At 46.1% G+C, this 141,432-nt stretch overlaps 9 protein-coding genes across 11 annotated transcripts; 4 read left to right on the top strand and 5 right to left on the bottom strand.

The window, feature by feature from the left end:
• Nucleotides 1-1,948: 1,948 nt before the first annotated feature.
• Nucleotides 1,949-2,714, top strand: LOC131289777 (high mobility group protein HMG-I/HMG-Y-like). Its single transcript, XM_058319088.1, has 3 exons — nt 1,949-1,967; nt 2,119-2,228; nt 2,334-2,714. Exons 1-3 carry the CDS (start codon nt 1,949-1,951, stop codon nt 2,679-2,681), a joined length of 477 nt encoding a protein of 158 aa, XP_058175071.1. The 3' UTR covers nt 2,682-2,714.
• Nucleotides 2,715-3,894: 1,180 nt separating this feature from the next.
• On the top strand, nt 3,895-7,252 carry LOC131287696 (calreticulin). Its single transcript, XM_058316773.1, has 3 exons — nt 3,895-4,110; nt 4,302-4,406; nt 6,219-7,252. Exons 1-3 carry the CDS (start codon nt 4,023-4,025, stop codon nt 7,250-7,252), a joined length of 1,227 nt encoding a protein of 408 aa, XP_058172756.1. The 5' UTR covers nt 3,895-4,022.
• Nucleotides 7,253-11,782: 4,530 nt separating this feature from the next.
• Nucleotides 11,783-25,053, bottom strand: LOC131289134 (CD2-associated protein-like). Its single transcript, XM_058318338.1, has 4 exons — nt 24,228-25,053; nt 14,554-14,755; nt 14,364-14,475; nt 11,783-14,299 (listed from the first exon to the last, which is right to left on the bottom strand). Exons 1-4 carry the CDS (start codon nt 24,250-24,252, stop codon nt 11,786-11,788), a joined length of 2,853 nt encoding a protein of 950 aa, XP_058174321.1. The 5' UTR covers nt 24,253-25,053; the 3' UTR covers nt 11,783-11,785.
• A 2,553-nt stretch (nt 25,054-27,606) lies between these two features.
• Nucleotides 27,607-28,629, bottom strand: LOC131289135 (transmembrane protein 179). The gene is made up of 4 exons (XM_058318339.1): nt 28,419-28,629; nt 28,202-28,345; nt 27,975-28,136; nt 27,607-27,899 (listed from the first exon to the last, which is right to left on the bottom strand). The coding sequence occupies exons 1-4, from the start codon at nt 28,526-28,528 to the stop codon at nt 27,617-27,619; spliced, it is 699 nt and encodes a 232-aa protein (XP_058174322.1). The 5' UTR covers nt 28,529-28,629; the 3' UTR covers nt 27,607-27,616.
• Nucleotides 28,630-37,132: 8,503 nt separating this feature from the next.
• LOC131284991 (diacylglycerol kinase theta) lies at nt 37,133-54,609 on the bottom strand. 2 transcript variants are annotated; one of them, XM_058313851.1, is made up of 16 exons: nt 54,498-54,609; nt 51,500-51,682; nt 51,220-51,411; nt 50,935-51,141; nt 48,659-49,951; nt 46,318-46,482; nt 45,768-45,904; nt 45,575-45,687; nt 45,013-45,499; nt 44,703-44,932; nt 44,476-44,624; nt 44,032-44,397; nt 42,058-42,349; nt 41,819-41,975; nt 41,624-41,731; nt 37,133-37,332 (listed from the first exon to the last, which is right to left on the bottom strand). In XM_058313851.1, the coding sequence occupies exons 1-16, from the start codon at nt 54,607-54,609 to the stop codon at nt 37,186-37,188; spliced, it is 4,338 nt and encodes a 1,445-aa protein (XP_058169834.1). In that variant the 3' UTR covers nt 37,133-37,185. The 2 variants fall into 2 exon arrangements, with proteins under 2 accessions (XP_058169834.1, XP_058169835.1); XM_058313852.1 differs by lacking the exon at nt 48,659-49,951 and having other exon boundaries at nt 42,058-42,340; nt 44,215-44,397; nt 46,318-46,363; nt 46,424-46,482.
• A 6,743-nt stretch (nt 54,610-61,352) lies between these two features.
• Nucleotides 61,353-68,929, bottom strand: LOC131286602 (AP-1 complex subunit sigma-2). 2 transcript variants are annotated; one of them, XM_058315580.1, is made up of 5 exons: nt 68,831-68,929; nt 68,446-68,624; nt 68,280-68,388; nt 68,082-68,219; nt 61,353-61,570 (listed from the first exon to the last, which is right to left on the bottom strand). In XM_058315580.1, exons 1-5 carry the CDS (start codon nt 68,831-68,833, stop codon nt 61,526-61,528), a joined length of 474 nt encoding a protein of 157 aa, XP_058171563.1. In that variant the 5' UTR covers nt 68,834-68,929; the 3' UTR covers nt 61,353-61,525. The 2 variants fall into 2 exon arrangements, with proteins under 2 accessions (XP_058171563.1, XP_058171564.1); XM_058315581.1 differs by lacking the exon at nt 61,353-61,570 and adding an exon at nt 63,351-63,490.
• A 456-nt stretch (nt 68,930-69,385) lies between these two features.
• Nucleotides 69,386-71,188, top strand: LOC131287312 (gastrula zinc finger protein XlCGF57.1-like). The gene is made up of 2 exons (XM_058316349.1): nt 69,386-69,973; nt 70,042-71,188. The coding sequence occupies exons 1-2, from the start codon at nt 69,498-69,500 to the stop codon at nt 70,973-70,975; spliced, it is 1,410 nt and encodes a 469-aa protein (XP_058172332.1). The 5' UTR covers nt 69,386-69,497; the 3' UTR covers nt 70,976-71,188.
• Nucleotides 71,189-72,418: 1,230 nt separating this feature from the next.
• On the top strand, nt 72,419-74,388 carry LOC131286768 (tubulin--tyrosine ligase-like protein 12). The gene has a single exon (XM_058315766.1). The coding sequence runs from the start codon at nt 72,484-72,486 to the stop codon at nt 74,338-74,340; it is 1,857 nt and encodes a 618-aa protein (XP_058171749.1). The 5' UTR covers nt 72,419-72,483; the 3' UTR covers nt 74,341-74,388.
• Nucleotides 74,389-78,591: 4,203 nt separating this feature from the next.
• Nucleotides 78,592-128,327, bottom strand: LOC131288602 (uncharacterized). Its single transcript, XM_058317750.1, has 7 exons — nt 128,040-128,327; nt 126,654-126,957; nt 124,706-126,072; nt 80,241-83,282; nt 79,989-80,179; nt 79,450-79,749; nt 78,592-78,745 (listed from the first exon to the last, which is right to left on the bottom strand). Exons 1-7 carry the CDS (start codon nt 128,325-128,327, stop codon nt 78,592-78,594), a joined length of 5,646 nt encoding a protein of 1,881 aa, XP_058173733.1.
• Nucleotides 128,328-141,432: the final 13,105 nt, after the last annotated feature.

Raw genomic sequence — 141,432 nt, 5'->3', positions numbered from 1 at the left:
CATCTGCAATCACATCCCTGACTATTCCCTAAAACAATACACACCAAAAATTGACCTTTCCTGAAGGGTACCATTCTAGCAACAATCATCTGTATCCCCTACCCCTAAAGACAACTGGTTGTTCCGGGAACGGTGGCAAAAGCGTTCATTTATATTCAGAGGACAACCACCTAAATACACATACATACACTTGCGACTAAAATTTTTAAGCTAACGGTTCTAGGACAGCGTATTTAATTTCCATTAGCCGAGGATATCAGACGAGGCAGGAGTATTTTGTGTTTTCTTCGTTTTGGTTCGTTAGATCCGGATCGGTTATACGGATTGGATGTGTTCATGTCTAGCCTGTATTTCACAGCGATGGATGATGGTTCCGAGCGTCTCACTGGCAACTGCTCACCCAAACCCCCGAACATCCGAACAGCCTTCGTGGGCAGTTGAATGTGGTGGAATGTACAAAACTGTATCGGAACCGATAGGCCATAAATTGTAATAAAAATGTATGTACGCTGAACCAATACACGATCGGTGTTTTTATTGGCAAAGTAAAGTGGTCGACCTTTGCAACGAAATTAGATTTAAGTAGCAAAAATTGGGTCTTATTTGATTGTATTATTTGCAGGTTGTTGTAGCGGTGAAAAGCTAATTTTCACAATGCTAACGAATAATGTAACAATTTTATCCTTCTTCGCTTTTCTTAAATGGACGGTTTGGTATTGAATTATGTTTCACGGCGATTTAAACTAGATGCATTTAATAAACAAGATGTTAATGTTCTTTCTAGATGCTACAAGATATAAATGTGGTTAAAAGATATGAATAATATATTCAGATAATGAATTCGCTACGATTCATATTCAAGAGGGATAAAACTCGCATCGAACAAACTTTATGATTGAAAAGTCGTGTGTGGGCGCGGGAAATTCGAAGCGGAGAGAAAAGTTCTACCAGCGCGGAAAAACTACGCTGCGCCTCACGCTCTCCTCTGACCAAACCCATACCGGACGGAAGAACAGGGGGCGGGCTCGAGCATCATCCCACACCACATGCGGACGAAAGCTAATTTTCACGATTGAGGAAAGGAGAAATTTTCCCTCCACTCCGCGCGGCGCGGAGGTACGTGTGCACCGCAGGGACGGAAAAAGCTCCTGAAACGGTCGAGAAATATATATTACTACAAGCCGGCCAGGATTCTCTCTTCTCATCGTTTGCTCACCGAGCCTTGGCGGATGCGTTGAGATATAACACCGATAAGGAACGCGAACTTGACCGAAAGGAGAGCGTGTGTTTTCGGCAAAGCAGGCGCTGGCGCTGAAAAACGGAAAAACGGAAGCAAACATTCGCCGTCGAAGCCGAATCGCGCGCGGTGCGCCAAAGTCGTGGCCCAAAGTTGTGATTTGGGAAGCAGTTTGGAAAACGGATTTTACAGATTGCAACGAACGAGGTAATAGACGAGGTGTGAAAGCAAAATAGGATAATGGGCCAGTTTTGTTGAAAATCGAAATTTTGTCAGTTAAGACGAGTGAAAGCCTTGAGGGTTGTGCGATTGTTGATGAAAATTTTCACTTTCACCTCATCGATTCGTCCAAAAGGGACACTTGTTCCTGCTCGGTGTGGAAAAAAGGAGCAAGAGAGATACGAAACTGAGGCTGAAGTGTGTGTTTGCCGCGCTACCGGAATACGGGACGCAAGCACTGTGGATATCCTTTTTGTTGGTTTTTTTTTGTGGGTGGAGGTTGGGGGGATCACTTGTGTTCAAAATGGCGGGACAAACACAGTAAGGATTATGCGTGTGCGCGCGCGTTGTCCCCTGTGTATGTGGATGCTATAGAGAAAGAAGGGCCTAGAACAGGGGAGAACTGAGGACCGTTTGCCGGGGTTTGGTAGTTTTGGGAGAATAATTTTGGAAAGACAACTGGGGTTGTGTGTGGTGATAAAATAAACCTAGATGCCGTCCTCGGATTCAAGTTATTGATCAACGACAGGAAGCAGGATTTTTCTTTGCTTAGCAAGGAATCAGTCGAGCTCTGGTTGAGAAATTAATATTTTCTCCATTAAATTCTCTTTCGTCGTCCAAACCCTCGTTCCCTCTTTCCTTTCTCCGACCGGGGAAAGTAGAAGCTTACGCTCAGTTTGTAGGAAAGCTAGCGCCGGAAGGAAGCAAAATGTCCGACACGGAGGTCGTTGAACCGAAGAAGGGCCGTGGACGCCCGCCAAACGCGGAAAAGGTGAGTGAAAACCCATTCTCGTGGGAGAGATTTTTTTTCTTTTCCTCTTGGGTTCCTTGTGTTTAATGCCATCGTTTATATTTATTTCGTCACTGAACCAAACAGAACAGCGTTGCACCGAAAAAACGTGCTCGCGCCCTTTCACCGAAGGAATCAAAGTTGGAGGAACGCGGTGAGAAGGACAAGGTGGTCGCATCGGACGATGGCGAGGAACCATCGCCAAAGCGGGGACGTGGACGCCCGAAGGGAAGCACCAAGAAGGTAGCGAAGCCGACCAAGAAAGCTCCCTCAGCACCGGTTGGCCGAGGCCGGGGGCGCGGCAAGAAAAAGCCAATGAAAGAGGAATCCTCCGAAGAGGAGGACGACGACGATGACGAGGACGAGGAGGACGACGAGCCGGAGGATAGCGAGGGAAACGAGGAAAACTACGGAAACGATGAGTCCGACTCGTAAAGGTTTCGCACGCTGCCAATTTTCCCCCAACGTTCGGAGTCGATCTGTTTCCTATGGCGCGGCTGGATGTTCCGGCCGTGTGTGCGAATGTAACAGTATTCCAATTCTCTGATTCTTATTTCCGTTCATAAAACTTTAGACTAAATAGTACGCCATACTTCGTCGGTCAAAGGAAGTGAGTCAAAGTGTAAACTAAGAATCTTTACATTCCAATTTTAAACTTTCCGTGAATGAAACTGTGTGTTTAAATAAAGCGGAGTGAAAAAGAATTATAAATGAGAGAGAGTTATTAATATTCATTTCATTCGAAACAATAAGTATCCATCCATGCATTTGTAAGCAACAAGTTCTTTCCAACAACAAAAGGAGAAAAGTAACAAGAGTTACGTAACAACATCAAATACAAAGCTTATCAAGCGATTTATCTGGCAAAATGCATGTGCATAGCAATGCATACTTCAAACCCATGTTCGTTCAACCAACGCAAAATGGACATCGCTCATTAGCGAAACCACTAAAGTTCTAAAATAACCTTGCCAATTAAATAGCCATTATCCCTGACTGACGCCGCAATTATGGGCAACCAATACGGTGCAGACGAATTTCAATATGTTCGCGCACGTGGAATCCTCCAAAAACCCAGCATGCGGTGGGATGCCGCGATAACGGCAGGTCAAAATTTGAAGTACATTCAGTTTTCTCTCGACCGATCGCAGCGCCGCCCCGTCGTGTCGACGGTGAACCGGTGGTACTAAGCGGGCTGAAAAGTGTGAGCTTTTGATTGGTGCTACGCGGACCAATCAGAGCGCTCCATCTGTCAATGCCGATGTGCCGGGTCTGTTTATCAACAAATAAATTGAATAATTTAGCTAGCCCGCATCGTGCGAGGCACATTTTAACCTGTTCGCTATGTTCTCAATAAGAATAAAGTCTGCTTGAATTGACTTCCATCGAGAAAATTGCAGAAAAAGAGCATTCTGATCTCCCTCACTGCAGTCTGCTACACGTCGCCGTGGAAATCGAGAAAAATGTACGTTGCCATTCGGCATTTCTTTCTCTCGCGTGTTACGCGTGGTACGAAACGAGATAGCGTTCGGCTCGAAAATACCTATGTCCTCCGCAAGGTGGCAGCACAAGCAACTAAAAAGACCACGCAACCGTACATTTCATAATAAAGCCGCGGTGCATTTCGGGATCATTCGTCGTTTGTCATCGAACGGAATCGGACGCGCCGGCAAAGGTTGCATTTCAAAGGGGGAATCATCCATTCCTACCATTGAGGAAAGCTAGTTAGTGCAAAATATTCAGTGCTGGTGCAAGAAAACATTGTTTCCTAGTAACATGCGTTCGTACGCGATTGTTTTGGCCACCGTGCTGGCCGCGGCTGCCGTGACGGCCGAGGTGTACTTCGAGGAAGGATTCAAAGACGGTAAGTGGTCAATGGCCAACCTCTCCGGCGTGTGTGTGTGCAAAATCCGTTTCGGAACGATGGAGTCACATCTCCTCAATGCGTTGTAAAGAGCATACGTGGCTCAAGCATCGAATTCATCTTTCCCATTCTAATGTTTCATGTTTTTTTGCTTCGTTTCATTCCACCCCCTCGCTAATGTTGTGATACAGATTCATGGCAAAAGACCTGGGTCCAGAGTGAGCACAAGGGCGTCGAGTATGGCAAGTTTGTGCATACGGCCGGAAAGTTCTTCAACGATGCTGAAGCTGACAAAGGTAAATATAAAAACTCCCCGATTTAGAGGATCGTGGCCCAGGTGTAGAATCGCTTTGATCTAAAAGAAAATGTGTACGTGATCGCAGCATTTATCACCTTCTAACGGGATGGCTAAGCAAACATAGAAAAGCAAACAGAAGAAATGGGCCATTGGAAGGGTGGCAGAAGCTGCGAGAGGGTGTGGTAAAACCACCGTCCCAAGCAGCAACGACGTGTCAATTTTTCTAGAATGTGAATGACCGTTACGTTCTTGGTTGGTCGTTTCTGCGCGGTGTCGCGCAAGGCGAAAAGAAGTTGGCTGGTTTCTTGCGCCACGCATTTCAAAGCATCTCACGTAGCGAAGAAGAGCTAGCATAAAGTGGGTGTGTGGCGAATCGAAGGAGGCACGGACTGAAATTGCATAATTAGTCGAGCTAAAACTAGACGGCCAAGATCAAGGGAAAAAACCCCTCGGATGCAAAAAAACATAACGAAACTGCATGAGAACTGAAACGGGGAGGGCAACAGTACAGCTCTCACTCAACGTAAGAAGTAGTAAGAAAGCGCAAAGATTGAGATTAACCGAGAGAGATAGCACAAGAACAGCGTAGGTAGCAACCAGACGCGTCGTTTATGTGACGTACCCGGCATTTTTTTTTCTTACCACACACTTCTTCTGGACTGGAAAAACCGGCAAAACGTCTTCTTCTCTTCGAATCTCTCCTCGCTTATTTTTCTGCAACCGTGGCAACGCGAAAGGCCAATGTTGCTGCTGAGATGTTATGTGTGCGAGCATAATCAGTACCATCCCCCCTCCCCAACACTAATACTCACCTCCCCCCTGCCAACTGGACGTGGCTTTCATGTGTGACGTGTCCGTCGAAGCGTTCGTTTGTTGCCTCGCCTTCGCGTAGAGAATATTCCAGAAAACCTTCACGTTGGCGCTGCAGCGGAGCGCGTTCAGGGTCAGATTGAAATGGATTTATGATTACACGGCGATATTCCTTGCTATAGGCCTTGGGGCGGGGTATAGTGGAGGATGGTAGCAAGAATTAAATGGAAACCATTTCACTGTCAATCGGTGTGTAACGTCGATGACAATCTGGGTGGCCACATGGGGGAATTGAATTGTGTGTCGATTCTTATCGTCAACATGTTGTGTGGCTATAAACTTACATTACCATAACACCGGCCGGTCGGCACGAATCAACTTTCCACTTGCATTATGGAACACTAAACTATTTTCCTATGAATCATGCGAGGGACGACGACTACTGCGATCGCGATATGGAACACACCGTGCGTGACATAGAGGATGACAGGAAGTCCGGCATTGCACACCTTGATGTTCATTGCGAGTTGTGAACGTGCCAGAACTCTTCACTGCATTACCCTTGAAGGGGTGAAAAAGGGAAGGCTAAAGAAGTTAAAAATTAGACAAATCCGAACCTCAGCAACTACCATTCTTGCTTATTTATTTGCTGGTGTAGCGTTCAGGATTGTTTAGCATAGACTTGGGGCATTATTTTACGTTGGAGAGTTATTTTTAAACACATCTCCCTTTTTTACGTTTTCCACATATTGATGCGCCATCGGTTTAAGCAACGAACTGAAACCGTGTCATCACAAAGCGGCCTCCGGCCGTGGCAAATATGTTTTTGTTTGCAAAAGCCGCCATTGGAATATGTGGGTTGATGGTTTTGAGGTTACTTTGCTTCTTACCTCGGGGTTCATGGAAAACAAAGCAGTAGCCTTCTTCGATGTGCGATGTTTTTGTTTGCAACAATTGCTCTAGAAAGAAATAACACTTTTTTTTTCTTTTCATTCCGCAGGTCTGCAAACGTCGCAGGATGCCCGTTTCTACGCACTGTCGAACAAGTTCACGCCATTCTCGAACAAGGACGATACGCTGGTCGTGCAGTTCTCGGTGAAGCACGAGCAGAACATCGACTGCGGCGGTGGCTACCTGAAGGTGTTCGACTGCTCGGTCGACCAGAAGGACCTGCACGGTGAGACGCCGTACCTGCTCATGTTCGGACCGGACATCTGCGGTCCCGGCACGAAGAAGGTGCACGTGATCTTCAGCTACAAGGGCAAGAACCACCTGGTGAACAAGGACATCCGCTGCAAGGACGATGTGTTCACGCACTTCTACACGCTGGTCGTGCGCTCGGACAACACGTACGAGGTGCTGATCGACAACGAGAAGGTGGAATCGGGCAGCCTCGAGGACGACTGGGACTTCCTTCCGCCGAAGAAGATCAAGGATCCGGAGGCGAAGAAGCCGGAGGACTGGGACGATCGGGCGACGATCCCCGACCCGGACGACACCAAGCCGGAGGACTGGGACAAACCAGAGCACATCCCCGACCCGGATGCGACCAAGCCGGACGACTGGGACGACGAGATGGATGGCGAGTGGGAGCCGCCGATGATCGACAACCCGGAGTACAAGGGCGAGTGGAAGCCGAAGCAGATCGACAACCCGGCCTACAAGGGCGTCTGGGTGCACCCGGAGATCGACAATCCGGAGTACGTCGAGGACAAGTCGCTGTACCTGCGTGAGGAGGTGTGCGCCGTCGGTATTGATGTGTGGCAGGTGAAATCGGGCACCATCTTCGACAACTTCCTCATCACGAACGATCTCGAGGCGGCGAAGAAGGCCGCCGCCACCGTCAAGGAAACGCAGGAGGGCGAGAAGAAGGTGAAGGACGCGCAGGAGGCCGAAGAGCGCAAGAAGGCGGAGGAGGAGGCCGCCACCGAGGAGGCCAACAAGGATGACGACGATGAGGATGATGATGATGAGGAGGACAATGCACTGCCCGGAGAAGCGGCCGAAGTGGACGATGGCCATGACGAGCTGTAAAACAACAAACCCGGAATAAGTGTGTGTGTGCGTAAGCCTTAGCGTTCCTGTGGAATGCGATACTAGCGAAGAAGAAGGAAGAAAAGGAAGAACAAATCGGCTACCACGGAGAGACGACGGTCGTCGAGTACAGACTTAACGGACGGACTGACAGATAGACAACCAACACAAAATAGTCATAATGAAACGCTGGAAGAAAAATCGATCGTGGCAAATGGGGCTAAACAAAAAAGCGACCATAGGAAGAAACCCAACCAGAGAGAAGCTCGGACTGAGAATTGGATCCTCCGGCATGCAGCCTGGGTACGTGTCTGCGTGAATTGCATTTAGAAGGTCTTACCTACTACCCCCCTGCAGCACATGCTCTCTTTTGCAATCCTGTACTAGAGTTAGGGAAGGATCCTCTCACCATCTCCTTAGAAGACGCATCGGTCAAACCAAAAAGGTTCTTCAAGCTTACGTTAACCCCACTTACACCCTAGGATTCGAGAGGTTTATTTTTCTTGTTATGATTTTAATATTTTTTTTTTCTTTTCGTGTGTTCCATATTGTGTATTCGCTCTCGCGAATCGGCGCCACCGTCGAGATCAATCGAATGGTAATTGTTAAATTTTGTGTAAAAAAGAAACACTACTCGAACTATGTTAAAGTAGTTTGAGTACAAACGAGCGAGAGGAGAAAGGGGAAGGTGTACAAGTGTGATGAGTTTAGATTGATGAATCTCGCACCGAACGGTCGATACGGTTTTCCGCCGTTCCGTGTGGGTGTTTTCTTTTATGGCCACATTCGCTATTTGATTGTAACTAAAGTATGGCTTTTCCATATCGGTATGGCCACACCGTAAGGTGGTTCGCGACAGTAAAGTGACAAAACCCGTTAGAAGGAAACTTACGTGACTAGCGCAAGTGAACAATGCAGAGAACGTGTAAAGATGAAAAGAGAGTCAGAAAAGTAAAACAAAGAAATACAAAAAAAATCCTGAAATACAAATAACAAACGTGTTGTTTTGATTTACCAAACAAAATTAAATGGGTTTTGAAAGAACAATTTCACGAAATGATGAAAAAACTTCTCTTTTGGAAAGATAGCATAGAACTGAAATATTATAAAAGATCCTTGAAAAATTGTCGATTCCTAAGAAGTTGTCTGTTCGTCATAAAAGTCTTATTATTTGTCCTAAATTTATGGTAATTATACCCTTTGCTTCTTGCAATCTTCATCCTCTTTGGCGTGGTGTGATATCATCATCGCATATGGTACGATAACTGAAAACCAAAAGAAACCGAAACGTTGCTCAATTATTATTACAATTATAACTCATATTTCCGACCGTCTTTAATCTTATATTCATAAGTTGTATAATGACAATGTGTAGCGGGAATCGGGTGCTGTTTCCTTCAGCGGATTTTTCCTACAATAGTTTAGTTTTTTATTTAAATAGTTTACTCACTGCAATCTATCCGCAGTTGGCATCCGGTAAGTTCCGAACAAGCGGGGGCCGAGTTTCAAGAAACGTTAAAAGTAAAACAAACGCAAATTAAGAATCGTTCCATTGAACGTCGCCGGTTCCCTTGCCGGTCTGGTGAGCTTCGCGAGCGTACCTTTCCTTATCAAACGCTGGCTGAAATACGTACTGCAACATACTTGCATTGCTGTGGGAAATCTAGTTTAAAACGATACGATTTCAACGGTTTCAACAACAACTGCCTCAAACCGATTGCCATTTGTCACAGCGGGAGCGTTTGTGTTCCCCTTCTCGAAGGCCGCCCCCGGTACCACCCAGCTGGCGAACGGAAACCGTAAAGTTGCCACGGTACGTCATGTGGTTCTGTTTCCCCAATCTACAAAATGCTACAAGTGGCAACTTTGCTTAACTAAACGACGTTCCGGAGGTGGCGCTGCTAGCATTCCCGCTGGGAGGGAAGCGTACTAAGCGAGTTCCAACTGACAACGTATCGAATAAGACGTACCAGTTTATTTCTGTGTAATTGATTAGCGAAAGCAACCTAACTTTTGTGCTGCTAAAACACGGACAATGTTTAGAAAAAAAAGAAACATGGAAGGTACCCACAGGTGTCCGGGGGGTTCTCTGCCTTGGCCACATGTAGTACGTACCTCCACCAAATCCACATCATCATCACATCCGATTCGATCACAATCTGTTTGCCTCCGCAACGGGTTTTTGGGGGTGCATCATCGTCAATTCCTTTCCTCAGAACGGTCTCCGCCCCCTCCGCGTTTGTTCTCCCGTGTCCCCCTTTTCCTTACGCCAACGATCAACAAAAACGGCAGCGTGACTTTCGGCAGCTACCGAAATCCGAACTTTTCCGTATGTACAAACGATATCCATTCGTTTACTTTTATCTAGGCGTTTCTTTTGTTATGTTTTTGTTTTTTTCGTTTTTAAATGCAACAAACGGGCGCTTCTTGTGTGTTTTTATGTTGTTTTTATCATTTTAGTTCCTGCTTTTCTCTGGTCCGGGTTAGTTGCTAGCCTATGTATGTATATATATATGTATAGATGTATGGTGGAGTAGTGTTGCACGGAAATGCACCTAACGTCCTTAATGCTACGTATTTTCTTCGCCCACCTTCCCCTTTCTTATAGCATCTGTTTCCTAGCTTTTTCCTATGTATGTAAAAAAAAGAACGGCGCCTTCAAATCCGTTTGAACGGCACCGCTAGGATGTGTGCTCTGGGTGCTTGTTCTGTCCTAGGGACATAATCAGAGCGCGGTGGACGGCCCCGGGATTTACCACCACACAAGTTTTACCCCTTTTCTACCACCAATGATTCTATCGAGACCAATTTTCCGTGCGATTACGTTGTTCACTATTACGGAGGATACTAATTTCAAGCTTTTGTTTTTCTTTATTGCAATATTAGTTTTTTACCTACGAATACGAATGTACGTGTTTTGTTTTGTATGAATTTGTTCCGTAAATTGTATTTATCGTTTTTGTTTTATTTTCCCCTTCATGTATGGGGCAATGTTTCTTATGGTTGTTACCTTTAGTTTTACTTTAATACCTTCCATCAAAAGATGGGATGATACCGAACCGCTCGTGATTGCATCGAATGCCATCTCAACACACCCGGGCCGGGGTATGTACCCCGTTGGAACGCTTTTAAATGGCTGATAAATTGGGTCCTGTTTCCGATAAAGAGGGACCCCATCCCGCGATTCGTAGTTAGGAGTGATTGAAAGCATCCTACCCTTTAACAATTTTCCTTTAATTTAAATGTTATTCCTATTTTCACCCGATCTCGATCGCATAATTTAAGTACACTAAATACTTCATCTTGTCCAATGCTCCAACTGCTACGCCACCACACACACACCCCTTGTCTCTCTTTCCCTTGCGAATCCACTCAATCCCGCTGGTGGGCGAATGAATTGGAAATCAACCTCGTTTGGAAAATGGCTTGAGAAAACTAACAACAACCCTCCTCCCTCACCATCGATTGGCCAACCGATTCCGTTCGGTGTGGTGTTCGAGCGGATCACCTCCTGCCACACATGCTCGTCGTCGTTTAGTAGCTTAATTATTGTTGTATTTTATTATTTTGAAATTATCCACTGCAAAACGTGCGGATATACGATAGGATTCATCACTATGGTTCCGGCGTTCGTGTACATAATAATTGCCGTTACGGTTTAGCAGTTTACTAGTTTTTGTCAATACTTTTTGCGTTATACGTTCCTCTCCACCGTGTGCCATCATGTTGTGTTATTAGTTATCACCGAATCGCTTGCGTAATATAGGGAATGATTGATGTAGGAAAAGATGTCGTATCGGGTTAGGTTTAAAGTAATGTGGAAACTGGAACAACGAGCAACGTTCCACATTTTCTCGCTCGATGTACATTTGTTAAATTTCGCTCTTCCGCCCTAGAATAAGGTGTGGAAATGGACGAACGTACAGTTGCAAATCACTGTCCTTCCACCCTCCGCTTTCCGTTTTCCCCCGTGGCAAAACGGCTACATAAAAGCTAGCTGAATGAATAAGCTAAACAATAGAAACTAAATATCTATTGCACTTCCTTCCGGCGGGGAGCCATTGACGGACGACCAACTATTACCGGAATCTACCGAACCGATCCGTGCGCGCCCGGAATGGAATCGAAAAGAATGTTTTGTGCATGTGTTCAATTCTCCGATGATGGGAATTTCTTTCCCATCTTTCCCCCCCCCCATTTCGTCCTACCCAATTCGTTCCACTGTACACAAGGGTGCGTTAGTTAAGGGTTCCTTAAGTGTAAAGGGTTTGCGCATTTCCGACGACAACGTTCTGTTTGCTTCTCTTCTCACTTCCCCCCTAATCGTCTCTAATAGATAGACCTAGCAGTAGTAATAATAGTAGTAGTAGTAGTATTAGTTAGTAGCTAGTAGAAGTAACGAGAGGGTAGGATTAGTACGGTTTTGTTTTTGTTGTTTCTTTAAAGTTGTGGAGTAATAAAGGTGGGACAGCGTGCGTCGAACCGACGACGACGACGATGACCACACTCTCCCACCGCCCGTTACTCCGTCTATCATACTTGCGTGACGCACTGGGCGTACTTTTCCAGCTCCTTCTGCAGCGTCCGCACCTTGTCCGACTCGTCGCGCAGCATCCGCGTCAGCTCCTCGATCAGCCCGTGCTGGGCCGTCAGCTGGCGTTCCATGCGGTGTACCTTCTGCTCGAGATCCTGCACCCGACCGCACACGTTGTCCATCGAGACGCCGCCGGTGGTGATGGTACCCGGTGCCTCATTTGAGGGTTTTCCCGTGCTGCCACCACCGACGATGTGGATCGTTTTGGCGTTCCGGTTCTGGGGTGTCGGCGAGAGGCTCGTGTTCCGCAGGTGCACACTGAGCGGCCGGTTGTTCGCCGGCGATGGTGGCAGGTTGGTCGCGTCGTGCGTGCCGTTGTTGTTTTCCACCGTCGTTGTCGCCGGCACCGCCGAAGACGCCGTGGATGATGACGAGGAGGAAATGGCAATTTTGGTGGTGGTGGTGGACGCGGCGGCGGCGGCGTTGGTTGTGGTACTGCTGCTGCTGCTGTTAGTCGACAGTGCCGACATCGACTTGGTCATCGCGCTAACACTGGAAGTGGTAGAGGAGGACGTGGAGACGGAGTGCTGCTGCAGATCGTTGATCGGCGTCGAGGAAGCTAGTGTCGGTTCCTTCCTTAGGATGCCGGAGGACGTATTGTGATCAAACGAACCGCTGGTGGCGTTGGTATTTGCGTTTACGTGGTTACTTTCCGTCGACGGTACGCTCGTCGTCGTGGCGGACCGTTCCATTAGCCGTGCGCGGGCCACATTGCCCGACGGTGCGTTAACCAGGTGTGTGGTGGTGGTGGTGATACCGGTCGAGCTCGCGTGAAACGACTTGGAAATGCTCGACGACTCTTCCTGGTGGAAGTGCGTGTTGGTGCTATTGCTAGTGTTGTTGCTAACCGAGTGCAGGGAGGGATGGTGCTCGGGGGATTTACTTTCCGCGGCGGTCGTTTTCTTCGCCTGGCTCGCCTTTAGCTCGTCCATCCACGGTACTTTGTTCTTTTCCCATTCGCGCGCCTTTGGCACCTTCGCGAGCAGTGCGTCGTCGTTCGACTCCGGCACAACGTCCGGCTTGGGGCTTTCCGGTTCCGACGACAACGAAAGCTGACTGAACAGCCCTGCGTTGCCGTTGCTTAGCGAAGGGCCACCTCCGTTGGTGGTTCCGGCGGTCGATGCCGGATCTCCTATAATACTGCTCGGTGACGAAGGAGGTCGTCGCTTCGGGGCTTTCGCTCGGTTCGCACGCATGTCCTTCAGCACGGAAGTACCCCGCTCGACATGCCCCAGCTCCACCTCGATCCGTTCACCCACGATCGATCGATCACCGTTGTCGGCAATCTCCGACCGAGGCTTGCTTCCGCCAATGCCATCCCTTTCGTCGGCCTGATGCGTTCCACCGGTGGCCGTTTTGTCCACCGAACCGCTTCCCTTCACCTTCTGCTTCAGCCCGGAAAACAGGTTCCCGGTGACGCTCGTGATCGAGGGCGACTTTTTGATCGGAACCTGCGGTTTCTTGCCCAACACCGGCGGCGGGGTGGACTTCTTTTCGTCCAGGCTTTCCAGACTCTTGCGAATATCGGACGCCTTGTTTTCGAGGCTCTTGCGCGGCGGTTTCTCCGTTACGACGCCCGGTTGCGGCTGCGAGTCGGCCACCTTGCTCTCGAGCGATTTCCGGTGGGCCGCCACACTGTTGTAGGTCGGCGAACCGCCCGTTATCCCCACGTTGCTGCCGGTGGACTCGTTCAACGAATCCTTTGAGCCGAAACTCTCCTTCCGGAAACCGGACGATGCATTGTTAACCGACGGTGCGCTCACTTGGCCCGTTTTGGACCCGAACATTTGCACCTTGCTCGTCGCAGGTGGACGCTCCGGTTTGACCTCTTTGATCGGTGACACCACGGCCGGATGGTGTGCAATCGGCCCGGGACCCCCACTGACGCCACTCGCACTACTGTACCCGCTACTGTTGCTTCCGACCGATCGTACCGACGCCGAAATGTGCGCCGAAGACTTGCCCCCACCCTCCGGGGGCAGAAGCGAAACGAAGTTGTCCGGAAAAACGCCCACCCGGCCGCGCAATTCGCCCTTCCACCAGCCCTTGTCGGGCAGCTCCTTCGACAGGATCGTAATGATGTCCCCTTCGACCAGCTTCAACTCGTCATCGTTGGCCGGCTGGTAGGCGAACAGTACCTTGCACAGTTCGCGGACCGGTTTCGGTGGCAGCGAGGGCGCATCGTGCCGATCCAGATCCTCCCGCGAGCTGTTCAGGCTCGTCCGGCTCTTGTTGAGACTGTTGTTCTTGGAGAGGCTGCTGCTAACGCCCAGCACACCCGGCCCGGGTCCACCGCCCGGGCCACCATCGATCGCCGTCACTCCTAGGCCCCCGACGTTGCCACTCTTACGGCTCGACGACTTCGGAGACACCGATTCGATCATCTCGACGAAGTTCGAAGGAAATACACCGACGCGTCCGTTCAACCGACCGCGCCACCATCCTTCTTCAACCTAAAAGAACCAAAGTGGACGTGTGAGCTACCCACGGGGTTCTAAGAAAGGCTCTTCTACTTACCTCCTCGAAAAATTCGACCACATCCCCAACCGCCAACGTCAGCTCGTCCGCCTTGTTCTCCTGGTAGCTGTAGATGACTTTACAGCGCCGATTTATGGTCGCACTTTTATCCCTTAAAAGGAACGGAAAGAAAGAGAGTTAGAGCATCCTGCGGATCCACGGAATCGTAATTAAAAAAGCACCCTCCTACCTTAGAATGACTTGACTTTTGTCCGGTGTTTCCAGCACCCGGACGAAGTTGTCCGGAAAGACGCCGGTGCGCCCGGTGCCGGCAAGCGTGCCCTCCCACCAGCCGCCATCCTGCACCTTGATGTTCGTTATGATGGCACCTTTCTTCAGCGTCAGCTCGTCCGGCTCCTTGGCCGTGTAGTCAAACTCGACCACCGCGCTTACTGGAAAAGAAAATCGCAAAAAAAGGGGGAGAGTGGTGGTGAGCAAAACGATGATAAAATTATTTTTTGAAAAACATTGATAATGTAATTTGGTGTTTTCTCGAAATTGTAACACAAAACAATGATAAAAACATATTCACACGACGTTACAAACGGATTGTAAACATAATTCACGCATAAACAAAAAATAAATGGGCATGATTTTACTTTCTTCCAAAGAACCTGAATCTTAAAAGTGATTGGGATAGGAAATAAAACCAAAAAAATATATAATTCGATGCGATTGCGATTCTATATAATTTTAGTTTTCTCAACAGCGTGCAAAGCAACAAGTTTTAATGTTCCCATCTTGTAGTCATAATAAAAAAAAAAAGATTTTCATAAATAAATTCCACGCGAATGCAATCGCACGGAACCGTATTATTTAATTTTTTTTTTTTGCACAAACCGGGTCTTAATATGATCAATGCAAAAATATTCGACTATTATGCTTAAAACGAATATTTATCAAGCGAACATGAACAACAAACTATCGTTAAATGCCGTTCGTTCAACGCCGCTACTCGCGATAACGTCTTGATTAACTATTTGTCCTTAAAATTATTTATGCTACACTCCAAGATTAGCTACTTTCCTAAAAACAGAGTGTTAGTATTTATGAAAATGCACCGAATGACCGAAACGAATTCATGTTTTCAAACTAGTGCCCTTTTGATTGGGTTAAACTTTCTAAATAGTAAAGTTACATAAAAAGAGGTGAAAGATAAAATAATAAAATTTTTATCGTTAAACATTTTCTTACTTATTTTCGTAGAATTTTGATTTTTTTTCCCACAACAGGAACACTTCGTTCAACAATTTGAATGGTAATTTTGGGACGAAAATAAACATGACATCGTGAACAAATTCGAAAAAAATTGAGATGGGTTGTTTTTTGTATGAAGCAGTAACATTTTCTTACAGGCCGGACTTTGCCAACCCCTGTACTAAAGAGAGGAACACAAGAAGGTAGAGCGCGTGTCTTCGTTGGGCGATCCTTCACGATCGCGCCGAACCCACATTCGGATGAGTTACAGAATCGCGTAAGTTTGGCGACGAATATTCCACATTCACCAAAGTGCCACATACCGAACATGCGGTGCTTAGCAATGGTGGAAAAAGAATGGTCCCGCAAGAGAACTCGAGAGCAACAGTCGCCATACGGATCACGATGACGACGACGACGACGATGGTGGGCCGGGGTGGTTGGCTTCAGCGACAAGCAAAGAACGGTTTAACCTATATCGCGCTCCCCACCACCACCACAACCCTGCCCTCTATCCATCGTAAGGACTGGTTTTGTAGGGCTGGAGAGCTTCGTGGTGATCTTTAGGCGGGTGGTGTTGGTCGCGTCGGTGTCTAGGTTTCACTTTTCCCCCTTCTTTGTGCCGACCGGAATGGCCTGGTTAGGTTTAGGGTTCACCCGAGCGCGACCATGGCACAGTCGGCGTGCGATTAGCTCTCGTCGTGGAACGATCCCTTCAAATGTAACCCTTGAAACGGGGATTGGGGCTGGCCTGAACGAAACCGAAATTTATTCTACACCTAACTTTATGGTTTAACATTGTCAACAATGCTCTAATCTGTACTGTTAGTACAAAACTTAATGAGAAAATTTTCCCCTTATGAACTCATTCAACGATTTATTCCGAACAACGTTTGGAGCCCGCTCGATTCTGGTCTCATCGTAAGATCGTGATCATCTGATCGACAGTTGTCGAGGGAGTGCCCGTTCCATAGCATACAGAGAGAGATCGAGAGCACGACCTGCCAAGAATTCCGACGGGTTTCTGGGATGGTGGTAGATTAAAGAAAGTGGCCGAAATGTATACCTTCCTCACGACGACGATACGGCACCACATACAGCACACGCCAGTGTTCTATCCCGCAAGCCCATTCTTTACCCATCCCTCAACCACCGTTCGATCTGAACGCGTTAATCGCGTGACGATCACACCCAAAACATCCCGCTGGAAACGTTGTTCGAACGCTTAATGCACGATGGCCTTTCGGGAGGATTAAGATGCAAGCAAGGGGAAGAGAAATGAAGAAAGAAAGAGGAGCATGAGGGAAGACGTTTGGCTGGATTAGGGCACGCAATACTTTCCTAGCGACTCAACACGGGAAAACCCCGATAGGAAGTGGAGGTATTCTCTCGACAAAAATCGACGTAAACAAACGGTATTAGCCGGTGCTACAAGCACCGGAGAATGCACTCCGTGGTCATCGTTTTTGGGCGGTGGAAGGTGGTTTAGAAAATTACCAAAGCTCCACACGGAAGGAAAAAAAAGGTACGTCGGGCGAAAGGTGAACAACCGCCAAAGTGGGCTCGCCGTGAAGCCGCGAAGAAAAAGCGCACCGAGAGCTCTCGATGATCCTCTCGCGATCCGCCACCAAAAGAGAAAGGAAGAGAGCAATAAGAATGGCTTAAGGTGGTCTCGGGAGCTGCAGGCCACCGTCGTAGTGGCATCACGTCGTCAACCCGACACAACGAAGACGACAAACTCCGGTGGCTTTCACGCGGATCGGATCGCGAAATGAGTGTTCCTTCGAAGAACGCCCGATAGGATCGCAAGAGACGGTCATATGGAAGGTGAGATTACTCTTACTGCAGTCTCGTATTTAAGTCGTACGCTGCCGGGAAGGAAAACAAAGAGTGTCACTAAGGTGGCATCATCGCTGTCTATAAATATAAAAGAAAAGTAGATGCTACCGGGCGAATGATGGAAGAAGCTTAAGCTGCTGCGAGGTGACACTGGGCAAATGTGTTTGAACAGTTCACAACGGGACCTTGTGCTGGCCTTGTGGGTTCGAATCCCAAATCGAGACCGGACCCTTCCAGGAGATGACTGACTACACTGATAGTCTGATAGGGCAGGCATGACCATGACCAAGTCGGTATTTCTATTAATTCTTGAATCTACAACAGGTGTGATTTGACAACGACAAAAAATATTGAAGTAATTAAGATAGAAATGAAGCTACACACAGATTAAAAAGGGCTAAAAAATGACCAGCAACTACATACAACATAACTTCGTATCTCCAACATATGCACTCCCAGCAACTTATGCAATCAAACACAGATCTAAGTAAAGGGACAAATAATATGATAAGCTTGTCCAGACAAACACAAACTTATGATAAGGAACAATAAGTTATAACTGTTTCTTATCTGGTTTGGTAGGAGACGTAACGACATGCGAGTGTGATGGAAGAACTCACTTACTTAGGAAAGAAATAATGGCCAACGCAAGAGAACCTGGTCAAACAGATTGAAACAATTAGAAATGTTCCAAGTATCACAAATCGGAATTGTATTTTATTAAATTTTCTCTAGACCAGATTTATTCAACTGAACATTTTCATCAGGTATCGTTAGAATTGATCCATGAATATTTAGAGAGGATCATCAATCAGCAAAAAACATTGATCAATCGCTGAAGAATCGTAATTCCTTATTCGCGATTATCCCTTTCATGAATCGTGAATCCCTTAAGTTTCAAACTCATTTAGTCCTGATAAAAGGAGATTTATTCTTTCTAGTAAAAAGATCCGATCGGAAATGCCAAAATGTAATAAGCATTTTTTTTTCTCGTAAAAGACGCATCTGTCGTCATCTATTTTGCAATGAATAATGCGATCGACGGTCGATGAATCATCTCGTTGCAAAAATCAGTAATAAATGGATCCTCGGCTTCGGGTACGGATCGGTTTGGAAGACATTTCTCCCGGTATCTACCATACAACCATTTCTTGGCCAACCCAATGTTGATAACAGTTTTCAACGCACCAAAAGTGATTCGACCTGATAAAAAGGAACGAACGAAGATGAAAACAAAGTAGCACAAGGGTGGTTTTCATTATCACGGATATGGAGTGTACAGGCGGGAAACATTCGCCGTTGAGGTGGCGGAAAAATTATCATCTCTGTTTTTGTCATTTTGCAAGTTATGTTATGGCAGGAAAATTATGAAATCTAATGCCAAATTTTGAAAGAAGTCATTTCTAATGTGTGTTATCAACCCTGCCATCTACTACTCGTGAGTAAATACCACAGGAACGAACGAGAAGACGCCTCGCAATAGACGCAATTCGCCATAAACCTAGTGCCTGCCTCGGTTGGGTTCAAGTCTCCGATGATAAATCATCCGGCTGGTGCCATCATCAACATCAACATCACCACCCGGTTGGCCATGAAAGCAGGCGCCCGGTGTTGGGGCGGTGGCGCTCATCAAATAAAACACAAACCAGTACTGCCCCACCGGTACCACCTCCCCCCTAGCGCTTCGCTTCGTCCGGGTTCCGGACAACTCAGCGTCGCGATCGATCGAGAGTCCGCTCGAGGTGAAACAAGACACGATGCGCTCTACACGCCAGTACGCAAATGAACGAAGGAGGTGGGGGACCCGTTAGGTGGCCTAGCCGTTGGGCCTGTGCCATCATTTCAAGTTGGCCTACCGTTGATTAGCGAGAAAACCGGGCGGCCCGCGCAGCATATGTACTCTAAATTTAATGACAAGTTACCGGACCGGACGATCGATTGCTCCGAAATGCCACGAAAAACGGCGCTACACGGCGCGAGCTGTGCCCGGGGAAGGCAGGCATGATTAGGATTTATAGCTATCACCACATCACCTTATCAGGGGGCTATAATGGCCCCCAGCTGGTGTGCCCATATGACGGCCAACACTTTCGTTTTCCATAGCTAGACCTGAGCCACCAATGGAAACCCAAAAAAAGAGAAATAAAATTGGACGACGGTATAACCATAAAGTTACGCTCGAATCACTAAATTATTATTTGGTAGTTAAGCAGTTTGTTTTTTTTTTGCCTTTTGCCGGCAACAACGAATGTGCATCGTGCACCAAACCATGTCGATGAATTGCAATAAGTCGGGCTGAACCTCGGGGGAAACTGAAACCCGTTTGCAACCGCATTCCCGTAAAGCTGACGACGCGACGATGACGACGACGACGACGCAGTGGAACAACGTTAAAAAACACATTCATTCAAAATTTCAGTTCCGTTCTTTATTCTCCGCGTAAACGGTTACTGTGGACCCCGGGATCCACCTGCCCCGGGGGCTGAATGCTGGCCGCATTGTCCGAATGCAAATAGGCGATCATAAATTTCGGTTGCAATGTTGCCACGCATGACTCATCCGGCGGCGGCCGCGCACTTTTCGACTGCCACCGAGATGTTGTCGGCGCAAAGAGCGTGACCTCTGTGTGGACCGTTCCTTCAATGTGGTGTGCGGATGGATTGGAGATAAATATAACTATGTGTTAATAAATAAACAATGATAAAAAAATTATTTCCGACAACAACTTTCGCTAACAAAAAATGTAGCATTTACATTGACAGCCAAAAAAAAACAGGAAATACTATTTAAGATAGCAATTTCTAATAAAATCCAATCCGTCCGTCCGCCGAACCTCCATCGGTGAAAAGCTTATTGAAGCGATGGAAGCATGAAAATCGATTTGAAAAACAATAGCCAGCCTCTCTCTCTCTCTCTCTCTCTCTCTCTCTCTCTCTCTCTCTCTCTCTCTCTCTCTCTCATCTCTCTCTCTCTCTCTCTCTCTCTCTCTCTCTCTCTCTCTCTCTCTCTCTCTCTCTCTCTCTCTCTCTCTCTCTCTCGCTGGCCAGTTTGGGGTGACTGATAGCGCTGGTGATAAGATAAACCACCGCCAAAAGGGTGGCGGCAAGTTTCTCCGCAAAAGACCGGCTCTGGCTCTGGCTCTGACGGGCTGACGGCTTGACGAGCCGGGCGGACGATGTACGATGATTTGAACGATTCATTGAAAAACATTTCGAAACTCATGAAAGATAAAACTTCCCGTGTCTTTTTTTTTGTTTGAGCTTTTCGTGGAAAGTTCCGTGTTTCAGTATACGGAAAGAAATGTCCGGCATCATCATGGAATACATGCCGAGAGGGCATTGCAATTGGTTTTTATTAAAAAAAAGCCATAAAGATTCGATACTGAATTTAAATGAACAACTTTTTCTCGACACGTGGGGAGTTGCAAAAAAAATAAAACGAAAACATACACAAACTGAAGGAATTAATCCATAATCAAACACCTATAAATTAATGCGGGATAAATTTTGTTTGGAACCGATTTTCCGATTGAACACTATAGTTTAAAGCAATTCTTTAAAATGGCGAAACTGACGTGCCAGGGGAAGATTTTTCCAACCTTTCCTTCATAAAAACAACAACAAACCGCAACTACGAACGGACTCCAACGGAGCAGTCCGATAAATGTGTTTTCCAATCAAAGCGGCTACTACCGGTGGCCTCAGCCCAATTCCCAAACATCTGAGAAACGTTCGACATTCCGACGAGAAGGAATAAACAAAAAAAAGTAAGAAATGAAATAACAAAACGATCACGCTTGTAAAAAAGCGCACACAAATACCACGGTGCACGCGGGGCAAGCAAAACACCGGAGTCGGTCGCATATGGCGCAGACACGGCCCCGGGAACGTGCGTGGAATACTTCGCGGTTAGTCATCAGCACCATCTCACCACCGACCGATGATGGAACGGCGTCAGTCGTTTGTGCGAAAATCTTTGCCCCGAGCGAAATGGTATTTGTACCATTTTGGGGTGAGCTTTTCTTCCCTTGCGATTCCGTACGATGGATGGATGAACGCACATTTCGCCAGCCCCAGAAGGATCTTTACACGATCGCGGGGCGCGGGACATCCAAGAAAGGGGGCTGTTTATGAGCGGTCCAGCGGTCTCGTAAATCGATTTGCGAAGTGTGAAAACTAAACCAATTTTCTATGCGCTAATCCGTTTGAATCGATTGCTATAAATCAAACATGCAGTCGTCAGTTTGGAGCGTTTGTTGCCAAAAGAAAACAATTCAATTATAGTAAGTCATAAAAAACATCGGTTCCAGTGGATTCCCCCGTTATAAACATGGTCTGTCCTTCGTTATAAACAATGCTAAATTTAATGCAAGCATATTTTACATACTAAAATTCACATTTGATTTAACATTTCGCACATTACATTTGAATTTTCAAACAGGACGCGCCGGCCAAATGGATAACTGATAAGAAAACCTTCAGTATTTTTTTTTAGTCTCAGTACCAGGCCCGTCTTCTTGCTCGTCCATTTCTTGGGGATATTTTTCGCTCCGTTTGTCGATGCACTTCATTGTTCCCTGTCGCTTGGCCGATGTGATAAAGTTCCACCAACATCCGGCCGGCCCCGGGTTCAGTGTGTACACCAATCTTATCACTGGCTCAATGGCCAAGACGACGGCGAGTAGGATTTAGTCTGGGCAAGGAGAAAAGACCCTGGTAAAAGCCACCACCAGAAAAACGGACTCTTCTTGCACAGCATACACGCACACACACACACATGGCAGGCGACAGTTTAGTCATTCTGGTTTTGCCACATGGGTGTGGCCGTCCAGTCTGGGCTCGATCGTGGCAGCGAACGGAGAAAAGCGAAGAAACCGCTGATCTAATGATGCGACACGGTGGCCACGGGGCCTGTCTCCGCCTTCGCTGTGCGGTTTGCTCAGGTTGGTGTGGTGTGAGATAATTGAGTCATCCCCTCCGTGAGTGAGTGTGTGCCGATTTGTGGTTGCACCTCCGCGGGGCCGTTACTTGCTTATCGCTTCTATGTGAGGCTTTCGCCACCGGAAAACGGACCGGTATCTTTACTATCGCGGGTGCGATAATGACATTGCCTTCTTGAGGAGAGGTAAAACACAGAGGAGAGAACAACAACTGAACTGAAGAGTGACCCATTCAGGATACTATGATTTTCACCCGCTTTAAAACATACCATTCCTTTCGGTGGCGATAGTGACAAGAAGGAAAATGTTGTCCTATTGCCCTTCCGGCACCATGTCGGAAGCGAGCTCCGGTGGTGGGAGTGACGTGAAGGAAAATCGAAATCGATCCATACGGGAAATGGGACAGCCAACAGACTATATCCTGCATGGCGCACGGATGTTTCGTTAAAGTGTCACCAAACGGTCATTAGATACGTTTTCCATTGGGTTTCTTTGCCGTCTATTCTTCCGTCAGATATTTCCTCCTTTTTTCTCGTTTCCTTTTAGCAAACTCATTTTCTGCATTAAAAATAAAAGATAGTAACAAGATTCTGCGGGACATTCACTTCCATGCATATTTTATCGCATGAGAAAATGCGATCTGAAATAGAGAAGACGTGTTTTTGGTTGTCAACAGAACTCTTGCTTGCTTTGTCGCATCCTCGGCTACTCTTTCGAGAACCTTCGCTTTAAGGAAGCATTTTCTAGAAAACATCCTTTCGGAAAAGCAAAAAAACGCCAGTAGAAATTTGTCAATGTATAAGCGTAAAGTTTTTCACCTTTGACAATCTGGCCATACATTTCCTTTTCCTAGATGAAAAAACATCCAAGCAGACTCCTACTACATTGCCGAGGCCGGTACCCGGATTTACCCGGCACTAGCTGAAAATTTGAGCGAGCCCTCCTCTCCAGACAGGAGCGTAAGAGATGGGTCATTGAACTTCAGGCTGTTCCGGAAAGCAACCAAAAAAACACTCAAAGTCAGACGGCTTCGGGCGGTTGGGATACCGCGTAATTTCTTGCCGTAGGTCGAAATAAATCTCGCAAGGTTCCGTCGGATAATCACCTCCAGTCGGCGAACCCGAGGAAAAAAACGGCCAAAAGGAAACGGGGAAAAACAGGAAACTCTCGCTCCGGGAAAACTGGGTCAACTACAAAACACTGACAAGCCGATTGACACGAACACCCGGGCCCAAGCTGTAGACCGGTGTAATCCTTTTAGAGCCGACTGTTTTGTTTCGCGGGAGGGAGAAACGGGAACGGAAGTGGTGTTAATTAAAAAAGGCTCCACGAACGGTGCCAGGATTAAATCAAACGACACTAGGTCATTTATTGTCATATGCTTAGAGCCCTTCGATGGTACCCATAAACATGCAATTTCTAACATATGCCGGGGTGGCTTTAGATGACGCTTGCTTTCACGTCGTGTTCGTTGTCAAGGCGCACATCATATTGACTCATCATCATCATTGGCCATTACGCACCTCGCAGGCCATATAAAATCCCGTCACCTTGGCACAGTTTTCATTCACGCGTTCGGGCGTGTAAGTAATTCGGTATATCAGCACCATTTGACTGTAGAATACGTGCTTAGCGTGTTGGGGACATTGTTGGGATAGGGTTTACAGGGCGTTTGCCAACGAAGCATAGTATCGCTTCATCATCAATCTTCGCCAACACTGCGTCCCAGTAAATGTCAAAATCGTGGTGACTCATTTATTGACATCAGATCTTTGTCACTATCTCCTGGTTGCTTGGATTCCTTACATTTCCTTTCAACCAAAAATCACGAATGGGTTGCTTTTCCTTCAACGAAACAATTTCAATGCACAACGAACCAGTACGCTTACCTTCAGTTTTAGTCAGAAGATCCATCGTATTGCGGCCGGTTTTGAGGGAGTTTAAATTGTTGTGTTTCTCGTAGTCCGCGGGCCAGGAAGCGCAGCTTATTCGATGTCACGTTCATACACACGGCTAGCACGCAGCTTCTGGTACTCGTAGTGCACTACGGCAGACGGTACTAGGCCAGTAGTAGGCCACCACTAATATCTACTCAAACTCACACGTATGTGACCGCGGATGGCCGCGATGTGTGCGCTGGAGAGCTGCACAACACTTTGCACAAGGGTTTTTGTGTTGTTGTTGTTGCTGCTGCTGCTGCTTTTGGTCGGTTTCCTTTTTCTCGACGTTGGCTGCTGCTTTCTTTGCTGCCTTTTCCCTATCGTCCAAACGGCAGACAAACGAGAGATTTTCGCTTTTCCTTCCCGATGCGCACCGCTGAATAGTGGTCGTGGTGGTCGTCGCGGACCGCGGACACCGCCTGCGGCACCAAGAGCGACTGGATGCCGGGGGCCGCGAGAGGGTGTGTGTGTCTGTGTGGTGTGCTCGGTGTCCCGCACCGAATGATATTATTAAAAGGGCGGATTTGGGATTTGCAAGCGCGTTTGCCTTCTCCTCCGGAGAAGCTAGACGACGGATGACGGGACGGATTGTAGCGGCCAATGAGTGCTGACGTGCAGGCACACATCCAAGGCATACGGGCAGCAGCTGCTGCTAATCCTGGTGGCGGCACCCTTGGCGTTGCCTGGCGGAACGAATTATGTTTTCGTTGCGTGGTTCCAAAGACCGGAATTGCTGTTTACGTTGTTTTCACTTTTCACTAGCATACATTTTTTCACATTAAAACTGTTAACAAAAGAAGAATTTAAAATTATGAACTGTTCCATCAAACTTGGAGTGCGAGCTCTTTATTGTTTGTGGACACTACGACATTAAACTATAGCATGAACGAGCTCATGAGAGGGTAATTATTTAGAGAGTAGAATAATTAATAGAAATAGAAGATAGATCGGAAAAAGCACAGCTGCACTTATTTACGCAAAAACAATTCGCAGCACACTTATCGTGAGCCCACTCGTAAGACTCTCGGGATGTACAACCGGCTTGAATCATAACATTTATAATTATTTTCGTTACCCCTTTCGGGTAATGTTATGGCTTTCCTCATCTAGAAAAATGGGCCATCTAAACAAAACTTCTCTTTTAACTCCATTGATTGAAGTTTAAAAGGCTAGATACAACCAATTCTGTCGTCGTGTGCATTTGTACACGCCTAGCGGATTAGGCGATGAGAGCAAAGAAATTCCACTTCACAGCTTACTGTTGCTTCGTTTCATTTTGCAGTTTCGTTTCGTTTGCCACTCTGGAATTGGAATCAACACATCACATCTTCCGCCGAGCCGACCGTCAACATCACTGGTCAACACACCTTTCCCAACACATCGTCACCGTTTCGTACTTTCCTTCGCCCGACCTAGTCAGGGCCCTTCTGAGGGATGTTGATTACGGGAAAATACCTGTAAACCATTGACTTTCTTGGCACCGAGGACTTGCAAATGCTTATGACGCACCATTTACACCCATTTCCGAACGTAAAACACCCATTCCCTGCTATTTTAGACGGACAATAACTAGAGCACGGGAAACTAAAATGTACCTTTTAGGTAGACGCTCTCTTTCTGACTGTTCGATCTGTCTAGTGTTGGCAGAATCGGGATTTGGAAGACTTGAAGATTCGATCCCTAGACGGATTCCAAAGATTTGAATCCCATCTGACGGATTGGGATTCGAATCAGATTTGATTTGTTTGGGACACAATTTGACTCGGTTCTGACTTGTTCCTAATCTATTTGAATTGGATATGACTCGATCTTGACACGAGATGAATTAGTCACGTAACTAGTAGATCTAGAGACAATGTGATTGATTTCAGTTTTCTCGACACGGGCGCTGGTTGGAATGGATTGGACATAGATAAAGGTTTTTGCACGATTTAACTTAGGTTCGAGAAAAAATCATGAACCTATTTTTGACTAAGAAATACAGTAGAACAGCGATTATCTGGGGTGTTCTACCATCACATTTAGCCCACGAAGTGACAATGATTCAGACCAGGATCTGATTTACATTTTTACCAGATTTTTAATGGAACTATCATTCTATATTGATATAAAGTAGATTAGTTTAAAGATTTCCAGACCGGCATTGATTGCTTTACATCGTCTCGCGACTGTTTGATGGATTGGGATTCGGATTTGGGGATTCGATGTACCCACCACTAGAACGAACCAGCAGCGCGTCAACAAGCTTCAAAAACCTTGGTCACAGCTTGATACAATGACTGAAATAGCTAATTTGTTAATAATTTTTTAGTGCCTCGGTCAATTTCTTCAACAGACCCCTCAAATGAAAGATCTTTGGAAGGCGAATAACTTGATACATTAAAGCTTCCACCTCGAATTGAGATTTACGAAATAAACATTTGAATGTGATGTAAGTACAGATACCTTGGTTTATAATTTCTGCTGAAATAATAAATTTGTTAATAACTTCATGATCGCTTAACCAATTGGTACATGCGACCCCTGAAATGAAAAGTCTTTTCAAGACACACAATTTGTGCTACAGTTGCTTTACAGAAGATCTTTCTGTCTTTTCTAGTTTTTGAGAAAACTAATTTTGGCATTGAACTAGATATACTGTGGTTACCAGCTGTCAAACATTTTATGGCCTTGATAAATTATTTTCTGCTATAAATTACAAAATGTATTTATTAACTCAGAAAATTTAGAAAAACTGCAAATGAAAAAAATTTGAGCCTCCACAGATGCATTTATAATGTTCGACTTAAATCAAATTGAAATTTTCATAACTACTTGAAGGTACTATGCCTTTGGCGTATTTTGACCCTTGGAATTAACCCGTTTGCATTTTTTTCCCAAATTTAAATGACTCAGACAAAACCGCTTATCAATCGTAACTAATGACCTCACACCAAACGGAATTTTTGATAAGGCAGGCATAGAGGGTCAACTAGTCTCCCAACAGGACAAAACCGTGGTAAGAACTAAAAATAATGACACTTAGCGAGCATTTTGGAAATGGAATGTTCTGTTTTACCTATTTGTTCGTTCTATTTATTCCTTTTCCATTGGTTATTCTTGTTGAATATCAAAAGTATAACAAAATTTTAATGGAATTCCGATCCGATCGTTGACTTTTTGTGCAGCATTGGAGCCTGTATGATCGAGTAGTGTTAAAAATTAGGGAGCTTACATATACCGAAGTGTGATAAACATAATAATATAAGAACTTCATTCTTGACGATAGTTCCATAATCGCCGTTTATCCGGTTTGACCGGCTTCAAACGCTTGCAGGTGGCACATCAGGGCCATCAATCTAATTATCACTTAGCGCTCCGGATGCAGCTGGGACTTCCGATGTTGTACCACGATAGACGTCCTCATTGACCAAACGTTGGCGCTCGATATACATCGATACGCGAATGTTGCGAACCTGATGGTTATTGATCAGTTTTAGAAGCGAAAAAACCGACAAACCAACCCAAGTCGCAAATGAAGCCCATGCACCAAACTGTGCGGTGCCCATTTCGATATAAAATCCAGAAGTTTGAATGTTGAGCTCCACCTGGGTAATGTTCTGACCATCAGCAATGTCACATCTAAAATACAAGCAAAGATCATGATGATGACGAATGGGAATACTATCACTGCAATCATGCACTGTTCGATCTTACGATGGAAAGCGTTCGGTCATCTCCGCACACCAGGCCATGAAACCGAAGGTGATAATGATTGCAGCAATCAGAGTCATTGCACAGAGCGAAACGCTAAACACCACATCGAAGAAAAGGCCAAGGAAGGAGCTTTCCAGTTCACGGTAGGCAAGCAATGCCATCCTACAATTAAACAAAGGATAGATGCAAAATTTTCAATTGCTTGAATGTTTCTTTCGTTCCCATACCTGTAGATTTGAACGCCAGCAATAATGAATAGGGTGACCCCGACGATGATGGGATAGTTGCAGTATGCTTGCGACGCCCACCTCACATCGAAGAGCCCGTCCTTTTCCTGCCAGGTACCGGTCGTAAACAACAAACAGTGTCCACTGTCGGGGATAGAAGCAAGGGATTAGAAGCGTAAGGGAATGTCTGAGCAAATTCCGCAGTATTCCAACTTACTCGAATGATCTGACATGGATGGCGAGCGGAATGAAGATGCACATCGATAGAATAAATGCAAACACATGGCCAGCGATTTGGCTCAATATTAACACGTTGGATAATGCCATTTCCTCCTGTGGCGCATCAGTTAGCACGCCGTTCGCAAATTATTCGATCAGGTTCCGAGCAACTTTACTTTCTTTCGTTTCTTCGCGACGAAGTCGCACTGTTTATGTTTTCGCAAATAATCGTGGTTTGACAGTTGATCTCGTGAATTGAAAAGTTCCTTTATCGCAATGGAACTATTGTATGGCTCTGCAAAAATATCAACGATTTGATGTATTGATGCTTGTTGTATTTGTAGAAAAATTTGAAAATAATAATTTTATTCAAATAACACGATTAAATTTAACTAAAGGTAGAATAAATGATAAATTATTTATTGAAATTAAATGTTTCACCGTGAAATGTGATATAAGACGATGAAAGAGAAATTAAAAACAGATCACGTCAATTTTACTGATTTGTGTATATTTTAATTATACATATATGTATATATATATATATTTTGTTGTTCTTGCTATTGACAAATTATGTTTAACCTATTTATAATCACATATATTTATATATATTTATATATATATACTTTATATAATTCACTTCTTTATAATAATTATTAAATAGTTAATAGTATTTCTTCTGTTTTTCTTCTTCTCCCTCAATCGTTTCTTGTTTAACCGTTTGTTACCCTCTGTTTTCTTTTTTTCTCATTTGTGTTGTTCTCATTCAGTGGCTTTGCTATTATTATTATTATTTTTTGTTAATTTTTCTTTTCTTCCTCTGCTTTCATTCTTATATGCACGTGTTATTTTTTTTTTTAATTCTCCTTATGCATGTATTTTTCACTGTTTGCTACCGGAGGTATTGTTTCTTGATCTCTCTCTAATGCTTTTCCCGCGATCGTCCAAGCGATTCTTAAACATTCCGTTTGTTTCGCCTTTTGCGTTCGTGATGGGAGCCTCACTGTTGCCGTTTCTACAAGTACTCCGCAGCGTTTCTCAATTGCACTTCACGCTGCCCCTCTCCCATCACGCAGTGATCTTTTACATTTTAACTTTCTTTTTAATTACTTGGGTTGGTTGGTTTTGTATGTTCAGTTTTTTAGTTTTTTTTTTCACTACGCTCCCTACAGGAGTACACACTGTGGCTTCGTACGATTTTGCCTAAACTCCCTTGTATAATATGCGTTAGTGGGCGATGCTTTTGGGTTTCTGTTGCCAACTGTTGTGTGAGCTCGGTGTCTAGCCTGCCCTTACGCACACTCCGGTTTGCATGCAGAATTACGTGGGTTAAGTTTTGGTTACTTTCCTTCTACTATGTATATCCGTTTAACCGTATGATGTTTCCTTCTTTTACAACATTGTCTCTTTATTTTTTTGCCTCTTGTGCATGTTGCATTAACTTTTGCCATTCATGTTTTTTCATGCTCACACCCTTATGGTTTAGTTGTTTCCTTTCTTGTATATGTTTACCCTTTTTTATTGGTCAGTTTTAAGCCCTGTGAACAATAGCAGGACTAGCGGATGGTGTGGTGTTTCGGTTAGTTTTCTTTTCGTTTTCCTTTGCACCAACTGCACGCAGTGTCAGATTTAACGTGTTTTCTTCACACATGCATAACGCTGGAGGGACACCATTGTTCGCCAAATCGTTCCACAATGATCGACTGCGCATCGTCCCGCAACGAGTGTACCAACCCCGCCTAACAAATCTTCCCATCAACCAACAACCGTGTGAAAGATCTAGGATCCGGGCCAGCCCCAAACCGGGCGTCGGTTCACGAGTCGTGTACGGGAAAAACCATTGTGAAACAAATTGTTATGCGAATCGATCCACCCCGTTGTATTGTGTGTGAACCTATCTGCGCACGTTATTTGCTTCGTTAAGTTAGTTTTTTTTTACTTTTTACACTCCAAATGTGCTTGCTGATCTCTTGCGCGTATAGAACAAGTTATCGCTGGTGCAAAGAACTCGTTACATCCACCATTTTAGCGCTTTTCTTTTAGGGTTTCACTACGTATGAAACAAAACAAAAACATTTTAGTTTTGTTTTTCGGGTGGTTGCATTTTGTGGGTTTGTGGTTCTGTCTATTTTTGCTACGGTCTACATTCCGCCTTTCGCAACTGGTTTTACACGAATGGTATAGAAAGGTTCGGTTCAACTAGTCTCATGGAGCACGTGTTCGATGACCTACCATGCATGTCCATATCGTGTAGAGATTTTGATTTTTGTTGTTGTAGTATGGTTTGGTTTTTCAATGTTACTATGATTTTTCGTGTTTGTTTTTCTGTTTCTATCGCACGTTTTATCATTTTCTTGCACGTTCTAACTCGTTCCCGAACTGTTCCACTTTTATCGTTTACCTTAACTTGTCCAACTAGAACGTTACTGCACTAAATGATGGTCGGTGTGGGTTGTGTGTGGTTTTCTGTTTTCTTCTTCGACCGAGTACTTTGCCAGTGCACTCATATGTCCGTCGTGATGCCTTTAGGCACGTGTTTGCTTTTTGCTTTGTTTCTCTCCTTTCTCTTCTACAGATTTCGCCCATATTACACCTTAGTTTATAATAATAATAATTGTTTACTGCTATTATTATTATCATTATCGTTATTACATACCAACTAGACCATTATGCTGTAATTCCCTTGTAGTTGTGTGTGTGTGTGTGGGTTTGCTGATTTTTTTCTACATACATCGCCTTCAAACCCGCTCGCCGTTTGTATTAACAGGAAAATTAGGAGGAAAACTAACCGAATAGCATTACTTGAATAACTGTCGTACGCCCGAGTGCGAGAATTTTCCGTGTCTCGCCCTCGGGGGCAAATGTATGAGTGACACGCAAACTGAGCAAACCGTTGTAACGGAAAGATTTCAACGAACCAAGGGTGAGAGTAAACGGGCGAACGATGAGAACCGGATTTCGGAGGGCGACTGTAAAACCGCATAAAAACGGTCCTCCGATGACACCAACCGAAACCACGTTAACCACGAACGAAAGCTACCTATGGTGGCGGCGGTGGCCGGTTGGATCGGATGGATGGTGGAGAGTGTCGCCATCGAGAAACGGGTATGTGCAGCTAATCTTCGTTGCTCGAGTGCATGCCCACCCGTAAGCCTGGGGTTCGTAGCTGTCGCTGGATGGAACGGACCGGTGCTTCTAGCATCGGTTTCCGTCCACTTGCTGGCGGGGAGGTTATTTGCATTTCCTTTTAAAAACGATGGGAAAGGATTAGTGGCTGGGATGGGGATGAATGTGGTCGTTTACTGTACAGAGGGTCAGATGATCAAGGAAGGGCTAGCTTCTCCAAAGGCTTAAAGGTTACACTCTTTGGCAGAAGTAGCGTAAAGGGAGTTTTGACTGGTTACCGAAACCAATGAGGAACGGGGTGGTGTTGGAATAATAATAAAAAAGGATCCGAAATAATGCTTCCCTCACCAGCCAGATGGAAAACGATGGAGAAACGGGAAAAATTGGAGAAAAGGAACAGAACCGATCCTATGCCCACCGGAACAGAGTCGCTGGCCGCCAGGACGGGCGCAGAAGGGCGGAGTGGTTTCGCAGAAACGGTCCACCCTTATGCGTGGCATTCTGATCCGGAATCACGTCTCGCACGAACGCTAGCCACACTGAGCCCCTACCCTTTTCTCGATGATGAGCGCAAATGGGAATCTAGGGACCGGCAGGGAAAGAGTTGGAGTGACAGACGATAGAGAGAAGTAGAGACAACAGCCTGATTGTTTCCATGGTCCTTCCACTCCGGATGGGAAGGAGGAAACATCGTCTGTTGGAGGGATGGGGGTGTTCCGTCGTTCAGCTGGTTGAAAGGCACAAACCACGAAGATAATGCCTTTCTCCAATCTGATCAACGCGACATTTTTTTTTTTTTTTTTTAAAGGAGCGTTTATATAGAACGCAAAAAAATTGTCTATGAATCCAAAATCTTGTCACAAAAAGTGAAACCAAAATGGGGCGCACGCGTTTTTTCCTTCGGTTTGTAATAACATAATTCGCGCCCCGTTCGCTTGATCGCACGTTCCGGGTTGGGGCCGATGATGCGTGTAGGTGTTGTCGTTGCATCAAACACTTTTGGGGCCCCAAGCACAGACCGGTGGACCACTGAGTGGAGGGGAGTTGCCACAGAGAGTCTTCCAATAGACACATGGAACCCGAACGCTACGTTAGTGGAATAAATTTACACGTGGAGTAGAGGGCAATCGGAACCGGAATATCCGCTGGGACAAACATATACTCCCACACACGCAAGATATACGATCACCCGAAGGCTCGAACGATCGATAGCGATCGGTCCTTTCTAGAGATTCTGCTGTCGTCTAAAGGATTCCTTTTTTTTCTAGTCTTTGCGTGTGTTGTGTGCCCCGCAAATGAGACATTCGGCTCGGTAAATCCTTCGACTCCAAAGCACCCGAGTGCCCCAAGTACGTTGGGTTCCATTCCAGCAAACTCCACAAGTTGGCGCTCGTGTATTTTCTCCTCCACAGCTCCATTAAAGATGTGCACTCATACATTTGCCTTTTTCACTTTACGCCTTTTCGCCTTTACGCAAGCTTCCTGGACCTTGCCAAATAAACTTTAACCAGACTCCCGGGATGCGTTATCCTAGGCCAAAACCGTGTTTGACCGTGATCTTACACCTTCTCTGGAAGTGACGTGGTTCGCAGGAAGCTTGAGCGCTCATTTCCGGCGGGATCTTTATTGATGCGAGTCGTTTGGTGAACAATCGTCTCGTTTAGTTTATATTTTTGTTTCAATTTTGGATGTACCTCAACGCGAGGCTCGTTGATGAACTGTTCACCGCCCTCAAATGCTTCATTGTCATTGTTTTCATTTTAAATTAAACCGTTAGAAATAGTCGCCTGTTTGTGATGTTTGGGTCTGGAACGCCTGGTAGGCTTTCATGGAAGGTGTAAAACAATCTTTACGATTGTCGCTCGTATTTAGTGCGGGCCTTCTGATGCCTTCCTCTACGATGAATGCGTTTTTTTTTCTTGTAACAATGAGATTTGGGTGTTTTATGTGTCGTTTTAAGCTGGTAAAATACCATACATAACGTAATTGTTGAAATTACATTTTACAATTATAAACACATTGTTCTGTACTTCTACCCTCTAGCTCCTTTGGTATGGTTTAGTGTGTATGTGTATGGCTTTGTGTGAAAATCTTTCGCTAGCCTCACATCTTAGTGTAAACTTCCGCATTGATGGGTCTCTTCCATTTCTTTTCCGACACCATCTTCGTGTTGCTTGAACAACTTAAGTACTGAACATACGAAACGATTCCACACGTCCGAATCTCGATATTCGAACACTTGAATGTTGTCCTTTTCTTTGTAACCAATGGGTTTTCCTATTTCCCTCCACGTACCCGCACCCTTGCTCTTATTTACAAGGCAAAATAGAAATCACAACAAAATGCTGGTAAATGAAAAAAGTTACGATTTCGATCGATACGCCAAGACCTAATGCGGCTAATACACCTTGCGGGACTCAGTGACGAACAGTTCCTGCATTTCCTTTCCAACGATTTTCTGCGCTGCCCGATCTACCAACTACTACCTCCCCCCTCCCTCAAACTCCCTGTTGACAGCCCGTTGTCCGGGGAAGGAGAGGGGAAACATTATGCACCTTAAGTCATCTATCACTTCCGCTAGCTTGGGCAGTATTGATACGGTTTATGGTTTCGCTATGTTTCTTTAATTTATGTTACTTTCTACATCTTCTGTGACTAGTTTTTTTTGCTCGGCTTCGGTGCTATCTTATGTACCTCTTGCAACTATTGATTGTTTGCAAAAAATGCTGCTCTAGCGCGACCCCTAAATTCGTAATAACCTCTAGAGTTTTCCTTTCCCCCCATTTTTGTTTCATTTATTTACTAGCCTTGAATTTCTAATACGCTTTACAGTGGGTCTGGGATACAGTGTTGCGTTTGCTTCGAATCCGGTTGCATTTGATATTGATCGAATTGCATGTGGGATGGATGAACGGCTTCAGTTGGAAAGCTTTCGTCTTGCACAAACATGGTTGAAAAATTAGTTTTAAATAAGGTTAGTTTTAATAACATTCAGCGGAGATTTTATGATTTTATTTTCAAACAACTATTCCTCAGGTGACTTCGAACGCGGAGGCAGTTGCTTTATGAGAGCAAAAACAAATTCAGAAGCCAACATAATGGCTCCAACATCCCGCTCCGGATGCTGACCGCCAAACGGGTGGGAAGGAAAAGGAGCGAACGTTTTCTTTCTTAACCTGCAAACACAACCTACAAAAACCATCGATCGGATCATCGGGGCCCGTGCAGCTGTGTGCCCCCCGTTACTCGGGTGCACCGGCCAAAAACCAAAAACGTAACCAAAATGAACGGTCATCCACAAACGCCATGTTGTCCTTATTCCATCGAGCGGAACTACGTGTTTATTGTAGTTTATATTTTTTTCTTTTAAGTTTTACTGGGAGTTCGGGAGTTTTTCTCTTTGCACTGTACCGGATCGCTTGCCTGCCGCTTGCCACGAACGAACGGGACACTGATTATATCCAATATACTGCTGATAAAGTACTTTTTTGTGTGCGTTTGCTCATTTTATCTAGTTATACGTCTACGCTAAATCTGTTCATACAATTTCTTTCGTCCTGGTGGTTTTGTTTGTTTGTTTTTCTTTGCTTCGCCAAGCAAATCTCAAGAGCCATTAATTTAACGTTCTTTTGCGTTTGCCGTTTTGCCTGTCGCCGTCCATTGGTTTTGTTTTTGCTTGTTCGCTTCGTGAAGGTTTGTGTGTTGCTGTGTTACTGTTTGTTCGGTTGTTCGTACGTCAATGTTGTGTTGTAAGCTACAGTGTTTCCTTGCTGGTTTTGTGTTCGGTTCGATCTACTTGTTCTGTGGTTTACTTTTCATCTAAATTATCTCTTTGTATTATGCGTTCTCGGTAGGACAGCGATAAAGTTCGTTTCTTTTGTAAGATGTTCTTCTTTTGTTCCCTTGGAAATGTGTTTTGGTTTGTTGTTGCTTCTTTGCGATGGTTTGTTTCGTTTCGATTGACTTTGCGTTTTGTGTTTTGTTCCTTCTTGAATGTAGTACTTTTCCTCGACAGTCGGCACCTTCGTTCGGATGCCTTCTGCCTGCCTCCAAAATCACCATCCACTCGCACTACCACCCCTGTCCCCGAGCCATTACCTTGGCTTTGCTGATGTTAACCTACGGTTATTCTACGTTGCATTAACTTGTTATTCAACTTCTGTTTGCACTGTTTTGCATTGCACTACTATTGCATTTGCGTTCATTCTTTCATGTTTTTGTTCTCTACTTTGTGTTTCTGTGATTGTAGTGTTTTTTATTCTGTTTGCTGTTACATTATGTGAGTAGTTTTAATTGTTCTTCTTACTATTTGCCTTGCATATGATTCAATTCACGCATGCAGTTTTTTTTTCTTTTGAGAGTGAATGTTTGTGTTCTATGTGTTCCATGCCACTGGTCAACACGGTTTCATTTGCTAGTGTAGTGATTAGTTTTGTTTTCTTTTTTGTTTTGCTTTGCTGTTGTTGCATGCTTTTTATCCCTCTAGCCACCAAACCAGTCTTCGTATCCACTCGCTACGTTCGACGTGGATTGTCTACTACACGCACACGCACAGACACATACATATACATAGATTTGTTTACCGTGATCGTGGTTCACAATGGGTTTTTTTTGGGTTTCTGTACAGAAGAGTGCTATTCGACATATTACACCGTGCGTCTCGAGCGCAGTTTCTCGCGCTCCCATACCATTGACATTCCTCCCGCTCTTGCCTTCTTGCTTCTGGTTGTGCTTCGATACCATTTCCTATACTACTGCTCCCTATTGGTATGACTGTGATTGTAGTGATTACTCGACTTTATCCTTCAATCGGGCCCGAGTCCGCATCCACACATTGGTCTATGCGTTCGTGAATGTTGGTTGGCTTTTGCACTAACATGGGTCACGCCCAGAATAGGCACGCACACACACATTATTAGAATTACTATTACGACTAGGATTCACTCATTTCTGTGCATTCATCATTCACAATCATCCCCACTGCCCAATGCGCTGTTGCTGGAGGATCATTTCTCCCCCCTCTGGCGATCACTGGAAATTGGTTTGACAGTTCTCACAGGTAAATGCGCTGGGATGGAAAAGCCTCTTCCCGTTGGAAGGAAGATTTTTGTACGTGAAAAATATTGTGCGAATTGTTGGGCTGTTGTGCGTGATCGTTCTGTGCGCTTTTAAATCATTTCGTTGATACTAGAGCTTAATCCCTTTTTTTGCGCGCTTAAAATGTCCTTCTCTTTGAAACATTCGCATTACATTTTCTCTTCAGACGAAACATGCGGGGTTGTAACCTGTGGCCATGGGGTTTGAAGAACCGTCCCGGAGCAGTGCAAGCAGCAGCTTCGGTGGAGAATTGAACTGGAATACGAGTGCCCGTGGTCTTGCTGGTGATTGCTTGCAATGTGTGTGCTACTATTTTTCGCATAATGATGGTATGTTTATTTTTATGTTTTTGTTCGACCACAACCAATCCCTTCTCAATGCATTCTCGCGACCGCCTCGCGTACGGTGTGTGGTCGGCGATGCTCAGGTTAAACAACCGGTTTTCGCTCGCTCCTGGGCATCCTGGGGCGGACCGCGCTAATCGAGTCAAACGTACCCACAAACGACGAAGCACGTTAAATTAATCGCTCGTTATACCATATTCAAAAATCTGTATTATTGGAGTCAACCTCGTCGGGTTCCTGGGGCGCCGCCAGCGTCATCTGGATGCCCGATGGCCCCATCACCTGCATCGTTGGCTCGGTGTTGCGTCGCTTCATCTTGCCCTTCATCTTCTTCAACATTGTCGCCTGCAATGTCGCGTTTTCCGAAACCAGCGCCACCACCGCCGCCACCGCCATCGTCGCCGCCATCATCGTCATTGTCGTAGTCACCGCCGCCGTCCGGTCCATTATCAGTTAAAAAATGTGATTGTTTGTTGGTAGGTTGTACGCGTTTCGGTATGTTCGAAGTACGTGCAGGTGTATGCCCATATGATGCGTGTTATGATCGTGAGCGGAAGATGATGGGCGTTTAAATGTTCCGGTGATGCAGTCACAATGTTTCACGAATTCCACGGATGTATGTTTGTGTGTGGGTGTGTCGTTACGAGATGTCCGTTCATGTCATCGGAGGACCATTTTGTAGTTTCAGTGATAATTTTAGTAGGTCATAGTGGTGGTAGTGGTTTTTTTTTAAATTATTTATCACACGCGATCGAGTGCACGTACCATCATAATTTAGTAAGGATTGTGATACGCCCGACGTATGGTATTGTTTTTTTGACATCAAATTGATTTGGATCGTTGTGTGTTTTTATTCAACATTCAAACCATGTGCGGGGTTTGACATCCACGTTCGAGTTTAAATCAAGTCAATGAAAGGAGAGAGAAAAATCGAGAAACCATTTTTTTAGCATCGTAATTGGTTTTAGCCAGGCGATAATATATGTGAATAAGTGTTTAGTTGGGGTACAATGTATCAGGAAAAGAAAAAATAAAAGAGAAAACGAAAAGTATAAAAAGAACGAATCGACCGACCTAGATGCAATGCAAATCAAGATGAAAAATAAAATTACCACGAGAACAATCTCATTCAATCAATAGCAGGAAAAGCGATACAGCAACTGAAAACAATTACAAAAGATGAACATCATTCCGCAAAACGGCAGTCTCGGTATGAAAAAAAAACATCGGAAAAATGGATGAAATTAGCTAGCGACAGTTGCAAAAATACGATGTACGTTTAATGGTGGCCACGAAGGGGAGTCCATCGTCGAGATGAGATCCGGTTCTCAGTGGCGCGAGCGAGCTCGATAACTACCTGCTAGCGTACAGCTATCTAGAGCACATCTTTCTATCTATACCGAGGTACGTGAAAAGTAATCTCTTTTGATTCAACTATGAATATAATTACTCTACCACCGGTTCAAACGTTGAACAAAAAACCGAACAAACGGATGGTAAAATGATAAAATAATGAAAGGAACAAAATCGGTTATCGACTCGGTTTCGTTCGTACACGTACGAAACAAAGAAAGAGAGAGAGTGTGAGGGAAAGAGAGAGAGAGAGTCAAATTGTAAAAAGTAACTTGCAAACAACTTGGTTGCATGTAACAAGTCAATAAAATAAATATATACGATGCAAGATCTAGATCTCCTACATGAATCGTAAATAGACAATACGGAACAAGAGAAACAAATCAAACGGAAGGAAACAAGAACGAACAATGCAAATCGAAAGTTTGGAAGAAAAATGGCTGCCAATACGCGCAACAAGCGCAAAAAAGAGGAGAGTAGAGCGAAACAGGAAGAAGAATTGCATACCGGATAGAGGTGGAACGGTGGAGATTGATTTGAATATAGTCAGCAGATAGAAAGATTAGTTAAATGGCACAGTGGCCAGGAGGGAGAAAAATGTAGTATAAAATCGACATATAGAAGTGTAAACTGTTGGTGAAAACTGTTTGCGAAATACTAGCAAATGGTAACGCACGAACAATAAATTACGAATCGAAGGTACGTCGGAGAAGTAGAAGAAGAGGTGTGAGTGATGGTGACGTGAACGTGACACGTGAGGGTGGGTTGGTTTTTAAGGTTCTTCCAGTGTATGGTTTCTTCTCGGTTTGGCTACGATTAGGTACTTTTCTGCCGGTGTGGTAGATTACGTGGTGATACTGAATTAGATGGTTTACAACAGTACAAAGGGGGTGTCCTGAGCCAATGGAGTCGTAATATGCAAACGATTTACTTGGTTACTGTGGTGTGTGTGCGTTTGTTGTTCGTGTGTCGGTAAGGTCGGAAGTGCTACAGTGGCGTGCGTCAATGAATCGATCAATTAGTATACTGGATGGTTCCATACGAAATACAAGTAATATTAATGTGCAATGGCTTAAGAGATACAGAACGGGTCGAAATGGAGATTAGAGAAAATGTTGGCTGATGGCATTTGCTACGCATTTGGACTTCTTCTGTTCTGGTTGAAAGGAAATGCCTAAACGCAACTGGGATACGTTTTCTATGTAATTTCAAATAATTTTTCCAAAGGGATCGGATGGGAACAATTATATAGTGGCCAACGCATCGGCACGATCTTGATAAATATCAATGTAAACGATTGGAGGGGCAGGTTGGGTCCAGGTCGCCAATGGTGAAAGATTTTCTAATGCTTTCCCTTGCACCTGGCACGTTCGTAGCTCATTCACCATCACTAGCCTGAGACTAACAGAGCGTGGGATTCTTTCACTACTAATCATTATAATTTAAACACTAATAATTGTTATCCTAAGTAGAAAACAAACGCAACAATGTGTTTTTTTTGTGTCAACGACAAACACGTACTACGATCTGCAACGCAATCGAAGAAGCGTAGAGTTTCAAGTTTAGAGTCAAACCCATTCAGGACGATCGTTCGCAGGACACAAGAGTTCCTTTGTGAGAGTTTTTTTTCTTGTTTTTGTTAAACCAAGTGGCTCCTTCAATAGTAGAACTAAAAGAATCGATAACTGCTACATGCTATCCCGTGTTTTCTCGTTTTGTTTCTGCTTTTGTTGTAGTAAGTATCGCGCCTTCCCGTACGCCGTCGGTTTCTAACCGCCCGCGGCTCGTTTTTCTTAACTTTCCCGGGGGAGTTTTTTGCGCGTGTTTTTAGTTTTAATCTTCGTGTCTGAATTTGTTTGTTTGTATAGTTTGCTTCCCTGCTTAAAGTGGTTTTACAGTGGTGCGGTTCATAGAAAACAGGAGAACAGAAAGCTAGGACCGGACGGACGGGTACTCTAGGTTCCACTGAGGGCATCTTTATCGCGGTCTCCATTTTCTGGAGCTCCACCCTGCGAGAAGCCCGCAACGGCCGGTGAGATATGCGGTTCGGTTAGCCTCCGTTTGCTCTTAATTTTCTTCAGCATCGTTGCCTATAGAAGGTTAATAGCATTGATATATATTTAGGATCAGTATCAGGGCGTGGTTGGGTTTTGGAGAGTTCGTACTAGTTTGCTTAGCGATGGGCGGGGAGGGGGAGTAAAAGTGAGATGGGGTTTTCCTAAGGGTTTTAAATTATTTTAATTCTTTTCAAGACACTCAGTCACACACACCCAAACACATTTACACACATACGCCACAATCGACACGCGCGCATACACGCACCACACACACACACACACACAGAGAAACCAAAACAGAAACACTGGCACACTTCGGGGTCGGTCGCGCTCGACTGTGCGTGTTTCACGCGTGTTGGACGACGGTTTCGATAAGTTACTACATACACTAAATGCCATTTATGATGTGTCTCGATACGAAAGGACTAAAAACAAAAACTGCAAAAGCGTAAAAATAAAACGGTACGAGAAACAACACGTGGGTTGTAAAGTGAAGGGGGAGGTAAAATAACAAACAAATAAAAACAAATAAAGGAAAACTAGTCCTATTCCTTTGTATTTGACAAAGGATCCTGAACTTCACAGGGGAAGAAAAAAAATCAAAGCCTACTGCCTTCAACGAGTCATAAAATGTCAATGCCATGAACGAAAATAATAAAATCGTTTTCAATTTACATTTCACTTAATCATTAGTGGTGAATATTTCCAATGTATTTCTTTGCAGATGTTAGATGTTTCACCTTATCCAATTGCTCTAAGCACGGACAAAAGTCAGTGCTCTGTGGGGTACGTTTATATACATTCAACTACAGGGTGTTTCTTATGAAGAGCATTCGTTTTTCGTATCTTACACGTCGTTAGAGCGATGAGGATCGGTGAGTATGTGTTTTAAGGTACAGTGCGGCATGCATTATGTTCGGTGCAACATAAAATTTAACCTGAAATGTGCTGAAACGATCTCTTGCTTGCTGAAGGAGTTAGCTCGCAATGCCGCTTCTATGGTGTGAAAGTAAACGATGTAAATAAGAGCAATCGATAAAAAACAGGAGCAAAATGTTTTGTCAAAGCGAGTAACTACACAGCGAAGAGCAGATGGTCGGAAAGCAATCTAATGCAGCATGCAGCGGAACGAAAGAAAGTGGTTCGTAACCGACGAAACGAAAGCAAATACAGGCGAGAAGGGCATGAGAGTTGTTGCGACGTCGAAGCGACGGAGTGAGGCTTACCTTTAGCGCTGACTTTAGCACGACCACATCGCCGGGACTTTGTACCCACGGTTCTCCATCGACCTGCACCGGTATGTCGGAATGAAGATGAATTTTGATGTGACCACCCTGTGAAAATTCGTTTGAAATGGGTTCGTGTTAGGGGCTGTGCTTACTGAGTTTTCCACCGGAAGCTCCATTCCCATGGTGTCTTACCTGGGCTATTCGCATGGCCGACCGCAACCCGGACTGTATCTGCCCCAAATGCACCACACCGGTGACACCGACGACCTCCAGCATGCCGTCCCAGTGGTTCGGTTTGCTGAACTGATCCTCCTTCTCCGGTCCCCACGGGTTTGCACCGGAACCCCAACTGTGCGAGTACCGGAGGAGAAGTGTGTGTGTGTGTGTTAGGGTATGCTTTCCATGTCGCTTTAGTTTCAAATTCTACCAACCTTAGGATGTTCAGTATGATGATACCCTCGACGGGTGGCAGCTCCACCACCTTCCCGTCGACCTCGAGCCGCAGCTCCTTGTGCAGCTCCTTCACCATCTTCCGGCCGACCATCTTCCGCAGGCCCATCTTCACGTACACGCCCTTGTTGTGCAGCCGGGAGTTGAACTTGTTCGGGTTTTCCTCGCGCGCATTGTGGAAGTCCAAGCACAGGTCGGCGTCGATCCCGATGCCGAAGTAGTTGTTCATCACGAATATCTGCGAGTTGTCCTCGCTCTGCGCCCCTCCGACCACTGCATCGCGACGGTTGGAAGAGTGTAGAGAAAGTGTGTGTGTGTGTGGGTTAGTGATAAACAACGGAAGCTCGCCAACGGGCACACCAACTAGAAAATTGGGGCCAACTGGTTTAGGGTGGGGCGGGGCTTGCTTTTGATGCGTGTGCGCGTGTGTCATTCTTCGTACGATTCCGCTAAGCCGCAACCGCAGCCCTCAGCATCCGTCCGTCCGTGCTTCAGACGGCCCCGTCGCCAAGATACCGTTCGCTTGGGCTCCACGTCACGCGGTGTGCAGCGAATCGACGAAGCGATGACACGCCTCAGCCCCTTACACATCGAGTACATCCATTCCGGTAACAACAACGAGCATATCAACAACAACACCGACCGGCCTAAAAGAACAGTATTTACAGCAACATCCATTAACTGTGTTTTGTGGTGCGATTCAACGGGTTAGACGGAGCGTCGCTTGTACTGAAGGTGGAGAAGGGGGAGGGAGGGGGGGGGGGAACCGAACCCGACGAATTTTGGAACCAAGAAAGACGCTGTTTTGCTCCCAGGCAAGTTTACAGACAACTTTGGCGTGATCCATTCGATTGTGTCGAGTAAGTTTCGTTAACATTTAACTACTTTTTGCTTCAAATGTCCCGCCTCTCTTGCATGTGTGTGTGTGTGTGTGCTTGATATACAAGCGAGTTTTTATGTATGGTTTCAAGGGAAATTCCAGCTTCATGAACCTCATACATCGTGAAAAGCAAATGTATTAAACTATTATTACTGAACGTTCGCACGCATGCAGTGTTTCGTGTGTTTGTTGCTGTTAGGAAAAACATTTCCTGTTCCAAAACCTTACTCATCTGCAACTTGGCGGAGGCGATAGTTTTGTCCACTGCCTTATCCCCAACAGGAGTGTGGAATGCGCCAACCCAACAGGTCTCTCCTAGCTCCGGTGTGTAGTGAAATCCAAACATAATTACTGGACACAAGAACACCTACCAACCAAGATCATCCCGGTTTGGACCGACCGATGCCCGTAAACATCGAGAGCATGCATGCATTCATTCCTTACAAGCTGGTCCACTTGACTACACGGGACCTACCAGGGGGGTACGCAACAGGGGTAGACGTTTCGGCACTACTGTCGGTCGGAAAATGTGGGGCAGAAGGAAATAGCCTTACAGAATTGGGTGGGTGATACGATGGCATTGCAACAGTTACTTAAGGCCCTGAGTAGGGGGACACAGGGACACTACTCAACGCACTGGAATGAGGGCGGATTCAAATGGACATTTCATTTTGTAAAACTGGCTGGCTTGGGGTTGAAGCTACATATGCTAGGTTTGCTCGGTGGCCTTCATATGATGTGCCAGCAAACGTATAGATATCCTTGTTTTTGCAGCATGTTAGAACTGTTACTTGCTACATGGACACACTAGTAAATACTGTTGTGAAGACATAACTGACATCATGGCATCGGAGCGAAACGACAGAAAAAGAGGCAAGAGGATTATGTATGAAGAGTTTGTGAGTGTCAGGGAGTAGTATAGCAGTAGTTTAAGTAGTAGTATTAATAGAAATAGTAGTAGTAGTAGTAGTAGAAGTAGTACAGTAGCGAGGACGATCAAATGCAAGAATAGTGTAATAATAAGGGAAAACGGAAACAGAGAATGCGGTTGCGCCATCAAAGTACAGTAAATGACCTTGCGCCGGACTGGCGACGATCGCCACCGATGGGTGATGATGGTGCTGGTTCTGCAGCTGCTGCTGCTGAGGCATTTGCAGCTGCTGCTGTTGTTGTTGCTGTTGCTGTTGTTGTTGCAGTTGTTGTTGTTGTTGCTGTTGCTGTTGTTGTTGCTGTTGCTGTTGGATTTTCTTCTTCTTACCGGTTGAGTTGGGCTGCGTTTGGCGCGGGGTGGCGTCCTCTGGTTTGTCCTCCGGGTGGAAGACGACCGTCCAGCGATCGAGCCGGATTTCCTCCGCGTCGATGACATCGCGCAGCAGGTTCAGTGGGTCCTCGCCACCGGTGTACCCTGCGCCCCAGCGTAGTACACGTGCCAGATCATTGCCTACGGGGGAAAGTAAGTTTCCAAAACGGTTGGTGGTTATGTCGATCACCGGACTTCCGTGTGCACTAGGACACCTACCGGTACCCAACGGTACGATGGCACACGGCGGACTGGAACACTCCGAGTCCTGACCGACGTTGTCCAGACACTGCAGCACCCAACCGATCGTTCCGTCACCGCCGCACACCAAGATCTTGTAGTCCTGGATGTGCCGGAAAACGTATAGCCTGCATCAAGACAAAACCAAAGATTAGAAGATTTAAAAGCGCTTGTAAATACTTGTAAACTCCAAACAGGCTACATACCCAGGCAGTGGTCCACCGTTATCCAAATCAAACACTTGATATGGATTCAATAATTTACGAAAACTACTAATAAGCTCTAGACCTTGGCAGCCGCCGGACTTGACATTGACAAACACCAGCAGCGGCTGGACGCCGGGCGGCACCATGCTCGGTTCGATGTTAGGCAGCAGTAGCACGAGCAGATGCTTCTCCTCATACTTCGATTCCCGCAGGGCTTGGAATGCACGGACCTATGGACGGATATGAAGATATTGCAACAGTCTTGGTAAGAGAAAAGAGCGACGATTCAATTCGAAATCCATTTACTTACAGCTTTGGATGCATTTTCGTAGGTTATCACTAGCGAACCGTACTCGTAGTAGATAGGCCCGATGCTGCTGAACTTGTTCTCGAAACCTAGGAATTCAGTCAGTATGTGCTCGTAGTTGCGCTGCGACAGCCCGGGCGGCAGGTTGCCGACGAACAGCGCCAGATTGGGCCCGTGCGGGTCCTGCTTCAGCTGCAGATAGAAGCGCATCAGCTCCATCTGCCGGATCGAGTCCTTGCCGAGCTGCTTCATGATCTCCCACGGGCGCTCGTTCCACGACAGCACACGCTCGGTGACGCCCCGGTCGAGCAGGATCTCCGAGCACCGGTAGTCCTCGATCTGGTGGCTCTGCAGGCCGAATTTTTTCAGCGACTCACAGATCAGATCCTTCACGGTGGTGTCGTTGTCCACCGGTATGATAACGTAAGCGTTCTCCACCTGCAGCTTACCCGGGTAGACGCGCACGAACCCGTGGTCGTTCTCCTTATCACTGTGAAGGTAGACACACGGCGAAAGGAGACACTGGTTGGTGTTGCTTCCATAAGGAACTGTTGGCGATACTTACCGAAATCTCAAGTAGATGGCCGGTCTTTTGCCCTCCACTCGGTGTAGGCTCGGTACGGGATTTGGCTCCTGCAGTCTAACCTCGTCACCGTAGACGTCGGTGAGAAAAAATAGCTACAAGAGGAAAGGAATGGGAGTGAAGTAATTTATTTAGAGATGATCCGGTACAATTCGCAACATTCCGTGGTACGTACATTTGGATCCCTGGCTATGTGGAAGGCCCTCAAGGCGGTGGTCAACAGTTGTTCCAGCGAGCATGTTTTAGGTACGGAGATGGCTCTGAATATTCGCCTTCGATATGAACAGTTCCCGTCGAATACCTTGATTGTTTCTGTAAATGCATTGGAGGAGAAGCAACGGAGCGTCAATGATTGTCTAAGGAATCGGGTTCGCAGGTCTAGTAGAAACGTTGTTCCTACTCGCAAGCAGAATCTGAGAAACTCCGACATTTATGTTTGCCAAAAACTGTTGCATAGCGGGGTTTCCCTATCCTTTATTCAGAGGATTCGATCTAGTGAGCCGGCCAAGCACCGTGTTCTAAAAATTGATCCGAGCAACCTCTGAATTGGGGATGGAAATGCGAAAGCCTTCCCGGAAGTGCATCCGTGTGTGCACGCAAACAATAGGAACGTGCGATGGCATTCCATCAAGCACACACCACACGCACACACGCACTCTCTAATCCTCTCACACACACACACATTCACACACACACACAACACACTCACACAGTCGTGTACGTACCTTCATCGCGCTCCTCCTTATCTTTCTTATCCTTATCTTTATCGGGCTTATGCGCAGAATCGGGCTTCGAGTGAGTGCCGGAGCTGCTGCTACCTTCGCCTCGCACCGCGTACTCTTCGTCCCGGTAGCGGCTCTCAGCCGTTATCTCCTCGGAGATGCTGCGAGCTGTGGGGGGGGGGGGGGTGTTGGTGGGTGGGTTTTCGGTTCGGTGGTTTTTAAGGGGGTGTTTTTGCAGTGCCCACCCCGGTGAAAAGTGGATGGAAACAAGGTGAACAACAGGGCAGGTTCGGTTGGGGTGACAGGTGAGGAGGTGAAGAACAAGAAAGGGGAACGAGACGGGGGGTGGGGGGTCGGAAAGGGCCCACACACGAGTGGCACAAGCGACGGTAGGGGAGTGAGGGAAATGATGCATGAGAAAAGAAAAACAGTAAGATAGAGAGAGTGAGAGAGAGAGAGAGAAAGAGAGAAGAGAAGAAAGAAAGAGAAGGATACAGAGAGTGAGAAAGAGAGAAAAACGAGAGCAAAAAACCGTTACTGAAAATTCTTCTAATTTTTTTTTCTTTTTTTCATTCGTGTGTGCTTCCTAAAGGCTTCTTACAACGAGATGCAGTCGGGAGAAAGAAACATTAAACAATCAGAACAGAAGAAATTAAAAACATGACACGACAAGTGCTTTATCATCAGTCCATCACTCAGTTGGTTAGGAACTCGAAACTTTAACCGGGTCGATCGAATCGGAGTGACGTTGCAGTGGTGGTGGTGGTGGTGGAAAATAAAATGATTAAAAAATAGGAGAAAACACAATCAAGCTCGTTCAAGAAGAGATCACGCGTTCTATTGATTCCTGTTCCAGTGGGCAACCCTTAGGACCACGGGGGGTGGTTTTTTTTTATCGAAGATGCATGCACTTGTGTGCAAAAACTTCTGCCTCCCCCTTTCCCTCTCGGTTTGCCGCTTCCATCATCCCAAAGCGGAGTCGGACACAAAAGTAAGCAAACGAGCTACGGAGCGAGATGCGCGTGTGAGTTCCAGAAAACAACAGGACTCTCCTTCCACTGGAAAGACCACGGGAAAGTCGTCGGGTGGGTGTAGGGTGGCCAAAGGGAGGGAGGGGGGAGGGGAGAGGCAGAAATTTTGCCACCCAACCTGGTATACCTTCACCGTATCGATTTTCCCACCCGAATTGGCACGGCTCTGGTTTTCCGAGCGCACACAAAAACATGCTGCCCACTTTGCACAAGCAATCAACACACACACACACACACACACACACACATACGCGCACACAAACACGAGCGCGTACGTAAACCTACACACACACACACGCGCATCTAACCAGGCGTAACCCCTTGGCCTGACCTCCGCCACCATCGTGCGCTAGCCCGCAGGTCCTGACCCCTCTCCTCATCACGTCCCTCCCTCCCACCCACCCACTCTTCCTCACTCTGTGGAAGCACTTGTAGCGTTTGTGCAGCGTTCCACTCATCGTCGCTGGGAGGATGCGTTTACGTAGCGAAGCCATCGTCTACCTTTCGGTTGCTCGGTCGTTTGTGCCACCCTGTTGCGCTCTCTATCTCCTGCGTGTGTGGGTGTGAGTTTGGGTGTGTTTGTGTGTGAGTAAGTGGCGATTTTCAAACCTCCCGCAAACTGTTTCGTGTCAGGAACATGATGTTTTGTTTGCTCAATCCAACCTACTTCCTGGGTAGAAAAAGTGCATCGCAATGGGCAAAAGAAACACATTTAAAACAAAAAACACCAAACTCTCAAACGCCGCTGAACCTCGGTACGACCGCCATTGCGATGCTTTACTGCGAGTGCTTGTGTGTGTGTGTGTATGTGTGTTAGTTCGTCCGTAAGGCAAGCTTCTCTTACGTCGGCCAAAGAGCATTAATTGGCTACGAGGAAAAAAAGCAAATAAATGGACTGCAAGAAGTAAAATAAAAAGGTATGTGAAAAACGGAAAAAAAGGAAACCAACAGAACACCACAAACAAGCAAAAATGGATGCAGCAAGTGCGTCATTCGTTCTCTCCACGGGGAGGGAGGGGGATGCAACAAGCAAATAAAAAAAAACCCGAACAAAAAAACAAACCAAACAAACGGAGAAACAAGGCCAGTGTGAGAAGACCATCCTTGGGTAGTGTGAACGAGAAGTGAGGGATGAAAAGCTTGTGAAAAACGTAATGGAAAAAGTAAGTAAACAACTGCACTAAAGTGTGATGGTGTGAAACGATCAACAGAAAAGAAACAAAAATGGAAAACAACTAAAGATAAAAAGAAAAGAAAAAAAAACGGGCAAACCAATCCAAAAACCGAAAACGGAAAATCAAATAAAATCGCACCTCTGCGCACGCGACATCCGGTTTTGCTCCAGCCCATCGAGCACTTCCGCATTCGACGGTAGATGCGGCCGAGCAGGTGCTGCGAGGGCGCGGACTGGCTCAGCCCAAGGTCTCCGGCGTGGCTCTTGGTGACGCCGGCGGGGGTCACCATCGGGTCGGCCAGCGCGCTTCGACATTCGTCGGCTGGCGTTCGTTTCGTTTGGTGCAGCGCGACCGAATCACTGGCTGTGGCGGCGGCGACGTTGGCGCCGTCGTCGTCGTCGATGAACCCAAAATCACTGACGTCATCGTACGACACGACGCGGCGCGGTTCCAGCGCCACCGTCAGATGGTGACCGACATTTCGAATCGTGCCCGCGGCGGCTGCCACCGCCATCGCTGCCTGCGCCGTGCAGTCGAACGAGGAGGAACGCTCGACGGGTGCACCCAGCGGTGGGGAGAGATCGTCCTCCTCGTCGTCATCGTCATCGTCATTGTCACCGTTGACTCCGCTCACGGTGAGCAGCGGGCCCGACCTGCACACGGCCGACGATGACGTCAGCGAGCTGGACGTTCCGTGCAGGAAAACCGGTGCCAAGGCCGCCCGAATCGGGCCCATCGCCGTCGAACCGCGCCTCCCTCCGGCCCCGGGGCTGCGGGTGAGGAGGCGCGAAACACCCGTCCCACCATCGAAGGAACCCCGCGCTTCGCCCGACGGAGGCGACGGAGAGCGACGCCCGCCCGGCGATGGAGGCGCCTGGTGCTTCTTGCGGAATCGGGCCAGAAAGCGCGGACTGTAGCCGGGCGCGACGGACGCTTTGGTCAGGCGCTTTGGAATGCTATCGGTTTGGTCCTGGAACGATCGGCTGCGCATCACCGTGGTCGCATCGCCCGTCTGGTTGGTCGCCTTCGCTCGCCGGAGCGCCGGATGGATAAGGTTTCGGCTTCGAGCCGGCCGCATCGGCCACTCGTCCTCCTGCCCGTCCAGTGGCTTCTGCTGATGCAGCTGTTGCCGCTGCTGCTGCTGCTGGAGCAGCGTTAGACTGTTGTCACTGTGGTACTGCTGCTGGGTGAGCTCGGCGTGCGCCCTCCGCTGGCTTCCGCTCGCCACACTACCGCCACCCTCGTCGTCGTCGTCGTTGTAGAACGTGAAGCTGACGCCCGGCGACAGCTGGCCGGTGCTACACTTGCGTTCCTGCTCCTCCTGCTGGACGCGGCGCAGCAGCAGCTCGGTGCTTTCGCTGGTGCACGCGTGCTGGCGCCTTTGCTGCTCCTGCAGCTCCTCCTGGTACATGCCGATCGTCCACAGTTCCGCTGAGCCCGTGGAAAAACACCCGCACCACAAAAAGGGGGCCCATAGCACAAGGCGACGAAACGGACGGGGCAGACCGAGGCGCGCACGGCGGTAGAAGGGCGAACAACGGAAAATTCGAACGGCAGGGAAACAGGGCACGTAAGAGACGAAACAACCGAACGATAACGAAAACGATAACGAAATCATAATGGCGATATGATGGCATGAGCGCGATGGTATTATTGTTCATTCACGTTCACAGGTGCGACATGAATGAGCAGAGAAAGAAACGGTAGAGAGAAAGAGAAAGAGAGAGGGAGAGAAAGGAAAAGAGAGAAAAAAAAAGAAAGACAACGATAAAAGACAGAAAGAAACGGAAAAGAAAACAATGAGAACAAAATAGGACGAAATCGAAAGAGTGAGAGAAAGAGAGTGTGTGAGAGAGAGAGAGAGAGAGAGAGAGAGAGCGAGGGAGACAGGTGCATATCCCAGCATATCCCGCCAGCATATGTGTGTGAGTGTGTGTTTCATCAGGTGAAACGTGGCATACAGACAGCAGACCCAAAGTAGGTAAGAAGTAGACCATGTGATCGGAGAAGAGATAGATTTTTAGATTTCGAAAGAACAAAATAAAGAAAGAAACGGAATTAGAATCGGTTACTACCATAGCGAGAAGTAAACCACCGAAAAAGCGACTGAATGTGTCAGCGTAATTAATTAAGCCAACCATAGTTTCCTGGAATGGTTCATTCCGCTCAGGCAAAGTGTCATTTTGGGAACTGAAAAAGGCTGATTTGTTTTTACTTGTCGTTTGTACAGTACACCTAAAACCCTCCCTTGGTTGGGTGAGTCTGTTGAGGGAAGTAACATTACACGGGGTGGGGAGGTTTGGTTTCTGATTTTCATTTCTCCCTTCGATGTTTCTTCTTATGATCGAGTACATGAGGGAAGTGTGGCTGAAGGGAAGCGAGACACGTGGGGTGACAGGGTGAAGAACACTTACGGCAGGAGTAGTCTCGCTGTATGCCCGGTGTGCCTTTGTTGCGGTTCTGCACGCCGATGATGGCTTCCATTGGCACTTCCGTTCGCGGTATGGAGACGGCATGCGGCGGCAGATAGATGGGCTGCAGGGTGCCGAACGTGCACTCGGCCGGGATGTTGTTTCTGCAGCCTCCGTGCGTGGTGGTGCCGCACCACTCACAACGATAACCTGCGGACGCCGGGAAGGAGAGGATGCGATTAGATTGCGAGCACTGGATGGACCTCCTCCCTGGCCCTCCCCTCTTACCTGTAAGGCATTCGTACGACCAGCAAGCCTTTTTACAGTACGCACACTTGGACGACTGCGGCAGGTTGCCCTCGCGCCAGTGGTGCTGGTGCTTGACGTGCCCCAGTTCCTTCCCCGGAACGTAGGTGGCATTTTCTTTGCAGTCGGGAATGGCAAAATCCTGGCACTCGACGTGCGCAAAGTATTCACATACTGGAAGAGGAAGATATGCGAAACGAGTTAAGCTTGTCGAATGATGCCTATGAAGTGGCCCAGTGGACCGGACCGGGCCGATACTTACTCAAACAATGAACGGCGGGAGTTTCATCTAATCGCTTGCGGCAAACCGAGCAGAACTTTCGCTTGTGGTGCGACGGCTCCGACCAACAGTGTGCCACCGGGTTGCGGATAAGGTACGGTGCGATGCCCGTGCACGGTGTCACGATGTTGGACACGCACTTTTCGTGTACTATAAAGTTGCATACTGAAAAAGAGGATGAAGAACAATAAAGGTCAGTCAACGTATTACAATTATTTTTTTAATAAAAAACCATTAGCAATTATTCATTCAGCGAGAAAAAAAAATAAACCAATTTAAACAATTCTATGTTACAATTTGGCTGCGTTTGCCTCAGAAGCTTAGGATGGACGATTCTCAAAACCCAATAATCATGACACTAAATTGGGTTCTCAAATGTTCAACAACATTTTCTTAAATTGTACCCATTCTGCCTTGTTTTTCTTAATAGTAATACAGCAAACAATCGTGCTGAGCTTTAAAATAAGTGTTGCTGTTTTATAATTAGTCTTTATAAAATATTTTTAGCAAGAATTAACATGAAAGTTGAGATCAGCGGTTTCAGTAACGAAAAAACAATGAGCAGTTAAAAGCTAGAATAGTAAGACCTGCAAGTTTTTAGGCAAAACTATCCATACTGAATAAGAAGAAAACAATTAAAACTGCAAAACTAAACTCTGGGATGATTGAGAGGCCACCTGTTAGCCCGAGTGGAGGCGCCCAGTATCTCAAAGCGAAAAACTGAAATATAATAAGCTCTATCGTGAATGCTGCGATTTAAAAGCTAATATCACAGCAGTGGCTAGAGTAATTTTAGCAATATCTTCCAGTTATAAGGTTTTAAAGAACGTTTATAACAGTTTTGAATGAACATATCATAAGCCTTATAATAATAAATGCTGAAGAACCCTTGAGACAAATTTCAGTTCATGAGCGATAAGTTTCATTTTACCGAATCAAACCTAAAGATAAAGAAGAATAATGAGAAAAAGAAAAAGAAGATACGGAAATAAATAACTCTCAGCTAAAAAGTAGTCTATGGATTTAGTAAAAAACAACCAGTTAGCCTAATGGAGGCGCCCAGTCTCTCATAGAAAATCAAAAATATTAGTAAATTTTAGTAACTCCATTCTCCCAAAATCTATATGCTATGCTGATTTTAAAGTAAGTGATACTGTGATGGCTTTAACATTGTTTGCGTTGATCGTTTCAAGATTTTTGTAATAACTGATGATAGTTGTAGAATAACTAATCAGTAGCTTCCTATGATGGAGACGCATGGTGGTTTGAGACAAAATGCATCACACGGGCGCATCGTTGTTTTGTTCTTTTCAACAATTGAAGTTGAAAGTTTCCAAAATGGTTATGTTACTTGGATTTTTTGTAAATGTTTTATATGAAGCAATACCATTAACCTAAAGCACTGTTCCAGTGGTTTCTCCCTTTGGCCTCTTTCGCGCACTCTCCATTCGCCACTTCGGCTCGTGGAAAGTTGTGATTTGGCGGAACTACGTCAGCTGCTTCTACGTGCTGCACGCGTTGTTTACGTTAGTGTTCGGGCAGGCGATGTGCTCAGCATTGAATCTATTTTCTGCCATTCCCTCAAGACCCGGACGCACCCCGATCAACGTGCATATCTGGCTCCGGATTGCTCCAATCCGCCGCCGAAACGGGGCTAACGAAGCAAAAGGGTTTGCCAATGGACTACACCCCCCTCCTCACCCTCCACCACTGCCCACCATCAGTCCACCAACCGCGTGGCAATGAACAGTGTGATGACGCATGAAAAGCCCTTCGCCGACTAGCGCCCAGAATAGCGTGGCGCGTAATGCCATGCGGGAACCAGGGTCATCGCCGTCACCGCCACGGGGTTGAAATCCGTGTTGTTGTTTGGCGGTGGAAATGGGATTTCAAATCCGGGTGCTGCTTTTTAAAGTGATCCCTCGCTGCTCGACTACACACACACATGGACTGCCTTCACAGGGCGGGCCGGCGGGGGGTTGCAGGGTGCACGCGAAAAAGTGTTTTGCATCGGCACTGGCCAATCAAGATAATTGTACATGACTTGCAATAACAACCACCGTTCCGCACGTATCGCCGTAAATCTTGATAAATTACAGCCGTGCTGTCGATGGAGGAACGGACGGTGGCCGGATGTTTCAAATATAAACTCAAACCGGAGCAGGTTGTTGTATGTTTTCGCCCCGGGTGCACCCTGGAGTGCCTTGAAGGACTCCTTGATCTGGGCAGCGGCAAGGACAAATCTTTTGGCACGTGTCTGAGGGATTTCTTTAATGTGCTTTAAACCAACAACAATTAACAAATGAAAAGTAATCATAAAATCAATCCGTCAGCTATAGACGGCATAAAATTGTAAAACTTGATAGTATCTTGCTAACTGGTACGTCGATAATTTAACAGTATTTTTTCTTTTTGATCCAGCCAGTTGTTCGATCTGACACAAGCCAACAGCTCATTTGAACTTCCAAATTTAGTAAACCATGATTATTTCTTCTTAATCAGAGGGAGAGAGAGAGAGAGAGAGAGTTGAGAAAATCTTTATCGACACATCAATAAGTTTTGTGTGAGAGAAACTTAAAGGAGCTCCGTTTCGTGAGTTCCTTCTGTTGTTTGAATCCCCTGCTGGGGGATCTGATCTGATAACGATACGCTGAGTGAGTGTTTGTCGTAATTCGAGGCACTACCACTAGCTTAAGATAAGTGTCGGGATGGATCGTGAATCGAAACATCGCCACGAATGTATCGAACAAGACTTATAGAGTTTTTTTTTACAAGGATAATGGTGACCTCAATGGAAACCTCGAAGAGTAGGGTTAAGTTAGTAAATGTTAATGGGAACTTCAAAGTGTTAGGTTAAGGTGATAATGCATGTTAGACTGTTGTTAGCGTTAAGTGAAATTGAAACGAAAAAACCAATGCCAGACATTATTCGAGTCAGTTGGTGACCAGATGATAAGAAGAGTAGAGGAGTTAAACGCACCTTCGCAGATGTATCCTTGCCCGATGAGGCCCCACAGCAGATCGGAGCAATGATGGCAATAGGTTGGCTTGTGAAACGTCTTCCGGCCGAACGTATGTTCGCCACCCGCCATTTTGCGTCCGATTGTGCTTGGCTGCGGATCGACAGACGACAACGACGTGACGACGAGTGACGACACTCTGCCGATGGGGGTGACGATGCGCGTTTCCGGAAGTTCCTTCCCGGTCGTCCCGAAACAGCTCCGTTCCGTGGGTATGTCCTGAAGGCTCTGCGGCTCTGTGTGTCGGTGTGTTTCGGTTGCTTTGGTTACTTTCGGTGGCTAGTGTTGCTGCGTTTGTGGTTTACTGTTTCCCCTGCAACGGTTCCTATGGTTCCAGTGCGTATCGGGCCGTATCACGCTCGAGACCAGAAGCACCGAACCAGCTTCCTTGTGGCACCATTGTCCACTAGCTCACCCACACAGAGACACGCACACACATACAATCCGGCACAACAAACAACGGGTCTTGGTAATACGTCTCGAGCAAGATCGGAACGAGTGTCGACCGTTTCCTTCGTTCGTTGGCACCTTCCGCTAGAATCCCACCTCCACCACCGCCGCCACCACCACCGACGACGTCCCTCGCAATCAACGGCACACCAATCCGAGGTTCCCCGACAGGCCGTGGGGGAGAGGATGAACGGAACGAACAATCCTTAATTCGATCCGGTGCGTCCTACTGCGTGCTGCCGAGCGGAGACGTGTGTTCGGCGTGGCTTGGTGGGGGGGGAGGAGGGCTGAGACTTCTGGTCGCAGTTGAAGGGCTTCCAGTGGCCGGAAGGGGGACGACTCGTTCCGTGCTGTAGCTTTGGTTCCGCAAATCGAAGGATTTCCAACCGTTCAACCCAAGTTTCTCTGTCGTTTCGTGGAAAAAGCACGCGCTTTGATTTTTCTGCCTCTCCCGCTAGGTTGATAGGATTCCTCTGTTTATTTCATTTCGCATTCTTCTTGGCACAATTTTCTTTTTCTTTTGCACTTTTTTCCAATTTCACTTCGTTTCGGTACAACGGACAGTTTGTTACACACTTTGTTTTTCGAATTCTTCTCTCCAGTGTTTATTTGATTTTTCTTTACTTCTCGACAAACTCCTCTCTGTGGGAATTTCTCGTTCTTCGTTTCACTCTTTCTTGTGTTCCCTAAATTACACTTTCTCTCACCGACCGTTACAGGCTAAAGTAAATCAGGGTAAAAAATAAGATAAAGGCTTAAACAACGTATATAATCACCAAAACACTTCACTTGGTAAAAACATATGATATGATTGGCACTATGCTACATCACTCATATTCTTGATTTAAAAAAAAAAAACTTCACTTCTTTTTAATTTATCCACGTTGATTGCAGCTTTCCGAACGTAGAGGAACATCATAACACCGAAGTGAAAAGAAATGGTATATCACATCATCACAAACCGCACTACGAGACTGAGATTTTCGCTTGCTCTCCGTCCGGTAAATGATCAATCGATCACGAACCACAACATAACCATTGAACGAACGATCGTGATCGGAGTCTTGGTGCATAGTGAAGTAACGGTCGACGAACAGAACAACAAATCCCCCACGCTTGGTGGTGTGAGAGAATCGATGGGTGTGGGACGGAAAGGGTCCAACTCCAAGGGTGGTAGGGTCGGACGGATGGATGGGTTTTTCCGATCTGTTCGTACGGGATCAACAGAGCGCGGGCATACACACACGTACACATAAATATTCCCATATATGCGCAAACGGGGACGACGGATCAATCTTCCCAGCATCCAGGCGGCTCGCCTACTATGCACTCTCCCTCTTATGGTTTATGCTCTCTTGCCTTTTCGCTCCAACCCGAGAATAGTAAGCAAAATCTCGCTGGTGGAAAACGGATTTTTCTCCCCAACGAGGACCAGTTCTCACGCAACGACTGTTCTCGCGTCCATGGCCAGACGCAAGTGGGCCAAGTTTTCCTTTTCCATTGGAGAGAGTGCGAGAATTAATTCATCCCGAAAAATGTCATGGGATGATAGTGACGTACATGGTCGAACATAGATTTTTCTAAAATGAATCTTATCATTATTTGACACATTTCGCACCGTTTTCACCATCTTTTGCCAATACTTTTCCTTTACGATGCCGTTTTCACGCGACCGACCGGAACATGCATTCTTTCCGGTCAACTTTTCAAAAATCCATACCGTGACTGCCTGGTGTCCCCACATTGATCGGCGGAAGCAATCACTCGCACGCACGCACGAACTGTGTGCTCACGCACACACTTGCACATTTCTATTGAACGGTGCCACCAAAGGAACGGTGTACGGGAAAACTACAGGAGGGCGCGCGCGCGCGCACACATATTCTTTGAATGGGAAAGCGAAACCTTTCTTCGTAAAGTGGAAAGATGGAAAATCTCTCTTGAAAAAGAAAAAAAGTCACTGATGGAGCACACGCATACATGTATGTACGCAGACGCACGCACACACACACACCCATTCGAAGGAGAGCGTGTTTCTATCGAAACTCAATGAGAAACAGAGAAAGAGAGAAATTTATCTTATCCTCCATCGGGCTACCGCTACGTTAAGGAATGGCACAGTTTTTCCTTTATGATAACTTTTTAGAACTGTAAAAAGCTAAATATCCCGTTCAATTATCACGGCATGGGACATTGGGACGGAATTCGATAGTTTTTCTCCATGCCACTCGAAATAAACGGTGGTTTTTATCTTCCGACATCGAAGGGGTTGGTCCTTCTACGAATCTCTAACGTGTGCCCTTATTTTCCCAACCGACCGGAAAAGGAAAAACGATGACCACTGACTATCACGGGAGAGTGTGCGCCCTAAGCGAATATGTATTAGTGTGTATGTACAATCGAACAACTTTGCTTTTAGGTCGATTCCAGCTTCTCGAGAAATCTCATCTATCGAACCGTTCGCACTCTTCTTTTACGCTATTCCAGTACGAGGGAAATGTAGGGTAAAAATCACACAATCAGCTTTTCACTGCTTTTCACTTCCACTCCAACCATTTGCCGATGGAGGCGCCCCGTATCCTATGGCAAAGGTCACGATTTTTCACCGAATGGATTCGAATCGATGGTCCTTGTTTTAAAGACTGCTACTGATTTTTCCGCAGCGGTTGAATCTTGCACTTGACACATCGCCGCGGAAAGTATCCGATCGTTGGAAGGAAAAGGAAATGGATCGAATATTCCAGTACCCCAGCAAGAAAGCAAATTCCAGGACCTTAGTAGGCGCACAAATCGATCTTTCTTCAGTCCCATCGTCGTCGCCATCCGTCGTCGAAGGGATTTTCTTTTTTTCCCTTTTGCACACCATGCAAAGCACTCTTGAGACGGTTCTCTCCTTTTTCATTTCGAATGACTATACTCGTTTTTTTCCCCTTACACTTTCCGTCACAGATCTATAAACGCGCACAGGCACACGCACGTTCACACGCAGACTCACACAGGCGTCGGCAGCATCACACAACGTACCCTTCATTGTTGCTCGCATCGCACAGCTTCCGCTGCAACGTTCTTCATCGACCGTCGAACACACACTCACACACCATCGGGCACGCACGCACCTAGCAAGGGAACAACGGCGCCTTGTTCTCTGCTCTGCTCCCCCGTCCGCCGTACACAGTGTGAAGCACACACTCTCAGCGGCGTGCGTGCGCACACTCTTCTCGCATACCTATAGTCGCACGAACTCACACACGCACCTACAGCGACGCAACCCCTGCTGCTTCGGATGTGTGGAAGTATATATGTGTGTGTGTGTGTGTGTATTTAGCTGTGTCGACGCACGGTCACCTCGGACGGGGTCAGAGAGATGTATTATTCACCTGTTTTCCAACACCAACTCTTGTAAGGATTTTTCCTGATGCTGCTTCGTCACCACTCCTCACCCTTGACTCACTCACAAATTTTCACACCAGTCCATCCAGTCAGGTACCTCAACCAACCCGCACCCTCACAACACCCTTTTCCACGCACCCCAAACAGGCACGCACGCACGCACGCACTTTTCTTCCTCCGAGTGGTCCGTGTGCGGCGTGTGTGTGTGTGTGTGTGTGTGTGTGAACGTGCGCTGCTACTGGGATGGGGTTTTCCTTTCTTCCTGCACTTTCGCTTACTTTCTTTTCCACGGCGTGTATGTATGGTTTTTTTTTCTCCTTTTGCTTCCTTCGTGCTCCTCCGACGTACCGTCACACTCACTCCCTCTGCAGGCCACACGAGGACTGCGGGGTGTTTTTTTTTGTCGGGTGCGCTTCGTGCAAGCGTGGCCTGGGCGGCTTAGGCCACGGTAAGGCCCGGGAACGCCAGCGGTAGCGGTCCAGCAGCAGCAGCAGCACCGGTGGCGGATCCGGATCCCATCGTCGTCGCCATCGCCGTCGGCGCCGCGGCGCTGAAGGTGGCCGCCTGCTTCGTCGCCGCCATCGCTGGTGCCGCAGCGGACGTGGAGGATGAACGCGAAAACGTCGCCGTCGCCGTGTACGCGGTGCACTGGGCCAGCAGAGAAGGTTGCTCCATTTTGTTCTCCCTGGTTGTCACCATTACGACGGCGTCGCTCCTGATGACACACGGGCACGGTGCACGAGTAGAGGTTGAAAACTGAGCCCACCTTTGCCAGCGACCCGACCGAGAACCCGACACACCACGGCCAGTGTGGTTTCCACGGGTTTTCCTCGCTCCCGGAGAGCGCCCGGAGAGTGAGCGAGAGAGAGAAAGAGAGAGAGCCCTCGGGGAAAGCGCAACAGCAAGTGGGAAAAACTTTTCGCTCGCCCCCTTGCGTTCGGCGGCCGACAATTTCTTCCCGATTGCTACGATCAATTGGAAAATTTGCTCCTTCTACCCGGAGGAGTGGAACGCTTTTTATTCGCACAGCTTTTCACCTCTGAGAGAGAGAGAGAGAGATTAGTATACGTAAAAGAGAAAATACCTGAGGAATACGCTACGAATGTGAGTCCGAGATAAGAGAGAAGACGTGAAAAGTCGGTGTGAAAATATTGCAGAATTAAGACCGACGTACGTCACAGGATGACCCGATCCAGAAGAAAGCTGTCAAACCGTCCACACTTTCCGGCCACTATACTACTCTCGCCATTCGCTCACACTCTCGCACTACAAATATTGATCTCGTGCTATGCACGTAGTTGATCCCGACGATAAACTGCATCCACTTCCGACCGAATGGAACCGATAGGATCATCCGCAGTCCTCTGGACTTTCCATTTTCGTCGCTTTTCCTTCGATGACCGTAGAACGTCGTCGCTTGCTTACCCTTGCTCGTCAGACGGTTAACGCCGAGGCCCTTTTGCCCGGCCGAACCCGTGCTGAACCGCTTTTTCACCTGCCACAACTCCAACTGTAGAACTTTTCATCTCGAAAAAAGTGTGCCTCCGTCGTTCGGAACGTTATCTCGCGAGGGGTGATATTTACTTTTCCGCTCACTCTCTTTCTCGCTCACGCACTCTCCACGAATGCTGTTTTTCTCTGCTTCGCTACTCTCCTTCTTTCTCTATTTTTATCTTAGACCCACACACACACACACCTGCTGCTTACTGACTGACATACTCTCGATTATCAACGGGGGAGCGCAGTTTCTGCAACCATCGGGAGGATCATTACTTTGGGGAAGATTATCTGTTCTCGAGAAGATACTATACGAGGGCACTACAGAGGGGAAAATCGAGGAACGAAAGGGGGTATAGGAAGTTCATTTTCCTCCGAGCGGGGTGGTTGCGAGCGAAGAGAGCCCCACCGTGTGTTTGGGGGCACGCTTCTGCGCGGATGTCGGTGTTGGATGCATCATCATCGTATAGCATCTGAAACGGGGCTGTTAGGAGGTGCGGAAGATGGATCCGCCAGAAGGGCGAGCGCTCCAGCATTCGATGTTGATAAGTCGTATCACTGCGAACAACTGTGGCCGTGCTGAAGAGAAACATAACGGTATCTTTCAGACACATTACGTAGTTGAATTTGAAATAACCGTTACGAAAGACAGGGTGACGCTGGGGTTAACTGCAACCGTCGAAAGGAATAAACAATTGTGGGGAACTCTTTGCACACTCGCTGCTTAAAAACTCTTCGAAGAACTCAATTAGAGGAGCGCACATTAAAAGAAAACCATCGGCTACGGTTACAGTATGTTCTAATTTTATTAGAAATCGCTTGTTCTTGTTACGATAAGTATATCAGGAATATGAACTCACTATCTTTAAACTCTACTAATCATCATCACCAACGAGAGAAGAACTACAATCTACGCGCTATAAATGCCATTCTGTCTGCAGGTCGTTTCTTGCGAATCATGCGAATGCGTGATCGTCAGGGATTTTCCACTCCATGATTCATTCCGTTTTACTTCCTTCTTCAGCTCGGGGAGTGGCGAAGTAGCGTTCTACTGGTTCCACATCTTGAGATATTTTTACACCTCTTCTTTCTATATGCCGGCGGTTTGCGATGCCCCAGCGTTTCGTGGAAATGTTGGCGAATTATCTTACACACTATTAAGTACAAGGCGACACCTCATCGTGTTGATGCGTCCGGGCCGAAGTGGGATCACCTCATGAGGAGAGGTTCTATCGGGCTTCAGGAAAAAGACTCGGGGCGTGTTGCGGTGTCGGTTTGGAGCGATATCTTTCTACGATTGTAACTTAACATGTGCGTTTTGCGGTAAACTGTTCACAAAATGGTGCAATTATATAAACGCAAATGAGTCCTGAAGTCGTGGCATGGATCACCCAACAGAAGAAACATATGATATGTGCTTACTGCGGCATCGCCGATTAGGGTCACGGATGCATCCTTGGCAGAATCGAAGTGAATGGGAATAGGTTGAAGCAAATCCGTCAGAAGACGCCTGCTGACGAACGGAAGAAAATAAAATCTACGAGGAAATATGACGTTCGAATGATAAAAGACCACTAAATCATAGTAATTCGTTGCGAGTTGCTTTGGCTAGCGAAGGGATACGCCTTGTTCCACCGACACCGGCCGCCGTCTACCCGAGCCCGTGGTCCTCGAAGAACCCTTGCGGTGTTTCGTCCTGGGGAGAAGAAACGAACGGATTAATCACAACCGGCCATCGCTAAGGGCGTCCGTGCCAACGTGGTAGAAATGTTTATTGCAATCTAATTGGTTTGCTGTTGTAAAATTGTTTATATTTTGTTCTATAAATTGAATGTTTGAATTGGAATTGAATGCTTCGAAAGAGTACTTAGCAGAAAACTGTATTGTGAAGTGAATAAAAAACAAAAACTTCAAACTGAGACACGAACAATTTATCTTCTTTTTCATCGTTTGTTAAAAAGAATTGAAGAAGAATTGAGAAAATACTAATCAGCTGGAGAGAACTTGGAAAAGCAGTGAAACCATAAAAACCAGACTCGTGTTTGTACTTTGCAAATTCTAGAAAGTAATGTTCTCATCCGATAAGGAAACAATAAGATACTACAGAATAAAGAGAATAACGAATATAGGTGGATCAACTAAGACCGTGACAGCAATTTTAGTAGATGAGGCAGCAAGCAATACAACACGGGCTGGTGACTATTGCCAGAAACAATCTAACCCGGTGCGGTTCGTAGATAATTTATTAGAAAATGCGTGTTAGTTTGCAAAAAAACGAATACTGGTGCAAATTAGATTTGCCTGGGTAATTGCTAGGACTAATCTATTATTTCCTTTTCCTCTGCACGCAACAAGGATGAAGAGTAACAAATATAAAAAAAGTTAAAAATGAAACATACACAGAAAAGGATCAAAAACAACACAAACATGCACAGACGCATTCGTACACATACACAGCTACGTACCTTCTTCTCGTGGGTGTGGGTGGGTTGGTTTGGTTTTTGTTCATTATCGGTATCATTGTATCATGGGTTGCGGGTTATGAACCAGACTCGAAGGAACCGAAGTAGCCGCGAGGGGCTTAGTGGAGGGAGGGGGCGGAGAGAAACGCCCTAGTTTCTTCTTCTTGTTCCGTTTTTCTTAGCTTCTCAACGGAATAGATGTATGAACGAAAGGGGAAAGTGGGGAAGATCGAAACAAAAGGGGAGGCATTTCGGGCAATTTGCGGAAAGTAGGTGTCACCATTGTACGTACGATCGACGATGAGAACAACTGTTACACTTTCTTCTCTTCATGCGGATCCTTGGAAAGACATTTGCGGTTTGTTTTGCTTTTTAAGAAATGCACCACGCAAAACGCAAAAGGTTGCAGCAAAGAGTGTTGTTAACCAGTTGCGGCGGATCACAGAACAAAACAATCGCAAGCCGTGTGGGTTAATATAAATTTAAGAAATCGTGTAAATGCTGTTTGTTTTTGGAAGAAAAATAAAACAACATATAGCAGACATAATGTCCAAATTCAGAACGGTGCATAATTCAAATGTGGTAGATTAACCTTATTGGCGTGTAAAAAGATTTCTTTGTGCACTAACTATCTAATCCATCCAGTTGGTATTAGTATTTTGTTAAAGGAGAGATTGTAGAATCTACGGCAAAGCTCTTACGGGAGTTGGTTGGGAAAAAGGAATGAAAAAAAAATATAACAACGAACTGAAAAGCGTAAAAGGGGAAAAATACAAAATAATTCTACAAATGGCTGTTCCAGTCCTATAACCTATTGCACTCTATTCTTCACAGAGAGCGATTGAAAAAAGTTTACATTTCTAATAAAGTGACATTAAAAATTTTGGAATCAGTAAAGCACGAAGGAATAACACAAGTTTTCTCCAATAATATAATTTTATGACAGAAAATTTCTTCCATGCAACACAGCAACAACGGCCCTTAGAGTAGGGAAGGAGGGAAAAGAAAGTATAAGAAATACAAGGGTAAAAGGATAACCGGGTCTGTTAGGGAAGGGGAGGTGCAGTAAGACTAGAGATCCGCCATCGGATCGCCGACAGATCGTGCGCTCAAAGCAGTCCAATGTCTCTTAGGGCTCCGTCCGCCGCTTCGTCCTGGGCAAAATGAAAATACAATATACACGGGAAGTTTGGTGTGGGGTTCGGCTATTTTTTACGCTGGCGGTGTTGGCTCAACCCGCCATGGTCTAACTACTATTGGATGGTTCTACTGCGTTAACCGGGTGTTCGACGTGTAGTACGTTTTTTTTTTACTTTTGTTGCATAATATTTACACAGCAGCGAGGGCATTAGTGTCGTTGTGTTCGGGTCAGTTCCGGGGTGATTTTGGTTCGCAGCCCATGCCCATGTATCCCATCCATGAAAGTGTGTGCTTGACTGGAGACCCAAGCCAGGCAAGTAGCGGGCAGGGGACGTGGTAATGGTGGTAGTAGTATTAGCTAAGAGTCCGATCGTAATCTTCACGGCACTGTTTACCCTTCAAACAAAATCGACACGCAACTACACGGAACATGCTTCATGCTTGCAAAGGACTACGGGAAAATGGGGAACCAGGAACTAGAATGTACTACTTTGTAAAAATACGGTTAGACTTTTTACAGAGAGAGACAATGTGCTTACACTCCTCACTTTTTTATGGAAATATTATAAATAAAATAATACAGGCGACCATGTACTCATCAACACGATAGAAAGAGGAAAGGGAATGAAGCGTTTGAGGGTGCTATTCCTGCAATAACTTATCAGGAGTTGCTAAAAAAAATGACCTAGAATTTAATAAATGTGCCTTTTGTTGTGTATTGGATGCCAAAATGGAACTAAAAATATAATGTACAACATATCTGCAAATTTTTGCTTCAAAATTGAAAACATGAAACGACTGCAAAGTGTAGAAAATTTATACATCCAAACATCTAGAGAAGAAAGTGTAAGGTTTGTAGAAAGAGGAAACGATAGTGATAGCTAAGACCTCAGGTCACGAATAACTCTTAAGGGTAATCGTCCCTAAACGAATGGTAGTGTGGTAAAAAACAAACCGGCATAACAACGACAAGAGGTAGAAATATTGTTTGTGTCAGATGGGTGGACAAAATCGGGTGGTGTGTGGTTGTTGTCTATAAGAAGAAGCGTAAACGTTGTTGCACGTGTCACGTGTTAGATGTTTATTAGGGCTTAGTTGTAGGTAAGAGAAGTGCTGTTTAAATAGGTTCTGTTTGTTTTCTAACATTTGGAACTACACTCATGATAACTAAAATTGCGTTGTTTTACTATCCGGTTCCTACCGAGACAGTATGTTGGACGTGTGTGGTGTGTGTCTGTGTGTTTGTGTTACCACATCTGTCCACATCACTCCAGCTACGATCGATAAAGAACTCTTTCATTGCGTCTGCGACTTAAACAGTAAAACTTCGAAAGGAGGACCGAAACAAATTATCTACTAATTTTCTATTCTCTTAAAGTACCTATCGCTAGTCGGTTGTGACGTGGTTTGGATCATGGTTCTATTAGTTCTTATCCTCAATATATAATTTTTGCTACGCTCGCTGTTAAGCCAGGACTAATTCTAGAAAGCATAAAAAGGAAATCCTCTCGCATGGCAGTCATTGTGCTGCCAACTGAAAAAAACAGTCCGATTTGTGGTGTTTTGTAATGAGCTCGTTGGGCGAGGTAGTGTCTTGAATAGAGAGAGAAGTCTAGCACATTCACCATAGGGCAAAGGCGGCTGGGCAGACTCCAAGTCGATTTCCGCGGAAGGGGTTTGAAATTAGTACAACAAAAAATAATCTTCATCATCTAAGACCTGCAACAAAGTTAGAAAAGTGTCGAGATGGGTTCAAAAATAGCCAACCAAATTGAGCGTCTATTTTTTGAAGCCATACTAAAGCGAAAAAAAATGAAACGCAATTTACAAATGAATTCGAAAGCCCTCTTTTTATGTCTTATCAACCAAGCACCATACCTGGCTCCAGTATCCGGAAAAGAGATGGAAGACAGTAGTAATGAACGAAAGATGCAATTGGAAAGATCAAGTTAAGCCCCGGGAGTTTCACAAACGGCGTGAACTTGCAATAACACCAAACAAGACAATGTAACTTCTAATGAACATACGACAAGAGAAGAATAAATCGCTATTGATTCGCAAAAACATGAGCAGCGAAATGGAACAGAAACGAACGAAGCAACATACATTAGGTTGATAGGAATTCTTGGGTTCCAATCCGTTGCATATTTACAGCCATAGCTTTCAAGGTGAGTATGCGCTTGTTGCTGAAGTGCTGAAGATTGCAAAACGCTCTTGGCTTGTAGCTGAAGAGTACGAAGAAGCTCAACCCGTCGCTCCTGTAAAACCCAGAACCGGTGTCCCGGAAAGTACAGCGACGAACGATCGTTAACCATTGATAATGGAAATGCCTTACACTATAAGCAAGGAGTATTAGTGTTTCAATTTTGTATACTGTTTTTACTTCGATACCGGTGACACTTAGAGAGATAATCCCCTTTTACAAATTTCTCCGAATTAAAAAAATCACTCCAATATCTTCACTATTGAATGTATACATTTTGCATTAACACTCCAATTCCTTTTGCTGCGTTTTGTTGGTGTGCAAGAAAGGTGAAAGAAAAAGAAATGAAAATAAAATGTACAGACTATTTTTGCACAGATTTTTCGTCGGCCTGCATAGTAATGGATTAATTTCAAAATGTTTATTATACACCAACCAAACGGTAGTGGAATTTCACTAGTCCAAAAGGAAGACAACTAGAGCGTAGGCACTACGGAGGCGGAATGAAAATGTATTTTCCACAATTCACAAGCGACAAATTCATGACACGACCTGGGCAGACTAAAGAGAAAGCATTAACTACATGCTATAGATAGAAAACGAACACTACGTACTGGAAGTAGGTGATTGTCAGTTTAGGTTTTCGTTCAAGTCCTATCAAAAAGTAGGACGAAGATCAGTGAAAGATCATTGAGTTCGATAGGAGTTGTCATCGTGATTGAATATAGTAACATGGTATCCAATTGGTCACATTTGAACGTTTCGGAAACGTCCCAATTGTTATTTGAAAAACCACGAAAAGAGAAAAAGGGAAGAGAGAAAGATAGAAAAAAGTGTTTAAAAATTCATATTCATTGCCAACGATAAAGGAGTAGAAGCAGAGTCTAATGATTCACAGTCGTGGCCAAAGCAATGATTAAGCAACGGGAAACGCTCCTAAAATAGCGATAACCTTTCATTGCAGGATAACAGGAAAGGCTAAATAAACGGAGATGCGATTAAAAGTATCATTTCGCTGCACATACGGAACAGAAAAATCAAACAAAATTTCAACTCCGTCAACTATGCATAAAACAAGTAAAAATGATATTCGATACATTTTTTAACTCAATTGTCGAAATTAACTGAAAAACGTTGTATTCATATAGCTTAGAAGTTGTAACATGGTAGAATTTAGGGAATAATATATGTATAAATATATATATAGAATATAAGACGCGACAAAATAAGTTTAGAGAAACATAAGCTACCTAGTACTATTCTACCCACCCAACAACGTATTAGTAGCGCATTCCATACATGCTTCTTCAATGCAACCGACACGAGCAAGACACTACGAGTAAAGAGCTAGAGTGGCATATAGATAGATGGACGGACTACGACACGATGCAAGAGGATATTCTTTTTTATGGTTTACAAGAAACATCCGGTACAACCTGACGATGCGGACGGGATGCTGTTATTTGAAACAAAAAATATCTTACTGTAATACTCTAGATTGTAAGAATGAATTAAAATACTACATTACTGAGGCACTTCTAGATCCTCTGGATTTTTGCAATGGAAATTCTGAGGAACTCTGAGTTTCCCAATGCTCCCGCTTCTTCTGCTAAGATATTGAATCTATATGTATACATATTTCTTTTCTCAACCCTTAGCATTCTAGCCAGAAGCGGTAGCCACACCACACTTTCGAGCTCCAACATAATCAGTTTAAAAACAAAATTCGCGCAAAAACGTGGTGGAGAATAGAGACAAAATAAAAGCAATAACGAAAAAGTAATATTTTTTGGTATTGGACAAGTTCACAATTTGGCGATTCTGATGCTTTGATTATTAACAAAAAAAAAAAATGGTAGATTCTTAAAGGCTCACAGCCTTTGGAGGGGTAGCAAACAAATCAAAGGACAAAACAAATAAATACAAATCAACAAAAAACACAAACAAGATTTAACTTAAACAGTAGCACGCTTAATTGTAAATTAAAAACAAAATCCTACGCAACCAACCGACACAACTGTTGTTGAGCATAAATGATTTGTAAAAGCTGGTGGGAATTTTTGAAGTCTTTTGTACATCATGAACGATTGTTTGGTAAGCAGTAACAGAATAAATTCAAACTGCACAAAACAGAAGCTAGCTTATTGTTTGGATAAATTCAAAGTTTTAGCGTATTGAACTGCGGAGCAACATGTAGGAGCTTGTCTAGCGTGAATAGCGTTTCTGATTGTAAATATTTAAATGGTCATTTATGTAAGGCATCATTTCATGTCTGTGGTCTGCGGAGCTTCTTTTGTTTGTTTTCGTGAGATGATATTGGCAAGAGTCTAGATTCGACGGCATCGGTGTTACTTTCTGGCATAATGTTGTTATATATCGTAAGAATCATCTGGAGTACTGACCTCTTGGAGCACATCTTGCGCAGCTATTGCCTTGAGGACGTTCTTTTTTGAGGTTTCCTGTATCTCGCCTCCCACTAACAGCTCATCTAGTATGAAGTAAGCCTTTTCAAAGTTGAAAATGATGTCCAGCTCACATACCTGAAACGCAAGATTTGAGGATTATACGATCTTTCCGATGACTGAACGATCTATACTTACACTACCGAAGTATTTGTCCAGCAGCTCCACATACCGGTGAATTACTTCTAGCGTTAGCAGCTCGTTATCATTTTGTTCAATAGCACAGCAAAAGTACAAGCTCGCATATCTGGGGAGCAAAAGCAACATTACACAACAGTTGGTCGTAGCATGGGACAAACACTACCTCTTGTAAACGATAGTACAGTCTTTCCATTCCAAAAAGGAGCACATTTTGGGCTTACGGGACAGGATTGTCGTAATTAGTTCCCGGGTGATCTTCTTCTTGACCTTGTCCGAGTGTGCGACATACCATTTTTGCAGCCTTAGCTTGCCTTGCCGGCTGAATAGTAACATAAACTGCAACTGAAGGTGGACCAAAGGAATAAAAGTTAAGAAATATGTATGCTTTACACCGATTAGCTTCATTATTTGCTTTGGGTTTCGAGCCCGATATCAATTGATGACGTCATGGGCAGAGATTGCTTTGTATCGTTCAAATGAAGCCATACACATGAATTGAGGTTTTCCATTTCGAGAAACACATGATCCAAGATTTGAAGCACACTTACCATAGCTTTCTACACTAAAGAGATCACAATTAATATTTTAAAACACGAATTGCATTCCACCGTATCTCTGCCTGTATGGAAAAATTGTGTCGTACAATGGTTATTGTCATTATTGACGTTTTGACAAGAGTTCCACTCTATGAACCAGGTAGGTTCGAACCCATCTCGAAATCGATAGTTCATGGAACTGATATTTTCAATAATTTTCAATGAAAATCGTATGCAGCGAAAGCGTTGGGATAGTGTTACAATAAATTCTAATACATTTTGAAACTATTTTCTATACTTTTTTATTTTAGCAATTATGAAAAAAAACACTCCATAGTCAAAATGAAACGTAACGTTGTTTATACCTCTAGGTTCAACTTCAACCCATTTCAGTATGGTTCACGGATTCATATAAGTATACCCAAATTTGTCATACGTTCCATTACGTGCAATGCGTTACAGACATAATGTGCTTAGAACAGACAACCTGTAGAAGAAACATTGAAAATAAAGGTGATTCTCGATTGGCGCTCTGAAGACAAGGAAAACAAATTATCGTCAGTCACAATGGTGGTACATCAATGTGTGCAGTAAGAAATTGCGATAAATATGTGAAAACTTTATCTAAACACCAGTTTGTGGCAGTGCTACGACCCTCTGACTCCATAATCAACGTAAAATGGATGCTTCTCGTAATGGTACGAGCAGTTCGACTGCCGCCATGACCGATTGCAAAATGGTCGAAATCGATTTCAAAACGATTTGTCGCATCTGTGGAAAATCAGAGGAAAATCTTACCTCGGTACATTCGCGCTACCAAAACGACCTGCGGGGAAAGATTGCAAAGTATCTAAGCGTTGATATCGAGGAAAATGACACCCTGCCAACGAAGATCTGTTTTTGCTGCAAGGACATCATTACCAAGTGGCACGATCTGTTCGAAAAGTGTCGTGTTATGGAGCAGCGATTTGCTTCCCTTCTAAGGACATGCAAGGATCAGCCGCAGGTAGAGGAAGCAGAGGAGCGATCAGTTGCCAAAAAGAATGATAAACCAAATCCGATGGAAACCGATAGTGTAGTTGACACCGAGAAAAATGCAGTTGCAGCAACACAGGAAGAAGAATCCCATCAACAGGATCAAGAATCGAAGAGAAGGTAAACAAGGAGTTTGGCGGATGGGTTGAATAGCAGGGTTTACTTTGTTTTTATTTCATTAATTTTAGCCAAAAATCATCTCCCCGCTCGAGGACGATTATTTGCACATTTTGCAAAACTAACTCAGCAGCGCGTAGATTCGATACGCAGATCGCACTTGTGGATCACCTGAAGGATCAGCACTGGGATCAGATATTTCACTGTGAACAATGCGACAACTATTTGGATCGGGCCATCCTTATCGAACACATGACCATGCACGCACTTAGTTTACTACAGCCTACAAACGGTGTTTCCGGCGATACGGAACAGTGCAGTGTGGAGTCCGGATCTGTTCCCGAGATTGAAGATGAACCGGAAGCAGAGCTTGAAGAGGCAGAAGGTAGCCAGCAAACGACTGAATTGAAGTCCGGCGAGGGAAGCACAAACAAAGAAAATGACGAGAAGGATGTCGTTGTTCCGGAGGCGCTCAAGGGAGTGGAGAGTCGCAAGCTTTACTGTTACATCTGCGAAAAGACGCTCGCCAACCGGAGCGCCTACTCGTATCACGTCAATCAGGTGCATTTGAACATCAAAAAGTTTGATTGTAGCTTTTGCGAGAAAAAGTTCGGAAACCGCCGGCTGTTGAACAACCACATCGCCAACGTACACTCGCGGGAGCGCAACTTTGCCTGTACTACTTGCGATAAGCGGTTTAAGACGAACGTCGCGCTGTACAACCATATGCGCGTGCACGACGACAAGCTGCAGTTTAGCTGCCGGTTCTGCGACAAAAAGTTTCGCTTCCGGAATCATCTGGTCAGCCACGAGCTGATCCATCTGGACGAACGGAACTTTGCCTGCAATGAGTGCGAGAAAAAGTTCAACACGAACGAATGTCTACAGAAGCACAAGCTAACGCACGTCACCACGGAACCGTTCCAGTGCCCGTTATGTGGGTTTAGCACGAAACAGAAGCGCTACCTGGTCATGCATGCCAAGCGCATCCATATGGTGCGATAGGATGTCACGGGGTTAAGTGTCATGGCACTGGCCATACATTGCTGTTTTTGTAGCAAAACAAACGGAAAGTGACGGTGTTAAGGATCATCATCGTACTGACTAACGATACTCAATTCATTCCTTCTTTTGCTCTACATTCCAGTCACGGTAAGTTTAATTTATTTTATTATAATCGTAGTGGAAAGGAAATCTGCTAACATACGAAAGGATATTGCTGCTAGTAGTAGTGAGTCGTAAAAGAGAAATAATTGGACGTATTAATCACATTGAAACGAAATGAAATTGATATGCATTCTCTTAGCTACCGGTGTACCTGATAACGAAGAAAGAGGGGCAAAGAAAATTAGCGAATAGATCGTAATAAGTAGAAGTTTTCATCATTTTAGTGGAATCGCAGTCAACTGACGAATCATACACCCCACTTACAACCACGATTTAAGCAGACAAGTAGTTTAAAAGTCAAAAGCTCTGAAAAGCCCCCTACGTAAAGAGCGTACGACTAATTTACTCCATCATCATGTACTCCCTAGAATTTCGTGTTGCCAGCCAGTTAAGTAAATAAGAAGCGGAAAGCTTTTTCGTATCGAATACTCCTAGAGAAAATCGTTCAGTTCGTTCGAGCCTTGATTAGGTTAGCGTTTTTCAGTAAAAATGTGAAATGTTTGAATTGCCGCACATCGCTGCGGGTATTGTTGGAGAATCATGTAAGTGCCACAATTATGTTGTTTTCTTTTTTCGGAACGATTTTGCTAGTTTTAATCAAGCCCTCCAGCATCGAATTATCAGCCGCCAGTATTTATCCACGATCGACAAGTGGTACGGTTTTTAGGGTGGTAATTGTTTTTGCATTTATTTATTTATTTATTTAAAAATTCTTATCCATAGTCGAACGTTGCTGTTACTCTGTAAGAACGCGTATTTATTAATCGAGCCAATAAATTTAATGGAACGTGCTAAGTTATTCTCTGTCGTAGAGCAAAAAAGCAACAAAAATAAATGTTCATATTTACATATTTGAATATCCGAATATCAAATCACTTTGATTTTTCAAATGGTTTTTTTGATTTTTGGAATTTCAATTTGTGGCCAAATGCAAATAAACTGTTTCGACGATTTTAGATTCCTGCGAAATTCGGGGGATTTAGGAAATTATACATTTCTACGAAAAAAGTTTAATTTTCCGTGTCGTTTCCAACGAGTAGTCCCTCGGAGCCTTTCGTCAACTACGGATATAGTGCTGCAATGGACCCAAATGCTGGTTTTGTAGATTACCACGGACTCTTCGAATTAATTATACCCTTTTTCTAATTTTTACAACATCAAAACTGTATTTTTGTAATTTTAAATGGGACACATGTACCTACAGTTCTACGAATCATATTGCCATCGGATGTGACAGCTGTCAAATCGCTCATTTGTTGTGTTTATCGCGCGAGGCACGTTTGTTGCGGGTGTGTGCAGTTACCGGTGTCGAAGATACTAGAAAGTGGAAAAGTTTGTCCCCAAGCATGGACTATGAAACATTTATTGCTGCCCACAAACCTCAACTGCAATCGTCCGGTGTGCCGGAGCACTACTGGCCCGAATTGTACCGTAAGCTGACTGATCAAGTGTTCGATGCCGGTCTGGCCTTCTCTCTGCTCGCCTTCGATTATGGAGATGAACCACGCTCGCCCGAGGATCCCGTGTGGACACTGCAGGTTTCAAAGGAGGGCGGTCTAAGTACGGCCGACCCCACCGAAATCTACCTGATTGATCATGCGTGGACATTCCGAACGGACAATGCCCGGCAGTTGCTCAACGAGCATCCGGAGCTGGTGAGCCGGCTGGCGGTGATGATGGGCCTGCAGCAGGATGACGACGTGCCGCCGAATGTGTACATCCCGCGCATTCTCCAGGATATGTGGCGCTGGTGCAACACGTACTCGGTAAACGCGGAAGGCCTGTCGGTGGAGAATCGAATGCCGATTTGGTACGTGATGGACGAGGTGGGCAGTGCGATCCTGCACGGTGATACACCAAACTGCCGCGTGGTGCCATTTATGCACATTCCCGAGGGAATCACGTACAGCCTGCTATTTCCTACGGAGGACATTGACGAGGGAGACAGTCTCTATCGGGACTGTGTCGAAGGCGTTCCGATTCAATCGAAGGAACGTGACGCACTGCTGTTACCGTGGCGTTATAGTACGCTGGCGAAGGAAGATTTCGCGCAACAGGAACCTCCGAAGGAGTATTTCCTAGCGGGTCACATCGAGGAAACACTTCCGAATCCGGATGTAGCACCACCGCTGATCGATGGCAACAGGCCGCTGAAGGTATACTCGCAGTACGAACTCGTCAACCAATACCTTACGGATGCGTCGTACGAGATCGTGAGCGATCCGGCTGAAGCGGACATCCTGTGGATGACAAGCCATTTCAAGTCATTCCGCGAGTTTAGCGAGAACAACCCGAACCAGTTCGTCAACCAATTCCCGTTCGAGAACGTGATGACGATCAAGGACCTGTTAAGCGTCGTCTGCCGACGGATGGCACGTAAGCAGTCCACCGAGGGTAGCGATGGTGCCGACCCGTTAGCACCTAATCCCCGCTGGCTGCCGGTGACGTATAATCTGAAAACGGAGTTGGTTCAGTTCGTGAGCTACTATCAGAACCGGGCGCAGCGTGGCATGGACAACCACTGGATCATCAAGCCATGGAATCTGGCCCGTACGCTCGACACGCACATCACGGACAACCTGTCGAAAATCATGCGCCTGCAGCAGACGGGCCCGAAGATTGCGCAGAAGTACATCGAGCATCCGGTGCTGTTTGAGCGGGCCGAGCTGGAGGCAAGCGTCAAGTTCGATATCCGGTACGTGCTGCTGGTGAAGAGTGTCGACGAACCGTGCGCCTACGTGTACACCAACTTCTTCCTGCGTTTCGCCAACAAACCCTTCCAGCTGGACGACTTCGACGACTACGAGAAGCACTTCACCGTGATGAACTACGGCCAATACACGCTGCGGCACATGAAGTGTGATGAGTTCGTGCGCTGCTGGTTGACGCAGTACCCGCGTCATCCGTGGGATCAGATCGAGACGGACATCTGCGACATGCTGAAGGAGATGTTGCTGGGAGCCACCAAGCTCGGGCCACCGTGCGGAATCGGGACAAGCGCACAGTCTCGTGCGCTGTACGCCGTTGATCTGATGCTCGAGTGGACCGAGGCGGGCACGAAGGTGCAACCGAAGCTGCTGGAGGTCAACTTTACACCAGACTGCCAGCGAGCATGCGAGTACTACCCAGAGTTTTATAACGACGTGTTCAATTTGTTGTTTTTGGATCAGGAGAATTTGGACGTTTTCAGGCGAATTGTGTAATACTAGGCTGAGGTACTAGGTACTAAATCCACTGCAAGAAATAAAATTTGCCTTTGTATCATAATCAATTCGACTGTCCTTATTGGACCATTCCGTGTAATATACGGGGTATGGACAAAATTTCGATAACAGTACCTGATCTACACTTACCCAATTTGACGCGTGATATATTCTCAAAACCCATGGTACTCAAGTTTGGTAACATTACAATTTTATTTCAGTTGCAGTTTAGTTCTTTCGTTCAACATCACTTCTAAATTCCCGCTGCATCCAAAACACTGGCCCTCTACTTTTTCACGTGTGCTAATGGTTTTTTTTCTTCCGTTCCTAAACTTTTTGGGCATCCTCCCATCTAGTGCCCATCAGATGCACTTCAAATTTTTACCTTGTTTGATCACTTGGTGTGTTGTATTTCGGGTTTTTTCTTCAGGTTTTTTTACAGCTTTACTTCCTTTTGTTATTGGTTTTAAAATAAGTTTTCCACACTTAATACACGTCTTTGTCGTTGGCCTTTCTGTTTTTTTCTTTAATTTTCATTTACTTTATTTCAATTTCGTCCGAGTTTACCCAACCTGCGGCCCATATTTTCCACCTCATTGGCCAACAGACAAGATTCAATAGATTAAGCTAAAGAGTCGGCTTGCTTGTGCAGTGTGCTTATCGGTCCTTTCTTGCACAAATGCCATTTCAAACATCCAGTGGACCATTAAACTCCGCACTGCACGGATCCTTGCTAAGGGATCCCGAGTCTCCACCATGTTCCGTACTTACTTTCGTTCGAGCGGCTCGTGAAAACGGTATTAGAAGGGTCGATACTAGCTGAAATGTTCACATCCCGGTTTTCGGTCAAATTTTTCATGCTATTACAATACATGTTTAAAACATTTAGATACTGCTTGCAGTGTAAGTCTTAAATGCATTTTATAATGAATCACATTAACATTATTTGTTTCTTTTCTGACGGTGTTTTTTTGTTGTTGTTTTATTTTCCATATACAGTTTACTCTTAGTATCGGCCTCATTTCAATCGCTATGGGCTGTATTACGCTTGTTTCCAATTGTTCAATTTTTTTCTCAAACTGATGTTCTTTCTTTTCGGTTCCGTTCGAAACAACATGTGTGTGTGTGTGTGTATTTTTGCTGGAAATAGGTTCGCCATTTAATTATCACCCTCTCTCTTGTCTTCTCCGCGTGATCGTATGTTACAAACAGTGCTTTCTATTCCCACCATGATTACAAGCAACCACGTGGGACGTTAGTTTGGAAGGTGTTTGTACCGTAAACGATCTTTAAATTTTCCTCTTTTCCACAAACTTGCTGTCGTGCTCGCCAGACATAACTTGCTTTTTATTTTCGCTCACAATTTTTTATTGTATAATTAGACTCACTTTTCAATAGTGGTCTTTAAAAATATTTGGGGGAAAATTATTGTTTCAGAAGACTGAAAGAATTTCCTAACTTACATCCGGGTGATACGTAACAAATATACAGTTACATGCAGGCGTACATATTACTATGCATATACAAAACGATTTCTTATCAAGGTGTGAGATAGCGCATTTAAATGCGTTCTCAACGATTTTAGTTTTTGCCCTCAACTTACTAGCCTCTAACGATGGAAAAAACAGGAAGATACGAATACATCACGCCCGCGTACCGGAACTATACAAACTCGAACAGTCGTTTCCCTTTCGGTTATCAGACCAGGTTTAATATATTAAACATACAATATATACTCAACATTTTAACGGTTTCATGCTGTGGGGGTAAATAAAAAGACTCTTAAACATAAATATCTCCGTATCTTGCAACGGCACACACTGACACACACACGCACACAATACGCACGCAATAAATATAAGCCATATATCGGTCATGGAGGCTCGGGTTGCTCCCGGGGATTACAAGCTAACAGATACTCCAGCCTCCTTCCAGCTAAAGGGAAAACTCACGGTTTTCTCCTGTCAGTTGCCACCATTTACTTTCCCATTCCCCCGATGGGAAACGTCGCGTCAGTTTAGAATACTTTCTACGTTTTCTTAAAATACGCTTCTCATTAAAATACAAAGACAATCAATGTACTGCACGCATACGTGTTGGCAAAACTTGTCCCAGTGCTTCTACTCTACTGCGTTCGCGAAATCGTTTATACCGTTTTCCCCCGTCACGTCCACTTGTTTTCTGTTGTAAAACCGGTTTTCCATCTTTCGAAACGTTATCGCAATGTGTTCTGTAAAGTTTTCGTTTAATAAATTAATTTTGTGACTCTTTTCTTCCTTCTTGATAACATTGGCATCTTTTCTCAACCATTTTTCCGCTTCTTCACTCTTTGCCACAATAATTCTTTTGGAAGGAGGTGCCTTACGTCGATATTCGGTTTCGCTTCCGGTTCCTACTAAAACACTCACTTGCCGACAAGACAACATCGGTTTCGCGTATCGGGAGAAAGCACAGTCATACTTCACCTTTAGTTTACTTTTACTAATTGCCAAATCCCGATCCTATCTATTATTTTTCACTTTGTTCCATTTTTTTGCCTTCGTCGAACATTTTCTCCATCACCTTGGATGGGGGTAAAATGGCGGGGATGCTTAAATAAATAACAAAATAGCAACAAGCCACAAATATATGCATATATGTTCACGCTTTTATCTTCTTGGCCAGTTTGCGTTCCAAACAAGGCTCAATTTGCCTTTTTTTTTCCCCCACCAAACGGTCCCTACTACTTTCGTCCTCTCCGTTTTTTCTTTTGTGTATATATATTAAAAATCAAACGAATATTTCATATTCATCAACATTTTTTGTTTTCGATATTGTCTTCTTTCTACGGTACGCTTTTCGCACATTATTTGGTACTTTATCGTTTTGTGTTTTTTCGCTTTAATTTAATTTTCACTGTGTTTTGTTCGTTCGGTGTTTTGCTAGAGTTTGCAGAAAAACTGGCTGGAAAACCGCCGGCGTTATGCTTTTTCATTTGCTCTGACAAGAAAGTGAGAACAAGGAAACCGTAGAGAGACACAAAGTGTGTGTGTGTGTGTTTTTTTGTCGTGTTTGTTGATGGCAGAAAGTGTCCACAGTGAAAAACATACACATGTATTCATGGCACGTGCAGGACGCACTAAGGACGATATCAGAGGGAATCAGCGTTAATCATACTACCGTTTGGCATGGAAAATGTTGAAGCGTCAGGATAGCGGTTCTCGTTTGAAGTTGACGACGAACAGTTTGTGCCGTTTTTGCCAGACGGTTTATTAATTTATTAATTAGTTTGTTCCTTTCGCATCTTTGTCTTTCGATGAAAGTAAACGATGGTTGATGAGTTTGGCTAAGATTTTTTTTTATCTTGTTGGTGTCATTTGATGTTGAATTATTACTAAAGCATCGTTAAAACGATAGATAGTAGGATGGACAACCTTGGGGTTTCCTTTCAGAAAATAATAAACTAGTTTTACTTTCTAGTTCTCCACTTTGAATAAATAAGTTTTCCAATTCCATCGATGGGAGACTTAATTACACCCAACTAACGGGGCATTTAATTACTGAAACATATTATTATCGATTTAAAATCAATTAATCAATCTTGATGAGAGTTCCTATTTTGAGGGAACGTACGTGAAGTACGCGTTCAACAGGTTAAAGAGCGTTCGTTTGGAGATGATTTTCACCGCTGCTAAACCTTCGATACTTAACCGGTTTGTTGGCATAGATTGGTAAGCCGGCACATAAACTACACCTAAGACCGTCAGCAATACAATGCTTCACACTTGCTAACATTCATACGCGCAAAGTCATCGTCTGGAGTTGGCCGGAAGTGAGATAGCAAAGATTCCAGGCTTTGGCAGTGGAAAGGTCGGCAAAAGAAGTGAACGCCACACGGTTGGATGCTTCTCCGATCCGGTGTTTAATGGATGGCCCATTCCTCGTCCATTCGAGACCGAGGCTTAACCACGCGCGGGAGCTTATCACCACCGATGGGACCACTCCCGGTTCCTTTCCCCCCTTGGGGCAAGACGGAAAGCGGGGTGAATCCGGTCCGGCTAGTGCAGAGTTACTTACGTTATGCCGTTCCCGCTTCGACACCTCCCCGGATCGGTTGGCCGCCCTACCCTTCTCACTAAGCCGCCATAAATCCGTGACCCTTGCAGCATCCGTCCCTGGACGGCAGGAAGCTTCCACCCCTGGTGAGCCCTGGGACACACTCACAACGCCCGTCCGGGTCGGTGCATAAATCCGGTGATGTGTTTCCCGTGATTATTTACGGGATAAACTTTTCGTCGAAGTTTTCTCGATGTGAATCAGTATGCTGTTCGTGGTGCCGAACGTGGACACGCGAATGTCGAACTTCCCGTCCATGCCGAGGCTGCTCGTCATCAGCCGCGCGTTCTCGATCGTCGAGTCGGACAACCTATCTCGCCCAGGGTGGGGTGGGAGAAAGTGAAATTGAAAAAGAGAGAGAGAGAGCAGAAAGAGCACAGTGAGCATGAAAAGTGGACCCCGTGGAATGGGTAAATTGAAAACCGATGCCAAAACTCCTGCATTTACTCCGCGCCAGGAACGGCGTGTGCCTAAGTTTTTCCGAGCAAAAGTTCAGCAGTGAAAAAAAACAACCAACCGAACATTGTTGAAAAGTAGACGGTATGGGAGAAAGGAGTTCTCCTTATCTGCGTTCGGTTTGACTTGCCTCTTTTGAAGGAAGAAGGAGTGGGGGATAGGGTGTACTCTATCGCATGAAAGAATTTATTGTCAGTCGTGGAGTTCGTTTGTTTGCGTATGACCCCACCCCCCGGTGGAAGAGGGGGGAAGAAATGCGTGAAAGCCGTGGAAAATTGGTGATTGGGAAAGCGCGAGTTTAAGAGGGTACTTAATGCCAAAAACCCGAGTGGGTTTCGAATGTCAAATACGGTCGCAGGGAGGCGTTAGATTTGCTGCCGGAGACACATATGCACGTACTCGACCGGCTTGAGGGCTTTTTTCTTCCCCAGAGGGCGCGGGGTGGTGGGGGGGGAGAATCGTAGCACTGGTCGGATTACAACAACCGAAATGCTGATAAATGCCTTGCCACTTTGCGACATTAGCATGTCGTCGGATGGTAATACAAGAACCACTCACCTCACGTCGATCTCCATGCCGCGCATGTCGCCGCAGTGATTGCCGAGCGTCGTTATCTGCTCCTCGCTCAGGCCATGGAGCGTGATTCCGAGCCACCGGAGCAGCGGCAGGTTGGCCAGGAAGGCGTGCGTGAACTGGGGCTCGATGCGCTGCTTGCGAGGTCGGTCCATCACGATAACGCTGTCGAGCTTGAGATGGCTGAGCGGGCTGGCCTTCAGCAGCTTGGCCAGCGTTTTGAGCGTCTTCGGCGCCTCGTCCAGATGCACGATCCAGTTGCACATCTTCAGCGTGTTGAGATGGCTGTGGGGAGGAAATCAGGAAGGTCAGGTGTTTGATGGTAAATGATGTTCTTTTATTTAGGTTTTATCTTGTGTAGCATCATGCTAATGGAACCTAACTTTCTTAACAGATATGATATGACCTTAGTTTCTTGATACCTTTCAGGGAAAAATACTCTGAATTTAAATGGGGGTTTTTTCCATCCCAAATTGATACCAGAATATTTTACATTCAATGAAAATGTATGGTGGAGCTCCTACCTGAAATGGTTGTTCAACGTGTTGAAGAAACCGATAACGTCCTTATCGGAGAGGATGAGCGGCGTCGAGGTGTTGCTGCCGAAGCCTGTCCGCGACGGTGCGGAAAGATCCAGCTCGCGCAGGCTCACGAACCCCACCAGATACGGCAGCATGTGCGGACCCTTCATCGACAGGTGGTCGGAGAAGATGATCTATTGGAGAAGCAAAAAAAAGTGTAAGACATCCGCCTACGGCCTACGCCTTGTGTCGTACCTGTGCACCGGCAAGCTTCAGATTGACCACCGAACGGCACTCGTAGGCACCGGACTGCACCGGGACGTCGCTCTTGAACATCGGCATGTTGAGCCGGCAGTTGTTCAGGCCGAGCTCGCGTATCGACGTGAGCGAGAGGAAGCCACGGACGGACGCGAGTGTGCCGACATTTTCTATCCTAAAGCTCCAACCATCGAGGCTGAGCAGCCGGAGGGTGATGCAGCTGCCGAGGGCGCGCGCGGACATACCGACGGCGGCATCCTCCAGTGCGATCCGGGGCGACCCGAGGCTCATCATCTGCAGGCACGGTGACTCGCTGGCACCGAGCACGGTCGGCAGGATCTCGCTCAGCCTCGACGCACCCTCGAGCTTGATCGAGTGAAGCGTGGTGGAGACGCGCACCGTTTCGCCGAGACACATCGAGTCCTCGAGCGATAGCTGCGCCTTGCTGAGGTCCAGCCCATGGAGGCGTGAGTACGTGTCGCGGGCGGCCAGCAGGAGTTCGTGCAGGGTTCCGGAGTTGTGCGGACCGCCATCACAGGCCGGCGTTGGGTACCAGGTGCGTGAGATGACCGAGTCGGTGCTCCGTTTGTCCGGTGGACCCTCCATCGGTTGGCGAGGCAGGGTGGCCGAGCGGCCCAGATTGGAGGTGGAGTTGAGCACCCCTCGGGGTAGTGACGAGAAGAGGCCGGCTGGGTAGGAGCGCGGAGATGGTGCGCCCGTCAGCGAGGACTGCTTGATGAGTCCCGAGTTGCCACTGCTACTGCCCGAACCGGAGCCCATGCTAACGCCACTCGACGACGGTGGATCATCCCGGGCTCCCCAACTCGACGGTAAGCCAAGATACGACAGGGGACGCACGGTAAGGAGTGCCGCCAGGGCTCCAACAGCCCCTCGTTCGCAGCGCAGATGTGGCAACGAGAGGCGCGTCACGTGTGGACACTTTTCTAGCGTTGAACAGATTTGAACCAACTGTGATGTGCAGAGTCCGAGGTCCAGCGAGAGATTGCTCAGCTTGGGCTGACGTGGAATCGTCCGGCAGAGAGCGGTCACCACGGACTGCAGCTTCAGAATGGGTGGGTCCTCTTCGAGCAGCGTCAGGATGAGCTCGAAGCTTTCGAGGCGAGGCTTCAGGAGCGCCTTCGAGATGCAGCTCGCCAGATAGTTGATGTCCGAGTCGCGCACCTCGTTCTCAATCAGCGAGGTGATCCGGAGCGTGGTGACACTCTCGTTCTTACCGAGCGCGTCCAGAAAGATGTCCATCACATTGCGCGACTCCAGCAGCAGGTTCTTCTCCATCTGGTACACCAGCTCGAGGTTCTTCAGCGTGCAGGTGGGACTCTTGAACGCCAAACCCCAGCCTTGCAGCTCCGAGAGGGTGGACTTGATCGACACCCAGATTGGTTTGGCCTCCAGCGGTGGCACGGGGGGTGATTTGGAGATCCCCAGCATCTCGCAGAGTGCAGTCAGGTTCGCCTCCGTTTCACCTCCGGCCAACGCGAGCGAGAAGATGGTTTGGGGGCTCAACCAGAGTGGTGTTAGCTTAGAGAGCAATAGGTGCGCCCGGGACCCGAGCAGTGCCATGGCGAAGTTGAGCACCTTTAGGATCTCCGGCTCAACCTCGTCACCGACGGCAAGTCCGGCGATCTCCGCCGCCAGTAATCCTGGGCGGCTTGCGAGGGAGACGATGTAGTTCGCCGCAAGGAACTCCGCCAATCCGGGACAGATGATCGTATAGTACTGCTCGGACTTACGCTTTGCGGTGCGTCCGAAGAGCTGCGCCCGATCGAGACACCCGGCGATGTTGGTCTCTGGGGCGGAGCAGTACATCTTCAGCTCCGCCGACGTTACCGTGGAGCGCTTCGTCTTGAGGCAGAACAGAGCCAACCGGCCCAGCTCGGTGACCTGCGTGTGGGAGGAGTTAGCTGCCACGCAGTTAAACACCGACGCGATCACATCCAACTCGTCGGTCGGTAGCTCGCCGCCGGACGTTTCGTAGATGGCCGCAATCGCCAAGCAACCCAACGTGGTCCTAGCAATGCTCCGCAGCTGTCGACAGGACTGCACCGTATCGATAAGCCTCGTCGGAGCGCCCCACTGACCACCGCCGAGAAGCGACACCGAGCGGCCCCAGATGAGTCCCTCGCAGGTGATATGCCGCTGCATCAGTGGCAGCAGTTCGGCGCAGGATGACGTCACGCTGATCAGCACGACACGCGCTTCCGGAAAGAGACGTCCCTCGAGCAGATCGATCACGTCCTTCGGCATGGATTTGCCCTTCCGTGTCTTGCACTGCACGTCGTACCCATCGAGCACGATCAGCAGTTTCCCTTTGAGGGCCTCGAGTGAACTCCAGGCCGCACTGAACCCACCGAATCCGCTCGCAAACGGATTAGGCGGTCCCCGTGGAAGTAGCTCCTTGCCGATGTAGTTCGCTAGCGTACCCTTCAGCTCGACCAGCGGCACAAACAGCGCCAGGGCTACCGGTTGCCCTCGCGGTGGCCACGGTGGCTCACGACTCCAGCCGTGCAGGATACGAAGCGCCAGCGCACTGCGCGTAACCCACGGCGGACACTCGATCAGAACGCGCCGCGGAGCCTCCAGGAAGGGACCGTCTTTGGTTTGCACCGGCGTCAGGATCTGATCGACACCGATCGCCTCGTTCAGGCCGTGCGAGTGGATGTGCAGTCGAAGTTCCGGCTCGAGTCGGGCCGGACATAGTACGCCGGGAGCGACCGGATGAACCCAGCTCGGTAGGACCGGTTCCTTGAGGGCGAGCTCGGTGTACAGCGTCCGCAGGTAGTTCGCTAGGCGGGCCTGTGGGTCACCCCGTCGACCTTCCGGTCCGCAAGCGGGTGGTCCGGGAGGCGAAGGGCACTCGAGCGACACGTACGACCCGGACAGTTCATAATCCGACCGGTAGGTGGCTGGCGTGTTGGAAGCCGCAGTCTGCTGTACCGCAACCGATTGTGGCTGTGGCGGTGGATGTTGGTGCTGTTGTGGTTGTTGCTGTGCTGATGATTGCGATTTAGTTGGATAACACTGTAGAAGAGAGAAGAGAGAGAGGGAGAGAGAACAAAAATCGTAAATTTTTAAGGATGAAAAGATTTTCCAGGATATCTTATTTAGAGATACTATCCAGGCAGTTGGTTTCCTTGAAGTTTTTCTTGTTTCATTTTATTTTTGTGTGTGTTTTCAGTTATTTTTTTCGTATTAGTAGTTTAATTTTAAATCATTTAAGTTGTTTTCATAAGCTTTCATATTTTCCTTGTTTTTAACTTTTCGAAATAAATAAAGCTGTGCGTTCTCATTCTTCAAGAACAATTCTTATCAAAACAATCAATGATTTTAATTCAATTAATCCAAACTAAAACACGGTTGCCTGGTTCGATATAAATGCAACACACAAGCAGCCGAAGTCCATAGGATGGAATTTTCTTCTGGTTTGCTTTAACTCAACCCAGTACAACTATTTTTAGTTCCGTTTCCAGGTATTTAATTAATAAAACAACCCTTTTTCGTTGAAACCATACAGAGAACCTCAACTCGTATGGTAGCTTCACCTCGATCGAGATGAAAGTTTTTCCCAAAAACCGGATCGAAACGGTTGACGCGTGTGTTTGTTTGTGTGTGTGTGTGTCTGAGGGCGGAAGCGAAAGGAAAGTTTTGCTCACATCGGATAAATTATTCCAAAAGTTGAAGTGACGGTGAACGCAAAGTGAACGATGCTCTCACTGCCGCCACACACAGCTCACACATTGACTTCTAATCTCGAATGCGCGCCATTTGACTGCTACCGTCGTTCTTTTCCGGCCCGTTTTCCATCCACCCCCTGCAACGCCGCCCCCTTAAATGGCGCATCCAAGAATGAGTTGACTCCCGTCACCTCCAACTGACTCGACGGCCCTTGCGCTTGTAGAGACGCTTTCCGGCAAACTTTCCCGTACACGGATATTGGTTTTCTCTGGCTGGAAGTTTATATTATTTTTTACGCTCCGCTATCTGGCGAAAGTTAATGCGCTCTGGAAGCACACAACAATCGCATTCACCACGGCGTGTGGCACATCGGAGGAAGTGCTTCGTCGATGGTAGCTTTATATGCTTTCACAGTCGGATTGCGTTGCGGATTCGATTCATTTGAATAGGGGGAACTCGTTAAAAAGTTTTCCCCTTTTTAAATTTGTAGTGCAGGAGGAAGAAAAAGGATCGGAAGTAAACTGTTGTCACTAGTACTTCAAGAGAAATTTGGACAAACTAACGAACCGAACTACAATCAAAGGGTTCTTTTCGATATTGGCAAAGTGTACGCAAGCATCGTAAAAGTATATCGTTTTATCTAAAACGAAGTGCATGTTTGGGAGAAAAATCAAATGATCATCATGTGGTCCAACCAGTAGAATAACTTCATGGTTAAACTCAGCTGCTACCAACCAGGGTATGGATATGCACAGAGTCCTTTGCTTCGTTACCTCTCCGGAACTCATATGCCGGCGTCCACCAGTGCCGTTCCATAACGGAATGGCATCATAAGTATCATCGTACCATAGTAACAGACATCGAAAACTTTTGTCTCATCGGGTAACAGGCACCATCCTGTGCACCCGGTGCAATATCCTGTTGCCACTAAGAGCGGCAACCCGATGCCAAAGCTCTGCCCAAAGTTTGTTCAGCTACTGGCGTTCCACCGGGGTCACATGTTAATGTGCAGGAATATGCAATATGTGACGATGGCCTTCGCCCCGTTTTTTTTCCGGCTGCGAAACAAGTGACTGTGCGTTCTCTTTATTACGGGCGCCAGGGTTTCCAGGGCGATGTTCACCCGAATCACCCGAAAAGTGAGGGAAAACTTTACCGAGCCGCCCCATTCTCATTAAGATGGTACGTTTTATGCGCGCCGAGTCTTTCGAGAACGCATTTGAACTCACTTGGCACCAGTTAGCAGAACTTTTTGGCCGCCACAGCGGTGGAACTTTGTGCCGAATAAAGCTGGCCCCGGGAATACAGAGAGCCCCGTGTCCGTTCGAGAAAGACACGACAACAAACCGGGTGCTAAGCTGCCGCTGACACATATCGTTGCCGTTTGGCAAAGTTCATTCTTCTTGCCGGATGCGCACGGTTCTTCTCCCGGACGGGATCGTTACCAACACCCGCAGCATCGGTCGAGGAAGTAGTATTTGCCGCTGCCTGTTGTCGGTTTGTTGTCGCTGGTTCTCTTATCTCCCGGACAGTTAGCGGTAACGGTTTGCGTTTGCGTACCAAGTTCTGGCGTGCGGTGTCTTCCCATCTCCGGAGTTGTTTCTTCTCCGGAGGGGCGAGCAATCTGAACGCGTGCATGTGGCATACTCTGGCTAGGCTCCGGCTAGGTTTAACTAAACCCTGGCTCGGGAGCTTGGCATAAGTTGCCAAGTGCCAAATTGCACGAAACTTCACCCACCGGCGAAGGCTGTCTGTGTGCAATCTGGAAAGATGTCGTTGGTGCTAGAAAGCACCGGGTGCGGATACGGAAGTTATTTCACATCGACCACCTGCCTCGTCCCGCCACGCCCGACGGGTGGGTCGCATTGGGGCAAGTTGTTGTCTACTTTTCCGACTCCTGCGGGATCGCTTATCAGGGGGGCTCGGTGTGTATTATCTCCGGTTTCCTTCCGGGTACACCGGTTTGCCCTGCTTTGAGCGAACGAAAGAAAAACGAAGCAAAAGACACGATGAGGGCGACGATCCACCACCCCCGGCGGTCATTACTGCTGATGAGTGCCGCCTTTCATCCCGCGATGATGTATTTTTATCACTCCAAAATTTCATCCACACACCGGTGAGCTTTCTACGATCGAGCGAACGGGGAGAGAAACAAAATGCCTGCGAGGGATACCGACGAAACACCTGTCAGAACTTTTGCCATTGCCATGAGAATGCTTGCGGGAATTTTGGGGACTTTAGTTCCCCCTTTTTTAACATTTCACCATCCTCACCCCGCTCGAACGTGATATTTTTCCTTTCACCTTTCATTAACCAAAAGAAAAGGTCCCGAACCGGCTGCCAAACGAAAGGTTGCGTTTACGATTATGAGTGCAGTACTCAAAAAATACTTTCGGTTCAAAAAAGGGCTCACCCCTTGCGGCAGAAATTTCCGTACACGCTACGTGGTACCACCAGGTGCCGTTAAATCGTCTATCCTCCCTCGGGCGTGAGTGGAGATTACCGTCATTATCCGGCCGAATCCGACGGCGGTACAAAATTATTCGAAATTCCAACGCATTATAACCCAACTCGCTCAATGGTGCAACAACGCTTTACTGTGTGTGTACCCCAACGCAACCTCCTCTTGGAAAGGATTTGTGCGAACGTGTGCACGGTTGTGGATTTTCATTTATTGCCACCGCAACGCCGTAGTTTCCATTTTACCGAGGGACGAACCGTTCCAACACCGTTTTACGATTCGATTTTGTTTATTGCTACAACGTTTTGTTGTCGGTTTATCATGTTTTAAAAAAGAAACGTGACAACACTTCGACTTAGACTGTGGGCTTAAGGAAATACACAAAATACATTTGCAAAGGCATTTAAAGCGTCATTAAGGATTACGTAAATCATATGAAGAGCTTTTCGTCTCCCGCAAACTGACCAGAAAATGGATTGAGCACTGCTCAATGTGCAACAAATAGGTAGAATAAAGAAACCAATTTGCTCTTTCCAAGTGATTTGTTAACAATCATGGCTTTTAGAAAAAACAAATAAATTACTTATGGAGAATCCAAAATGATCAAATTCGGCCGGCCAACCGGATGTGAGTGAAGGCTAACGTACTTTCGGTTTCGAACAAATAGCCAAACATTGTATTCATTATTGAACCCTTACCGAGCACGATTGAATAGGCCATACAGAACTGAAGAAAAGCGGTGGAGCAAATGTGGTTGAAGCATTGAAATGAAGCGATAGATTGAGGCCTTCACAGAAGACGCATCGGAGTGAGTATTTTACTTGATTGCTGAGTCGAGCCTGTCCGGCAAGTCCCATGCATGCTTCCGGATGGCTAGCGATGAGCAATTTGGCTTATGTTTAGAATTCATTACGAAAGCCAAGCCCCTTTTCCACTCACTTTCTCTGTCTCTCTCTCCCCCCTGTTCACTGCCACCACCGGAATTGCGTGCGAACGTGCGTACTGTGTGTCTTTATCAAGTTGCCGAACGTTGTTTGAGCTCTTGAGAAAACTTTCCATCACAGAGGTTGCGCTTAGGTTCGGTTCGGTGGCGGAGTAAACAACGGAGTAAGGAAAGGGGGAGGAAAGTCCAGCACGTCGGGCATGTTTTGGCTGGCTTGGCTTTTCATAATCGATGCAAATATGACAACTGCACAAGCGACACAAGACACGCAGCACCAGAAGCGGCAGGATGCTTTGGATGAGCGCCAATGTGTTATCGTTCGGACCGTCACAATGTTGTCTTGGCTTGCATGTATTTCGGGTGCGGGTTGCGATGGAAGACACGGGTCAAGGTGGTCGGACGAACGTGAAAGAGGAAACCAGGCCAGGACTTATGACTGTGTTAAGATGAAGAACCCCACTCTACCCCTTACGCCCTTGCCAACCGCATCACCTTCGCACTCGTTGAGATGTTCAAAATCGTACCATGAAGAAAATTGGCATGATTTGATTGCAAATGCAAGAACGGTTCTCGTAGGGTTTTCGGCCGGTTCCGTGGAATGGGCGGTTGGTGGGTGTCAGTAGTTTTCGTTGATGGAACGGTTTTGATGGGAGATGGGTGCCTTCCCATCACGTGAAACGGTTGCAAATACTCTTTGATGGATGTATTAAAATATTTGGATTACGAGCGAATTTTGCTTCTACGACGTGTTTGGATCGTACGCAGAAAGGATTTGGTTTATTTTTATGAATTTGCTATTGCATAAGCATGTTTAAACATTTTAACTCGATTACAACAGGCCGTTGTAATACGAAGGTATGCTAACATAAATTTAGTTTATTTTTCAAAGATTTATATCCAACGGTGCATGTCGAATTGTATGAAGACAGCCGTACAGATTTGAATAAAATCTCTTTGTGTCGAATTCTGCGCAATCGAGGATAGACTTTATAACCATAATGGAGACGCCTGGTCTTTTATTCTGCTCGAACGAAATGGATTAAAATTATTTGAAAAAAAATTATTCAAGCACGATGAGTTCTCAAAGAACTGGAATAGTGATTTAAAGAATTGGGTGGTGTATAATATAAATTTTTAAAATAAGAAATTAGAATTTCTTCAACCATCCCAACCCGATGGAGACGCCTGGTCTTTTTCTTCAACTCGAAGCACATACCAATCTACTTATGTTTACGAAAAACATCAATATGCTGAGCAGCAAAACCTGCCTCAAAGCTTATGCTATTCAGCAAGTGGTAATGTTGCGGGAAAAAAATCCGACAAACGCCGTGAAAGGCTCATTAAGTATTTATCATCCGTTTCAATTGATGCACCGCGTCCGCCCGGCCGTCGCCGCCCGGCGGGACTTTGGTAATCGGTTTTGCTTGTTACAGGCAAAAACTAGGAACCCGATTACACGGCGTACCAGCGATTACGCTGCCACTTCCGGGCCTCAGCGGTACGCAAAGCAATCAACGGCTCTTCAAAAGTCACAACGGTCCCAAAAAACCCGATGCCGGATGCTTCGGGTTTCCGTGGGGCTTAAAAATGGTCAATTATCATAAATTTAAAGATTATGAATGAAATGGTTTGGAAATCCAGTTATTTTAGACGTTTCCCCCATCGTTTCCCGCCACCCGCGGTACGGTTGCGTTTTCCAACTCGAACGCGAACGGAATCAAGTGGATGTGAAATGACATAATCTGGTAGCTGGGAGCACACCGTGGACGTTAAGCAAGCCTTCCCAGCGTGCAGGAGAGAGGATGAAAATGAGTGAATGAGCGAAAAGGAAACCCGCTGGAGCGAGGCGGGAAAAGGTTCGTCCGAAAGAAGTCCTCCTTTCGAGTGATGCTTCAGGAGGAAGGGTGCTCGTCAATGCTAAAATGGGGGAAGCAAGAGGAGGGCGAGAGGCAGAATCTCGGATCATCGCATTCCACGAGGGAACCATAAGCCGTACCACCCGGACGTCGACACGAACGGGACGAAGACGGGCGTGTTGTCATCCGAACATTGTGTGCACCGTGTCGGACGAAAAAGCGAGCAACATCGCCGAGACCGTGTCCTGTTTTGGGGCGCCCAGCCCCGGGTGGCCGCCAATGTTAATGACACCGTGTCCGGCTCGTCAGCGGACCCCCGGGCCGGGAAGGAAATGGGAGGAAATTGATCATTACAGCAATGTCCTCGAAAAGAGATTACCGCAACGCTCGCTCGTTGCGTCTGCCGACCAGACGTTCGTACGGACGGAAAATTCGGATGGTCCGGTACGGCTCGACGTGAATAAATAGTTGCACACACCACGATGACAACCAGGCATCGGACCGTGGGGGAGGAAACAAAGGCCCGGACGAGGCTGGGAAAGGCCAGTCAAAATAGATGACACTGGGGGTTCCATAACAAAACGGGCCCGCCCCGAGATAAGAGCGATAGTAGCCTCGGATGCCCCGGAGAGCTTTTTGGGCAGTGATGAAATCAAGAAATCAAATCAACGCTCACAGTGAAAGCCACCGAGCGATAAGAAGTCACGACCGATTTGCGTTAAGCCCGAGGTTCGGACGACGATTTCTCCTTTTTCCCAGGCTGGCGTTTCCTTCTTTTTTCAAGGTACGCAACTGTACACAACTGCGGAGGAAAAACAAAACAAGTGTTCACGGATGAAATCGATGCCATCCCGCGGGGGGAGGAAGGGGGAAGCAACGATCCCAGTGGGGCAGGCAACTGGCGGCAGCCGGTCAACGGTCAGCCCATTATGCTCGGAAAAATCGCGCTAAGAAGATCAGTCCATTACGATTATCCCCTCAGCTGGCCTTGGACCGGCCGGTTGTTTGTGGTCGCTGCCGGATCCGTTTATTTAGCATAAAATTTTTATCAACCCACCGGGATGGAGATTTGGCACCGTTTCTAGAACGGAACCCGGCTACCGCAGGTTAAAGTGAATGACATTCGTGCGGGCAAAAAGGTGCGCGAGGGAAATTGAAATGGGGACCAAGAGGAAGAGAGAGAGAAAGTGGAACGTGATCCCTTACGGGTCGGTGATCCTCATCGAAGATTTGGAAAATAAAGAGAACATTGTAGGGAGGCCAAAAATTAAGAAGAAAAAAAAAATCAAATCGGGACACGAACGTACAAAATATGCCAAAAGATGACCGAAATCGAACATCCCTTTTGTGGACGGTGAACCAACTGTTCCTCCACCTTTTATTTCTGTGGTTCACCATTCCGGGACCCTTTTTGTGCTTGCTTAAGCATTTAAAATGTAATAGGATTTTACGTTAATACACTCTGACAGCATCGGGCGAAGAGGGGAGAACTCAGCAAAGAGAATGTAATAAAATAAAGCCAACCAAGCGTCCGTACGGGCGAAGGGAGTCGGAAGTGGTCAGAATTGGGACGATGGTTGATGGGGGGCCTTCAAAGCAGCAGGAAAGGTGGGGAACGAAAAATCCTTCCAACGGGTACGGGACGATATCATGAAATTATGATCAGCAGGGACACATCAGAACGGGAAACGCCGATCTCGCAAACCGAAAAGTCGAAGCGAACAATGTCGAAACGAGCTGCTGGGTAGTGAGCTGAACCCAGGTATCCAACTATGAGTACAACATACACCAGACGACGGTAGGGAGTAGTAGCTTGAATCGATAACACTAATGTGCCTGGATGCGAAAATTTGCCGTCATTTGCCACGGGCATGATTTACCATGAACCGAACGCCCGATGCTTGAATAGCTAATGGGATTGAGCGCCATAAAGGTGGCTTCAAATTTGCATCCATGCAGCATAAATTAAACCCGGTCAGTAAACGATAAATTATCGCCCAGCAACATCGACCGGCTGCAGGAATGGAACGCGTTGAGTAGAAGGTAAAGACAATCGCGAAAAAGTGGGCGTGAAAACAGAGTCATGCTGTTGCGTGGTGTAATGAACCCATGCGCAGAGAATTCTTTTGTATTATTGTGTGGATAATTTAATACCAGCTTGATTGATCATAACTTTAATTAACCTCATTGCCACACTACGATTTTTGCCTTTCTCTTATAGTAAAGTAAACAATTTTAAGCACATTGACTTGTTTATCCTTTTCCAACTATGACAAGAAAGTTTCAAATTTATGCTGAAATATAATTTAAGTAGAAAAAAACCAGTGGAAATGAGATGAATTGAACAATCAATTTAAAACGATGAAGTTGGCTTTGAATAAACCATATAATATAAAAAGTATGCACTGACTCACGCCTGTGCTTCTCATTAACATTATATTCTCAACTTCACCAGAATTCACCCCAATTAACAATTCATTGAATAATTAACGTTTAACAATAATGTTTCCTTGAAACTGATTTTGTTTCCCTCGCTTCTACTAGCGGTAGCGGTTTAAAATGTAATTGAAATGAATTTTAATTTGCTTCTCTTTACTTATGATACAACATGATTACATTCCATTTTGAAATTCTTCTATCTCATAAAGCTGTATCATTGATGTTCTTAATTATTATGAATATTGATTATCGGTTGATAATTAATCAATACAAGGTAATGGTTCAAATTGCTGGAATGGGTAAAATATTGGATTGACTGTTTTGCAGTATGCAAACTAGTTTCATATATTTATTTACGTATTCTCATCAACAATTACTGATAATGAAGATGTTTAATAAATAGTAAACTATTGTTCTCAATACCACTTTACTAATTAATGTATATAAGCTAGCAACATAATTTTTAATTTGCCCCGGGCAAAATATTTCACGTAATGTTTCCACATCGGAATATATCCCACGCTATAGGAAAGGTATTAACCATCTTCCTCTCGATGACCTACATTTACAGACCGTGACGCAATTGTCGAGGTAGCAGCATCATGATTATCCCCGAGGGGAAAGTTTGTAATATGTTTTGAAAAGTAATTCGCTGTTGGGAAAGTCCAACGCTGTTGGGAAGTACTGCTTTCCGTTGACCTTCCTCAAAGACGTCCCGCACGCTCACGAACCCCAGTATGGGCGTGTCAAGGATGCATGTTCTGCCCGCGAGCCGTACACGGTGTAAGTGAAGTAGTTTCCGGACCACCCAGGCTCGGGCTCTAGCACGGGAGCAACACATTCCGGTTCGATTTCCGGCACCGGTTTGGGACGTGTACCGCGCATCCCGGGGAGGGACGTGCGTGCTCGAAATTTACAGCACGAGAACCCGGATCGAGCGGGATCTCGGTGCAGTCGGGTGCAAAGACACTTTACGGAGGCTTCGTTTATGACTGGCACTTGCGGCATCCATTCTTCCGTTGTCACAAACAACACCACAATGGCGGATCCCGTCGGGGAACGAAAAACCAAACACCGACATTCGCGCACACCTGCGGCACTTGTGTCAAAAGTCATCAGGACAAACACCACCGGGCGGAAAAACAAGCGATTAACTCGCTAAAGTCATTCGCCACAAAGCCACCCATCACCGCTCTCATCCCCCCCCACCCACTAGCGTGGGAAGCTGGAAGGAGTGAGCCTCGATCCTGTCAACGCCCGGAACAAGATGAAACAGGATTGCCGGCTGGTGTGGCTTGCAAGTGACACCGTCGAGAGTTTAACGGTGCGGTTGTGTTCTTCAAATTCCCCTTTTGCAATGGGGGTCACACCACCCCCGTTTTGGGGGTCCTTCGTACTGGTGGTGAGTCACTTGACACGCGCTAGGCGCTTGTCGGCGGGTCTCAAGTTTCTTCCGCCGGAGGAAAAACCGTTTACCGGAGCGAGTGTGGAATGACGTGACAGGCTAGACAGCGGTTTGACGGAAAAACGATTTCCCGAAAGGATTAACGAGAAAACACTCCCGGGAACCGGTGGGTTTTCCGGGATGGATGGATGGATGGATGGAAGTTGCCAGCTGGTTCGAGGTTTTCCCTCACCGATTTCACTCGTCGCTTTCATCCGAGCTGCCTTCTGGGTACGAGGTCGTATACTGTTCCTGTGTTATTCTTGAGAAAGCAGAAAGCGAAACCCAGGACATTTCCTTCTCCCAAATCTCCATCCCTCTCTCTCCACCCCTCCCCTTCTCCGAGGGCGGTAGCGTTAATTATCCAGCTCAGCAATCCAGCACCATTCAGGGATTGGGCGAAAATTGATTCAAGTAATTTCGCCAACTCCAGCAAGACTCCACCAAGCTGCCACCGCTCGTTATGCCCCTCAGACAGGTACACGGTTCGCTTGAACATAATTTCCCTTTGTCCATCGCGTTAGGCTGACGGGCGTGGTATAAGTATAGTTTATGTGTCCCCCGTACCGTACGGCCAGGTAATGGGAGGTGTAATCTATTTTTATGACTTCATCGTCCACTCGCGCATTCCGGTCACGTGCGCGATTTTCAGTTTTCTCACGCATTAGCGGCGAATCCTTCGCAGATTCGTTTTTTGCGCTCTCCCCCTTTGCCCAACCTACTGCTTCGCTCCATCGCGGTAGGGAAACCAGAAGGAAGGGGACCAAGGCCTTCCGGTTTGCGCGTGATATATAACCCGACGGTGCCGGGTTCAAACCCGCACGCGGGGAATACATATATTTGTATGACAGCCATAAGATAAAGCCATTCCGGACAGACACACACGTCCCCTGGTCTGTAACGGATGGATTATCGTGCTGAAGGATTCATCCTTCGTTTTTTCTTATCTTTTCTAGTTTCCCTTCGCCACACCTGCTTTGAGGCTAGTTTCTAATGCTCTTCGTTATATGTTTCTTTGCGTTGGAGTGAAGAGTCCTGAAGAGTAAATTCTGGGGCGGGTTACCTGCAAGATTTACAACGTGGTCATGGAATTCAAAATGTTCGTGTGCTGCCTGATCGCATTTTTCATATTTTAAGTTCTTTCCCTAGTGTCATTTCGTCAGATTGTATGGCATAAGACGCTTGCTTTTAGTGACAGAGAACGGATAGCATTCGGTTCGAAAAGGCCGAAGCATACCATCAACGTTAAGGGCACGGTTGAATTTTTAATGTATGGATAAGAAGGATTGTCAATTTAAAACGGTTAGCTTTGCTGTCCTCAATTGTATGTTCTTAGATACCTTTAGAAACATTTTAAACCCGTTCTTTAACTTAAGCTACTGAAAAGATAACAATTACGTCCGATGTTTGAATCAGTACATATCAAATAAAGCATTACCTATTTTAGACTTTTTCAAATAAAATAAATAAAATATTTGTAATCGGGAAAAATACGTATACACTTTTAAAACGTTGCATCAACACAATAAATATGTTCACTTGAATCCATAATATTAGTATTGCATTCAGGAGTATGTACTTATAAGCATTTTTGTATACTTATGTTTTCTTCTTAGCAACATTTACAAGCAAATTTATAATTAAATTTAAACCATTTTATATTGAATTTTAACCCCACTCTTAAATATCAAACTCAAATCGCAAAGTAGAATAAAAAAGGTCAATTCAAAATAGTTGCGTGGAAATGTAAGTTGTATTTAAGTAACTTACTCGTGATGCCAATGCTAGTTTATTTTTCTCTCAATTTCCATATGTATGTCTTTAAGTGAAATATGAACCCACCCCATCGAAAAGGCAAACAGTTGATCTGATGAAAGTTGGCGTGGCTGAACATTACCACTTTGAAGCATTTTTATGCTCTTTCAAATCGAATCGGCGCGGAGGCGGAAAAACATTTTAAATCGAATATCATACAACATTTACGCGTGGCCATAAATTTGACAAGCAAAGCGTGTTGCTTCGGAGAAAGAAAAACGTCCCGATGGCGTACCGTTCCCCTCCTGCCACTCGGGGTTATCCGGAACCGCCTACACTGAACGTTCACAAACAACGGTACATCTCCCGGGTCGGGACCGGCATCTTATGTCGAAGTGCCGGAACATGTTGCGTGTCAATGTCAAGCACAATTTGGAGCGCTCCAGATGAGGAAGAAAAAGGGACTACGAACGTTATTCCTTGTGGGCGGAAGCACCACCGTATCATCAGGCTAGTTCGCCTGATAGGCGACCATTAACGGTCCATTGAAGTGGCTTACTTTACTGCGGGGCGATAAATGTCGATAGCGTTTTTCGTTGTATCGGAATTCCCACCGGAGGCATAAAGCGGATGTTCGGCCGGCTGTCGGCGTACCGGGACGGTGTGCATATGGGGTTGCGTGCGCGTGTGAGAGTGTGGCCCCTTGAGGAAAAGTCACGAATGTTGGCGAGAAGCACGGCTATTCACAAGAAATGGTTATTTATTGGCCAATGGAGATATACCGCTCTCCACCGGCGGCTCGCGTCGGGACTTGCAATGACTTTTGCCACCGATACTTCGATAATCTAACCTTCTCCCTCTCCTTTCCCCACCACGACTTTTCCCCCCTCACTCGACTTACCCACTGGCGGTCGGTGCTGGAGACGGAAACGGTGGCGGTCGCCGGCGGCTGATGGTGATGGTTGGCCCAGTAGCCCTCGCCGGCGTCCGCCCACTGCGACTCGAGCGGCAGCTCCGGTTCCGGCGGCCATAGCGGGGGCTTCGGTGGGCGTGGGGAGGCGCAGTCCCCCCGTGGGCACCACAACACCGACTGTGGGCAACCTATGTTGATGATTTTCAGGAACCAAACCACCGATAGCCTGTACAGACACAGGATTGCAGCGAACGTGTCGCGATTCCACGCGAAGCTCGAACGAACGTTGCTGCTCCTTATGGTGGTGTTTGTGGTGATCGTCGACTTCGTCAGCCCCGCTTACCGACGCAAACGATGCGAGCAGTTGAAGGCCCGAGGCAAAACAACGCTGGGGGCCCACGAATTATGACATCTTACGGCTGGTACAGTTCGGTGCTGGTGGCGCACGGTTTGACCACTTCCGGCCTCGTTCCGGAGCCATCGATCCGGCTTACCGTAATCCGCACGCGGCCATCCACGTTCGACGCGGCATCTAATCACTCGCGTGACCGTAAATCCACCGACACTGGATGAATCAATCTGTCTTCCAGATAAGGTTCGTTCTTTTTCTTTCTCCTCCTTCGCACCGTATTTTTCTTCGCACTACCTTACACAAACTGCCGGAAGATAACAATCGACGATGAGCCAATGAATACGTTATGCGGAGCGTCGATGATGGAGTGATTAATTATCGCGAGAGAATAGTGAAGGAAGCGAAACACTTTTCCTTAAAGAAAACGGTGAACAAAACGAGGGGGGGAGGGGGATCGACAAAAACTCGAACAGGAATACTGAGAAAAATTGTTGCTATAATCGATTTTCATGATTACTTGTTACCATGCAAATCAGCTCACATCAACGCCTGTTTTTCATTGCGTTCAAAGTCGTTCGTGCCTGGGTATCTTCTCGAATTTTCCGATGCTCTAGGGTTGTTATACTTTTATTTAACTTAAAAACAACATTGTTTGCAAAATAAGTGATGTAAAAGTGCACATCAAAAAACAAAAATCAAAAGCGACGGTAGAAAAATGAGTTCATTTATGATGGAGGAAAATGTTTTCCTATCCACGCTCGGCGCGCTTTAATTTGCCCAAGTGTGGAAAAGAGCACCTAGCAGTATCGATAAAAAAGCTTCAGTAAAAAGAACCGAAGCAGGCATCGCCCAAACGGGTGCCGACTTCTCGGAAGGAAGCTGAAGCATTTCCTCAGCGTTGTCAGGCAACGCCGTCAGCTTTTCACGCCTCGGTTGACGTCAGAGTGTCGCAACGCTGTTTCAAGAGCGTCGGCAGATGCAGTCGACGGAAAACGGTGGTGGAAAACGCACAACGAAACGCTCAGGAAAAACTCCTGCCGACGAAAGGAAACCAAAAATCTTCCAAACACTACAGATTAACTGGCAGGTAGTTGTGCAGCGGCATGTAGATGGCAGGCTGGTTGGTTTTACAAACTACCAGGCGTCTCCATCGAGTTGCGAAGGAAACACCGCGTTGCTAGGGAGATTGGTATTTTTTTTCTCTCGCTCTCGTTTGTTGGTCTTGCCTTGCGTGACATCGTCTGGTTTTTTTATGGTGTATCGTTGTGTTGTGTGCAGCACCTCAACGAAACGAAGCTTGTTTCCGTGGAAACAAAGAGACTGCTCAGTCACATGCCATCTAGTAACAAGTGTATCGCTACGTAAAGCGATCGCAGCATTTCAGCTTCATTTAATTTTATCTCTCTACCGCATTCAATCGTCGTTCGTCCTGGGCCCAAGGGTGATGAAAGGAAGGGAAAGAGAGGGCAGAATTGTTTCCTCACTACATCACTCTGGGAAGGGGCGAGAAAAAATAACCGCAAGGCTACGACGAAGGCGACGAGGCTTCTAGGAACGTCGTCGTCGACGCCGTCGACGGAAAAACGACGGAAAGGAACATTTGCGAAGCATTTCCCCGCACCCCCTTCCACGGCACGAAAAAACCCCAAGCTTCCGAGACCCGGGTCTGTGCCAATGCTTATCGAACCGTAAACCCTACATGGCGGCGGTGTGGCCTGTCACGGTGGATTCAGTGGCAAATTTATGTTATTGAAATAAGAAACCAATTTCAGGATTAAACTGGGCCTCCGGTGAGCTGCTGCGATCGAGCCTGTAATGCGCAGGAGGAAGAAAAAAAAAATCGACGCTAGAACGTGTGCTTTGTTTTGTCTTCATCTTTTCGCACCCAATCGCTCTCCTTTTCTCTCTCTCTTTTTCTCTCACACACGCATACACCAAAACACTGGTGGGCAGCCCTTACACCCCGGTGTGCTTTCATTACCGGGTGGGATATTTCCAAGAATTTCCTCGGATAATTCCATCTGTTTGCCTGAAGCTTTCCCGTTACCGTTCTATTGGTGGCCTTCGTCGTCGCCATTTTTGCGTGCTCCATCGACAACCAGGCAGAGAGAAAAAAAAAGAGCACAACGAGTGTGCAGTGTCCTTGAATGAATGGTTCCGGCGATGGTACTGTCCAACCCAGCAGCATCCCCAACCTTCACCACCCCGCGGCATTCCCTGTGTACCTTTTTTTTCGATCCACCGGATTGTTTGATTTTCGATTCAACTCAAGAAAAGACACCGCTGCGTGCCGGTCGCTTTTATTTTTCGCCCGTTTGAGAATTTTCCCCCCATCGTGGCAGAGGACCCGGGCCCGAGAGCTTGGAGCTTTACGTAATGAAAATTTATGCGCGATGTTTATTTGAATTCTCGGTGTGTCTGGTGTGGTGTGTTTGCGAGCGCGGTTTTGCGCCATTGCGCTCGGTTTGTTGATTGCGTTTGTCGCACTCGAATTGATGTATTTGTTTATTACGGATTATAAATGAGATAGCGAGCTATTTGATAGATTCAGGCAACTAACAGTGGGAAGGTTTGTTTAAAAGTTTTTGTGAAATTTCCAGGTTTTACGTGTTGAACTATTCAGTTGTTAATTCCAAGAGCCCAACGCATTTCCATTTTTTTCAATTTCCATTCTAAACTAACAAAACACTAACTAAAAGTGTTAAATGGTTGTACATTTTAAGTTTGTCGCTTGCAAAATTCATGCAAGAAGTGTGCATTTAACATGATTGTCGTGTTGTTAATAACTCTAGATAAAGATGTTTAAGATTTTACAAAACTTTAAACTGTTATTTTATAGAATTTTAAGTCACAACATATTACAAATATAATTTTGGCAAGGGTTTATCATAAGGGTCAAAAAAACTAACGAGCTTTGAAGCTTTTTTGCGTTTTGACATTGCATCAGTATAAAGAAAGATATAGAATTAATTCGTTCCAATAAAGCATTGAGTTAATTGACGTTCTTCCTACGAAATGGAAGCAAAACAAGACATCAATAAAGTAATATTTCTACGGTTTTCGGATACTACAGAATATGCATGCCGAAGCTGTTTCGCTGAAATCAGACTCCATGATTACACGGAGTTTGAAAGATGTAATTGTTACTCCGAAAACTTGCTCGTGTCAGTTGCTAATACGCTGTCAATGAATCTGGATTTATTGGAAAACAAAATGTGAGCAAATTGAATTTAAATCAAATTCACTTTGTAGCCAGAAAACTGACATGTAAGTGGTCCATTAAAGGCAAGAAAATGTATTTCCCGAAAACGAATCGCCGAGTAATATTTTATCAGAAACGAAAAACATGCCAACGTTCTGTCCGTGGGGTTGCTTTCCCTCCCATCGCTCATACCCACGCACATACTTTGAGGCAACTTTAGGGGCCAACATTCAGATAGCATCCACTGATCTGTGTAATTTGACATAATTCAGTTCAGAACGCAGACACCGGTTGCCAGAGATTTTTCCCTTTTTCGGACCCACCCCGTTCTCCAGCGTCGGGCCGGAAAACTATAGTCGGCAACACAACGGCCAACAACGGGAAGGGTCGCGAGATTCCGAAATCATGAAATGAAGTTAAACAAAACGGCACAGTCATGGAATGGCCAGGGGTCGACCCCGAGGGGTTCCCGGGGCGGGCGCAGAAACATTCTTCGGAACGCGCCTGAAAAATGCGTCCCAAAAGAGTTCTTCCGAAAGGCGTTCTTCAAATCATTCCTCCGCCGCTTCGGAACCGGTCGGAGCACTGGGTTTTCGGTTTTCGGCGAATGTTTTTCCCATTGTCTTTTTCGGCGGAAAAGTTTCCCAGATTGGATTCGTACCGTGGGCGGCCGTCGTGTTCCCGGTTGTTTGCTTATATTACGGTGCGTTGCTCTTTGACCTCCCTCCCCCAGCGCTTTCTCCTTTCCGCCCACTCGATCCTTTACCCCGCTCGATGATAAAATGGCCGCCATCGGGGCGACAAACTGAACCAACTGTCGTTTACGGCCGGGCCCTTTGCCGCAGTAAAATCCGGGCGAAGCAAACGGGCAGTGAAGGAATTGAAATAATGTTTAATGAACGGCACAAATGGAGGGACTCATGCAAAAACAAAAAAAAAACGTACATTCGAAATATTCCACAGCACCGAAGGGAAAAGTTACGTACGCCTTTTGCGTACGCAAACCGTATAATTGAATTCTCTATGCCCGAACCATTCACCAAACCCCCCCCATCACGGCGTTAATGTTTTTCGATGTGCATTCCGATTTTAAACTTTTATCACCACATTAGCAAAACGCCATTAAACCCTTGGCATTCCTCGCTGGGCGAGTAAAATATGCTAGCGAGGTACGTACGGCAATGCTTCCAGCCCCGTTCAGGGAATTTTGGGTGTGTGCGTGTGTGTGTTTTTGAAGCTGTTGATTCGAGGAAGCAACAACTTTTCATTACCGAAGCTATCGGTGTAGCTTTCAACTTTCTTCTTGCGAATTTCTGGCCTTCGTTTGCGGCACCGTTACTCACAACAACTTACTCACATTTTCCACAAACCCAACGCCCATCTTTCTGGCTGGCCTTTAGCGTCTTCATAGGATGCCTTCAAGATGTCTTTCATTGCTCCGTCTTTTGCGTCCGTGCTAGTACAGTCCCGGGCGAGTAATTTATATCAATGTTTGATCATACTTTTGCCCAGTCATGCTTGCGACAAATGTGTGACGCAGACGAATTGTCACTTGGTCTCTTGGTTTATTCCTTTTCGGAATGACATCTTCTTCAACGATGGACATCCGGCCCGGTCCGAGGGCAGGACCGGATGAGCAAAAATCGATAATAAAATCAGAAGGCAAGTAATCATGCCCCCGGAAACCGCCTGCAATTTATTATCTAAATAGCTTTTCCCAACCCCAAAAAAACGTGTGCCCTTTCTAGGACGTACCCCCGGTGCTCCATTCTTCCGGTTGATTGCCTCGTTCCGGTGTTTTCCCACCCGGTTGTGCGGTTTGCGTTTGCATCTAACACACACACACACACACAGAGTTCCTTGCTAATTACCCGGCAACCTTCGCTGCAAGCCCGGTCCTGCCCGGGTTCGGGTATGCTGGTGCATCTGTGCCGTTCCCACGACCCTCGGCTCAAGGATGCTGGTGTTTTCTTACAGCCACGGGTTTGAGAGGAAAAATACAGCGTCGAAAGCGCGTACAACAAGACGGTCGGAAAACGCTGGCGCAATCAGTGAACGAATGCAATCCGTGGCACCGTGGCGCATAGCGGAACCCACAGATTGCTTCCGGTTCCGGACCAAAAGCATCAACTTCCAGGCTCCGCAAAACGCCCCCCAAAACGACGTGTGCTCCGGTCGGGTACGGTTCGGGTTGATGAAAACGTGTAGATAAGGAAAAGTAACATCACTCCCCGCCCCGACCCGTGCCCCTTCCCCGAAACAAATGGCGCAACGGACGAAAACACGACGGCGTACTCCACGGCTGGCACTAATAGGGTTGTTGCTCGTGGCAGCCCTCGGCCCTCGGTCCGTCGTTGTCATTAATCAAATTTATTGTGCCCCCGGCTGGAAGATTTACTGCAGCGTGCCACTTTTTGCCAGGTCCGAGGTCGCCAAACCTCGTCCCCACCTGGGGTCGTTCGGGCTGAAGATGTTTCGCCTAATAAGATGGAGGCCAGAGAACAATGGAATTGGCTTGCTGCCGGGTTGTCTTCCTTGGCGTGCCGTGCTGTTTTCCTTCGCCCGTCTTGTTTTATTTTATTCCTTGCCGTGTTACTTACCGATGGAAAAGTTTTTCTCCCTTGTTACCATCTGTGTGCAACTAGTTTTACGTTACACACTGATGCAGTTTTTTCCCCCTTTTTGCTACAACATTTATTTCCATTACTTTGTTTTTGGTAGAACCCCATTGCATACCTTCAGGGGCTTGGAAATTTTGACAAGGGAAAACCTTTACTTATATCCCGTTTTGTGGTTGTGTGGTTGTACCGATCTCTTTTGTTCCTTTGTGCATTTCATTACCCGTAATTGGAAAGGTTTTCCAATTGGCTTTCCGCAAATTCAATTCCAAATTTCCAGACACCTTTCTGCCGTAAGCCGCCCCAAACAAGGGGGAATGCTGCATTTTGTGCGATATCATTTTTCCGCGCCATTTTATAATAAATTTCCAGCCGAAAAGGGCAAGCAATAAACCAACTTCAAGAAGTTTGTAACTTAAATCCTTCGCAATTGTACCGGATCACAGGGCGGGCCCACGCCCAGCTGCGCCCAAAACCCCCACCCTACCCCGGTTGGCTTTGCCGGCAAATTTATTGCCGTGCGGCGTGCTGCCCAGGGCCGTGGAAAACCACCCTCGAAATGATGGGCGGTAGATTGCGAGAAAAACGCGTCGCTTCGCTGCGGAACAAATTAACAAACACCGGTTTGTTCATTACGGTTTCTAATCCTTGCCCAACTGTTCGCTGTTTTTTTTTTTTTGTTGTTTTATTTAGCTCTATTCGGTGGGCACATCTGGGTGCTCGTCCGGTTCGGCATTTCCTGAAGGCGTCACTGGGGAAGAGGGAAAAAGAATGAGCCCCCATAATGCCATTACCATTTCGAGACAGTGGCGATGCTCTATTATTATTCATCAGTGTAACCAAATTAGAGTTTGGCGGACCGGTGGCAGTTTTACCAGAAGCCTTCGTTTTCTTTTTTGTCTGTAGAATTTTCTTTCATCTTCCACTTGGCCCACTCTCATATCCCCGCACTGAGGGTTGAGACCCGCCTTATATTAATACCGGCAAGCGAGAGTACCATTTATCTTTCTCACTTCTTCTCGATCCATGGCGATCCTATGGGAGTTTGGTTTCGGAAAATCCTTCCAACACGCTGCGGCCGCGTGAAACGGAACCTTTACAAGTGTCCTTGTGCAGCAGACCCCAAGGGTGGTCACGTTTTATTCCGATCGCCTCCACCGGCATCCCTTCTCGACTGCTTCGCAGAACGGCTTCTCGTTAACGCCGATGGCCACTTCCTAAGGGTTTTGCGAAACTGAATCAGCTCTCGCTAGCCCTCCACACCGAACCAGGCCCAAAAATCGCCCATCACGGGAAGGAAAATGGTTGAATTTTCCTTCCGTTACTTGCACAGCACGATGTCATCCGCACGGTGTCCCCAATCAAAGATGGCCGGTCACTCGGCAGGACAGGCGAAAGATTAAGTCCGAAAGCTTTCCTTAAGCACACCAAAGTTATTCCCCGGCGTTCCGCCGATGGGGTGGGAAAAGCTTTCCCCGGGGATGAACGCCGGGATGGAGTTAGAATAAATAAATTAAAAGCGATAAAAATAAATTGGAATGTTATCGACAGCGACGGACCTCAAGCTTTCTTCTTCTCTCTCTCTCACTCTCTCTCTCTCTCTATCCTCAGTCCCTGAAGACTGCAGATGCTTCGCCAGGGCCAGATGTTGATTCACTCACATCCACCATTTTCCCTTTCCACTTTCTGGGAATGCGGTTTTGGAAAACTTTTCCATCCCGCAGGAGCTGTGGCCGTTAGTAGTTGAATATAAAAATAAAATAAAAACCACTACCAGGAGTAAAAGCGACGCCAAGGCAATATGCTTGCTGCTGCTAGTAAAGGACTAAACTCGTGGAGCAGAGACGGGTGAGTCTAGGGATTGGATAGCTATGAGTGAAAAATAATTTCCACTGGTCAGCGAGGGAATGGGATTCGTTTTCTTTTTCAAGGGGAAAATAACATAAAAATAGTAAATGTATAATAAACAACATTCCAACCTCGTTCGAGCACTGAAGAAGAAGGGTCTGCTGGATGCCTTGTATAGGATTTTTCCCTTCTTCTTCTTTTCAGTCGTCTCTTCTTACATTCATCCGACCATAGAAACAGATTGTCCCCGATTTCTCCCAGGAAGGGGTAGTTCAACTTCCTCGCAGACAGCTAAAACTCGTACTGGGCAAGCTTCCGCTTAACGGTCCAGCTTTCGTCCACTACGATTGAGGCACCAACACCGCGAGGAAAGAGTTTAAAAATGAATTATAAAAAAAAATGGGACTTCCATTTTCACCGTGAAAGCAAAATGGAAAACTCAATTGCAGCACCGGCACGAGGCACACAGTAGGAAGTAGCATTTACTTCTAGTGTGATTCATTTTTTTTAGATTTCCACTATTCCCTCGCATTCTATGAAAGGTCTCCCGTGGGGAATCCGAGTACATAGTTTTCAATCCGACGTACGGAACGGTTTCGAAAACAGCTGGCAACCGATGGACAGGTGTAAATCTGTTACGGAAAAACCGTCAAGCGTTCCCCCGTGGCGGATGGAAAGTTTAGGAACGTGTTTAACGTGTTCCATTTCCTTCCCTGACGGTGATAGGTTCCAGGTTTTATTGACAAGGAAAATATTGCCAGAACTGACAGATGGAGGAAAAGTAGGTTTGGATTAAGGGTCGGGAAAGATGGCTGGTTCGCCAGCTGATATTGTATGATTCTCGAGAAAATATTTGACAGGACCTAAAAACTATACAAAATGAATGCAAATGGAAAAAGACTTAAAATGGAAAAAGGTACGTATTTAGTATTTCTCAAATAACTTTTGTGTATATTGCTTGCTAAAACAAACCTATTTATAACCTCAAATTTAATACGCGGTAACAAAACTATTCTTTAAAGAAAATTATAACATCTCATGGTGCCGTTTCCACAATATGGTTCCTTTCGTGAAACCTCTGCCAGAGTGTAAACTAGATAGTCATTGAAAACGAAACTGTTTTCTACTGAAAAACAATATGGTCCCATTTTCCTACAAAACCGTTGGTTTCCATGGCAACTTTCATCGGTTGTTTTTTTTTCAAATGGTGGCTTTCTATTCCAGTCCGTTGATGTTCGTTTAGTTCCCCCAATCAACGTTCACCCACATTCAAATCCCCTGGGGGAGGCTTTTGCACTCGCACATACACACGCACACAGTCAGATAGACACGGAATAGGACAGGAGGCAATTATTGGAGAATCAAATTTCGCTTCAATTGCGATCCGAAGGCGGGCGTTTAGGCGTGAAGTATGGCAGCGCTACCGATACAAACACAATCATCATCATGGAGGCAATCACCATCAATAAAAGCTGGCGTGTGTTTTTATCCCCCTCCCTCTCCCGGTAGGTTTCCTTCCCGCACAGCCGGCTGGAAGTGCTAGGGTGGAAAAACTTCACCGGAGCCTATTCAATTCAATGTTGTCGCTCCATTTTCCGTTTCAAGCAATCAATCTGAAGTATGTTTTATTCGTTTAAAAAAGGAAGAAAAAGGTCGCATGGGTGGAACACACTCTCGCTTGAAGTGAGACTACTCTCTATTGCTTTTCCAAAGCAATTCCTTATCGTTTCTCACTGCACACGCTGTCTTCAGCGTCGTTTATTTTCTTCCCTTGTTCCTTCTCACTGATTCGTCGAAGCTTGCGCTCTTTGCTTTTGTTTGGTTGCCTTGGGTACAGACCCAAAGCTTCCCCACGATAAAGTTGCGCCAAAGGCCCGGAAGCGAACAGCGTGTGGCGTGAAGCTGTTGCATAATTTATTGCCAATCATGTTTCCCCACGAGCGAGGAACCGGCCCTGTGGAGGCCCGTGGAAGGATGGCTCGGCCTGGGCTCGTTTGTCTTGGGGCACTTCTTCTTTTGTTTTTATCGGCTTCCAGAACTGACAATCATCTCTCCCAGTCCCATCCTTCAAGTTACTTTGCGAGTATTCTAACAGTTTTCCTTTCGCCACATCGACAATAAAACACCCCGCAGCCGAGGATTAAAGCGCAGGCAAGAAATGGGAACACCAGTCTTTGTCTTACGGCGGGGGTGTATGTGTCTGTGTGTATGTGAGGGTTGCTTTTTTTTTGTTTCAACCCAAACGTGGCGTTGCCATGACGCTTTCGATGTCATCTGCCGCTCCCGGGTTCTCGCTCGATCAACAAAACACTTAAGCAACCGCTTCGCTTCACCCTCACTGGCGCTAGCGGTTCGTTTCCCTTTCCGAAAGGATGCTGACTGTCATTCGGTGCGTTTATTTTTTTTTTTTTGTTTTACGACAACCATCGACTCCGTCTGAGCTTCCTTTTTGGTTTTCCATTTCGTTTGTGCCCGTTTACCGCGACAGAATCGGTCCATTCCCTCGATGCGTGCCCGACGGTCGAGTGCGTGCGTCCTTTTCGCCATCTTGTCGGTAGGACTGACGGCTGTCCGGCACTCCGAGCCCGTTCCAATAAACAGACGAAATTTATTACCAAACCGAAACCATTTCGAATGGACGCACCGCCACTTTCGGCACCGAGAAGGCACCGGAGACGGAAGCATCGTAATGGAAGAGCGAACCGATTCGGAATTCCGTTAAATAAAGGTACGGACTGTCGAAAGGGACGAGTGCCGGCTGCATAGAGTTTCGTTTAATGTGCTCCTATCTCTACGGGTGATAAATTTCGGATCCACTTCCGGTGACCGAGGCTGACGATGTTGATCCGCCTCCCAACCCCGCCGGAGAACGACCCGGATTGATATTCTATCGACGGACGGACGGATTGGGTGCTTCGGTCGGGTCGAATCCGGGCGCATAATTAGATAATTGAAATCAAACAATGCCGGAGATGAACCGCACTCCCGGAACCCGACGTGCGAGCTAATTCTGTGCTCGATGTCACCGTGGGTCGGCGCTGAATAGATGCACGATGTTTGTTATCGGTGCTCTGTTTCATATGGATAATTAATGTTGAATAATTTTAGCCCTGATCGGCAGATGACTTACGCGATGTGATTGGAACCGACCGAATCCGATTCGAGTAGGATTTGATTAACATTAGGTTGAAGCCAAAGTTCGGCATTAATTGCGTCATCTGCAATTGACTCTAGCTCTCGTCACTCGGTGTTGGAATGTGAATGTTGGGCTGCGTTCATTGTGTTTATGTTGATCAATTTTATCTCTGTTAAATTAGAATTCTCGTTTGGAATGTGCTAAAATTATTGCTATTTTCTATTGAAGTAGTTTTGGAATGTGTTACGATAAAAAATAGTACTGTTATCAGCAAAACAAGGTACAAACAATGGCAACATCTTATGTTGCTTTAAATTAAAGTTTTAAACTTTAATTTTAAGTTTTAAAACAATAATAAAAAACATGCATTGTTTGGCAACTTTTTACACTAACATAACGTACTCATTTTGGGTCAAATGAATCGCAGAGAGATCCTACATACAAAATCGATCATATCCATACAATGTGGAACGCTTTGTTTGCGCCTCCGAACCTACTCCAACTACCCCTACAACCTCCCTCGCTTCTCCCCCCGCATAACGAAACGCAATGTACGGACAAAGCATCGAGAGCACTCGTCGTCCTGCCAGCATTCCAGCGGGCTTCCTTTTTTGTGTTGCCAACGATGGAAATTGGCCAGCATACATGCGACCTTTTCCTTCCAATGTACCATCATCCTTTTTGCAAGTGGGTTTTAGTTTCCGAGCGACGCTGGTGCAGTTTGGAATGCGGTTCGTGTTTGTCGTTGGTGGCGGGAAAAAATGCCTTATTTTAGAGTTCAAACTGTTTCCATTCGATTTGTTCGTTTCCGGAAGCGATAAATATTTTTACTCGCCACAGGGTTAGGGTTGTTGCTAAACAAATATTTATGTATGTTACGCTAGCGCACTGTTACAGAATGGTTAGGATGGTTGGCAATGTTTGAAAGCAATTTTAACTAATGCTAAAAATATGATTGAATTTTTGATCTCTAGTCGAATATTATGGACAGCAGTAAGAGGATAAGCGTTGCTGTATTATACTAACAAAGAGTATTTTAAATTAATGAAATTAAAGTACAATACATTTTGCGAAACCATGTTGCTGTTTTCTATTATATTCTTCACTTTTCATGCATCCTGTGCCAAGTTTTAGCAGGTTAAAAAAAGTTGAAAATAGAACTTTTTATACCCATTTTCATTTTGCAGTGTGTGAATGGCTTCGCACGAATTTTCCATTACGATGCGTTCCGATGCTGGAGAAACCGTTCGTTTGTTACGGAGTTTCGTACCATGTTTTCGTTTTTCTCTCATACATATTCCCGGTACATTGTTCCATTTTCCTGTTTTTCGTTTGGCTCCGTAATCCACCGGCGTGGTGGAAAATTGCCTTACATTTTCCCGACGCCATGACGGAACCGCAGCGTCGTCGTGTAGCGTTCGATTGAAATTCAAACAAGCATCCACGACGGCGCTGGATGGTGTGCCGTCACACCAACGTCGTACTATCATGCAGACCGGACAAAGGGGGTCTGAGGGGGAAGCAGCGACAGCGGCAAACAAACGTGTGCAATATCAATTTTTGATGAATGCCTTCGGATGGAGATGTGTGCTTGCGGGTGCGGTTGAAAGATCTACCGTTGTTTTCCTTCCACCCGAGTATATGGAGCGGGGATGGGAGAGGGGCGTAGTTATCCTTTGACGAGGAAAGAACTCACCAAAAGATGGGTGGTGGCGGTGGTGAGTGGCCGCACGAAGTACCTTCCTACATGGAAACGCTTTCACGGAAGTCTGCACACATCCGCCCCAAGGAGCCAGCGTGCTTAGCGTGCAATAAACGCATGGAAATGTTAACACACTCCACACCCCTCTCCGACCAACTTCTCCACCACTCCCTCCACCGCCCGTCACCAACTGCGTTCAACGGAAGAAGCTTACGCTTGCTAAAGGAAATGTTTTCACCTTGCACCGGCATCTGTTTACCCTTTTGCCGGAAGGGTCCATCCCGTGTGTGTGTGTGCGCGTTCCAGATTGCAGCTCCAGGGCGTTTGCAAGCAGTGTTGTGAAACCGTACGCTTCTGTTTATACGCTTTCACCGTCGAGCGTATAGGACGCCTCAATTACTGATAATCTCTTCGGTCAAGAAAATAAACTAGGAATTGGTACCGGTTCCGTTGGAATCTTCCCGTAGGTTGTATGACAAGGTTTGATTGAATCTTTGTGTAATAAGCACAAGCTCATCATTCGTTTGTAATACAGGATTAGGATATTGAATTTCTCGGAAAAAGACATTTTGATGTAATATTGAATTGACTTCTCAGAACAAAGGCGATTCAAATGGCATTGTTTGCAATTGAAATATTGAAGATTTATTTTCATCATCGTTTGAAACAAGTCCAATAGACACAAAGTAATCAATGATGAATTTCCATTCGGTAAGATTCATTACGGTCGTATAAATAACACAAATGAATCTCCTTCGTAGACATAAGATAAGTCAGATAACATTTAACCATCCACCACTTTGAATAAAACCCTATCAGGACATACTTTTCCGAGCGTTAAAACATTGCCTTTTGGTTGCAATTTTCATCCCGAATACGCTCAACTTCCCATGAACACATACTTCAGGATGGAATGGAAAAACTGTCGCCAAAAGCCATTAGCACCAACAATGAGACGACTGCGGCACTACGTCGACAAACTGTTTGTAGATCTTAAGCGGCGGTTGGTATTTCGGTACGTATAAAGTACAACACACTGCTACAGCCGTTTCGGTTTTGGCATGACATTTTGGGGCAAACGTGAAAATAATAGAAAAAAAAACGTACCGAACCCGAAAAGGGCAAACCACACCGAACGTGACTGGAGGGGAAGGGGGGGAGGGGTGGTAGGCGAGGGCACCGGGCAACGAATGCTTTTCCCCCCAGAAAACTTGTGTGAGTGTGTGTGTGTCTCAACGATGTGCGAAACACTGTTGCTCATACGTTTAATAAGCACATATTTGCATAAAATGTTACCCACACCCCCCACCGTCCTGCCCACCCATCCGCACGTCCCGTGTTGGTAGGAAATTTCCCCGGGCGGCTCGGATGTTGCGGGAAAGTATGTCCCAAGCGCGCTACGCGTCGTCTTTCCGCGGTCAAAAGCTTCAACGAAACTCGGGCCGCTTCTATTTACCCACCGCTAGAAGCTTTTTTTTTCTGTGTTCCCGCAAGCGGAAAGAAGAACCTGAAATCCGGAACCACATGATCTCCCTTTCTTTTTCTCTTTCTCGCGCACCACTCGTTGTTGGATCCGACATGGGTAATTTCGGTCCATCGACAATGCACACGCGTTGCAGTAGTGGAAAGGCGGAAAAAAAGAGCCAATTTGTACGACGGAATCCTAGCGGTGGAAAACTTCCCACCGGTTGTCTATCGCTCGTACCGATCGTGACACAATGGCAGCAAGGCGAAGGGCCAAGTTTTTCGCCCTACCCGTGCGCTGGTGGTACATCATGTTTCTAGCTCGAGCGGCACACGGTCGTGTCGGTTAGTGTCGTGCAAGCTCGAAAGCGGCCGGTTGGCAACATTGAATCCAGTTGCCGGAACGTGGTCGGACACTTTTCCGCAGCTCATCATATTTCGTGCCGTCGTTTGGAATTTAATTTAATTCACACATACAAGCGGGACCGCTTCGTTCGCCGTTCTATTGTGCCACGTGTTTCACACTGTGCCAAGCTGGGTGTGTGTGTACTTTTACCCAGTTTAATTTGCATGCTTGAAAGGAAAACCCCACCCCGGGCGCGGGGAAAGGTAACTCTTAAGGGCGGCAGAAGGAAAGGAAAATGAAGTTAGAATTTGTTTTTCTTTCATTTTCCTCCATAACGCCAGTAAGTAATGTGCCTTCTTAATCTCGCGCGAAGTACCCCATAACATACATCGTCGCTCTTTACTCGACTTTTATGATAATGGTTCAGACCATTCAACGGTCTAATTTATGATATCCACTTGACAATTTTAATCTCTCCATGCGTGAAGCGATGTTGTAGCAACTGGCTGATACACACGCCGGAAAAAACCTGGCCAAGCCTCTTCCATGCGCTCAAAATGTGTAATTAATCACATCAAGGCGTGGGAAAGTTTTGTTCGAATTTTGTTTTCATTTTCGCTCATTTCGCGCCCTCGAAAAACTTTCCCTGCGTAGGCGGCTCGAGGTAATGCAAAGTTTTATTTTCATACGATGTTTATTTGGTTTTATTCATTTTCGCTCGTCGAAAACATTAATTTCGGCTCGCGGTAAATCCAGCCCTCGAGCAACCCGCGGGGCGTTGACGGAGTGGGCTCGAAGGTTTTCCTCGAGGGGAAGTCATTCATTGGCGCGAGAGGTGAATGAAAAATTTGTCATCAGGAATTGCCGTGCAGCATATGAGCGGTAGCAATGCCATTTTTTTACGCACACCTTTACGTAGACATAAGTATCCTTATCACTGCCAGCAAAAACAACATTTGGAGAGCAATTTATGTTAATCGACCTTTTGCTTCAATAAAGATACGTAAACAAGATATAATGCTATAAAAAGTGATCAATTGCGCATTAAAGCTTTTAGTTGGTGCATTATGAGAAAATTAATGACTATACGAAAAATAGGCTTTGCAAAATATTTTAAAACAAAGGAAGTAAAGAACAAGATGAAAGTAAACATGTCAACACAATATGTGAGTAACAACAAAAAAAAAGTGTGCAAACTGTTGCTATGTTCACGCTGACGCTTTCATGTTTCGAGAATGATAAAAGCAACCACTTCCGCCCAATCAAATTAAAATTCCATTTCGGCGCACCGGATGCAACGCTTTTTTTTAAATTGTTTATATCTTTTGCCCATTCGCATCAAATGTGAAACGCGCACTTTTATTTGCACTCCAACCTGTGCGCTCGTGTTTGTGCGTGTGCATCGTTTACTTTCCAACTCGGTGTGACGTTTGCCCACCCTGTGACCTCATAATTAAACGAGTGTTATTAGCAACATGGCGAGTGCTTGATGGCACTCCGCAGCTTTTCGATACACTTCGGTATCTGAAAAAGCGGTGTCTCGTTTCGTTCAATAACAATCGTCATTAATGCCGAGGTTCACTTGCATCGCACGCAGCGGTTTGTTAGCCCCATTCATTTATTGGTGACTTATCGGTGCGCACTACGCCGAAAGGTGAAAAATTATTTTGATTTGTGTTAATCGTACCCGCGGGGAACGAGACGCTGCGGTACTCTCACTGCCGGCTGATAAGCCCGAGAGTTAATCATACAACAATGAACCACTAGCCAACGGAGTGTGCCGTCCGAAAGGCACTTTCACCCCTCCCAAAGGTCATCACCACACCGGTTTGCGGCACAATTTATGATCCATTGTTTTTCCGTTTATTAATTTAGGTTAAATCAGATCAGACCGCTTGTTGAAATCCATTCCGCGCGTGCGGAACGGCCGGGGTGACGTTTATGTACCGTGTAAATATGACCCGAACCGTAGGTCGACATCTTTCACTTGACGCGCTGAACGCTTTAATTATCGCGAAGAGCACTGCCGAGTGGGGCAAACCGCACGAGTGTGTTTGTAGCGAAAATTATGGAGCGGAAACTTTTATTGTTCGCCCACCAACGAGAACGGCTGCTGCTGGGAGTGACGGTTCGGAGGGTTGTTGACGGCGAAGAGAGGGCGAGGCAGTGGGGGAAGTGGCTTCCCAAAATTTCCAGCCCGACATCGTGGAGTCATAATCCATTAACAACGCTTGTGGTTGCAGCCTGATTTGGCTAGAACGTGGTGTGGTTTTTCAACCGCGTAGGAAGTGGATAAAAACTATGACACGATGTTTACATGATTACATGGTTAGAATTTCGGCGTTTTACGGGTGGTTGCTAATGGGTTGTAGATCGTTTCCCAACGGACGAGGTTGTAATAATTACACGACAGAAAGATGGATATTAATACTGCTTGATAGGGATGGAATCTGTTGCTTTGCTTTTTTAGAGGCACCAGGCGTCTCCATCACGACCAGGCGTCTCCACCGAAAAAGTTTATGATGTTAGAGTACTTCAAATACAAAATTATAATGAAGGGAAGAATTTGCTTATAGTTTTACTAAGCTCAATAAAATGGTAACAACATCCTAGGACTTTCATATTTCAAACAGCATTTAAAGAAAAACTTCCACGAAAACAGCTCATAAAGTATGCAAACAATCTCGGGCGAAATAAAAGCACGTTTTTGCGACATGCCTTCGAAAAATGCTCCATGGAAATCCGACCTTGTAACGAGCCCATATCGGAAACGGGAGAGAGAGAAAAAAAAATGCCATCACGCTGCGATTGGCACTCGCTTCGTTAGGGTCGTGTCGGTTGCATTCCGTAACGGTTGGCGCCGACCGGGGCTGGGATGCAACCAACCAACGTCCGTGCCCGTTGAGGTCAACACGTTTCACCCAGCACAACGAATAATTTGCACAGCTGAGCTTTTCTTTTTGCAGTTTTGTTTCACGCATTTAAATGCAGCTGCGAAGAAAAAGGCTTCCATTTGCGCGTTGCCATCGATATGAGCGGTGGTAATGGGTTTGCGCGGATAGATCCGCGGTGTTCGGGCTTTCAAACTGGTGTCGAACCTTTTGTCGAGCCATTTTTTCTCATTTCCGAAAGTTCCGGGATGTACCGAATTATAAGCATTTCCCTACTGATGAAGGTATTACGAGGAATTGTTAATTAACGTTCGAGCGCGAACGGAAACTGTTCAGTGATATCGACCAGCAATTTCCGATAATTTGACACAAAGCAAATAGTAAACGGTTGAGCAACGTTCAATTAAGGATGGATATGCCTTGAAGTCTTTGTGGAAGGTAAATATTGGTACAAGGGTGTTCTCATTGTTTGCATGTTTTTAGTTTGAGGCGCAATTTCAAAAGGTCTTCGCAACCGTTTCCTGTAAAATTGTAAATAATTAAATCGATCCATTTTACCAACGCTTCAATATTTGGTTTTAAACCTCTAATGATTATTCACATAAAGCATTCATTTCATCTTTGACCAACACCTTTTTTTCTCGCCCCAAAGCATAAACACTTTAGAGCTCTCGCGTGTTTTGGATAAAGATTTCACCGATATCTTGACTGAACAATCACAACTTTCTTATCACTTTTGGCTCCTTTCTGTTTGCTACCGTCGTAGCCTTGAGTCGCGTCAGGAGACCGATAATAGATTATCAAGATCATTCGGCTGGGCGAAATGTCTACAGAAACCGTTGTGCCCCCGAGCCGACCGAGAAAGGCACGTAGAGAACCTGAAGCTAAACCACCAAACCACACCGAACCAGCGCGACGCCGTTGCACAATCACTGATAAGAAAACAAACACACCCTTCTTTCGGTGGCTGAAGGAAAACGGCCCGAGTCACGCACGCCCTGTGTTACACCACACCAGGAAAAACCGCAGGACACACTGCTGGCTGCACACTTTTTCCCTTTTCCGACGGCCGGAAGTGCCATGGTAACCCGACAACAATCACTACCGCGGGTGGGAAGTACTCCGGGTGGGGTCGAGCGGGAAAAGCAGTGAACCATATGAAACCACCCGATTATCCTCGCTCCAGTGCGGGGCAGTGAACACCGGCGGAAGAGGGTGGGGTGTGTGAAATGGACTTAAAAGTGTGGATCCCAACGTACGGTGGCGTATTCCGGTCAGCATCACACTGGATGGCACTGAAGCCCCGAATGGCAACGCAACGGTGTTCCGAGTAGAGCAGAGACTGACTGGGAGGACACCATCCGAATCCAGCGCAAGCTGTCCGTGTCGTGAGCACTCAGTGTTCCCCTGACACCGGAAAAAGCGTTCACTCGATTACACAGCATCCTGCTCCCCGACGTCAAAGTGTGCGTAAGGACGCTTTCGTCTCGAAACGAGGAGTTTCTCACGGCGATCAGCAGCGAGATGACTAACGGAGAGTGAGAGTGTCCCACTGCCGGAGGTGTGTGCGCTTTCACACGTGTCCTTAACCGTACACACTCACACACAAACATGGAACAGCATCACACAGCATCAGCAGCAGCAGCAGGTGGAACACAACTGGACACACCGTTTCGATGATCTCACTTTCATTCTCACATGCTGCTCGCAAGGCGGTGAGAAAGCTTTCACTACCCCCACTGGTTCTGGATGCTGCGCTCACCCGAATCCCTCCGGCCTCACTAACTTACACTCGCACACGACCGAGTGACTCCCTAAATGGTACAGCACGAACCTCTCGAAAGCAGCTGCGTCTTGCCGGGACCACGGACAACGGGAAACTGAGTAAGGCTTCGTCGGCTGGCAGCGATATTATAATCAACCGATTGCTACGATTTCGGGGCGGTGTGAGCGTGAGCGTGCCTCGGGAAACTTTCTTATCACGAGGCGATACGGACAAGTGATTCTCGGGAGTTGTTTCTTTCGTTTTTTTTCCCCATTCGTTTTCGGCCTTTTGCCTCTCGTTTACCGTGGAAGAAGGTTGGCCGAATGCAACCGAATGTTTGGGTGGTGGCGAGGGGTTTGGTGGCGTTAAGGTGCTTGTTTGTGATTTTAAGTGATTTTCGAATGCCTTCCAAGAGCCTCTGGTTTTGGTAATGGGAATCAATGTTCAATGTGATCAATTTTAGTAGTTTAAACTCGGAGCACTGAGCTTCATTTTAATTTGGGACTTTCTTGGTAGAGTTGAGGTTCTTGTTTGTGATTTTAATTTAGTTTCTACCGTCTGTCAAGAGGCTTTAACCTTAAGTAATTCGAATAATGGCTTAAGTTATGATTTTTTGTAGCTTCAAATTCATTTTTTTCATTTTTTAAAGGGTCTTTCTAAATATTAAATGGTCTTTAGGACTTTTCCGGTGAAAATATCTTTCAAAGCTGCAAAATATGTTGATCCTTTGACAACATCATTCGAACCTTGTGATTGTAACTAGTTAGTTTTGTTTACTTCTACAATAATCCGTACTCAAGTAATCGTTTCGTAAGGTACAAGCACTTCTTCGAAACTTCAGAAAAGATGACAGGGAATAATTAAAACAACTCTCAGTGCACCTTTTCGATCTGACACGTTAGGGACGACTTTTCCTACCATCAGACGATGGAAGAAGGAGGTCAGTTTAGGGTTTACGCCCGAGCCAACACACCCTGAACAACTCCCAAGTGGCATCGCCAGCAGCTTTCGACGCACATTGACCATATGATCGGATTGTGCATGCTGGTCACCACCCTTTCTCTTCATTTTCAAAGAGAGTGACACTGCTTCTCTTTCTAGGGCGTTGACTTCTGGTGAATAACATCAGCGCGTGCTGATTTTAAGCTACACGACTTCGAATAATACCTGTGTTGTCCCGCCCCCACCCCAAAACTTTACGCTGTGTTCATTCCGATGCGCTCTCACGGCACCGATGGCTACCGAGTTTTCCCGTCGCGTTCGGTGGGATGAATTTTCCGATTGCTCCGGTACTCAATCTCAGCGATTTTCCCACAGTTTGCCTCCCTTTTCCTATCGCCCTTTGCCTTGTTGTGACGTTACATTGGCCACGCTCGTGGAGTCTAAAGATAGATCCTTTTACTTTTTTGGGGGGATGACGTTTTTCTTTTTTCCTCACGGCTATGGCGTTACCCACGATTTCCCTGCCATAGAAAACGATAGTCGTGAAAACGGAAAATTACCCTATTTTCACGTCCTTTCTGTGCATGCACACCGACAAAGAAAAAGCGGAAACCGACGGAAAGGAAAGGCAGGCGACAGGTTTTTTCCCTTTGCACCAACCGGGGGTTGAAGTCAACCGAGTTTGTGAGCTGAGTCTTGTGACACCGCCATCCGAGGCGAAGCGCAAGGACCTCCCGCACGTCGGAGTTATGTTTTACTTTACACTTTCTTTTCCTTCTGGCCACACCGTTTTCCTTCGGCGTGCGAGCTTTCCGATATGGCCCCTTCTTATACGTGACTGGTTCAAACAACGATTCCCGTTTCTTTGCAACCGTTTTACGTGTTGGGCGAGGTTATTGCGCCCCACCCTGAGGCGAGCTTCAATTCGACCACGGATTTATTTTTCTATTTCATTTTTGTTTTCCGTGTGCACGTCTTTGATTTTCGGTGCCAGATGTTGGGCGCAAAAAAAAAGAAAACAGAGTACATCCAGAGTCAGTGGAAGTCGCGGCGCGCGACGTGGTAGCAATTTTGTCCCGGTTTTGTTATCTTCTACTGCTCAGGGTTTCTAACCGTTTGAAGCAGGTGGTTGCCACCCCGGTTCGTGAGGCGATACTTCTGTTGATTGCTTTTTTCTCAGGATTTTCATACGTATTTTGTCTTCTGTTTATTTCCACAACAGTTGGTATCCAGCTTCGGAGCGGAGTCCGTAAAATTGTGTGAGTTGAGCAGAGTTTACTTTCGTTCGTTTCTTTTGCTTATGGCTTGCAGTACAATTTCCTCCACTTTACACTTGGGTTGTTGCTCTAGAGAATGTGTGCGGAAGGTCGAAAAGGACCCCCTATGTGTCCCGTTTTCTCAAGCGGGCTTCCCGCTTAGCATTGAAATTTCGCCCGGAAACCCGTTTGAACGATACCGAGTCGAATGCACGGCGAAAGTAACATAAAGGAACTACTTTCATGTCCGCCGGCACTGAGGCACAAACTCTTGCCGGGGAACATGTTGCATAACGAACATTCTTGAGAGTGCATTAAAGACAGATGGAGAGATATCTGTCCCGTGCATCCCGTCCAGGCAGTTGAGCGCACACACACAAAGCGCCACTTGCGAGCCGACAAGCCACAAACGTTGTGCTGCCTTGCGGTGGGAATTCGACGACCCAACCGCAGCCACCGGAGTAACTTCTTGCGAAAATCATCAAAGGCTTGCCTCGGGCATCTCAGCCGGTCCGACTTCCTGTATCCATCGTCGGTGACAGGGAGTGGATAAAGAAATGGTTGCCTCTGCTTCCCGCTCGTAACCAAACAGAATTTAATAGGTAAGGGCAAGCTGGGTCCGAAGGAACTCGTTTCTAATAAAGTGTCGAACGAAATTATACGCAGTGTTCGGGGATGGCAAAAGTATGGTGGGACTACTTTCCCCCGATGTACCATTAAACTTTGAGTACATTTATTAAGGGCAAGTAAAACACATACAATGTTATAAGGAATTAGATTTAGAGCAAACACTGATGTTAGAACGAAAATTAAACTTTACGTTTCAAAGTGAAACCAATGGTGCTGATTCATAAGAGAATTTAAAAACTTTGGAACGAAGTGTTCTTTTGATTAAACTACTTTCTAGTTAGAAAAAGGGCTCGGATTTTCCAATTTCCGTTTTATTTTCGAAAAGAGAATAAAATTGGTAGATGCAATTTTTCATTGTCAGTTAAAGGGAGGAAATTCGTGCCATCTTCCAAACTGTTAACATAAAGAAAATTTAACATTGTCTCAGTATCAAACTACCGTTCAACATAAAATATGCTTAAAAGACTGGAAAAATCTCCTTTGTAAGAAGTTTAATTGCTCTATCGAATCGAATCGAGTTTGCAGCAAACTTCAAAAGTGTTATTGACTTTTTTCTCTCAGAAAATAAAACCCCACTTCGAGCACCTTCTCTTCGGGTTTTAACTGGGCATCGATAGTGCACCGGTGTAAATGTAATGGCCACCCTTCACAAGGACATTCGCCGGTGGACGATTGGAAAATGTTTCCATCGCGATCGTTGCGCACAACCCGGGCGAAAATGTGTTCGAACGTGGCGAAACGCGGTTGATTTCATTAACATCACCATTACGGCCAAATGGGTTGTGTGGAAATGAACGAAATCGATCCGAGGCATTCGGATTCGACGATGGAAAAGTTAATGGTTTACCATCTTGTGCCGTCTTTTTATTTTTACATCGTCAACACGAATGGTGTTTTTCGGTTTTTACTTTTTCGTTTTCCTTTCAACAGCAAACTTCTGACTGAGCGCACCGACCCTTTACACATTAAAGGAAAAATTCCATGACGATGACCTTCGTTTCTAGGAGTGTTAAAATGTTATTTTCCCATCGACGGAGCGTGTTTCGCCGTGTCTGCCCATTCGATGGTTAGTGCCAGCTGGCTTTCAACACGCCCAATTGAGCGAATTATGACTTATGCCTTTGGTATAAAGCCAAGTTGGTGGGATTTTTAGGAAATGAAAGTTTCATATAACACTTAAATGGATAGAAGAGTAAGCTGTAAAAAACAGAGTAAATGAGCAACTTTTGCCAAGTAATGGACAAACATCCCACGTTCTTCAGCCTCAAGCGTGCCAGCTCTTATTATTGTCGTTTTTTAAGCAAATTATGGCCATGGTTAATCTTGTCTGGCGGTCTGGCAAAAGATTGGCGTAGAGAAGTAAAGCAACTCTAAAGAAAATAAGTAAGTTAATGGCTATTTCGTAAAAAAAAGTCCTAATTGATTGATGGACGATGGCTTAACGTATTTTGTTTTAGCCGAAAAAATGGACAAACTTTTCTCGTTAAATGTACAATGCAACACGACGATTACCTTCCATTCGCCGACTCTGGTAAAGCTTGAGCGTATTTAAGAGAAGCACCCTCAAACGACGCGAAAAATGTTTGTCAAACGGATGTTTAATCCTTACGGCACGGTTGAAAAATCTCTCATCATTATTCAACAAAACTTACCCGGCACGGGGAGAAAAGAGAACCGTTGTGTTACAATTTACTTATCCTAAATGTTAATTATGAAATGCAAAATTCCAAACAACGAACCTCGTGCTGGTGGCATCAAACTTTACGATTAAATTTGGCCCACGTAGAACGGGTCTCGCCGGTTGACATTCAGCTGCCTCGGGGCGTTCACGTTGGGTGTTTCGTGCGAAAATCATAAATTAAATTACATCCACCGAAGCAATTTCCAATGAAGCCGAGTCGAGTGCTAGCAAAGTTCAAACCGTGCTGAACGGCGGGATGTCGATACGAAAAGAAACGGGAAAGGCGGCACTCCGGTAGGGCCTTGCCGAAGATCCCTGATCGCTGCGCGTTTCCCTGAAGCCCCCGAAGTTTGTCGAGCGCTAGTGGAATAATCGATTTAAAACTTTGCCAACCACACCGTGAATCCGTGGCACAGTAGTGTTTGTGAACGCGCAGAAAGCGGGTGCTGTTTTTTAAACAAAGACACAACAACTCCCAAGACGATCGTCCGAGCCGCCTGCTCTGTTGTGACAACAAAGGACAACATCTTGTGAAAACTACTCGTAAGAAGGACAGCGTGACAATCAAATGTACACAGTGGTCTTTTTTTGTGCTGCTCGTTGGAACGTAATACCCATTTCGTGCGGCGGGCTGGTGTTTCTTAATTAAATCACTCTCACATCGCATGATTGCTTCCGGCGGGAAAACGGCACGGTTGCTCTCGACACAGTTTGGTCTCCTGGCGATACTTTTGCTCGGACACGGTAGAAAGTGTCGCACTTCCGGGGCAACCTTTCACGAAACTCTCGCCTTTTCATGTGCATCGTGTTATGATCAACCTGGAACGCGCTTTTTTTTCGTTTATCTTTTAACACATTCCATTTTTCTAATAACCATCGATGGAAAGAAACAAAAAGTAAGAGGAAAATACTTTTCCTTGCGAAAAAATACCATCGGCACCAAACACGCCCAATTTGAAGCGAGCTTCTAAAGGTGTAAGACAGGCAGAAAACTTTCGCCCAAGTTGACCTAAATCGTTCGGTTCGGTTCGAGTAACGAGGGAAAATTAGAAACTGGAGAGTCTGGAAAAATTAATAAAATAATGTACAGAACACCTCGACATGAAGATTACGGTCGGTGTCCTTCAGGGAACGAGGAGACCCCTCGGTGCTGCCACTTCACGCTGGGAACCATCATGAAGTTGGAAAGTACTGTAACAAAAATTACATTCCTTTGCTTCGCTATTGGAAAAACGGCGGCGGTAGCAACGCGAGCTTCCGGGGAAGGGAAAATGGAAATTTTAATAAAAATTCTCGTAATTAAAACAGATACGAACGTGCCGATCCGGCACTCCAGGGCATGCATCTAGCCGTTACCAATTAGTTGGGGCCGCGCGCTGTAACGGCCATCAAAATCATCAACCCGTTTGCTTTCCGGCTTTCCATGCCAGCTCGCCAGCCACCCCCTTCCCTTTCGACCCGCCCGACTTCAACCGGTGTCAAGTGCAAATAAATCAACGTAAATGCAAACACCTTAACACTACAGGCGCTCGATGCGGCGGTTCGCGGACGAAAGAATGGCTGCGCCCGCCGAACCAGCGCAACACCGTGGGGCGACTTAAGTTTAATGACTTTCAAATGAAACTTCTCGGCTACTCGGTTGGTTGCACAGTGTTGCAGGGTTTGCTTCTATGTTCTCTTGCCATCCCTTCGTCGGAACGGAACCAAACAGCGAACGGAAAGACGCAGACGGTCGTCGGTGCATAATGAGCGAGTAGAGTTAAATTAGTTTCAAATACGTACACGGTGGTGCATGGTAAAGTTTACGGTCGAACATCATAAGCCAGAGCAGGGTGGGAGAGGGGGGAGGTAAGCAGTTCATAAGAAGTTGGTGTTAAATAAAGCACCCCAAGAGATTAAACCACCCGATGCAAACGCAATCTACAGAAGGTGAACGTCAAAATAACACTGTTTTCGAAATTGTTTGCAAGCTGAAGTGGGAGGTGGGAAAAGGATGAGGTTTCTTTATTTTACTGCAAAAACTACACCTTGTGTTGACAGTAAGATAAATGTCGGAGAAAAGGATTCCTTAAAAATGATAGCAAGAACATCCATCCCGAGTATTTTTCATTTGTTGGAAAAGTCTTCACTTTTCGAACATTTTTAAGTTACACAAAATTGAAAGTACCTAATTTGCCAAGATAATTACGCACCATAAGGTTTTCTTTTCGACGAATTTTCCTTTTCAACCCGCCACCAGGGGTGGGTGTTAAAAACCCAACATAAAACGCAGCACGATGGAGTTCATTAACTGCCGTCGTAAAAGTATCCGTTGGCAGGGAGTTTATTTGTACTCCTCTTTTGTCGTTTTACTCGTAAATTATTTAACGATGATATCTGTTCAGCCTAATGGCGGTCGGTAAGACACCGGGGAGGTTGTTCAACATCGGCAGCGTAGCGTCCATATTGGAATTAAATTTTCAAACGACACGCTTTGGGAAGATGTAGCTAATGAAAAATCTTGTTCTTTGGAGGTTACGGCTTTGGAATGACATTTGCAAAACGCACGACTTGTTTTCGTTATCGGGGAGTATCGATACATTTTATGAAAGTCCTTGACATATTCTATACAGAAAAACCTGTCATTGGTTTGAACAGGATTCGATCAATATTGATGCCCGAAAGACTCGCCCCGTTTTCCAAAGCTGACCCTTTTCGAGCCACCTGTTTAACGCTTTCATTTTCCACGCCCCGTTTATCAAGAAGGCGTTTTTAATTGATATTGTAAATTCCACATTCACGGGAACTGTTACAAACAATTTTCGCTATCCTCCCAACGACTGTGTTAACTGGTTGGCATACAAACGAAAGCTCGAGCAAATTATCCGACCCGTCCGGAAACAAGGAAAACCGAGCAACCGTCGTTGGCTTTTCCCATGACAACGCGAATGCAACTTGGACGGGTATTGAGTAACGAGCTGCCAACATCGCTGCTTGCGTGTGGATTTCACGTCAGATCAGACACTGGAAATTGTCATAGCACACACGAACATAGTGCACTCGGCTCGGATGTTGGAATATTTTGGAAAATTTGCCAATCATTCTCTTCCTGAACGATGTAATACGATAGTGAAGTAGCAACACGAGTAAGATAATTTAAAATGCGTGAATAACACACTGACCAGCTTCCTGGAAACACGTATTGACGTAAACTAATCCATTTCATCCTCCAAAAACCAGGTAACCGTTGGCAGCCCACGCTGGAATCCCGTTGTATCATAAATTTATCCTCAAAGTTCTCATGTGGCGAAAGAGAGTGAAAACCAGTATTACCACCTTTACTCGTCCGAAACACTCCAAACTACCGCTACGCTACAATCGGAAAAGTCATCAAATATGAAACTCAGGTAGGAAAAGGATTAGAACGGAGTAGAGTGCATCCCGTCCGTCGTTATTCCCTCTGGTAGCTGCGGTCTGCGGCAAAGGCTTGCAGATTGCAACAACGGGAATGGTAAAACACACCAATCGAGAACCGTTTTCCCGTTCCTTTTCCACTCGTCCGTTTCAAGTGCCATAAACGTTCCCTTAGGACCCGTTCCGTTAATTCGGGTAGTCCTTCCCGGGACCGGGATTCATCGTGCCGGCATTTCCAAGCGAACCCTTTTTCTGCTTTTCGTTTTTTTTTTAATGCGCCACTCGTCTGCCCTTGCCCGTAGAAGCTGCTAGATTGTAGCAGGCATCGTTTTCCAGCAACCCGGGTTTTGCGGCCGGCTGGAATGTTGGTCCTTCTCGATTTCATTCGTGAACCTTGCGTTGCGGTGTGTGCTGAATCCATTCGCTCGTTCGTGTCCGGAGCCTTGGAAAACGTGTCTGTTTCAGTGTATGTGTGTGTGTGTGTGTCCGATAGAAGTGACAGTACACAAGGCAGGAGGCAAAAGTCAAAGGGCGTCCAGCATGGACCGGCCGGTCTTTCGGTCCTTTGGTGCTTCGACTCGGTTCACCCAACAGTTTGCCAGCTGGCACCGATGGGTTTCCGAACCCCCTTTTTACCTCCCATTTGCTCCTCGTTTGTAAACGAGTGCGTAGGTATGTGTATGCGTGTGTGTGGAAAAAACCTTCCCCAGCATATCCCACCGGATGCTTCCAAGACATACAGGGTTGGCATATCATTTTGTCCGCCATTTACTTCGGACCCTCATTTCTCTCGCTTTCCATTTGTTTGTAGTAAGTTTTCCGACGAGTCAAATAAAAACCCGAGAAAGAAGGAAAGCCCATCCCGGTGCCGAAGCGGATCCGAAAGCGGCTTTCTGTCCCGGGTGGCTCCCGGGTGTCGCCGGACGTTCCGACGGGTTGCACTTAGAACGTTGAATGGAAACATATTTCTGCCGTGATGGGAAACGAACGGAAAAGCGGTGCGAAAACTATTTCACCAACCCGGGCGCCTTGGGATCGGTGTTAGTTGATTTTCTATCTTGGGTTTTTTTTTGTTTCGCCTCATCTTTCCTCGTTGGGTTATCTTTTGACCCGATCATTATGTGGTTTTTCTGCATGGAAACCCAGCACCCTGCCGATATGCTGATGAACCTCACTCACGGATGTATGGTTACCGCAGGAATGAGTACCACTAAATTTCCCGATTACTATCCCAACATTTTTTGCGGAAAAGAAAAATAGGTCAAGACACATGTTTCGTAGGAGCGAGCTTATGAAAAAACACGACCTGTCGGATTGCTCGGGTTGGCATCACAATATCCGAAACCAAGAACTTTTCGGCTCATCATCATCAACTCAATGTAATTACCCTAACAACACTGCGATTATTTGGCACAGCTCAATTTTCCCGCGATGGAAAACAAGCATATGCAGCTTCATCAAATGGTTCATGGAATTGGAAGTATAAGTTTTGTTCGGAAAATGGCAAAACATACATTGGAAAATTGTAGGCAATGATTAATTATCATGTTCATTCCTGGTAATACCGCTTCACACGACAGTATTGAGTGTGAAACTTGACAGAATTAACATTTGATTGTGGATACCGAATAGGGTGCTTTTGTAATTCTACCAACACCCTTGGCCCAAAGGCATTACAGATAATCTCAGTGATGAAATCATATTGATAAACGAACAAGAATGCATCACTCACCCTCGTCAGCGAGCTCTTCTTCTCCTGGCCCGCAGTAACACCCTCCGGCAGCTCGTCCCCGTCGGAATCGAGCGGAGGTCTCGGAAGAGGCCGCTTGTCGGACAAGGACGCGGGCAGCTTGTACTGGAACACCTCGTTCTCCTCGATCCCGTAGAGCGTCGGCGGTGGTCGGGTTCCGTTCGCCGCGGAAGCAACGGCTCGGGACCGGGCCGAAACCGCACTCGGAACATCCGGAACCGTGGCCTCCGTAGCCGGCGGCTTTCCTCCCGCGGGGAAGTTTTCGTAAATATTTCTCTGCTCACTCTGCGACTGCGACTGATGCTGGTGGTTGTTGTGATGGTTGTGTGGGTAGTGGTAGGGCGGTGGTGGAGGCGGCGGGAACCACTGAGGCACCAGCTGCTGCGGGTTCCGCCGGCGGCAGTAGGGCGAGAAGCGTTCGGCCGCCCGGCGAGCAAAGTCGACGAGCGATTGTTGATCCTGCCCGCCCGAACCGAACAGTCCGCCAAGGAGCGCTGGCGATGCGTCCTCCAGGGCGAGCCCGAGCGAATCGTCCGGCGCGATGGCCTTCCGCGTGCCGGCTTGCTGGAGGTCGGTGTTGGAGTGGAGGCCACGGGTGGCGTGTGGTCCACGCGAACCAATGCCGAGCTGCATTCGACTCCCGTAATTAACGCTCGACGATGAGGCTGACTTGGTGACCGCGTGACCCACTTGCCGCGACCGACCGTCCTGATCCCAGCAGTGCTCGCCTCCACCGTCGACCGGAAGCCGTCGGGGCCGCGGGATGGGCGAGGAGAACTTCGGCCCGGTCGCACCAACGAACCTCTCCGAATGTCTCTGCTCGCTGGCTTCCGATCCGATCGCCATTCCGCTCCCAGAAACGTCCGGGTTGGACGCTCGCGGGGCAGGTGACGGCGGGAAGCGGGTGGCCATTCGGCGTGTGGCTTCGCTCTGCTGCTGCACGCGCCCCCCGATGGCTCGCCGGCGCTCGAACGGACTGGACGGTTTCTTGGTCGGCGCCGTTTTGATGTAGTACCAATCACTCAGCTTTCGCTGCTTAATCAAATCGTCATCTTCCTCCAGCGTCTCGTGCACCTCGGGTGCGGTCTGTTCGGGTGCGTGTCGAAGCTGCACACTGTTCCCATTGAAGATGGATCGTTGCTTCTCGTCCACTGGATGGGAGGAATGCGCCGGGTCGCCCCCGAGACATTCCCCGAGCGTCGGAGGGTCGGTGGTGGAGTTGTTGAGGAAGTTACGCTGCGCGTGAACCGAATCCGAAATTTTGAGCGTTTCCAGGGCGTAGCTGAACTTTTCCAGCGACTCGTAGCTGGACACGTCGATCCCGGACAGCTGACCTCGGTCGCCGGAATCTGGAAGCAAAACGCGGACGTACGAAATTGGTTTTACAATCAACGTTTACAACATTTGCTTAGGAAAGTTCTTAGTGGAAAGTATGATTTTAACTCGCTTTTCTGGGAAATTAACATAATTCAATCAACAATTCAGCTACCATTTTGAATTTCACTCTCTGCCGTGGACACAAAGTAGCATAAATACAGCTTCTAACCGAATTAAAAGGAACTAAACAGCTTAAATATGATTTTTGTGAAAAATAACACTCTTCTCTTCTGTATGTGTAAACAAAGTAAATTTCGAATTGCCCATTGTATTTTTCAACTTTTAACTGAACAAGCATTGAATTTGGCAATCAAATGAAACTCCAAGCGGTAATAACGATCGTTAAACAGCGCCCGTCCCTCGGTCCGGAAACCAACGAGTGCAGGTTTGCACAACAAACTCAAGCACCGACATCAAAATGGCCCTTGTTCAAAATGGTCAAAATTCATGCGAACAACAGAAAACCACCAATCCGTAGCCGGGGGGAAAAATAACCGAGCGCTAGCGCTGACGCACTTCAGCGAAACGCCGGCTGTCGTAAATAATCACTTACCCAAATATGATTTCGATTTCGGCGACGGCGGACAGGAGAACGTGCCCGTGCTGACGCAGTCCAGCAGCCCGTCCAGGCTCATCGCGTCGGTCGAGGTGCTCAGGCTGGTGGACGCGCCGAAGGGGTGCGCCGGGAGTGGCTGTTGGTGCAGAAATGGCTGCCCGTCTGCGCCAAGTGCCAAGTGTGGAAAATCGACGCCTTGCTGGTCCCCAGCGGACCCGGTGCCGGTCGCTGCAGGATTGCTGCCGCCTCCCAGCAGCATCAGGCCGCCCCGTGCGGCCGCCGATGATTGATTCAGGAGTTGCTGCAATCGAAATGGCACATAAATCTGCTTTTAATATTTATGGAAACATATTTTTTAATCACCCCAACACCCCCCGGGTTCGGAAAAGCCTCCGGTTCGAGCCGCCGGGACAATGGAGCACCGGCGTGGGAACGTTACCGTGACCGATGCTGTTTGCTTTACGATGCATTTGATCGATGCGTTTGCTCGGCTTGTGGAGCCTTTTTGGGGTGCTTCAAATGGACGCGTAAAGGCAAACAAAAACTCGTTATGCAGCACGAGATGCGTTGTTGTGCTTTCGATTGGAATTCGACCCGAAGAGAAACCTACCAGCTTCGCGTTTGATGAGAAACGTTTAGATGAAAATGTAATTATTTCGCAGCCAAAACTGTTGCACATCAAGCACGGGGCGTTTGTTTCGTGTGGCATAAATCGTTTCATAGGTTTTCGATAACAGACCACACGTCCAACTTACGTCGGTTTTAATGCAACATATTGCAGGTACTTTCCTGCGAGCAAATAAATAAAACACACATTGGCTGATGAAGCTTTTAACATTTCATAAACGGTTGAGCGCTTGCATTCGGAAGATTGCTTTTCCTGCCTGCAGCCTCCGGATTCCGTCCTCGGTTCGGTAAAAATAGAATCAATCTGCACGGTACGATGCGTACCATAATTGATAGTTAATAATGCAGCCAGCAAGGTAGCATTGTAGTGAATATAAATAAATTAAACCAATTTTAACCATCTGCCGAGGCTCTGGAATCCTCTCTCAACGAAAGATAGCCAAGGTTTTCCCGAATGCAATGTGATTCTAACTAACAGCAAGACAAAAATCTGATATGATAAGAGGTAAAAGACTGAGTGAAAAATGTTTATAAGTGTTTGATTTCACACAACTGGATGGAAAAGTCTGCTTTTCACAATAGCTGCCATTGATAACTATCTGCCCGTCCGCTCGAGAAAGTCGTAAACACCCAAAATGAAAAGCGAAGGACGGGAAATGGAAATGTATCGCTTTCGTGATAGCATTCTGACGCGCGCCTGAATGTAGGCCACACGGAATCTGTGCCGTTTCGGAGGAGTTCTGCGCTTTCCCGTACCTGGAATGGAGCGGCTTCCGAGTCGTAGCTTTCGTCGCTGCTCGAGTAGCTCGACGACGAGTAGCAGTGGCTCCGGTCGTACCAGGCTCGCGGTTGCTGGCCAGCCCGTGTTTGCCCACCGCCGCCTTCGTGGTGGCCGCCGGTCGCGATGGATGACTCCGAGCCGTGGCTGTGCGCGGTCGCGTTCGCCAGCGGCTGGTCTGGGCTGGTGCAGCGTCTATGCGGTAGGCGCGACCGGCGGACGGGAATTCTAGAGCGAAACGATGCGGATTTCCTCAGCGAAGACATTTTTCATTTCGTTCGCTGCGTTCCATCGATGCGGAGCTGACGCCGGGAAGGCAAAGAGCGGGTGGGAGAGGGTGCTCTGGGGTGCGGCCACTGTGTCCTTGGTGTGTTCGTTCCTCCGGTGGTTTTTCCGATCGCAACCTGCGCACACAATGCTGGAGCCGCCCGTTGCTCCGGTGATAAAGAGCCCACTCGATTATTTTCCACCTTTTTCACGCAACATTTCCAGCGTTCGCTCGAAGTGTCCCGGGGGCGTCCGGGACTTTACCCACGGTGTTGCTGCGTCGAAGAAACCGTGCTGTCGATGAGAGAGAGAGGGAGAGGAAAAATGGATAGAAAAATAAGTTCAGATAAAGTTCAATCCCAATGGAAATGGTGCGGGGGCACGACATGGGCCGAGTCCGCGGAAAACCGAGATAAACATTTTAATCGAATCGCAACGAAAAACAAATCATAATTGAATTGTGTGGCTTTTCCACGCCCGCTCGTGGGACGGGTGAGGAGAGTGAAGCAATGAGGTGGAGGATCCGCCAACATGGTGCGGGACAAAGTTCATCAAACTTGGCCGAATGGCACTGGCATGCGAGTGGCATCGCGTGGAAAACTGTGCTGGCGTTCCGTACGTGCTAGAATGTGCGGTGATGAATATTGATATGTGCGGCGCAGGATCAGCTGCGTCATCATTTACTTATTGGAATGTTTAGCGCGGAAAAGCTTGCGAGCACTGGCGGTTTTGGGAGCGCGAACTCAGCATGAAACCGTGTTCCGGGCACATATTCCTTAAAGAATGTGAAACTGCTGGAGAAGATTGTTTGAATTGAAATAATCACCTTACATTGTCAATAAGCGTTTCATCATTTCCATTTCAATGCCCCAAATTCGACTGGTAATTTAAATAACGAACTCAAGTTTTGTTAAACTATAATTTGGAAAATAATGTTGCCTTCAATATAAACCATATTTCCTACAATATTTTGATATATTTTATGTCATGAAACTAAACGGTAATCAATTCAATATGGCACGATCGGAATAAAATTCCAATCACCTACATTTCCACTCGAGAATATGCTCATCAGACCGTGGCTCGAACCATCAGTTGTGGTGGTATTTAACGTGTTTTTAAAACCTCTTTCCTGCGGTGCAATGGATGGTAAACCATTGTGGTTCATTATTGTACCATCCTAAATGTACAAATCGGTTAGGATCTCCCCTAACCACCCCACGCTGGGCGTCGAACTTGTCGATTTGAATGCCGATTTACTGTTGTGAAAATATGTAATTAGAAAATGATTTTGTTGGAATGACGTTTCTCATTCATATTTTACGCAAGAACTTCAAAAGCATTGACAATATTTTACATAACTGAAAAGCTTGTAGAAAAAATAGTTCCTAGTTAATGGATTGACGATCGACATAATTCATACTGAAAAATAAATTGATCAGCTGTTTAACAGGGTTGATTGTTCGGCTTGTTGTAAGATTTTAAACGTAATCAATTTATTTTTCCAATTCTGGTAAGTGCATTGATCTTTTTTCTAAATTCAGTTCTTTTATTGTTGCACTGAACGTTTTTCAATTAACAACGGTGTTCAGTAAATTAAGCATAATCCAATCGAGGGCGAGCAACTCGTTACTGACTTGTTTGCCTTAAACCAACTGCATCTAATTATTGGGAGCTTGAATAAACACGTCCCGGAAAACTCGAGTAGCATGCAACCGAACCGAGTGACAGTCCTAAGCATCTAACGCAACGCGTGTTGTCTCTAATAAGCAGTCAACAACATTGTGTCCGCTAGCAAAAAGAGAGACGGTGCGAGATTTCCAACCATCTAACCGGGGATAAGGGATCAATTTGTGCAAAGTTTCGCAATCAATCACTGTAATTAAAACGAAACAATCCGGGACAAAACATTTTAATCTTTCTTCTTCCCCCCTTGGCGCGCCCGATTGTCGCCTTTCCTCTCGTCAGGAACTCTGTTCAGAGTTGGGTGTTTCGGGTTAAAGTTTCGGGCGCGCCCTGGACGCCTTTTCGGGATGATCTTTGCTTCCACTCGTGATACCCGAGTGTCATCTAGCTGATGATAATCAATTAGCTTCCGGTGATGCGTGTGGAGCGTACCGTCGTGTTCGGTGTTCCGTCGTCCAACGGCCGTTCGAGTGGAAATGGAATAAAATCGACACTAGGCACTAAAGGGAAAGTTTCTTCTCAAGGATTTGCGTTAGTTGTCCACAAGCTGCCTTTGCTCGCTGGGCTTAAAGCACGCGGTTGTACTTCGCCTTTCCGGACCCACTCGACACGGTTGCCCGAACTTTTCCTAATTGCTGTCCCGAGAGCGACGGAACGCCAAAGCGACGTCCTTCAGCTTGACTGTTTGCGAGAGATCGTGCGTTGAGATTTATTGCCTATAATTTGTGTGGCGGCCGCACGGAAGGACCGAAACCGAAACGAAGAAACGTTCATTTATTTGCTTCGTTTCGGTGGCCGTTTGTTGTTTTACGCAAAGGACAACGCTGGCTGTTAGCGGACACGCAGTCACTTTGGTAGAAAGACTGCGGGTGAAAGTGGAGAACAGTGTGCCTGGGACAGTTAATTTTTCATATTTCCTAAAGGAAATTAATTAACTTCAAAGCACGTCCATAATGTTCCGATGGAGGCGCATGGTGCTTCATGAACACTCTATCGATAAACAACTTTATTATATACATATTTTGATGATTTGTTAAAATAATCTAACTATTCTGGGACTTATGAATAATTATCAATAGCATAATCTTCCTTAAGTTGATGCTGCAATAAGTAAGGAAAATAATGATTTTCTAGTCATATTCCGTCGAAAAGAAGGTTAAACACAAAAGCTTTTCCCTACGGACAACTGTTTTCCGTTTATTGGCTTCCAGATAGGGACTAATTACCAACCTCCTGCTTGCGACCCCATGAAGAGCTTCATAATTGTAAATTATCTCCTTCGCACACTCAACGATTCCCTTTCAACGAGCTTTGACTTACCGAAAAGCGGGCTGAACGATGTCATTTCCCTCTTTCAACGGTGTCCGACTTTGAGGTGACTAATGAATTTCATTCAATGACTCAAAAATCTGTTCGATTACGATTTCTCTCTCGATCCACATTGATTTTCCGTCTGCCAATTCGATGGGCTTGGCCTTTTTTTGTGCTTTCTACTTCATTCCCACTTTCCCCGTTCGGCGAATTATAACTGCATCCCTCTAAAGGCAACCACTTGAAGCCATTGCGAGACACTCGCGGCAACAGGCAGCCCGACCGCTCTTTCGGTGACGGGAACGCACCCTCACCGAATGGCAATTTGATCCTTCTCTTAAAACCAATTTTCCTACCCAATGAATATGAATAAATCATTTCCTGTTCGCTTTGCGCCGTCCGGAACGGAATGGGCTGCCCGCCCGTAAGCGATGGATTTCCACAATCCACATCGTTAGGATTTTTCCTCATCAGTTCGTTTTTTTATCCTACCCGTACGGGTTTTTATTTGTCGGTTTCGATTCATTCCCGTCTGTTACTGAAAAAGCTGCTCGGGTGCTATGTGTTGCCTGCCTGCTGAGTGGTTTTGAACAGTGAACGAGTCCTTTTCCTCGTCGCCTGAACGGTATCGAGACACTACTGCACACATGCACCATTCACAGTCTGGGTCAGTTTTTCTCACCATTTCGTATCCGGTTTTGGTTTTTCTTTTTCTTATCACCTCATCATCATCATCGCATCGGTTCCTTCCGGTGGATGCGGTTCAGTCTTCACTACGGATAGGTGCATCGCTTCTGCCGCATTCCGGTTCATTATAATTTATGTAAGCTTCCGTTGTGGTCTTCCACCGACCAAAGACATCGTAAAATGCAAAACGACTTTTATTAGATTACAGTTTATGTTGAATTGAGTGTGCATATAAATTACTGCCCGTTGCTGGGTGGAGACGAGTGAAAAAGAACAAGAAGAGAACAATTCCCTCCCCTTTAGGATCCTCGTTCACTTCACACTCGTGTTCGACGTTTGATTCTCGATCATTACCATTTCCACCACTATTCCAACGCGGGGTTCGTGTGGCTTTTTGCTTCACTTCTCTCATCGTGCAGAAGAGAACCACTTTTTTCGCACCATTGAGAAATAAATTCAATCCACCTCCTTCGTAACTTCATTATGCTTCGAATTCAATTGTGATGGATGAAAAAAAAGGAAAAACAGCAGGAAAGCAGCAAGCACATGGGACAAACCACTACCTGGCGTTAGTTTTCCGAGTAGAGGGAAGTTAGATTTGACGAGCTTTAATTTAATAGGTCTAGCTCGTTGAAGTAAAGGTTTTATTTTCATGAAAACTTGAATAACATATTTCATAGAAACATTTGATAAAGATGAGAAAAGGTTTCACTCAACATACCATTGTGTTGTTTTAGTTTTAAAAAGATACCATTAAAAAGATACATAACCAGGAGATTGTACGGCTCGAATAAAAACTTCGATTCCTTTCAGATTTAAAATAGATACATACGAGTCAAAGTTGGTCCGGTATTAAATGGATCAAACATGTGAGTAAAGGATCGTTTCAAATTAAAATGTTACCCAACTTTGCAAGTTATATTGCCAATTATTCCTCATTGCTCGGCGAACGTTTCCATCTGCGTCAGAACGCCCGTCGTTTCTCGGAACCTGGAGGTGAGCTCCGGGTGCATAATCGCTCGAGCATAACACTTTAGCCGTGCTAAACTCGTCGCTGCAGCCGTATTGCATCCACAGGCGCAATGCGTGCAGGAGCAACTTTGGAAAGTTCTCTTTGTCGCAAATGCATCCTCCCACGACCTTTCGGCACGAGCTAATGGCACGAACGCGGTGCTCCTCGGGACAACAAACTAATCGCTTCGCTCTAAATTGTCAAGCCAATGGTTGCACACACACACACGAGCACACAGGCATGCACATGGCAGAGAAGACCCTCCCGTGTGGAGTGGAGGGGGAAAACGAGTGAGAGAATGGAGAAAGCTAATATTGCCTGCAGCCGTAAGACGTAAAGTCAGCTAATTTCTCTCAACCATCCTGCAACCGAAAGCTACGACCATTCGACGTGATGGAACGAAATGGGACGGGACACGGGGGCCGATCCGAACCGGCAGCCATTGTCCCGGGTCTGGCGCGGGCCTGCGGGAAAATCAATTAGCATCGTTATTTATGTAGGAAATCATTTCTCATTAGGCTGCGTGTGCCTTATCATCACTCCATTGAGCGAGCGAGTGCTGCACTAATGAATTTATGATGAATCAGCAGCACTGTGTTGCGTCCCGTTACGCTCCCGGGGCAGTACCGGGACGAAGCTGCCCACGTTAAGAGCGGGACAGTTTTCCGTGCCGTCGGATTCTCGTGTAATGGAGCCACAGAATATCTAATCCTATAAGGTTTTCGATTTCCGTTTCATCACTACCGTAAGGAATTTCGCAAATGACCATCACCATGGCCCTTGTGTATGCGCACCACTTCAAGTTGAGAAGAAAATCTTTTTTTTTCCTATTTGAAACCTCTCTTTTGGAAGATTTTTCCTTTTTTTATGTATCCCGTTCTTTTATTTTAACAATAAAAAACCCGCACTGAAATAATCTAGTCAAACATATTGGAAATAAAAAACATATATAATGAGAGCAGCACTCGATAATTGGTAACAAATTTAATTAAAATGAGAAAACAAAGCAAGCTACAGAGAAAACTGCTTGCTGCTGGACGTTTTCAACAGTACCGTTTCCATGCCAACCGGCAGGAAAAATGGCTCGCTTAAAACAAAAACTAAAAAAGGTAATTTCAATCAACTAAAAAGCACGATCCCTTGCGTCACATCCGCCACAGACCATCCGGAGAACGTGACCCATGCTGCCCACGACCCTTCGCAAAGCTTCGAAACGAAATCGAGAAAGTTTTCCACCTCGCCGGATAAAAACCGGTGCCCGTGAAAGACCCGAACCCGAATCAAATCGTCCCTCTTTGCACTTTACGATAATCGTTCGCCATATGTTACGATTATCTGGGCGGAATTCGGTGAGGAACCCCACGGAACCCGAAGATCGGCCCTCCTTTTTTCCCGCGCCGATGATAATACGGAAATTTTCCGGCTTTTTTCCGGTGGGGTACACGAAAAAAAAAACAGTAGGTTTTGTTTCTTGCCGACGCCATTGAGACATCGTTTAGTTTCATCACCTCGCCGACCGGTGAATCGCGAGTTCGTTCGAAAGTCACAAGGGGGTCGATTTTTCTTTTCTACTGCATTCCCTTTTTCGTGGCCAGCAACACTATTTGCAATATAGTCGAAAAGTCGAGGTTATGAACAGTAAAATGATTTCCCTTGTTTGATTGAAATCCTGGTCATATTCCGGTGTACAATTTGTGTGTCATTCATGTTATTTATTAGTTCGTTGTCGTTGAATTGTTTTTCTTGTGAGGAAACCCTGCGACGAATTTTTCCACACACCGCGCGCATTAGCGGTCAGTTTTTCGCAGCGATCGCCTCGAAATCGGATCAGTATCGGTTTTGGGGCTACCGGTTATGAGAGCGCAAAAAGGAAAAGCCCCTTATACCAATACGCAGGAGGACGGTAGGGCGTGAAGGGTGAGGGGTTTATGACCGACCGCAACAAAACGGTGGCCACTTTGTAGTTTTATTGTCTTGCCCGAAGCAACTTATTCGTTCTTCCGTTTCGCTTTTGGTGCACCTCCAAAGGATGGAAACAAAGAAACAATCTGCTTCCGATAACGAAACATGAAGGGGAGGGTGACACACACACAGACAAACACACCCATGTAAAACCGTTTATGTGGCGGACGTTGGTGGTGGCCTTAGTGGTTTCATTACTTCCCGCCGCAGCCTTCGCGCCTTGGGGGAGCCGAGCCGATTCTTTCGAATCAATTCGATGCTTAAACTCCACAGGCACGTCTCGACAATTTCGATTCACAACCGTTACGATGCTGGGTGGGTTTGATGGAAAAGTGGGGAGAGAGAGAGAGGGAAGGAATGGAAGGAGCCATCCCTCCGGGTGGATCGACTGGGAGTAGTGTACCTTATTTATAGTGGCCGGTTAGATTGAAACTCCAGACCGAGTGCTTCTTTCCGTGGTGCGGAAAATGACCACCGGCCTTTTTCCGTTTTTGGTGTAGAAATAATTTACTTGACCGACGGATCCTTTGTGCGCACCCTCCTGGACGGAGGAACGATCGTACCAAAACCCGGCGGCCATTACTTGAGCATTACTGCGGTGGGGCATCTATGGGGTGGAATAGTTTTCGTGAATAAATTTCCACCCCACATCTCGCCCCGATCGACTTGATTGTCCTTGGCGTAGCGATGATTTTCGTACCATCCCCTTCCCGTTGGTCTGTTTTTAACGATTCAAGAATGGTCCGACTCGTCCTTCGGGCCAACATATTACCTCCTTCCCGATGGCTTCGTCTCCAATCGCACCATCGGAAGAACATGCGTATACCAAAGAACAAGTCTTCCTTTGTCCAAAAACGGAAAAGTCCCTTCGGCCATGTGTGTGGATGTATTTTGATATATGGTTATTGGTACCTTTGCTCCTCGTTTTGGGGCAGGGCAAACGATTTTCCGACACAACATAAATTGCGCGCCAAAGGCCCGGTACATACGCATTTGATTCCAGCGGGAAGAAAATAACACCGACTATCAGGTACCAACGTCCATTTTCCACACTAATGTGTTATCATAAATTTGTCGATACCTCATTGCCTGCAGCGTGTGATTCGTTTTGGTACAGGGCGTTTTTGTTCGTATAACACAAAACTTTGCCTTTTCATCGTTTGGAAGTAACCGGGAAGTTGTTTTAAACAATAGAATCTATCACCCATCGCTAACTTCCAAACGCCTTTTAAACCAAGATCAATGGGAAAGAGGTCGGAGCATACCATGTAACGAGCCAAAAACTGTGGGACAGTTGGTTGAAATTTTGTTTACCTCTTACGAGCGGCCAGGGCACAATTGCAAATTTGGTATGTTTCATCATCAATTGAGGCGTTCAGAATATTTATTGGAGCGTCCTGAGCGTGAGGAAGACCATCACACTTAATTTCACCAATCATGGCGACCAACAGGATCCATATCCCGTGATTTCACACAGAAGAACAGATTCTATCCGCGAAACCATCGGTACTCAGACCCAACATTGCCAATTACCTATTTCGTTTAAGAGATTTTAGCGAAGATCTCCCACATACTGCAAGTATGTTTGTAAACACTTTTTCAACCAACTGTCACAACAATGGCGTAGTAGAAAATAGCTTTGACCCGACCTCTCTTTTTACTGATCTTAGTGGTACGCTCTAAATGGTTTCAAAACGAACTGGTTGGCGTTAAAAAAGCGTTTGACAGTCGGCGATATGTTAAAGTTTATGTTGGTACTTTCAAGTGGTTTTAAATCAGAAAAGAAAGAATGTAAAGTAATGGTTAAAGGTATATTTTGCCAACAGTGCCATCACACGACACACATCACACATGTTAAAAACAAGAAAGGACAACATTTTGTTGGATATCGCTGTTCGATACGATATAATAGCAAAACGCGCACGAAACTATTAATCTTTTTGAAGATGGGAAAATATTTTGAAACAATGGTTGTATTTTGACACAAAAAGTGTATCAATAAGAAAGCTGTATTCATACATACATATATAGTTTGTTTGCCATTACCATATGGAGAAACAAAAGGTAACAATGTGCTCGCGAGGTGATTTTTCGTCTCCAAGAAAGCTCCAACACGATTAGGTGAAAATGAGATGCAATAAAACTAAGCACGTCGGCGAATGCAAACACTCGCTCAAGGCTGTATGAAGCGGAAATGGATGCCGTAAAGGATCACTTTCCAACGACACACTTACCACCCGCCATTCACTAACGCTGGTATGAGTGTGTGTGAGTGAGAAAGATAGAACACGGCCAAAAGTGTTAATTACCCGCCATACATTAACGATCGTCTTCACCGTGCGTTCCGCCGGTTTCGGCTCCATTTCTTTGTTCCTTCGTCCCTTTCCTCCTGCCACACCAGCTGTTAACGCCGTGCGATAAATTCATTAGCCAACGCCAACTAGTGCCGGGATCACCTTTGTGCTGATATGCAACGATGCTCCACCACCACCACCACCACGGGGGCCGGTTTTCGTCTGCATTAATAATGAGGCTAATTGATTTTCTTGCGTACACTTGGTCAAAGGAGGCGCCCGGTACCTGACGCGTTGGATCCTGTATTTATCCCCCCCCCCTCCCCTCACCCCCCCCCCCCCCACCCAACCGAGTTCCCACGTTGGCACGTTATTGCCTTCTCATTCCGTGGCACGCGCACGGTAGGTGAATATGCTCAGGTGGTGGTGAATAATTTACTCAGTGAAATTAGCTCCTCGTACGCGAAACTGCCCGCTTCACCCGATCGGGGTTCGCTGATCGCCGTTTACGGGACTAAATGTGTGTGTATGTTTGTATCTGAGAGGGGTTTCGTTATTCCTGCTCCTAATTAACCCCACGGTCAGCACTATTTGGGCTAGGTAAAATGCCCTCCATCAACACCTAACAGAGCATTAGATATTAGAAGCGAGAAAAGAGGCAATTATAGGATGAAACAAATGAAATACTGATACAAAATACTTACAATCAACATTTGATTTTTGGAAACATTCATTCAAAACACTGTTGAATATAATTTTAACTACTGCATTAACAGAAAGTTAACACAAAACTACGATATTGAAGTTGTGTCGTACAAATGAGCATTACGAAATATATTCAACCTGTTTGTAAATGTAGTAGAAAAGAAAAGAGAAAAATATCGATTAATCTTTGATATGAAACAATCTCACCGGATTTGTATCTTTCAATTTTCAAAATCCCCAATGAAGTAGCTTAAATAATACTAAGTTTGCTGAACTACCAAACATATGGTATGATCATGACGGTAGCCAATGTTGATCATTCCTGTTAAACGGAACTTAAATATTTGTACATTTAATTATTCTGTCACATACATTTAATTATTCTGCTAAATTGTTGAAATCAGTCGAAGTTATAAGCTTGATGCTAGATTGGTTTTGTAAATTAAATATATTGAAAGTTCCCAACATTTGTATTACACTTAGATTATGTTTCGCAAACATTTGCTTGACACACAGCAAACATCTCATAACGTTTCGAAGAAGCAAAAGATTCCATCCCAACGTGGACAAAGGACATCACCATTCCGCTTGGAGCGAATGAATTTTCCTTTGTTTTCCCACCAGAGACCAGCTGGTGCGCGGTCGAGGACCCGGACCCGGGCACGTGTGGAGGCGCTTTCCCCTTCTTATTATCACTTCGAAAAGTCGCTCGCAGGCGGTGAATGCGAATACGTGATACTGCCGAAATCCTAATTGAAAATCGGATGGCGCTCGTCACCTTCTCCCTTAACCCAACCACCACCCCAAGCGCGTCCCGTTTGAATACTTAACTTTCAACTGCTCCACGGCGAGTCTATTGCTCCCGTGAGCACCATCCCATCGGAGCACGTGCACCCTCCGACGGGCCACCGGCCCGGTCACCGTTAACGTTATTATTGGTGGTATTATCATTATCAGAATGGGTTTCCGCGACGAGTTTTACGGTGGCGACCATTGGCCGGCGAGGGGAGATCACCACCACCGAACGCCATTGTGTGCGCTGGAAAGTTTACTTCCATTCGGTGCACGAAAGCGCACACAATTTGGTGCGATAGCATTTATGCTTATGGAGTTTCTTGGTTTTTCCCTGTCGCCTTCTGTCCCACCAAATCTCATGCACGCAGCTTCTTTACCGTTCCCCGAGGCTGGTCAACTTTTGCGGGGCAATTCGAGCAATTTGTTTTCCCCCAAGGGACTTCTAACCACCAATAGGCGAAAAGGCTGGGGAGGATATTTTTCATTAAAAAAAAAAATGCTACTAAAAGAAAGTGAAAAAAAGTATATAATTTATCCCAACCATCCATCCCTCCCCGGGTGGGAAGTGGATGGTAGCAAGTTTTAATTATATGGCTGATTTAATTATGCTCCAGTTACTCGTAGATGAAGCGCTGGGTAATGGGAAACCTCCGTTCGTTTTGGTTTTCGTTTTATCCTTTCTCACACCTCGGTTTTACTTCAATTAATCCTTCCAATTTGCATCCCACCGAGGAACAATAGAAAACATGGACGCATCGAAAAGGGCGGTGGGCGAAGGAATGTTATGTTTTCAAACCGTTTTCCACCGAGGCACAGTGGAAGGAGCGTCTGGTTTCATGAAGGATAAGAAAGTGATGTGCCAACTGTTATTGTATGCATAATTTATGACTTAAACAGAAAACTGGACCGACAAGAATAAATGTTGTTAATAACGATACCCATTAGAAGACATATGACAGAAGATATCAAAACGATTTCAACTCATCCAAGAACAAAGATATCGGCAACACCAAATGTTAGTTAACATGAGCTTATTTTTACTGCGCCAATCCACCCTACGACTGGCGCTAGTAAACACGTTCGACGCATATTTTCCGACGTTGAAATCTCTTTTCATTAGGTCGTGCGATTGTGGGACATCTCAACCGTCTGCTTTCTGGTGCCACTGCCATCGTCACCAGATGGCCATCGTAAAGTCGCCCACCCTTACCCACCGCCCAAGAAGTCGAAGTATGCCAAATGCAACCTCCACCCACCACCCCGATTCCGGTTCTGCACTGGAATAATGGCGTAATCGGGCCATCAAGAGTGTCCGCTTCGGCGACAACGGCTCATAAACCGGTTCGCGCGGGCCGAGAAGAAAGGTAAAATAAGAAGCGCGCGCTCGAGAAGTGGATCGTCGCGCTCGATCGTCCCTGTGAAACTGGTCCCTCTCCCCTTTGCCCCTCCCCACAACCCGAAGCAGATGCCACCGAGCAGATGGGTCTTTATGAAACGCGGCCCTAATATGGACCGATCGGAGAAGGGCCTCTTCACGATGTTTTGCTGACTCGCCGCAAAACATGCTCGTCCGGAAAAGGCAACACCAGGTCCGTGGACCGAAAGGGGAGGGGAAAAACGTGTCTGATTGGTGACACACGATGGTTATGCTGTGGTGACAGATTTTTCGGACAACCCCAATAAAGTCGATGGCCCTTTTGGGGGAGCCTTCCAAATCACGACCAATCGCTCGATTGGAGAGGGTGTTTATGGAAAACCTCACCAGAATGGAACAAATGAAAATGAAAATTATCATCCGGGTGATTTTTAAACCTTTCAAATTTGAAATTATGTGATTGAAATTTGATTGGTACGAAATTAAACAGTCGGCCATAGAATATCTGGGGTTAAATCGTGTGAGTTTTATACAAATAATTATCACTCCACGACATCAACCAAGAACAATACGAAAAATTTAAGTAATATAAAAAAATACTAAAGAATTTAAAGAAAACTTAAAATACAAAAGCCAACATTATAAATGTGCACAATTCATCACATTATAAGTAAAATTTTATCATCCTATTGTATGATTTCTTTTGGCTTTGCATAATCTGACAGCTCTTTTACGAACAAAGAGCTGTACGAAAAAAAAACCGCACAACATCACCAACTTCAATTCATTTCCATCAAAATGGACCTCCATAAATTACAGTTACCAGCAGCTCTTCAAAAAAAAAAGAAACCTTGCTTGATGGCACAGGTCAATTGAATCCCGATCGGTGTGGCAAAACCCACAAGCGCAAAGCAAAAAGAAAACAAAGCTTCTGCAAACATGGAAAAGCGGGGGATAACAAAAAACATTCGCTGGCTCAAGCCACTTCGGCCACCGAACGCGCGGCGATTGTTTTTCGAAAACCCATTACTTTTATTGATGAAACTTGCTCAAACAAACATGCTCGGGCGGGAACACATCGACCCGGTCGTCCGTATGAGACACCCGCGTACGGCGCACTCCCGATGCATACATATGCATATGTATGCAAATGCACGTCCCTTACACACAGCCCCCTGCCCGAATGCATTAATGTAAGCTTCCTCCTCTCACTCAATTCAGTTCTTTCTCGTTGCGATCGTTTGAGCTGGCGGCAGGTGTTGGTGTGCAGTTTAAGA

Source organism: Anopheles ziemanni, chromosome 3 (genome assembly GCF_943734765.1).
Source record: "Anopheles ziemanni chromosome 3, idAnoZiCoDA_A2_x.2, whole genome shotgun sequence".
Lineage (NCBI taxonomy): Eukaryota > Metazoa > Arthropoda > Insecta > Diptera > Culicidae > Anopheles > Anopheles ziemanni.
The sequence above is the reverse complement of the archived record's forward strand: the minus strand, read 5'-3'. Positions and strand labels throughout refer to the sequence as shown.

Excerpts from the sequence above, each read along its gene's own strand:
- LOC131289135 (XM_058318339.1), bottom strand. The coding sequence starts at position 28,528 with ATGGCATTATCCAACGTGTTAATATTGAGCCAAATCGCTGGCCATGTG. Across the intron at positions 28,346-28,418 it reads ATCCATGTCAGATCATTCGA|TGGACACTGTTTGTTGTTTA; the intron begins GTAAGTTGGAAT and ends TATCCCCGACAG. Across the intron at positions 27,900-27,974 it reads ATGACCGAACGCTTTCCATC|ATGTGACATTGCTGATGGTC; the intron begins GTAAGATCGAAC and ends CTTGTATTTTAG.
- LOC131288602 (XM_058317750.1), bottom strand. The coding sequence starts at position 128,327 with ATGTCTTCGCTGAGGAAATCCGCATCGTTTCGCTCTAGAATTCCCGTC. Across the intron at positions 126,958-128,039 it reads CGGAAGCCGCTCCATTCCAG|CAACTCCTGAATCAATCATC; the intron begins GTACGGGAAAGC and ends TTTCGATTGCAG. Across the intron at positions 78,746-79,449 it reads GGCATGGAGATCGACGTGAG|GTTGTCCGACTCGACGATCG; the intron begins GTGAGTGGTTCT and ends TGGGCGAGATAG.
- LOC131289777 (XM_058319088.1), top strand. Across the intron at positions 2,229-2,333 it reads GCCCGCCAAACGCGGAAAAG|AACAGCGTTGCACCGAAAAA; the intron begins GTGAGTGAAAAC and ends TGAACCAAACAG.
- LOC131287312 (XM_058316349.1), top strand. The coding sequence starts at position 69,498 with ATGGATGCTTCTCGTAATGGTACGAGCAGTTCGACTGCCGCCATGACC. Across the intron at positions 69,974-70,041 it reads GATCAAGAATCGAAGAGAAG|CCAAAAATCATCTCCCCGCT; the intron begins GTAAACAAGGAG and ends CATTAATTTTAG.
- LOC131287696 (XM_058316773.1), top strand. The coding sequence starts at position 4,023 with ATGCGTTCGTACGCGATTGTTTTGGCCACCGTGCTGGCCGCGGCTGCC. Across the intron at positions 4,111-4,301 it reads CGAGGAAGGATTCAAAGACG|ATTCATGGCAAAAGACCTGG; the intron begins GTAAGTGGTCAA and ends GTTGTGATACAG. Across the intron at positions 4,407-6,218 it reads CGATGCTGAAGCTGACAAAG|GTCTGCAAACGTCGCAGGAT; the intron begins GTAAATATAAAA and ends TTCATTCCGCAG.
- LOC131284991 (XM_058313851.1), bottom strand. The coding sequence starts at position 54,609 with ATGGCGGGTGGCGAACATACGTTCGGCCGGAAGACGTTTCACAAGCCA. Across the intron at positions 44,933-45,012 it reads ACGAAAATGCATCCAAAGCT|GTCCGTGCATTCCAAGCCCT; the intron begins GTAAGTAAATGG and ends ATCCGTCCATAG. Across the intron at positions 41,732-41,818 it reads CGGCCATGCGAATAGCCCAG|GGTGGTCACATCAAAATTCA; the intron begins GTAAGACACCAT and ends GAATTTTCACAG.
- LOC131286602 (XM_058315580.1), bottom strand. Across the intron at positions 68,389-68,445 it reads TGTACTATCGTTTACAAGAG|ATATGCGAGCTTGTACTTTT; the intron begins GTAGTGTTTGTC and ends TTTGCTCCCCAG. Across the intron at positions 61,571-68,081 it reads CGCAAGATGTGCTCCAAGAG|GACGAAACACCGCAAGGGTT; the intron begins GTCAGTACTCCA and ends TCTTCTCCCCAG.
- LOC131289134 (XM_058318338.1), bottom strand. The coding sequence starts at position 24,252 with ATGGATCTTCTGACTAAAACTGAAG. Across the intron at positions 14,476-14,553 it reads AAAAGTCAAGTCATTCTAAG|GGATAAAAGTGCGACCATAA; the intron begins GTAGGAGGGTGC and ends GTTCCTTTTAAG. Across the intron at positions 14,300-14,363 it reads TGGTCGAATTTTTCGAGGAG|GTTGAAGAAGGATGGTGGCG; the intron begins GTAAGTAGAAGA and ends TGGTTCTTTTAG.
- LOC131286768 (XM_058315766.1), top strand. The coding sequence starts at position 72,484 with ATGGACTATGAAACATTTATTGCTGCCCACAAACCTCAACTGCAATCG.